Source organism: Sminthopsis crassicaudata, chromosome 1 (assembly GCF_048593235.1).
Source record: "Sminthopsis crassicaudata isolate SCR6 chromosome 1, ASM4859323v1, whole genome shotgun sequence".
Lineage (NCBI taxonomy): Eukaryota > Metazoa > Chordata > Mammalia > Dasyuromorphia > Dasyuridae > Sminthopsis > Sminthopsis crassicaudata.
The window spans coordinates 359,517,517-359,661,695 of NC_133617.1; the positions used below are offsets into that span (position 1 = coordinate 359,517,517).

Here is a 144,179-nt window from a genome sequence, read left to right on the forward strand (position 1 = left end):
TTGGTTAAAAAATTAAATAAAATATTAGCAAAGAGTTTATAACAACTTATAAACAAGACAATAAACTATGACAAAGTGAGATTTATGTCCCAGGAATGATGGTTCAATATAAAGAAAAATATTGGCATAATTGGCCATATCAATAGCAAATTTAACAGAAATCATATGGTAATCTCAATAGATAGAGAAAAAAAAGATTTTGATAAAATATATCACTTATTCCTAGTAAAACCTGGAGTGTAGGAATAAATAGAATTTTCTTTAAAATGATAGGTAGCATCTATCTAAAATCAATCAGTAGGCATGATTTGTAATGTAGAAAAGCAAAGCAACAAGATCAGGGGTAAAAGTAATTTGATCACTATCACCATTATTATTCAATATTTTACTAGAAAAGTTGGCTTTAGCAATAAGAAAAGAAAAAAATAAAGAATTAGAGTAGACAATGAGGAGATTAAAAATATTACTCTTTGCAGATGATATGATGGTATACTTATAAAATCTTAGAGAATCATCCAAAAATCTACTTGAAATATTTAACAGCTTTAGCAAAATATATATAATATATATATAATATAAATATAAAATATATAAAATAAATCCACACAAATCATTTGTTTTTCTATATGTCAGAAACAAAGTGATCCACCCACCCATAAGACAAAGAAAGAGAAATTCCATCTAACATAACTGTAGAAAAAATAAAATATTTTGGTGTCTACCAGCCAAAATAAAATATCATGAACTATATGAAACTATTTGAAAACTATTGGGAAAATATCAATTGCTTGTGAGTAGGATGAGCTAATATATAAAAAAGAAAATGTTGCCTAAATTGGTCTATTTTTTCAGTGTCATACAAATCAAACTGCTAAAAATATGTTATAGAGCTATAAAAATAACAAAAAAAAAATCTGGAAGAACAAGAAGTCAAGAATATCAAGGAAATTAATGAAAAAAAATTCAAAGAATGATGATAAGTAGTGCCAGCCCTAAAACTCTATTATAAAACAGTAATCAACAAAACTATATGATATTGATTAAGAAATAGAGTGGTGAATAAGCAGAATAGGCCAGATACACAAGACACAAAATTTCCTTTTCTTCTCCCTTTTATTTTATTTTATTTTTTATTTTATCATCACATAAAAGTCAATATATTTGTTCGGGGGGCTCACTATTTGCCTTCTGTAGTTGCATTAGAGGTTTCACAGCTAATCTGTAGATCCACTGGCCTTCTGAACCAGGGCAGAGTAGCAAATACTGCTGTATTTTGGCTGAGCCTCCTACTCGATTTCCCTGATGGGATCTCCCCCCTGCCATGTTTGCACTGGGCTATGTTCCCTCCTACTCAATTAAGATAGACCTTTTTTATGAAGCCCTTCCAAGATATCTTATGCTTGAGATGTGTTACACTCCAAATATTTGTGGGTCCTGTCACTCTAATATCTGTTCAGAGGCTTGTTCTAGTGTTGATGCTGACGAAAGCCAAGAAGAACTCTCACAAACTCCTGTCTTTACCATCTTACCTTTGCCCCCTAGTTAAATAAGTTAAAGTTATACATTGTCATATGAATAAAATTTCTAAATCATTATTTGTAAGAGAAATGAAAATGTAAACAATTCTAAAGTACCACCTCATACCTTCTAGATTGGCTTATATGACAGGAAAAGATAAATGTTGGAGGGGATGTGAGAAAATAGATACCTCTATTATCTTCTAAAGAGATGCCACTCTAGCCCATATGTTCAGAAAGCAGAGATTTCTGAAATTAATCAGATGTACATGGATTCACCTGTGGTGATAGGAAGAGTATCTTACTAATTAGATAAATTTTCCCTGCAGGGACAAACTAAGTCACAAAATCCTGAAATATTTTTTAAAAACATTGGAAAAGGAGTACACAAAGACTGATTATAGTCATCTTTTAATTTAATATGTATTTATTTAACTTATATGTCATGTTAAATGTCAGAATACATTAATCAAAGAGTGGAATTAAGATTGATGTAAGAAACAGCAATAATCTTAGATATGCAGATGATATCACTCTGATGGCAGAAATTAAGGAAGAATTAAGAAGCCTCTTGTCAAGGATGAAAGAGAAGAGGCTTGAAGCTTGTCATCAAAAAACTAAGAACTTGGAATCTTGTCCCATGGTTTCTTGGCAAATAGAGGAAGCAAATAGAAGCAGTGTCAGATTTAATATTACTGGGCTCAAAGATTACTGCAAATGGTGACTTCAGTCATGAAATTAAGAGCTTTCCTTGAAAGGAAAACTATGACAAATCTAAATTGTATCCTGAAAATCACATGTATCATCTTGCTGATAAAAGTCTATTATCAAAGCTATGATATGCCTATGAGTTGAATTAACAAGGAAAACTGAGCACTACAGAAAAAACACTGTTTAATTGTAATGCTGAAGAAGACTTTTGAAAGTCCCTTTCATGAGAAAGAGATCAAATCACCTGATACATTAAAAATGTTAATTCAGGCTATTTACTGAAATGTCAAATACTGAAGTTACAAGTTAAATGTTTTGGCCACATAATGAAAGGACAGGACTAATTGGAAAAGCACCTCATGTTAGGAAAGATAGCAGAGGATGAGATGGACAGATAGTATGATGAACTTGGGCAGATTTCAAGAGATAGTGGAAGACAGAAGGACTTGGAGTGCTATGGTTCATGGGTCACATTGAGCCAGACACTACTGAAAGAGTGAACAATAGAATGAGGGAGCTCCCCTATTTAGTGTTTAGATCTCACCCAAAAGGAAGTTCCTTATGTCTCTTAAGTAGCAAGCTGGGAATATGGATATGATAGATACTGCTTCATCCACTTATGTCTTACCAGAATAGTTTCCAGTAGTAATCTAAAGAGGGATTAGTCTCTTGCATCTTCCTTTTTGAAACCTGAAGTCAACTCAACACCAAGAAGACTCTCTTGAAGGGGACTGGTAAAGGTCAACTTTTTTCTCATTCTTCCCCACTCTTACACAAGGTTGGACATTCATTTTCACCAATATGAAAAGTACAATACTAAAAGACCATGGGACAGGGGTTACATTAGCAAGTTCCATTTTCTCACCAGAGCAAGACACTTTACAAATTTTACAAGGAGGCTTTAATAGCTTTGCAGAAAAGTTCAAGTAATTCCCCCAAGACACCATGAAACAAAAGACACTAAACTCTAAGCTTTTAACAACACAGTCCAGAGTTTCAAAGTATTTCTGTCTCTTTCTCACATTGATGAATGAATCAGTGTAGATTAGAATAGAATACCTCCAAAATGCATTAAAAAAGTCGCCTCCATTTTGGTATGGAGACAGAGAATTCCATTACTTACTTTTGGCTTGATACTTACATTCTTTTAAATTTCTTAATTAAGTAGGTTTTTCAAAATTACATTGTTGATTATTACATAGTTTAGTAATAGAGGATATTATATTGAAGGGGGATCAAGATATGATTTGCATAATAAATTGTTTACAACAACCTCATTAACTTGGGGGAAAGTAGCAAAAGGGTTCAATTTGAGGTTTCAAGGATCTAATTTCTATAATCATTTAAATTTATATTGCACTTTAAAATGTTCAGTTATTTCTCATAATAATTTTATCTTGTAAGCAATGAGAATGTTATTATTTTCCATCTTATGGATAAGGAAACTGAGACTCAAATGAATTAAATAGCTTATTCTTGGATACAAAATAAACACATATCAATACTAAAAGACAAATTTAGATGTATGAGTTTCAGATACAGTTCTCTTTATATTTTGCCAAGAAAAGTCAAAACAAAACCATGCCAAACTAACAAACAAACAAAAACTGAGAAGTTCAACAAATTCTAGAGTAATTGGATGATTCCTTGCAAAGGACAGTCTCTGTGCAAATTAATAGCTGATTATTATGCGAAAATAGTAAGAAATAATGCTTTCCTATATCTACTGACTTTATGGATCAAAGAAAGGGGGAGAAATATTAGCTCAGAACCTAAACTAAAACTCTCTTACACTTCACTGGAATAGGTAATAAATAATGGATATCATAAGGGCATGAACTCTTTTCCCAGTCTTCTCTTTATGTTTTTGTCTTCTCACTATCATGCTATGTACTTAAGAAAATGATAGCTTCTCTCTAATTCTGAGCTTTGGAGAAACTCTCTCCCACCCAGGGCTGAGGTGAGCAGCAGAGCCAAACATAAAAAATATCACTGTTATGCAAATGCTTAATTATAATCATAATGTAGTCAAAAGCAATAAGCCCTAAAAAGAAAGGGAAAAAGGTACCCCCAGACCCTTTCAAACTCAGAGAGACATTTATATTTTCTTGATTTAATTGGCTAGGGCTGCATTAACGCTAAAGTTTTGTTGCAGTTAAAGAAAAGCAAAGCAAAGAAAAAGGCGAAAGAAGCAGCTCAAGGAAGATTTAGCATAACTTCACACATCAAGCAGGTGTTTTTAAGATCAATTTACAGCAGGGACTAAGGTACCCACCCTATCTGGATGACTTCCAATCCGTTTCCAATTAAAACCTATCTGATCATAAATAAGAGATAAAAGCTTGCTAACCGGCACAGTAAATAATAGATCTTAAAATAATGTGCTCTGAGGCTGTGTTTAGAGACAGCAAATGAATTCCCTTTAGGTTGGGAAAAGTTAGAGGAAGGTTTGAGGTCACGATCCCCAGGAAACAAATAAAACATTGTCTTTTTCATTGCTGGCTCTTTGATATTTTACAACTGCAACTACCCAATCACCAAGAAGCTTACAAGGTGGGATGCTCCAGACATAGCCCTAAGGGGGCTATTTTTTCAGTTCCTCTGAAAGGTGCAATAAACAAAGGCAGAGAGGGAGAGAGGCTTAAAGAAGGCAAGGTGGCAAAGCATGGCCTGATTGGGTAACTGTTTTAACAGTATTAATACTTGTATTGTAGATAAATGATGCAGTGGATAGAGCATTGAGCTTGAAATCGTGAAGACTCATCTGGGTGATTTCACATTGCATCGCGGACATTTACTAGCTGTGTGACTCTGAGTAACTCACCTAACCCTATTTGTGACAGTTTTTTCATCTATCAAGAGGAATCCAGCTACCATTTCAGCAATATTTGATGATTATTGCATTTTGGACAATTCTGTGCGATAGAATGCAGGCTGTCTTTGATCATACCTCTTTCTTTTGGTCCACAACATTATAAAAGCATACTGAGCCATGGTGCATTATGCTCATCTCTGGGGTCCATGGGTATTTAGGTCACTATTTCAAATTACTGTAGACCTCAGCAAGCTGGAGTACAATAAGAATAGCAATTATTTATATATTACCTACTATGTGCCAGACACTTCACAAATCCTATTTCATTTGATCCTCACGACAACCCTGGGAAGTAGGTTCAATTATCATCCCCATTTTGCAGTTGAAAAAGAAATTCAATGACTTGTCCAAGATTATGCAGCTAGTGAGTTTCTGAGGCAGAATTTGAATTTGGATGTTCCTGACTATGGACCCATCATTCTGTCCATTAAGGTAACTAGCTGGTGACATGCTAGTGATCTCCGTTTATTATCCTCCCTCTACATCGCTTGCATTTCAAGTTAGAATTTCATGTGTGCACTAAGCAAAGGGAGAGCTTTCAGGAAGATAGAATCATGGATATAGAACTGGAAGGAACTCAAGAGAACATTTATTTCAGCATGCTTCTTTTATGGATGAGGGCACCAAGGTTCAGAAGGTTGTGTTTTCCCTTGGTGGGGAGACTCAGTCAGTCAATAAATATAAATGGAAACCATAGTCTATTCCAGGCATTGGCCTAAGTGCTGGGGAGAAACAGTCCATTTCTTAAGGTCTTTAGATAGATAGATACATAGATGTGTGTGTGTGTGTGTGTGTGTGTGTGTGTGTGTGTGAGAGAGAGAGAGAGAGAGAGAGAGAGAGAGACAGAGAGAGAGACAGAGAGAGAGACAGAGAGAGAGACAGAGAGAGAGAGAGAGACAGAGAGAGAGAGAGAGAGAGAGAGAGAGAGAGAGAGAGAGAGAGAGAGAGAGAGACAGAGAGAGAGAGACAGAGAGAGACAGAGAGAGACAGAGAGAAACAGAAGGAGGGAAAGATATAAAGGGAATGAGACAGAGAAATACATATAGAAATAGAGGCACAGAGGGAGAGAAGAGATGCACAGTGAAAGAGACATATAGAGAGATGGAGAGAATGGATGAAGTTAATACAGGAGAACGAATTATTAACAGCTTAGAAGGTGAACCAGGAAAGGCTGCCTATAGATGTTGAGATGTGAGTTGGGTCTTTGCAAACCAAGGAAACTAAAAGATAGAGAAGAGGATACAGAGAATTCCATTCATGCAAGTGGCCATGCAAAGGCATGGAAATAAGAGCAAAGTATTGAGGATTACATGAAGGGCAGTGTAAATGATTTGTAGAGTGTTAGAAGAGTATAGTATAAGACTAGAAAGATAGGAAAGATTATAAAGTTTGGAGGCAGAATATGAATGAGGGTTTTTCTGGACCCTGAGTCCCACATTCTATCTACTGCATAGGCTATGGCCCTTCAAAGGCTACATTGGTTCCCTAATTGTATAGTCGATTGCAATTGACTGATTTCATACCTTTACTTTATAATTTTTCCTTCTGCTCATAAAATATAAACAACACTGACTTCCTTTTTATCAAGTTCCTAACAACTCCTCCATAAAACTTTCCTCAAAGATAATATTTTGTGAATAAAACTAATTTTGTTAGTATAGCAAATTCCCCATGTGGAAATTCCTTCCACCAATGAAAATGGTTACACTTATGGTTTAGTAGAAAAGTACTAAATTATTGTCTGTGGAATATAGAGGGACCTTAGAGAATACTAAGTTTAATTTCGTCTTTTTACAGGAAAGGTGAGATACCTCAATTTGAACTTATGTCTTTTTGCCTCTCAGCAAAGCCCTCTCCATTCATTATACTGTATAGTGTCACACAGCGAATATCAGGGTCATTATTTGAACCAATATGTTTCTGATATCAAGCTTAGCATTCTTATCTAATAACCTATCCTGCTCTCATTTTTGTAGTGGAAGGCAGTAGGATGGGAGGGAGAACTGAACCAATCATTTCATATATATACAGGATTCCCAATTGAAGATGTTCCTTCTACCAAAACAAACTTGCACCTATTCTTTAACTTATCAAAATAAAGGGTTTTGGGGAGAAACTGAATAAGTTACCTACATAGGATCATACAGACAATATTTTTCTTAACATATTTAGAATAGGGCTAATTTAATATTTAATAATTAACTGCATGACTGATACCTGTACTTTTCATGTGACACTTGTTTACTTCATTTTATTAAATGCTTCATGCACACACACACATATATATATATATACACTTATGTATATGTATATAAGCATGTATGTATAAATAATGATTATATAAGAGTGTTGAACATCTTTTTTAATGGGGGATGTTTTGTCTCTTTATGGCTTTATATTCTCTTAATCCCCTAGTAGTACCTCAAACAGTGATAAGCATAAAGTAGTTGAAGGACCATCCATTAAAAATTATCTATTCCATGTTCTGCCACTAATTAAACTTTGGATGAACAATTTTCCATATCTGAGTATTACTTTCGTCATCTGCAAAGTGAGGTTTTTGGACTATATTCTCGTTTGTAGCTATAATATTGTATGATTTTGTGAAGGAATGTATCAATCATCATCATGATCATCACTTACTTTTTATTGAGATCATGGTCTTTTGTAACATGTCTCTCTATATATAACTATAATTATAGTATAGCAATATAATAATATGATACATTATTGTATTATATAGTAATTTTATTGTAATACATATTAATGTATAGGAATATAATAACTATATTATAGTATATCTGATACCAGATAAACCATCTAATTTAAACAGATCAGTTAAAACATCATGCAAAGTGGTTTTGCCAAGAGACATATCATTTGGTTGTGTGTATACCCAGGCATGCTATCATGTTTATTTATTTCTACACAGATAAACCAATTCATTATTCATGAATACATGCATATGAATATATATGTATATATGCATATGTATATATATATATATATATATATATATATATATATATATATATATATATACACATATTTACATAAGTACAACACACAATTTTCTCTAGATTTTGTAGCAGCATGCAGATGCAGTTAGAGAGACAGAATCCTTATCCTGAATGATCTCATCATCTGAAGGACAATTCTTGTCAATATGTGGTAATTAAGTAGACTTGGGACCATCTGATTCCACTCTCTTTGATTACTTACTTAATTAATTGATGGATGCCTGGAGGAACTAGGGATATTTAGCATGGAGAAGAGAAGACTTTGGAGAACTTTTAATTTCAAATCTTTGGCAAATTATCCTATAGAGGGATTTGAAGAGAACCAAAATGACATCTCAATGTTAGAGTCAAATTATAGTGTATCAAACTATGGATGATCAGACAAATATTAACTTGGAATGTTCTATCACAGTTTGGGAACAAATACTTCATGGAAACTTTTAGGAGAGAGTCTCTCAATTTGTCTATCTACTATTTCTTTTGAGCTACTTCAATTCTGCTTTGCTTATAGAGCACAGCGCATTCTCTGATGAGGGCACACCATGCTAGGTGCCCCTGTGCCAGTGTTTCCCATTCATGCAACTGATTCCAAAGTTCTTAAGAGAGACCTTGAGAGTGTAGTTCTATCACTTTTTCTGATTACAATATGAGCCTTGGGTGAGCTCTTCATAAAATAGGAAATGTTTTTAAGGACCTGTTCCTTTAGAATTTTAAAAATATGGTAATGCAGTGGGTTTGTACTCTTTGCCTTAAAGTTTTAATCCTTCCAGGTGATCTTCAGAATCTTTCTAAGAAAATTCAAACAGAAGTAATTCAGTTTTCTGGTATGGCATTGATATCTTATCTAGCCTTCATAAGCAAACATTAAAGCCAGAACAATGGCTCTGTAGATTTTCATTTTGTCAATCTAATACTTCTTCACTCCAAACTTTCTATTTCTTTTTTAAAAAATAAAAAAGTTTGTCCATTTTTCAAAATACATATATGGGTAATTTTCAACATTAATCTTGAAAAACATTGTATTCCAAATTTTTCTTCCTCACTTTCTTCCTCCTCCCTCCCCTAGACAGAAAATAATCCAATATTCTCTCCTACACTTTCCTTCAGAGCCTCCAAAACACTGAACTAACTCTGGCAATGCAGATGTCCATCTCATCATCAGTACAGCCCTGGAAAGTATACTGCCAAGACAAGTGAATTTCTCCACAGTCTTCAAAACTTTCTTTCTAACCCATGCCACCCACACAGATGGTGTGGTACTGACTGATGGAATACCTACATTTTCTTGGTATTACTTGTTAGATAAAAATTAGCACAAGCAGCAGAGAATCGATCTGTACTTTGTTGCATCTTATCTTCAGTGGCTGCATTGAGCCCAATAATCTGCCAACAAAAAAGTCATACACTAACATTCCTTCCACTTTAGCCTGGGTTTGCAGCCTTTTCAAATTGAAGAATTTGCCATCAGTGTGGTAACTAATTTTAATTCCATGTTCATCTTCACTGAAGGCATTTGATGACATGTATGAACATATCATGCATTATTGCCATTGTAGCATAATTTATTATAATTATCATCATCATCAACATCATCATCATCATTATCATCATCATGGCTAACATTCCACAGAAATTTAAACTGGGCAAAGTGTTGTACCTATGTAATCCCAAGAGAGGCTTAGAATAGCCCTGTGAGTTAGGCACTATTATCATCCTCATTTTACTGTTGAGGAATCTGAGATAGAGAGAAAGAGATTTGTCCAGAGTGACACAGTCTAGAATATCCAAGAAAAATTAGAACTTGGATTTTCCTGAATGTTGAGCTCTATCCAACAAGACCCCCTGGCAACATCTTGATTAAAAAAAAAATATATATATATATATATATATATGTGTGTGTGTACACACATGTTTATGTACATCATATATACATATATGTATATGCACACAAGCAGAAACATAACATGCATACATAAGTATGCAGAGACATATACATCTGTGTATATATATATATACATATGTGTTTATGTACATTATATATATATACATAGGGTGTATGTGTATGCACATGTGTACATATATATATACATGTATATATATATATATATTTGTGTATGTATGCACACATTCTACATATATGCATATATATTTATACACACACATACACATACACACACACACACACACACAAAAGTTAAGAAAATGCGATTTTTGATGAGGGTAAGCACAGACTTCTGGAAGTGTCAGTATAGACTTCCCTCTATAAGGTGGCCCATACCTAGCTGTTGGTGTTCGGGGAATCTGCTCCCTATACAAAAGAGTTCTTGCTATCATCTATAATCTTCTACTTCCTTTCCAGTCTGTGGGTTTCTAGTCTTGAAAACTTTGAGTGAAAAACATTTTCATCAATGAGAAGTGCTGTTGGTGTTCAGGAAGCCCTGGCCCCTGCTTTAAACTGGGCGAATATCTGTGTGTGTGGCACATGAATGTAAATCAGAGAAAAGCACAAGGTCATCAGGTGACAGGGAGAACAAAACCGTATCTCGGAGAGGGAGAAGTTAAAGCGAGAGCAGGTCTGCACACCTCAGATAAACAGACTTACTCGGGTTTCTTCATTCCCTATTGCCTTGACTGACAGGTATCACATCAGCTCATATAAAGAAGAGAGATAAGCAACCATCGAACAAGGTAAAGCAAATGTTTTTGGAAGGTTTTAGTATTGGGTTCTGTGCTTTCCAGCTTGTCCAAATGCATTACAGACCCATGGCTATAATTCACCTCACCATGTGAACTAGAGAGAGAAAGTGAGAGAGAGAGAGAGAGAGAGAGAGAGAGAGAGAGAGAGAGAGAGAGAGAGAGAGAGAGAGAGAGAAAGAGAGAGAAAGTGAGAGAGAGAGAGAGAGAGAGAGAGAGAGAGAGAGAGAGAGAGAGAGAGAGAGAGAGAGAGAGAGAAAACGACAAAGAGAGAGACTCAGAGACAGAGACACAGAGAGCGAAAGAAAGAAAGAAAGAAAGAAAGGAAGGAAGGAAGGAAGGAAGGAAGGAAGGAAGGAAGGAAGGAAGGAAGGAAGGAAGGAAGGAAGGAAGGAAGGAAGGAAGGAAGGAAGGAAGCAGAATTCTCTCAGGAAACAAAAATTCTCCATTTGGAAATAGAGTCAACATCCTCAGCTGCAGAAGCAACTCAGTATGTTTATGTCATCTTTTCTTTATCATATCCTACACTGAAATCTGCAATCAGAAATAAATGTCATCAGAAACTTGCAAGTCACCATGGAAAATAGAGCACTTATTTTTTCTCCTACAATTAAAAAGACATGAAGACAATCCAAATGAATTATAGATTTAGAGTCAGAGGAGGTCTCAAAGCCCATTTAATCTAGCCTTTTCATTTTACAGATAGAGATACTGACTGTCAGAGAGGTTAAGTAAAATATTCAGGGTCACACAGCTACTAAAATCCTAAAATTAGCTTTCAAATTCAGATCTTCCTTTCTCAACTCTAATGTAATATCTACTATATTTTCTAGACAACTGAAAATAAAAAAATCTGGAATTCAGAAGATGTATTTTAGCCACAACAGTGAATATCAACTACACAATCATAATCAGCCATAAAGTGGACAAGTAGGCTGATAGGGCATAATCTTCTCCTGGGAATCATGGAGTTCAATTTTGTGCCTCCTGGTGAGATTCAAACTTGTTTACATTTATCACTGAATAGATCCAATAAGTTTTTCTCATGCCTAGCTTTTGTATCTGAGGTATCAGAATATTTTTTGTCCAAACATATCCTAGGTTTACAATGATTTCAATTTGTAAAGACTGCATTTTTAAATAGTCATGTCTCAATAATACTTTGCTTTCAAACTTTCAGGGAGAAACACAGACTGCTGAGTGTCTGAGTCCAAAAAGGCAAACTGATTTTCCCAGGCTAGGTAAAAGAAGATTTGGAACCAGAATTCAAGTTAGCAAACAAAAAAGGTGACTATAAATACAACTGAGGTGGAAAATAAAGCTTATCTGGTTAGTTCAAAACAAAAACATTTTAATCAAATAATAACATATTTTAGGAGAAAGGATTTTTTTTTGTTCATTTATATAAATGATTATCCAATATCTCATATATCTACCTTTATCCTGAAATCACTCAATTTAAAGATATATGTTGGCTTTATCCAGAATATTTTGTGAAATTTTTTTAGACTTTGTCTACTTTTTGCAACCTTTGCAACAGACTTCAGCATATAATTTTCAATTATTTTGATGGTAACCTTTGTTTTTCTTCGTACACTTCTCATAAACACTTCAAATCAGGATTACTAAATGTGCTATGAAATACAAATATTATTATATCCATTGTTTGAATGCTGAAGTTAAGCGACCACAAGTGACTTTATTGAGGTCACATAAATGATTTGTAGGCAGTAAAATTAAGACTCAAAGTCAGGTCTCCTGATTTCAAGTTCAGCGCTCATTCATAATATGATGGATGCCCAAACTGAAATATGAAATATGCAAAATATATCTTCAGTTGATGATCCTTTCTCTTATTTCAGAGTTCATTTATCCAACTATAGAACCTTTTATCACCCCTCCCTCTTGTTTCTTGGCTTTTTTACACTGTTCTTCATGGGCCCTCATCTTTCTATTCTGGTAAACATCTTGTTGGCACACTGAATGAAGCATGAGATATGAAGTCAGGAACACCTAAGTTCAAATGTGATTTTAGACATTTATGTAGCTGTTTCATTCTCAGCAAGTCATTTAACTGGTGTCTGCCTCAGTTTCCTCAGCAATGAAATGAGAATAATAATAAAGCATACATTCATTACAGGGTTGTTGTGAAGGTAAAATACTATTTTATATAAAGCACTTTGAAAACCTTAAAGAATTTTATTATTGTTGTTTACTACTCTACTACTACTTCTACTACTGCTACTACTAAAGAAGCAACTCAGTATATTTATATTCTCTTTTCTTTGCCATATCCTATATTGAAATCTGCAATCAGAAATAAATATCATCAGTAATATGCAAGTCACTGTGGAAAAAATGAATCAAAGTTGTACTATCAATCTTCTACCATCAATTATCTAGGCACAGTAGTCTCATTTCTAATTACAAAAGGAAAAATTTGGTCCTATTGCAAAAAACATTAATGGTATCAGAAGAAATAGTGAAATTAATAGGCTCCTTAAATTATAACAAGATATTTACATATATGTGCATGTATATATATATACATACATATATAAATAAATATATATATATATATATATACATACATAAACACAGATATGCATATAGAAATAAGTATTGAATATTGTCAAACTATGTGGAATTTTCTGGTGTCATTTTCTTAGCATTTCGTAGTAATACCATGATGACTTTATAATCAGGAGAAAAAAACTATGACAAGGAGGAAAGGAGACAATAAACTGTACTAATGGGATCATAGTTCCTCCGATCACATGTTAAGAACAGAAAATAATTTTTGATATTATCTACTGCATCTCTTATTTTGCAGATGAGGAAACTGAGGTACAGAGAAGTTAAATAATTCTCCCAACAGAAAATGTAATATCTGAATATTAAAAGTATAATTGATAAATAAGAATTACATATTGTAAATGGCAAAAACATTGATTGGGATAAAGGCATGCTTGATTTCTACAATGTGATTTAAAACTAGAAAGATTTTGTGATTTGGAGTAAAATGTTCAGGCTTTGAATTCTAGCTTTGCTATGTCATATCTGTGTATTTTTTTTCTTTTGGAGCCTGCCTAAGTGCTTTCATGTGTAGGATGAAGGAGTTGCATGAGAAGATCGCTACCTCTAAATTTTATAATCATGAAGCAAGATAATGGGGCCTCACAAGGAAGTTTATCCAGACTTTTGCTAAATAGAACAGGGGGTTCATTTATTAAATTTAATTGGTGGCTAAGCATTACTGCCGTATTATTCAAGGTAATATTATCAGATTTAAAAAAAATAACTAGACCATTTTCTTTGGAGGTTTATTTTTACTTCTTTTACTACTTTAATTTTTTTTTTTTTTTAATAATGACTTGTTCTTGGGTCAACAAAAGGATATCGGAGAGCATCCAATTGAGGCAAATTATGTCTAGGAGACACACAGAGTAGGTAAGAAGAGAGCAATACAGAGGGGGCTGCAAAGGAAAAGAAGCAATGAAAAGATCATAAATTTGTACCAGAATATTTAATATTATACAACTTCAGTTCCCTCATTTGTAAAATAAAGTATTTAGACCAGAAGTCATTTATGGTCTCTTTCATTTCTTAATCTTTAATCCTATGAACAAATAAGGGAATATAAAACAGCACAATGTCCTTGGTAGCTTGAAATCATTTTCCTTATATTGAGTCTCTTCCTTATGTGATCCCATTACTTTGTTTTCCCCCTACTATGTAACCACTAAAATACAATTACTAGAAGACATTACTTTTTTCCATTGCTTTTCAGACTTGAATTGATCATTTTCCTCTTTGCTGGGATTGGAATTTTTGGTAAGGCCCAGTGGTTTGATAGTTATAAATTTGAAATTATTTTGTCAGGCAGCCATGACCTTCAATGGACAGATTTGTTATGTCTATATAACATTCAAGATTTTCAGATAAAAATTCAGAGTTCCATCAGTTACAAGGGTGTTCTCTGTGAATAACATGAAACAGCTAGATTCTTCCCTATTTTCTCCCTAAATGTCTATCATGTCGGTCACCTTCAGAGGGAAAATTCTATCCTTTCTATAATGTTTAGATTCATTTTTAAGAATCAAAAAGAATAGTTTCCTTTTAGGAAAAACAAAATCAATCTTTTCTTCTTAAATAGACTCTTCCCCTAAGCTCACCCACTCAAACCTTCAAAAAACATGTAAATAATGATTCTAAACAAATTCTAGAGCAGCAGATCACACAAAAAGAGCAGAAAAATATTTCCAGCCCAAGGCAATTTAGAAGGACTGCAGGAAATATCTGTTAAACCAGGATGAAAGTGGAATAGACCATCCTGCAGAGTGTCATCCCCTACAATGTGGGAGCAGGACTTGAAACCCACCAAATCATCAGCAGCAGTTGATGTTTAAAGATTTAATTTCATAAAAGTTAAGGATTTGAAGAACTAATCAGAAGACTAAAGAGGTGTCTTTGCTAGCACTGAGGAAGGCTCATGGATTTGCTCATAGACAGATCTGGGTTGCAGCAGCCTGGGGTGAAGAAGAGCACTAGCATACTATGGCCACAATAAAGTTAGGGTCCTCCTTACAATTCCAGAACAGAAAAGAGTGCTTGTGGTTGTTCACAGATCAGAGCACAGGCCAGGAGAATAGTAAACACCAATCCAAACCTTGGAGGAGATTTCTACCATCTTGAAAGAAAAGAAAACTCAAAGGTTCCAGAAGTGTCTCTGAAAACATAGAAGCAAAATCTCTAAAGTCTGGAATAATACATCCTCAATCGTGGAAGCCTCGCCCTATAGTGACAAGGAAGATCAAGATACATGCTCAATAAGATAAAAAGTCAAAACACCTATAGCCAATGCTTTGAAAAAAACATATGAATTGGTCTCAGGCCATGAAAGGGTTCATAAAAGATTTAGAAAATTTAGGAAGACAGATGGAGGAAAAATTGGGAAGAAAAATGAGAATAATGGAAGAAAATCATGAAAAATTAGTCAACAGCTTGATAATGAAGATAATTAAATAATGTTCGAAGAAAATAAAACTTTAAAAAAAGATTAGGCCAATGGTGAAGGAAATGTAAAAAGCCAATGAGGAGAAGAATATCTTACAAAGGAGAATTGGCTAAATGGAAAAAAAAAAAAAGCACAAAAACTCTTCATTGAAGGAAAATAAAATCCTTAAAAATAAAATAGGACAAATGGAAATGGAGATACAAAAGTTATTAGAGAAAATAATTCCTTAAAATTAGAATTGAGCAAATGGAAGCAAATGATTCCATGAAATATCAAGAAACTAAACAAAACCAAAAGAATGAAAAAAGTAGAAGATAAGATGAAATAACTCTTTGGAGAAACAACTGACCTGGAAAATAGATCCAAAAGAAATATTTATCTTTCTGAAAGATGTGATCAGAAAACAACCTAGATATCCTCTTTCAAGAATTTATCAAGGACAATTTGCTGATATTCTAGAATCAAAGGGTAAAATGGAAATTGAAAAAAATCTACCTATCACCTCCTAAAAAAGAAACCAAAATGAAAACTCCCAGGAATATTACAGCCAAATTCTGGAACTCCTAGGTCAAGAAGAAACTATTTCAAACATCTAGAAAGAAACAATTCAAGCAAGTGTAGTGGAGCCACAATCAGGATAACACAAGATTTAGATATTGCCTATATAAAAGGGCTGGAGGGCTTAAAATATTTCATAGGACAGAGAAGTTAAGATTATAAATAAAAATTATCTATTCAGTAAAACAAAATATAATCCTTCAGAGCTTTTTTTTTTTAAAGGATATTCAGTAAAATTATTGACATTTAAGTATTTTGAAGATCCCAACATAATGGGAAATTTGATTTTTAAATAAAAGACTCGAGAAGCAGAAAAAAGTCAACAGAAAAGGGAAATCATAAGGGACTTAACAAGGTTAAACTGCTGACATTCCTATAGGGGAAAATGGTACTTTTAATTCATAAGAATTTTCTCATTATTGGAGCTATTAGAAGGAGTATATGTAATCAGATGTCATTGGAAGTGAGCTCAATATGAAATGATACCATCTAATAATAATTATAAAAAGTTAATGTGTAAGAGAGGAATGTACTGAGGGAAAAAAAAAGAAAGGGGGAGGCAGAGTGAAATAAACTCAAAATATAGACAAGAAAAAACTTTAACAGTAGAGTAGTAAGGACAAAGTTAAAGGGGAGTAAGTGAACCTTAGTTTTTTACAAAATTGGCTTAGAGGGAATACCATACACAATCAATTGGTTATAGAAATCTATTTCACACTACAAGAAAGTAGGGAGGAGGATAAGAGAAGTGGAGGTAGGGAGGGAGGTGTTGCTATCACCTCCATCAGGGAGGGAAGATTGGGGTAGGGATTAGTGACAAGGAAAATACTTTTAAGGAAGCATATGGTAGAAGGAAAGAGAATAGAATAAAGGAGAGGAATAGGATTGAAAGAAATATAGTGAACAACAGTAATTGAAAAAAATATTGAAGCAACTTTTTTATGTTTTCTTGATAAAGGCCTCATTTCTCAAACATGTAAAGAACTGAGTCAAACTTAGAAAAAGAAGAACCCTCTCCCCCAATTGATAAATGACCAAAAGATATGAATAGTTTCCAGATTAAGTAATCAAAATTAGTTATAACCATGTGAAAAAAATTTCCTAGCCCATTATTAATTGGAAAAAATGCAAATTAAAACAATTCTGTAGAACTACTACATATCTACTAAATTGGCTAATAGGACAGAAACAATAAATGATTAATGCTGAAAAATTAGACATCAACACACTGTTGAGGATGGTGCTACATGATTCAACCACTCTGTAAAGCAATTTGGAGATATACCCAAAGGGCAAAAATCACATATATACAATGAACTACTAATATTATTAATATTTCTGTATTTGGAAAGAAATTTAAAAAAAAGGAAAACCACCTATATATGTAAAAAACATTTATAACAATGCTTTTTTGGGGGCAAAGAATTAGGAATTGAGGGAATGCCCATTACTTGGGAAATGGATAAACAAATTGTTTTGTGTGATTATGATAGAATAGTATTATGTATAAGAATTGATGATCAGAGTGTTTTCAGAAAAACCTTGAAAGACTTCCATGAGTTGATGCAAAGGAAATGTACTATACATAGTAACAGTAATATTGTAAAATGATCAGCTGTGAATTATTTAGCTATTCTCTAAAATACAAAAATCCAAGGCAACACTTCAAGGACTTAAGATAATAAATGCTACCAGAGGGGGGGGAAAAAAAAAACAAAAAACTGACTGCATGTGCATACAGATTGAAGTGTATTTTTAAACTATTTGGGTTTTTTTTTTAGCTTTTTTGTCTATATTTTCTTTTATATCCTGTCTAGTCTTGAAATGTTTTTCATGAAAATACACATATAACCTGCATTGAATTATTTGCCTTTTCAATTAGAAGAATTGGTGAAGAAGAAAGGGAGAGAATTTGCAAATCAAAATTAAAAAAAAAATGAATGTCAAAAAATTGAATAGATTTATTTTCTTTTGTTAGTATTGTTTAAAGTTTCATTCTCTCATTTCAGTCATGTCATATCATTTATATTTGGATTATCAGTAGCATATCAATAAATTTGAGAGAATTGGGCACATGATAATGGCATGAAATGAATGATGCATGTTGGGGTTGAACTGTTATTGTGTTAAATCTTTGGGCCTGACATTCATCAGTTAGACCATCTGAAATGTTTCTGTCTCACTCTGCCAGATCTGCTGTCGAATGAAGCCCTCCTCCTCATTCCATGTCAGCATTGTGATTGATGCCTAGTGCCAATCACGGCAGGAGACTGGTGGATGCTTGCTGTCATCAACTTGGGCTCTAAAAATTAGTTAGCAGATCAGCAGGAGGCAGCAGGCCACCAGGGAGTGGAACTGCAGGGAACTTGATCTGCTGGTGATTTTCCTTAAAGAAGCAGCAGAGAACTCCTTTAAGCCTCAAGAAATCTGTCCCAGATTAAGACAAAAATAAACTCCACAGTCAATGACAGAAACTCCCTCAAACCAAGCCATCATTTTGGGATTGAACTTTTCCAAATTAAGAATAATAGAGAAGACTTTTAGGGTGCACTGGATCCTGATTATGAGACTTATTGATAATAGGTAGACCATGTAACCATGTAACAGCAGGTAAATCTGTGCCTCAAAATTAGTTTATAAAAGTTTATTTTACAGCAAGGAGAAGTGGTAAGAATGGAAAACTTGCTTTGACATTGCTACTTGCAGTTCCTTAAGAAAAAAGCCATCCTTAGGAGTTTGCATGAAAATTAAAACGAATGAAGCAATTTGGGAGGACATAAACATCTCTGAATTTGGAATTGGGGGGTCCAGGATGCAAATCCTGATTTAATTACTTACCCTTTATATGACCTTCATAAAACTATTTTTCTCTCTCTAGGCTTCAGGTTTGTCAGATAGAAAGTGAAAATTAGGTGATATTAAGCCTAAATTTTGGAAGATTGTGTACCCCTAATTATATATCTCCTCTATTTTATATTTTATTTTTATAAATTTATATTATTTTATAATGCCCCAAATTATTTTAATAAATACAAATTTTTTTATTTCACCATTAATAAGTAAGATGAAAATATAGAAAACTTTAGGAAAAAAGGTACCATTAATTTAAATTGACTTTAAAATCATAGTCATAGCAAGTCCTTCAAGGGGAGACAAAAAGAGTTTATTATCTGAAATGATAAACAAAAGAACAGGAAAGATAGAAGGCTCATGAATTATGCGAAACAAAGAAATGTTTTATTGATATTTTTTCTTTTTCTATCTATAACCTAGATTATAAATTGCTACCTTTTCTAGCTCCAAAAACTAGAGATTTATTATATTTTATTTCTCTCTACTTGTCATATTTCACTTCACTCCCAGATTATTGTCCTGAATCCCACACTTCTGCAATAAACAAAGGACTAAAGTCCATTACCAAATTAGAGACCAAAATGATATTGGACACTTTTTACCTTAGAGAAGCTTATTATTCATCATTCTGAAAGCTTTAACTAACACGAATTATATTCTAGAACTAGAACTTGGAATTAGATATTAGCAAATTAGGTAGCACTTAAATTGAGTCTTAATTGAGTCCAGTATACAAGCAATATTTTAAAATATTATTAAGAGTGAAAATTACAGAGTCCTAGAAAATAATCCTTTTTCATTTTCTGTAGAGCAGACCTAAAACCTTCAGGAAGAGCTCAAAATGTTCAGTGTGCAGTAAATCTGGATGGCAAGAGGTGAGAGAAGAAGGGTCATGGGGTTGCAGGGCATTCGATGTGAAAACCTTGCCTTAGGCACACAAATGCTTTGTCTTATTCTGGCTCAATTCCTCATGTATGAGATTGACAATTTTTTCCTCAATGACTGACTTTTGCAAGAGCACAGAGTTTGTATGTTCAGCCTTGAGAATTTAGGGAGTTTTGTGGTAAGTGTATACTAAATAAAACATAATGCATCACTTTTAATCACCTGATGGTCCAAAAACTGCTGATGGCAAGCATGGCTAATAGAGTCACATTAAATGGAGAGAATGAATGTGGCAGCGAAGTGAATAATTCCTCTTAGAGGGCCAACTTGATTTTGTTACTTCTAGGAGGTAGGGGAAGGTTCTTCTATTCTAATCCTATCCTATCCCAATTTCTTATCCTATACTATATTAGTATTTCTGTTATCAGAGAAAAAGCTGTATGAAATGACATTCTGTCCTCTGTCCTATGTCTTTCTCTCTCTCTCTCTCTATCTCTGTGTCTCTCTGTGTCTGTGCCTCTCTCTCTGGTTTTGTCTGTCTCTGTGTCTCTGTTTCTGTCTTTCTCTCTGCCTGTCTGTCTGTCTGTCTCTCTCTTTTCCTCTCTCTGTCTCTCTCTTTGTTTCTCAGTAAGTTAATCTCTGTCTTCCTATCTATCTACCTGTCAGTATCTTTCCACTTCTGCATGTTGTCTGTTTTCTGTTTCTGTCTGTCTGTCTTATAGAGTTGTTTGTTTGTTTGTTATAGATTGCTTCCCACATCCTGAGTCAGAAATTTCTTCTCATCCTACACTATCAAGTTTCATAATACAAGTCTTCAATGGCAGCCAATCTGGAGAGTTGCATATATCTGCCCCTAGACAGCTGCATTATGGAGCTAAAGGAACTGCATCTAAATTCATGAGCCGATAAAAAGTAATCTGGCTAAAGTCTTTTTTTATACCAGAATATACAATGATAATCACACCCCCTTGAATTACAAATGTTCCATAACCATTCAAACTGGTACTGAGTTACTGACATTATTTGAAGTAATGACATAATAAAACACATTTTAAAAGACAAACCCATAATTTACTTACTTCTCGCTTAAAAAATGTTTCAGAAATCTTTTGAGATCATAATTGATGGGATGCCATGATTTCATAGACCATCAAAGACTTGAATAGGTTTTAATAAACCAGGAAAATTAAAGGCACTTTAGCTTACTAGTTGGCACTAGACTTTCTCCTCTAACTTCCCTCGATCTTTTTTAAAACATTTTTAAACTTACAGCTGAAATAATTAAAAACTTATGGTGACCTGCAGCTTTTTTAATTAAACAAAAATTATTTTTCCCCTAGAGGAAATAAAATGAAAGATAAATATCTTAAGTCCTATTTTTGAAATTTTTAGGGGAAATTTAAATCTACCTTCATATATCCAGTTGAGCTTAAAATGGTTGACTAGGGATATGAAGACATGAATTAGAAGAACTAATGTGCAGAAAAACTAAGACCTATTTTTTATTTGTATTTCCACAGCCAGGAAGCAAGGATTTTAATGCCACACACACACACACACACACACACACACATCCATGCATGCATGTATATGCATATATTATGTATATTTCTGTATGTACATGTATGGGTAAAATTATACACACATCTATGTATATTTGCATCTATATATTAGTGATTGTTATTCAAAATCAAGTTTTCCTAGGGTTCTTTAGAACATCAACTTCTTATTTTAAGAATGAATAAACAAAAAAGCCAGAGATATAAAAGGGATAAAGAAAAGTTGATGTAAACATCTTATTCTTAATGACTAAATTGGATTGACTTCAGACATGATCTAACCAGTCATGCAGAAGACAACTGTAAGAAATTTGATTGGGAATATACTTTGAATTTTTAAACTAAGTGCTATGATGTATGATTTGGGACTTTCAGGTATAGTTTATGTCCTCTCCATGATCCCTAAATATGATCAAGTAAGTGCTAAACTTAGTATGAACACCTATAGAGCTCTCACTCTAATGCACTCAGAATTAAGGAGTTTGGTCTCAGCAGCCAGGCACAGTGAAGATTACAGGCATGTAGCACCATATCTAGCACCTTCCTTGTTTTCAAATAAAAATGATAAACAAGGAAAGGAAACTAAACTTCATTAAATATCAATACTGATACATTGATCCAGAGCAAAAAGTTCTATAACTAGACATTCAATAACATACAATAAAATTTTAAATGTCAGAATAATAGGACTAATAATCTAAATTCATCTTCAAATATACTATCGGAGGAAAATGATAAAATTATGAAATGGGAGGCAAAGCCAAATGTTGAAATACAGGTAGGGGCTCTCCTGAATTCCTTCCCAGGTGCCTCCAAATACTCTAAATTTTTTAGAGTGTAAGAACACTCAAAAAGGTGGAGCAGGACAATTTTCTAGCTGAAGGTGGTTTGGAAGGTCAGCAGGAGGGGTCTATTGCATGGGGGATGGGGAGGGCAGAGCACAATTGTAAATCAGGTGCCATCAAAGCCAGGTGCCACAGAGCTAACAGGCTGTGGGCCTCTGAATCAGCAGCAGTAGTGGGATCTCCAGACCTTTCAGGCTAAAGAGACCAAAGAAATTCAGCTGCAATTTTTATACATCACCAACAAAATGCAATACCAAGAGATACAAAGAGAAATTCTATTCAAAACAAATGTCAAGAGTATAAAATATGTGGGAATCCATCTACCAAAGAAAAGTCAGGAATTATATGAGCAAAATTACAAAACACTTGCCACAAAAATAATTCTTGGATAGGCTGAGCGAATATAATAAAGATGACAATACTCCCTAAACTAATCTAACTATTTAGTTCTATACCAATCAGACTCTCAAGAAACTATTTTAATGACCTAGAAAAAATAACAACAAAATTCACATGGAAGAATAAAAGGTCGAGAATTTCAAGGGAATTAATGAAAAAAAAAGTAAGATGAAGGTGGTCTAGGTGTACCTGATCCAAAGCTATATTATATAGCAGCAGTCACCAAAACCATTTGGTATTGGCTAAGAAATAGACCAGTCGATCAGTGGAACAGATTAGGTACAAAGGGCATAAAAGGGTACAACTATAGCAATCTAGTGTTTGAAAAACACAAAGATACCAACATTTGGGATAAAAATTCATTATTTGAAAAAAAAACTGTTGGGAAACCTGGAAATTAGCATGGCAGAAATTACATATGGATCCACACTTAACACCATATACCAAAATAAGATCAAAATGGGTTCATGATTTAGGCATAAAGAGGGAGATCATAAATAGATTAGAGGAACAGAGAATAGTCTACGTCTCAGACCTGTGGAGGAGGAAGGAATTTATGACCAGAGGAGAACTAGAGATCATTATTGATCACAAAATAGATTTTGATTACATCAAACTAAAAAGTTTCTGTACAAACTAATGCATTTTTTCTTTTTTATTAATTTTTATAATTATAGCATTTTCTTTGATAGTACATATCCACTTCCATCAGAATACATCCTCATACAGTATCATTGCTGAAGTGTATAATGATCCCCTAGTTCTGCTCGTTTCACTCAGCATCAGTTGATGTAAGTCTCTCCAAGCCTCTCTGTATTCCTCCTGCTGGTCATTTCTTACAGAGCAATAATATTCCATAATCTTCATATACCATAATTTACCCAACCATTCTCCAATTGATGGACATCCATTCATCTTCCAGCTTCTAGCCGCTATGAAAAGGGCTGCCACAAATATTTTGGCACATACAGGTCCCTTTCCCTTCTTTAGTTTTCCTTGGGATATAAGCCCAGTAGTAGTATGGCTGGGTCAAAGGGTATGCACATTTTGATAACTTTTTGGGCATAGTTCCAGGTTGCTCTCCAGAATGGTTGGATTCTTTCACAACTCCACCAACAATGTATCAGTGTCCCAGTTTTCCCACATCCCCTCCAACATTCATCATTATTAGTTCCTGTCATCTTAGCCAATCTGACTGGTGTGTAATGATATCTCAGAGTTGTCTCAATTTGCATTTATCTGATCAATAGTGATTTGGGACACTCTTTCATATGAGTGGAAATAGTTTAATGTCATCATCTGAAAACTGTATGTTCATATCCTTTGATCATTTATTAATTGGAGAATGGCTTGATTTCTTATAAATTAAAGTCAGTTCTCGGTATATTTTGGAGATGAGGCCTTTATCAGAACCTTTAACTGTAAAAATGTTTTCCCAATTAGTTACTTCCCTTCTAATCTTGTTTGGATTAATTTTATTTGTGCAGAAACTTTTTAATTTGGTGTAATCAAAATTTTCTATTTTGTGATCAATAATGGTCTCTAGTTCTCCCTTGGACACAAACTCCTTCCTCCTCCACAAGTCCGAGATGTAACCATCCCATGTTCCTCCAATTTATTTATGATTTTGTTCTTTATGCCTAAATCTTGGACCCATTTTGATCTTATCTTAGTATGTGGTGTTAAATGTGGTCCATGCCTAGTTTCTGCCATACAAATTTCCAGTTTTCCCAGCAGTTTTTGTCAAATAATGAATTCTTATCCCAAAATTTGGGATCTTTGGGTTTGTCAAAGATTAGATTGCTATTTTTATTCACTATCTTGCCCTGTGAACTTAACCTATGCCACTGATCAACTAGTCTATTTCTTAGCCAATACCAAATGGTTTTGGTGACTGTTGCTTTATAATATAGTTCTAGATCAGGTACAGCTAGACCACCTTCATTTTTTTTTTTTCATTACTTCCCTGGAAATTCTTGACCTTTTGTTGTTCCATATGAATTCTGTTGTTATTTTTTCTAGGTCATTAAAATAGTTTCTTGGGAGTCTGATTGTTATAGCACTAAATAAATAGATTAGTTTAGGGAGTATTGTCATCTTAATTATATTTGCTTGACCTATCCAAGAGCACTAAATATCTTTCCAATTATTTAAATCTGACTTTATTAAACAAAACTAATGCAAACAAGATTAGAAGGGAAGTAACAAAATGGGAAAATATTTTTACAGTTAAAGGTTCTGACAAAGGTCTCATTTCCAAAATATATAGAGAAATGACCCTAATTTATAAGAAATCAAACCATTCTCCAATTTATAAATGGTCAAAGGATATGAACAGAAAATTCTCAGATGATGAAATTGAAACTATATCCACTCATATGAAAGAGTGTTCCAAATCACTACTGATCAGAGAAATGCAAATTAAGACAACTCTGAGATACCACTACACACCTGTCAGATTGGCTAAGATGACAGGAACAAATAATGATGAATGTTGGAGGGGATGTGGGAAAACTGGGACACTGATGCATTGTTGGTGGAGTTGTGAAAGAATCCAGCCACTCTGGTGAGCAATTTGGAACTATGCCCAAAAAGTTATCAAACTGTGCATACCCTTTGATCCAGCATTGCTGCTTTTGGGCTTATATCCCAAAGAAATACTAAAGAACGGAAAGGGACCTGTATGTGCCAAAATGTTTGTGGCAGCTCTTTTTGTAGTGGATAGAAACTGGAAGATGAATGGATGTCCATCAATTGGAGAATGGTTGGGTAAATTATGGTATATGAAGGTTATGGAATATTATTGTTCTGTAAGAAATGACCAGCAGGAGGAATACAGAGAGGCTTGGAGAGACTTACATCAACTGATGTTGAGTGAAATGAGCAGAACCAGAAGATCACTATGCACTTCAACAACAATACTATATGAAGATATATTCTGATGGAAGTGGATATCTTCAACATAAAGAAGATCCAACTCACTTCCAGTTGATCAATGATGGACAGAAACAACTACACCAAGAGAAGGAACACTGGGAATTTGAATGTAAACTGTTAGCACTACTGTCTATCTACCCAGGTTACTTATACCTTTGGAATCCAATTTTTAACGTGCAACAAGTAAATTTGATTTACACACATGTATTGTACCCAGGTTATACTGTAACACATGTAAAATGTATGGGATTGCCTGTCATCTAGGGGGGGAATAGAGGGAGGGGAAAATTTGGAAAAATGAATACAAGGGATAATGTTATAAAAATTACTCATGCATATGTACTGTCAAAAAATTTTATAATTATAAAATTAATTTAAAAAAGAAAGAAATTCAGCTGCAAAGGTTTGGCACGTGAGTAGGTTAGGGGTACCCCCAAATCAGGATCAGATTTTGGGACCCACTGAATCAACATAAGTAGCAGGTTGAGGTAGCAGCAGAGAAAGTAGAGCTTCTGGAGATCTCAAAACAAGGGGAGGGTGAGGAGAGGAGGCAGAAACAGCTAGCCCCAAGATAATTTGGAGGGGCATTTCACTATATCCCATAAAGTAGTGGTGCTCTGTTGGTTTGCCCACACTCAGATCTGAGTAGCAGTGCTGGCTCTCAGTACAGGTTCCTAGGAGAATCTCTGAAAATAGATTCAGAAGAAAATAGAACCCCTGAAGCTTGAGACATTGTGTCCTCCACCCAGAAAACAGGGCCTTACTTTAACAAAGAGTTAAAAAGTCATATAGTAACTTTAGAAAATAAGCAGACAACAACAACAACAACAACACAAAAAAACATTCTGACCATAGAAAGCTACTCTGGTAACAAAAGAAGATCAAAATACACATTTAGAAGGTGATAAAGTCAAATCTCCTGTACCAAAAGCCTTCAAAAAATAAGAATTCGTCTCAAGCCATGAAAGAGCTGAAAAAAAATTTGGAAAAGAGAGATAGAGGAAAAAATGGGAAGAGAATTGAGTGGAGCAAAAGGAAATACAAAAAGCTAATGAGGAGAATCCTTAAGAAGAAAATTGGCCAGATGGTAAAGGAGGCACAAAAGCTCAAATAATTACTTACAAATTAATATAAAATAAATGGAAACTAATGACTTTATTAGAAATGAAGATACAAAAAAAATTTAAAAGATAGAACAATTGGAAAAAAACAAAAAAAATAGATTCAGGAAAGATACTTTAAAGCTATTGATCTACCTGAAAGCCATGATCAAAAAAAAAAAAAAAAAAAAAAAAAAGAATCTGGATATTATCTTTCAAGAAACTATCAAGGAGAACTGTGATAATATTCTAGAATCAGAAGGTAAAAATATAAATGAAAAGAATTCACCAATCACATCCTGTAAGATATTCCAGAATGAAAACTCCCAGGAATGTTATAGCCAAATTTCGAAACTCCCACTTGCAAGCATCCATTAAGAAACAATTCAAATTTAGTGGAGTCCCAGGCAGGATAGTACAGTTTTAACAGCTTCTACGTTGAAGGATAGGAGGGTTTGGAATATGGACCTAAGAATCACATACTCAGGAAACTGAATATATTCTTTCAGATAAAAATTGAATATTAATGAAATAGAAAATTTTCAAGTATTTGTGATGAAAAGACCAGAGCTGAGTAGAAAATTTGATTTTCAAATACAGGACTTACAGGAAGTATAAGAAAGAATCCATAAAGGACTTAAGAAGTTTTATCTGTTTATACTCCTAATGGAAAGAATATACTTGTAATTTATAAGAACTTTTACATTATTATGGCTGTTAGAAGGTGTATATGTGGACAAAGGGCACAAATATGAGTTGAATATGAATGGATAATATGTAAACAAGAAAATAAAATCAAGGGGTGATGGAGAATGTACTTGGAGAAAGGGGAAAGGTGGAATGGTATAAATTAACTGTCATAAAAAAGTGAGGAAAAAACCTTTAGAAATGAGAGGGAAGAGGGAGAGGTGAAGGATCATGAGTGGACTTTACCTTCATCAGACTAGGCTCAAAGAGCAATTTAAATGCACATTCAATATGAGTAAATAAATTTATCTTATACTACAGGAAAGTAGAAGGGGAAGGGTATTGTGACTGCATTAGTATCCTGGATATTTTAGAATCATCCAGAGTCAGGATAAACAAAGTCTTCTTGGTGTTTTGGAGTGGCTGTCAGGGGATTAGAAATAGAAATCTCCACACCTCCTTTCTCTCCACTGCCAAAGAATGATTCTGCTAGTCCTACTCCACCCTATGAGCTCTCTCCCCTTATTATGTCCACACCCATAGATGGAGCCAGCACAGAGTTGAGTAGGGTCATCCTCCATGCATATGTTAATAGAGAATTGTCCAATTGGTAATTAGCCTCAAGTGCTAGGTTATCTTACATTAAGTGCATCTGCTCAGTTCTGGCCCTTTGCAGAAGGGGATAAAGAAGACAGTAGGGTGATAGAAGGGAAGACACATTGGAGGAGGGTTTGTTTGGTCAGAAGCAAAACATTTCTGAGGAGGAAGAGGGTGAAAGGAAAGAAAGTATAGAATAAAAAGAGGAGAAAATACAGTTAGCGCTAATAACTATGAAAAGTCTTTTAAAGCAAATGTTTCTGATGAAGTCTCATTTCTCAAATGTGTAAGGAATGGAGTCCAATTTAATTTTTAAAAAAAGAGCCATTCCCCAATTGATAAATGATCAAAAGATAAAATCTTTGACCTGACACTATCACTACTAGGCATGAATCACAAAAAGATATATTTTTTTAAAGGAAAAGAAAAACTATATGTATAAAAATATTTATATCAACTCTTTTCTAAGGGCAAAGAATTGGAAGTTGAGGGAATGCCTATCATTTGGGTAATGGCTGTATAAATTGCTGTATGTGATTATGAAAGATATTATCATTCTATGAGAAATTATGAGCAGGATGCCATCAGAAAAACAAACAAACAAACAAACAAACAAACTGGAAAATCCCCATAAGCTGAACTAAAGTAAACTATACTGTGTATGTGGCAGTATCAAAATTGTGGGATGATCAGATGTGAATGATTTTGCTATTTTTGTAATACAATGATTCAATACTACACTGAAGGACTTATGATGAAAAAATACTATCCATATACAGAGAAAGAACTGATTGTGCCTGAATACAGCCTGAAGTACACTTTTCTTTCTTTCTCTATTCTTAAGGGTTATTTTTTGGGGGAGAAATCTATGTGAGGATGGGTAAACACATACTTGTATGTGAATGCAATGGAATCTTAAGATGAAAATATGAGGAATTCAGAGAAGCATGGGAATAATTACATTATGCAATAGAGTGAAATAAGCAGAAACAGTAAGGAAATATATGCAATATTTACCCTGTATACATACAGATATGCATGTGTATATATAACATTTATTGTTATTATTCAGTTATAATCACCTCTTCTTGACCCCATTTGAGGTTGTGTGGACAAAAATACTGGAGTGATTTAATTTCCTTCTCCAGCTCATTTTACATGAGTAACTGAGACAAACAGGATTAAATGATTTGCCCGTAATCCCACAGCTATTAAATAGCTGAATCTATTTATTTATTTTTTATTAAATATTTTTATTTACAAAACATATGCATGGGTAATTTTTCAACACTGTCCCTTGCAAAGCTTTCTGTTCCAAATTTTCCCCTCCTTCCCTGCATCCTCTCCCCTAGATGGCAGGTAGTCCAATACATGTTAAATATGTTAAAATATATGTTAAATCCAATATATGTATACATATTTATAGATATCTTGCTGTACAAGAAAAATAGGATCAAGAAGGAAGAAACATAAAAAAATGGGAAAGAAAATAAAATGCAAGCAAACATAACAGAAAGAGTGAGAAAGCTATATTGTGGTATATGTGATTGTATATGCAATGCACCATATATATTGAAAATTATATATGCAATTAAAGCAATGCTTTATCAAGGTCACATAAATGTGCTAATATAGGAATATATATGTTTGCAAATTTTGTTTGCATATATATATGACACACATACATATTCATACAGACATGCACAGCCTTCACTTATCTTGCCGTATTATTTTCTTTTTCACTCTAAATTCAGATGAAGTGTTAATTGTTCTCCTTTGCAAGGCCAGTCCCTTTACATTCACCCTTCTTTCCAACTGTTTTTTTCTTGCCTTGTACATTACTTGCATAATAATTCCCACATAATTCTCCCTATCTATTGCCTCCTTCATTGCTGCCTACAAATAGCCTGCTATTATCCTAAACAACAACAAAACATTCTTTTTGAGCCTACCATTTCTACAAGCTATTCCCCATCCATTCTTTGCCTTGAGAAAAGAATCAACATTTACTCTCCACATTTTCTCTTCTTGTGCTCTTTTCTAAGGTCCCAATAACATAGTTTATGATCTTATTGAATTGTAACCACACTTCTCAAGTTTCTCCTGATTTCTTAATTCCAAAATCTAGTAGCTTTTTCTCAGTATTAATAATGCCCTAAACTCTCTGCAGCGTTTGACATTATTTTCCTTAAAACTCAGAAGCAAAAAGGATTCTGGGAAGATGGACGAATAGCTAAGAAAATTCTAGGCTCTACAGATTTTCAAGACAAAATAGCACCTTAGGGAAAACTTAGAATAGTAAAAATAAACAAGAGTTGATACAGAACCACCAGAGAAGATTCAAAGAAAAACCCCAGGGAAAAGGTTTGGCCCTTGTGAGGTGTAAATATTCCTAGGCCAGTTCCACTGAAATAGCAATTAGTGAACCCTAGGGCTAGTTGTGTTCGGAGGTAACCTCAGCCCCAGTCTTAAGAATTTATGAACACCTCTTAAACAGTGTGGGGAGTTGGACATCTGAGTTGGGGAACAAGAGGGAGAGCTTCTGCTGATAAGGACTGCCTAAGAGTGGCACTGGAACAGGAGGAATTAGAATATGCCTTTGAGCACAAAAACAATGGAGTAAGGACTCTTCTGGTTGTTGGAAGCCATGAAAGGCTGAGATACTGGTTTAGGTTCCAGGTAAGAGCTCAGATTAAAGGCAGATCTGAGACCAGAAGCACCATACATACCTCAGGACTAGAGGGGACTGCAAAAACAAGCTGCTTTAAATAAATTCAAAAACAAGGAGCAAGCAAAAGAGAAAGAACCAAACCACAAGAAGCTGTAATGGGAATGGAGAAGATTAGGGTTTATGTTCAGATAAGAATCCTGAAGCAACAAAATCTTCTGCCCCAGATTCTAATGACAAATACTTACATGTCCCAAAAGAATTAATAGAACTTTAAAAGTAACATGAATACATTGAGGAGAAATAAAAAAATAAATAGAAACAACCTCCAAAAAAACAAGATTATGAAAAGAAAGTTAACTAACTGGAAAAGGAGATAGAATCTTCAGGAAAAAAATGACTCCTGGAAAATGAAAAGGGGCAAGGGGAAGCCAATGAAACTATAAGAGACCAAGAATTAACAAAATAAAATATAAAGAATGAAAAAAAATTAACAGAATGTGAAACATCTTATAAGAAAAACAATGAATTAGGAAAATGGATCAAGAAGAAAAACCATAAGAGTAATCAGGCTACCTGAAAGCTATAATAAAAAAGGAGCTTGATACAATAAAAAATAATTAAAGAACATTTTCTTAAAGTGTTATAGGAAAAGAAAGTAGAAATAAAAAATCTACCAATAACCAACTGAAAGAGATCCTATAAGGAAAACCTATAAGAATATCATAGCCGAATTGTGAAATCGCCAGCTCAAGAAGAAAATATTACAAAAAACAAGAAAAGAAAAACAACAGCAATTCAAATATAATTAGAATTACAAAAATCCTAGTAATAACTACATAAAAAAGCAACAGATCTTGGAATATGATATATTTAACAGCACAAAGATTGGGGTTGCAACAAAAAATAGCATATGCAACAAAGTTAAGCATAATATTGAATAAAGAAAACAGAACATCCAATGAATTGCCAGACATTCAGGATTTTTTTAAAGCCCTGAACTTAACAGAAAATTTTACATATGAATATCCAAGAGAAATATAAGGTAAACATGAAAAATTATTCACAAGAAACTCAATAAGGACAGATTGTTTACTTTTTATACATGGAAATGTAAACTTCAAGTCTAAGATTGTTATTAGTCACTGGGTGGTTTGAAAAAAAAATTGGGGTACAACTGTATATTCTAAGTAGCTGTGATTCTAAATAGCAAAACTGTCTAGAAAAATGGGATAGGGAGGGGGAAAATGATAAGAGAAGAATCTTTAGAGGAAACAACACCCATATCAGATATAGGCTAAAGTGAGAATAACATATACATTTAGAAAGGAATAGAAAATGGGATAAGGTATGTAAATTAATAGGAATGGGGTAAAGAGGGAACAACACACACACATGTGTGTGTGTGTTTATATATATATATATGTATGTGTATATATATATATATATATATATACATATTATGTAATATGTATATATATACATATGTATATATATACATATATATAATATGTATATATATATATATTTATATATATGTATATAAAAGAAGACATATATAAAAGGACACAGCGAAAGGGAGAGGCAAATGATAAGAGAAGGATACTTAAAAGGGAGTTAAGTTAAATAATAAGGGCAAAATAGTGGATAGAAGTAAAGTAGAAGAGTCGGGAGGGATAGGAAATAAGCAATATACACAAATATAAAATAAAGATTAGGAGCAAAATTTATCACATAAAAAAGCAGGGGTATTAATTGTGATTTCAGACAATGTGAAAGGTAAAATAGATATAATCAAAAGAAACAAAATAGGGAAACTATACTATATGTCAGCCACATTAATCAATGTTGTTTTAGAATATTTAAAATAACTAGATGATATCAGGCTGTAATATTGCTGTGCTATAGGAAATAATGAGTTAATGGAGTTAGAAATATATGGAAATCCTTGGACTTATGAAGGAAGACATTATCCACCTAAGAGATATAGAGGAAAAACAAGAATAATATGCTCTTATATAGATGCGTATGAATTTATATATATATATATATGATTATAGATAACTATATATATGTTCTTGTGTATGTATATATGTTCATTACTGTGTATACATGTATGTATACATGTATACATTTATATTTATCTGTATATGTATAGATGTGTGTATAGACAGACAGAAGATAAATAGATTAAATAGATATGGATATGGATATGGATATGGATATGGATATATCTGTGTTAAATAGAAAATTAAAAGTATGCAAAGAAAAGATGGACAGCTCTGAGCACAATATCTAGAATTTATTTTATGTGCTTTCTTGAAGAAGAAATTTATTGCTTTATATTTTTAATTCTCTTTTATATTCTGCTCTTTGAATTATATGTTTTTTTTTTCTTTTCTTACTCTGTATTTAAGTTTTAAATAAATGAATAAATCAAACTTAAAAACAACTGCTTCTGGTCATCAGATAAACGCAATCTTAACTAAAAGTGCTTTTTTTCATTTTTAAACAACAGCACAAAATGTCAATTACTCAAAGATCTCAGGACACTCTAAAGACAATATTTTTTGAAGTTGGGACATCCCCATAAAAGGGAAAATCCCAGGGTGCCATATTGAGGTAATCAGGTGAGCATTGAAAAGTAGAAGGGAGGGAAATTATTTTGGTGAACTTAGGATCTTTGGTTCATAAATTCCTAGCTGGAATATCACAGGCCATTTCTTCCAAACTCCTCATTTCATCCACAGAGGTTAAGGAGATTTTGCCTAAGGTCATATAGAGACTGACCATCTGATACTAAAGTCAGTATTCTTTCTGCTGTATTAGTCTGCCTCTTTGCTCTATGAACCAATGAATTTTAAAGATTCATCACAAAATCTTCACTAAAGAAACAACTTATTATAAAGGTAGAAGGCTGAGTATTTATACAAGGTACCTTCAGGAAACACCTTCTGATGTATCTGGGAGGAGGACAGCATAATTTTTGCCATATGTTGAAATGCCCTTGCAGCATGGACAGATGATGGATAAGATAAAATATTCATTCAATCTTCACAGCTAAGTTGTCACATACATCACTGACTGAATCAGTCTCTTGATACTATAAGCAACCTCAATCAGGGATATCAAAAGTTTTCCCCATCCAAAGAATATAAGCTGAACTTCCAACCTCCAAAACTGTCTACCCATTGACAATATATTCAATTTGCAAGAAAGCACTTAATGAATATAGGCTTTCAGCTCCAAGTTGTAGCCTTCGAGAGCTTCAGCAGTTGCTTATATGAAAGGATTTTTCTCTTAATTTCAATCACAAGACTTTGAACAGAACATGACACCTTACACATCAGAGCTTTTTAAATGTGACATTGGCAGGCAGACAATGCTCAGCTCTGCAGTACTTGAATAATTGAGGCTTTGAAACATCAAAGTGATAATACCTTCAAACATTCAAGTACTCTTATTTGAAAGATTCTTCACACAAAGGAAAACCAACTCTGCCATTTAAGATCAGTGCCTTTCTTGGAATCACCAAGTTCCTAGTTGAGATTAAAATACACTTCTTGTTTACTATAAATTGATTAGCAATATGCCAGTTCTATCCCCCATCACTGTGAAGGAAAGTCATTTTACATGGGTTACATATGTGTTGTGAGACACTACACATTTCAATGTGAGTTGTAATGACTCTTATTTCCTTTAATTTTTTTCTTCTTCTTTTTAATTTAAGGGCAAGCATTAGAGAGGGGAAAGTGGATCCTGGAAACCCTGCTATATATAGCGTATAGAGACCTGTGATTTTGAATATTTTTCAGTGTAACATTTCAAGGTTGAGATGATTAAATATGGATATTGCTTTATTATGTAGCTTACATATTCCCTTTTTATAGATATCAAGGGTATACTGTTGGTCACCCAAGCAATGTCAAGGTTAATTTGAAGATACTGATATCTTAATCAGGTAAAATGTTCAATAAAGTTCTAATATCTGGGAATGTGGCATTAGCAATATTCAAACAGTTGTAAGTATACTATGTAAATGACATATGGGTAAGTTAAAAACATAAATTTAAACCCAATAGGAAAACACGTAAACAAAATAGAACAGAAAGAGGAAAAAAGAGAAAAGAAAAAGAAAGAAAAAAGAATAGAGGATAAAAATGAGTCTGCTATGTGTTTGGACTTCCTAGTGTCATTTTCCCAGTTGGACCATAAGATTATTTTCATTGTCATCATTGCCACTGTCATTATCATGATTTGTTTTCTGAACTTGAAAGTGTAATTCTAAGAGGCAGAGGATTTAATTACCCTCCCCTTATCCACATGTCTATCTTAAAAGGGAGGAAAAAAAGTTATTCTATTCATTAGCTATATAATTTATTCTTTAAAATCATTTAAAGAAAAGTCAATTCTGAACTTTATGTAAAAAAAGAGGTAGAAAGGGAAGGGTGTAGAAGAATAAAATAATATATGTGTGTGTGTGTGTGTGTGTGTGTGTGTGTGTGTGTGTGTGTATGTGTGTGTGTGAGATTTCCTGAAAAGGAAAAAAAAAAGAATACAATGTCTAGTATATTTCAAGTCTTAATGCACTATTAAAAGTTGGACAAAAGGTTAAATATACCAATCAGCTTCAATACCAGTTCTTGAGAAAAAATCTGGTATGTGTTTTTAAAAAAAGTTAGTGAAAGGAAGCAGTAATCAGAAAGAACTATCATGACTTTATTAAGACAAACTTAAACCTCACTTATTTTACTTCTGTTTTTAAAAGCCCTGCTAAACTTGGCAATTAGAAGAATACTATAAATATAGCTTAACTAGATTTTTAATAAAATATTTTATATAGTCCCTCATGCTATTTTTTGAGAAAGAAAATTCTAGAAATATCAGCTAGATGATAATACATTTAAATGTGTCCAGAAGTAGTTATATGGTCAGACTAAAATGGTCAGACATTGAGGAATCAATGTCAATTTGGCAAGAAGTACTCAGTTTCTTAACCTCACATTATGCAACATCTTTTTCAGTGACTAAATATAAAGATATAGATGACATATCTATCAAATTTGCAGATGACTTAGATCTTTTAGGGGTGGCTAATACATTGGATGACAGAATCAGGATTCAAAAAGTTCATGATAGGAAAATATTTGGTCTAATCTGACAAGTTGACATTTGATAGCATTAAATATAAAGATTTTCTATAGGATGGAAACAACAACAAAAGTACCTTGCAACTAAAGAATGCATGAAGGATGCTTACATAGCAGCATGTTTAAAAAAGGTCTGGCTTTTTTAGTGCTCAATAAACATAGCAAGAGTCAGAAGTGTAATATGACAAAAAAAACAACTTAAACTTGGACAGTATTAAGTTATGAATACCTTAGAGGACTGGGAACTCTACTATACTCTGCCCTAGTCGGACCTCAGGATGTTCTGATTTGGACTATGTACTTAATAAAGAAATCCAGAAAAGAATAAATAGGAAACTGAAAGTTTCATGAAATATTAGAATCATTAGAAAAAATTGAGAATGGTTAGCTTGGAGAAGAGAATATTCAGGGATAGCATTATAACTCTCTGCAAGTATTTAAAAGATGTGAAAATAAAATAGGGATTGGTTCTGTATGATCCCTGAAAATAGAATAGAACTAGATGGCAAGGTAAGGAAAACTTAAGCTTGTTATATGGGGAGAGAGAGAAGAAAGAAAGGAGGGGAGGAACAGATAGACAGACAGATCAACAGACCAACAAGCACACAGACATAAAGAGACAGATACAAAGAGAGATTCAGAGACAGACACACACAGGCAGACAAAGATAAAGACAGAGAGGCAGAGAGATAGAGAAAAAAAAGAAAAACTATAACAATTAAAGATACACTAAAAGAGCAAAAGAGAATAGGACCTTAGGACATAACAGATTTATTTCCTTTGTAGCTCTTTAAACAAAAATGTTAATCACCACCTGTTGCCTATGTAACAAGGATTCTTCTATCATAATGTGTTGAACTTAATGGTCATAGAATTCATGTACAATTATAAAATTCCGTTAAGTTGTGACAAACTTCTAAGATTCTTTCCAACTCTGAAATTCCTTGATTCTATAGACTTATCATTGGACTTAAATGTATGTGCCAAGAAGTTTTTGAGTTTAAATATTGCCTCAGATATTAACTGGCCACAAAACTCATAGTAAGTCACTTAACCTTTTTTTTTAATCAATTGGCTTCTAAGTTACTTTGCAGCTTTAAATCTTTGATCCTATACTTATTACACATGGGTAACATTGAGAAAAATTATATGTAAACTTTTTTATGTATTTATTCTTTTCTTCTTTTTTTTCTCCCTTTAATGCCCTGTTTACTGTGCTCTTTTACTTTATAGAATCTATTATTTCCTTATCTTCTTCCTTTCCCTGGAGGAGAGCAAGTTCAGAAACATGTTTGATGAAACATGTGGATTTAATGCCTTCAGGAGTTTTTAAAAAGAAATAATGACAATCACAAAAGTCCATTTTCAAATAATGGGATGTCAGATACTGTGAAACCTCAGTGGGGTACATTTTTTGGCGGTCTCTTCCAGAACCCTTTTAATTGTAGCACATAGATAGATAGCCTTAAAAAAAGTACTTGTCTTAGAGGTTTCTCCATTTTTTTCATCCATAAAAAATTAGAATAGAATGTATTTGTAGACAGAGTTAATTCATTGACTATATATATATATATATATGTGTGTGTGTGTGTGTGTGTGTGTGTGTGTGTGTATAATTTTTTTTTGAGTCCTGGCCTAGAAGTCTGGGAATAAAAATTCCTGACCTCAGGTAGGTAACATTATGATATAAGGCAATTAGCTTATCACAAGTAACACTAATATACATTACATAACCTGACTGTGGAGATACAGTCACAAAGTGATTGATTTGTAAGGAAGACACACATCAGTGAAGGCATCAAGGAATAGATGATGGAATAAAGTAGTTGTTTGAAATTCAGTAAGCAAAAGGAGTGATGTTGTACATTACTGGAATGGAGATTATGTGAACAATATTACAACACTTTGTCTGTAGGAAGATGGAGATGACAAAAAATAACCTGATTTGGCTATATCACAAAATACAAATGGAGTAGTTAGATAAAAAATATGGCAAATAAGGAAGTGTCTTACATACCTGGAATTAACTATTTAAACTTTACTTGTTAGGCAACAAGGAAACACAGCATTTTTTAAGTAGGGTCATAAAGAGTTAGAAATGACTTAAATGACTAAACTACAACAACAAAAGTGTTAAGTGATTATATGTCAAAGTAAGTTAAGTCTTGGAACACAAGGACAATTTTTAATTTGGTCTTTGTATCCTGAGCACCAAGTGCAATACCTGACACAGAATAAACATTTAATAAATGCTTGTTGGATTGGATTTAGTTGGAATGTATCTATATAGGGAGACACTTATTCTGACAGATTATGACTAATAGATTGGGGAAGGGGTAGACTCAGGAAGACCTATTGGCAAGTTCTTGCAATACCCAGAGAACTGATAATTAGGTCCATAAATAAATTGTTAAAATTAATTCACAGAACCTTATGACTTGTGATGACATGTGGATCAATTATAAATCAAGTATTGTAGATCATAGGATTATAGAGTTAGAGATGTTAATAAACTTAAATTTCCTTCATTTCAAACATTTTAGGCTTAAAGATCACATAGAAATAAGTTATGCATCCAAATTTTAAAAAAATGATTTTTAAAAAGCTATTGAAGTATAGAAAATTGTATATAATTTAAGCAAAAAGAGTATAATGAACAGCACTATTCATATTAGGAAAAAAAATATAATAAATAGCAAAATATTCACTCCAGTTGGAAAGGAAAGCAGAAGCACAGAAAAATTCTATAACAACATGATAAGTTGGATCAACACCTGTCAGTGGCCAGCAACAACCATGAAACATGCAAAATGATGCTAAAGAGTACTTACAGAGATCTAGTAATGAGAAATGCCCAGTGCATTATGGGTTTAAGAATATTTCATGACACATAAAAAAGCGTGCTGGCAAGCCAAAGGACAAAGCAATAGCATGACAATATGATAGTGAGAGAGAGAGAGAATAAACAGAACATTTATTAAGGGCACTGAAGATGATATACAAGAAATTAAGAAAGTTCCTATTTTTTAAAATATTAGATTCTAATGGAGGAAAGCAATATATAAAAGCATGTTAAAATCAATGAGAGGGAAGAATATAACATAGCTGTGCAGGGTGATATTATGAAGTGATAGCCATCAATTTTTATATATGACATATTCTGGTGGAGAGGAGATGACTGAAGATCAGGGCCATGGTGAGAAAAATGCCAGAAATTACCAGGATTCTAAGAGCCATTAAGATAAAAGAAAACTTTACTTATTAAGAGGTGCCTTTCTATATATGCTATAGAGGAATGTAATATCTATGCTTCCATTCTAATTGTGTGTATATATATATATATATATATATATATATATATATATATATATATATATATATATATATATATATATATATGGGTGTGGGTATGTGGGTGTGGGTATGTAGGTGTTTTATATATATATATATATTTTTTTTTTACATATATATGTATATATATATTTTTACATATATATGTATATATATATATTTACACACATATATATATTTACATATATATGTATATATACATATATACTTTTATATTTATATCTATCTATATGTCTATCTCTATTTATCCATCTATCTATCTGCTATTCTATACTTGTATCCTGGCCATATAAGTTCTCTATACCTGTATTCTCATATTTACTATGTATATTTATTCTTACCATGTTATTCAGAGAATGTGGACCATATTGAGGAAATAATTTTATTGCCACTTTGCTAAATCTGATGTTCCATTAAATATCTTAAGTTTGAACATATTGTTTTCTCTGGATGATTAGTAAAGTATGTAGATCAGTAGGAGCTATGATTTTGAGTGCATGCATAACCACAGAGTATCTCGAATCTATAGTAGTTTTTTGTCCATGAGAACCTATTGTGCAAGTGATAAAGTGGTTCAAATTTCTATATAAAGGTAAAAATAATATGTAATTATAAGTTCTTAAAAGGAATACAGAAACTATGATATTAAAATTAGGGAAAACTAATTTCTGGGAAAGTTAAGAAAAGATTAAAACAATGTACTGATGTTAAGTTGTTCCTTAAAGTTGTTCTTTTTTCCCAAAAAAAGCAAAGTTTGGGTAACAGGAGAGAACATTTTATTGATAATGAATAATATTAATAAAGATATGAAGGAAAAAAAGTAGAGATACGTTTGTTCAAAAGTAAGTACTTATTTCTATTGGTAAGAAAACATTAGGTATGTATATTTGACCTATATTGTAGAAGACCTTGACAAGTTAAAGTGTCTGAACTTTACCTTTTCTGTAATGGAAACTATTTAAAATTATAAATAGTAGAATAATGTAATTAGAACCATCCATTTGATTAATCTGTAACAAAAATAACAAAGAATAAAAAGAGGTTACCATATTGGTAATGATAAATCCTCATATAGTTCTAGGTCATTTAGGCCATCTTTTAGCTAAAACCTAATTTGAGAATAATGATAATATCATATCCTGTATTCTAAAATTTGGTAAATTAGAAGGAACAATATGATAATTCTAGGTGGGTAGATCAGTCTTGTTAAATATACCTATCTTTTAGGAAGTATTGTCTATCTATCTACAAAAGCCAATGGCCAATTCAATTAAGTTGGCCCATTAATTTGGAAATTCATCAGAGAAAGTATAAAAACCAAAACTATCTGATGAATCAAATCATTCAAACATTGCATGACTATAATCCACAATTTCAAAGGTTGCCCAGAAGAGATCAGACTATTTCATGAATGTGACAATTGAGGGAATGGAAGATGCCTTAACACCCAGAGGTTGAAAAAAAATCAAATAGAGGAGCTAGAGCTTCAAGAAACTAAACCTCTTTGCATGCTGATTTTAATTTCAAAATGACACACAACAACTTCCACTGCATTTTCATGTTTCCAGAATTAAAGGAGATTTATGAAAAAGGAACTAGAGGTGCTCATTTTCAGCACATTTGATATTATTGATTAGCTGATAGTCAGTCCCAAGGCATTATTTCATTGTGCAAAATAAGCATAAAAATACTACAAGCAATTAATTGCATGCTTTTCGTATCATGCTTTGAGATGGCCTATCAGCCTTTTATTAATATTAATGAGGAGAATTAGCACCGAAGATCAGGAAGCCATGATAGTGCCGAGAACCTGCAAGGACCCTACGGCTCTCATGCTTTATTATTTTTTAATCAAAGTGGCTGACTTGAAGGCACAAAATTAAAGAACTGAATCCTTTATGATTCCACAATGATTCAAATTAAAATGATCTATACTTGCATAATTCCCGTGAACCATTTTGTGCTTGTTAAAAACAGTTAAAAATTGCATAAATTCATGATTTAAAGGCTGCAGTTTTCTCTTCTTAATGAACAGGCCACTTTATGTATTTCTCTCAACTCACATATGTGGACATAATAAAGCTAAAGCTAGAGAGAGAGAGAGAGAGAGAGAGAGAGAGAGAGAGAGAGAGAGAGAGAGAGAGCTCGTAATGTAACAAAGAGTATGTTCATTGTTCATGTTCCTAGTTAGTAATTTAATATTGGTAGCAATATATATATATATATATATATATATATATATATATATATATATGTATATATATATATATATATATACACACACTTGGGATATGGCTCATAACTGCAGTATCTTTCAGAAAATCTCCATGATATTTTGATAAGATAGATGTACTGCTTCATTCCCTTTTTCAGATTGAAAAATAAAGGCTGTACTTCTATGAGATAAGGAATGAAATCATAGAATTCATCAATGGGTCAAATCATGGAATGTTTAATCATGCAGGGATTTCAGTACTTAGACTGGTAAGAACATTAATTCTGAAACCTTCACATTTGGATTCAAACCAAGGCTTGGTTTGCAAAGGTCTAAAGGTTGCAAACTATTGAGTCTAAATGGCATCTAGCTGACTTTATTTGTACTTCAGCAAAATATAACTTACTTGAGTTGCAATGTCCAATTCTAGTAAATAAAATGTTTGGAAGAGGATACTTCTAAAGTTGCTTTTGGCATTAGATTTACATATATACATGTAGATATGCATACATGTCTATATGCTTTTCTCTGCATATGTTTATAAGCATACTGTGTACCTATATAATATACACATATGTATATATCTAAAACTTGTGGCTTAAAAACAATTATGATTAAGATTTCCTAAAAATCAGTTATTCTACATTATTAATGATTACAAATAAATGAAATTGATTTTAAATTTACATAAATCACATATACAAATGACTGATGGTTATCAAGTAGCCATTTTCAATCTGATTTCAGAAATTCTTAAGAAACTCTACAATTTACTGGAATGGATGGAAGAAATCTTTTAAAAGAAATAAGAGTTGGTAATGTTGAGAGATAAAAAATGTTGAAGGTGGGGTTGAGAAACCAGTATAGCTTCAGAGTTAGAGAAAAGTTAGATATTAAGAAGAACAATTATGGGGGATCTGACCCTGTAAGAGACAGAGGAAACAGAGGGGGAAAATATCTCCATTGTTCCTGTAGATCTAAGCTCTGAAATTTGGAATTGATTTTCCTGTTTGGATGCTCAGAAAATGTAGCTGCATTTCTCTAGTTCCTACAGTGAAGTAGGTTTCTGAAATGTCTATTGATGTTGATTGAAATGGTGGTGTATATTTTATCCTACAATCAGGTGATATGAAATTTCTAAGTATCATCTATTGACAACTTCTGATTGATCCAGCTTCTAGCGAAGCACCAAAACTTGTCTTCTTTTTGAACACTTCCAGGACAATTTTTGATTGTGCATCTTTTACTGACTTTTTCCTGTTAAACATTCTATATTTCTTTGTAGCTACCAAGACTTATTTTGCTTCTTCTTTTTCTTCTCTTCCACCTATAACAAAAACAAAAGATAGCAACAACAAATCATACATACAAAACAGTCACTACTGCCAAAATCATAATCCACAAGTAATGATATAGCATATTACAATCACAAAACACTTTAACTCATAATAGACATCATCTCATTTTTGCTCTTAAGGAAAGAATAGATCTTCCTTTTTGTAAATGAGAAAACTGAGCTCTGAAAGTCTCTCAAAGTCGATCAAGATGTCGAGCCTAGTTTTATAACAGTTAGCATAGAATTTTTGCCATTATACCATCGGTGACATACATGCATGTGTATGCGTGTGTATATATATATATATATATATATATATATGTATATTAATATGTTCATATGCACATGTGTATATATACATACACATATCCTGTGTGTGTACATATGTATATACACATATACATATATGAGTAGGTATGTAAATTTGTGTGTATATCCTCCAGATTAAAAAAATAAATAAAAACTGAGAGGAAATAAAGGAATATACATTTATGGCTTATACTATGTGTCAGGTATTTTGCTTAATGTTTTTTACAAATATTATCTTTTTTGATCTTCAGAAAAACTCAGTAAGGTACATACTATCAATATTTCCATTTTATAGGTTGATGATAATGAAAAAGTAATTAGGTAATTTACCTGGGGTAACAGGATTGTTGAATATTTGATGCTTGTTCTGAATTCAGGTCTACTATACTCCAAGTCCAGCACTCTATCTACTGTGCCAACAGCTGCCATTAGTCTTTAGATCTCTAAGACTTTTTTTTTAGATACCCTCCTTTTCTCAAAAGCTAAATGATCCTTTTAATTTCATGCAATCTGCATTGAACCAATAATTAGATAGAGAGGATTGGACTTCAACATACTAGAATAGACACTGGGTATGGGTGTTTAAAACAATTGCTTTGGAATCAGAACACTTGTGCTATGTTTCTACTTTGTGACAAGCTCTATGGAAAAGTTATTTTAAAAATAATCATTCTATTAGTTTTTCCCTATATAAAAATAACAAGAAAACAAGACAACAATAACAAATCCAAGAGGATTTGTTTCTTTCTTATATAAACCCATATAGTTTTACAAAGTTGGCAATATTATAGTTTGGTACTGAAGCATGGTTTGGGAATTTCTACACCTATCTTTAGCGAAAGGCTGTACTAATGGAAGTGCTGACATTAATCCAAGCAAGTCTAATATGCAATATTATAATAAGATGTTATTATTCCATAAGCTTGAAATCAACTAAGCATTATTCAGAAGAAGAAAATTACTACATACACATCCATGCAGCTCTACTTGCATTGAGTAAGTTGAACTGCTCAAGTCCATTCCCCAAGTTGCTGTGGCAATCCATAAATATAACAGGCTCCCCACAGACCAGCCCATATACCAAATGCGTTTGAAGGATGACAATACAAATAAACATCATAAAAAACACTTAGGTCCCAGCTTAATTTTTCAAACTGTATTTTGCATTTTGATGAGGTAGAAAAAATAAAAGCACATTTTCAATGGAAGGCAAAGTAGAGAGAGCAATGGTGTTGTGAATGTCATATTTTTCATCTTAAACAGCATGATTTACTTTCATCATTTCTGCAGTAACAAATACTGTAACTGAAATTCATGCTTCAAATGCCTTAAAGGAATACAGAGTAAAGTTGGAAATAATAATAAGAAAGTCACGCTAGCTAATTTGGACTAGCAAAGGGGCAGAGGTGAGTGACAGAATGTAAGCTATTGCTAGACTGGGTACATTTCTTTCTAGATTTCTAGACTTCATATTAAAATCCATGTCAGAGACTATGGTAAATCTAGATGAAAATAGTTTGAGGAGTTTGATTAAATGAATAGCAGTGATGTGTTCTGGAAAACAATGCACATCTCATTTTCTTGTCTCTCTATCCAACATAGCTCTTGAATTATCCTTGGTGGAAAAAGAAAAGGTGGGGAGAGTGAAGATGTTTTAAATAAAGATGGATTAACAAATATTTAGGGGGAACAATAAACAGAATTTGTGATAGGAGCATAGGAGGATAAAAGGAAGCTTTAATAGCCCCAGTGAAAAATTCTAAAAGATGCAAGATTGAAACTATAATGGTGCAATGTTAAAGAAGCTAAGAGAATAGTGCTTAATATATCCCTTTTGGAAAATCAGGACATTCCTGTTTTCCTCCTAGGTCTTGAGAGCAGATTCTGAAAGGCTCAGCCAGTAAAAAAAAAAAAAGTCAGAACCCATGGCTTATTCAAGGAATAGATGCTGATGGCATTGAAGTTGATGGAAATGTTGATGGAGGCATTAAAGTTGATGGAGGCATAGTCCAGTGAAAGGAAATTACAGTTGCCATTGGAACATTCTCAAGTGAGTACTTCTGGGAACAGATATGGCCAAGGGTGACCATTTTAAACTTCAGAAAGATCTATCTCTTCCACATAAGAATGGTTGACATTGAGAGTTTGATAGACAACAGTTAGGAGATTCTCAATGACATTACTGACAACCTTTCTGATCATATTCTCCATTAGGAAGAATCTCTGGGTCCACAATGAGGACAGTGACAATTTTTTCTGGCAAATGCTAGCATACAGGACCAGCACATAGTCATTCCCCATCTTGACATATGGAGAAGGTGTATTATTCCCAAACTTCAGTACAAAATACACTGGCAAAGTTAGCCATATCTTTCTTCTACTGAACATGTTTACTCATACCATCCAGAATGTGGGTAGTAGTCTCCTGGAGATTGATTAGTCTCTGCTAGGGGCACTACAACTTAGTCCATCTTGATACCCACAATGCCACCCTTTGCCCTTATGACATTGAGAAAGAGATGACTATCATCAGCTTTGTGACAGAGTGTTTCATGGAAAAGAATAACATCTCCAATGTAGAAGTTCACTTGATCATCTGATCAAAAATAACTACTCAAAGAGGCACTGGTTTTCCTCTGTGTTCTCAGTTTCAATGGACTGTAGCCCCTTTGTTATGTTGAAGGGATTCTACTGCCATCAATATTCGAGGCATCAATTTGGTCAGCTGTATGAGACAGTTTTTTTGTTTTGTTTTGTTTTGTTTTGTTTTACAGTAAGGGCTGGATATTAGCAAAGCATGTTTTCCTTAGCTATGCTGATAGTTTCTGGCAAGAGCAGACCACTTATAGTCAGGAACTGAACAACTTCTGCTCCATGGTTTTTTCTTGGCAAAGATATTGGACTGATTTGTCATTTCCTTCTGCATTGTGTTCCTATTTTGCTGGTGAGAAACTGAGTAAATGGAGTGAAGTGACTTTCCCAGAGTCTTAAATATAGTAAATATTTGAGACCAGACCTATGCTCAAGGCTCTATCCACTGTACCATTTAATTGGCTTATATCTATTCTTGGGCAAATTGAATAATCTTTTACCCTTAATGTTTTCATTTACAAAGTCAGTATCTCTAATTGATATGTAATTTCTTTGCAAACAGTAAATGTATTATCATATGATTAGAAGATTTTTAAGGTCCCTTTAAGCTTTAAAATTATATTATTGACTGCATTATATTCCTATCAACTTTAAAATTTCTAATCCTGTAATAATTTAAAATAACCCTTCAACATTTTTCATCTCATGATGAACTTTAAAAAAAAATTCAACTTCTTCTAAATTTCCTTAATCAGTTCTGTGAATTCTATTTTCCATCATCTTCACTATCTTTCTTTGAAATTCTTATATCATCACTCCTCTGTCTGGTGAAGCAATAGAGACTTCCTAACTAAAATATATTTATAGTCTATTATATCATTATATGATTTACATCCTTATGGAGAAAAGGTTGAGAAGTTTACTTAATCATGGCTTTTTCTTATGGAGTTGAAATTTGTTATCCCCCTCAAAATATTGCCCACTTAACTAGCATAATTTTTGAGGGTAGTAGCATTTTTCTAGCCATCCAGCTTCACAACTAGGATATTATCATTGACCCTTCACAGTTCCTCATCTTCCATTTCTGATAAATTGTCATTTTGCTACTTGGATACAACATCCCTTGCATCTGATTCATTCTTTCTTTCAATCCATTGCCAATAAATTTGTCTCTCATCACTACATAAATAATACAACTCAGCTTCTATTTTCTCCCATCTACCCATAATGAAACTGCCATATAATTAGTACTAATACACATATCTCACTATGTCACTTTCTTGATCAACAGAAACTAGTAGTTTCTTCTTGCCTATAAAATAAAAAATATGATCACTTCATTAGCCATTAAAAACTCTTCACAATCCAATTTCCGTCTGCTTTTTTGGACTTAAACATTGTTCTTCTTCATATGTACTGTATCCTAATTAGACTGACCTAATTACTTTTCCTTGTATATGACAGCCTTTTCCTTTTCTGTATGTTTTCATACTCTACCATATGTCTAGAATGTGTATCTTTCTCATCTCCTTCTTACAGAAACTCTTATCTTCTTTTAGGACTCAAATTAAGAATTACTTTCTATTGGAGTCCTATTCTTTATCCTTCCCTTTCAATTACTACTAGGCCCAGTAGCTCCAACTTGAAACTGTTTTGTATGTATGTGTTTTTTATACCCAATAAGATTCCCATTTGTATTATATTCCACAATCAAACTTTCCAATTTAGCAATGACTTTATCAATTTTGTCTCTGATTTCCTTACAAACTTACTTCTACCATTGGTGAGGAGTAGATTGTAATATGAAAACACACATAAAAGCAAAAAGTTATGTCACAATGTCTTTTTTTTCTGTATTAGAAAACATATGTTTGGACAGTTGTGATTAAATCAAATTTTAAGCCATTTTTGCACAAATAAAACCAATGCAGCTAAGACTAGAAGTGAAGCATAAAGATGGGAAACACTTTTTACAGTGAGTGTTTTTGATAAAGCCTTATTTTTTAAAATATATAGAGATGTGAATAAAATTTATGAATATACAAATCATTCTCTAGTTGATAAATGGTTAAAGGAAATGAACAATTTTCAGATGAAAAAATTAAAGCCAGAACAAATTACAGTATATTATTGTGATGGAATACTGTTATACTAAAATGAGCTCAAATATCTTAGAAAAACATGGAAATACTTGCACAAAACAATGAAGAGTGAGATGAATAGTACCAAGAGAACATTGCATAGAGTAATAGCAATATTGTTTCAAGAATTTCTTTGAGTAAATAAATCATCTTGACTATTACAAATCCAAATTAACTTAGAAAGGACATATGAAGAAAGACACCATGTGCATCATGAGAAAGAACTGATAAATATAAGGACGTATAGAATTATGAAACACACACGTATATGTATTTGTACATAATGGTAGCCATTTCTAGGGTATAAAGTTATAAAGAAAGAAAAAAAAAGAAAAAATAAATTTACATAGTCATCATAGGGAATATCAAGTTGTACATACTAGATTTAACAGTTTCGTGTAGAATCATCTTTTTATTATACTATCTTATGAAAATGTTTAGTTTATTCTATAACAAAAATAAATTTGACATTAAAGTCATTAATAGTAATATAAAAACATGTCTTAAATCAGTATTATTAAAGAAATACAAATTAAGTAGTTCTTAGGTACCATTTTATATCTATCTCATTGGCTAAGATGACAGGAAATGATAAAGATAAATGTTAAAGAGGAAGTGTGAAATCTGGAACATTAATGCATTGTTGGGAGAATTGTGAACTGATTTAGCCATTTTTAAAGAGCAATTTGGTATAATGACCAAAGAGCTTTAAAATTGTACATACTATTTGATCCAGTTGTCTTCCTACTGGGAATCCAAAAAAGATCATAAAAGAAAGGAAAAGAACCATATGTGCAAAAAAAAGTTTGTAGCAGTTCTTTTTGTAGTGTCAAGGGACTGGAAATTCAGTGGACACCCATCAATTGTGGAATGGCTCAATAAGTTACGGTATATAAATTTAATGGAATATCATTGTTCTATAATAAATAATGAGCAGGCTGGTTTCAGAAAAGCATGGAAAGACTTATATGAACTGATGTTGAGCAGAACCAGGAGAACATTGTACATTGTGCAAGATTATGTGATGATCAACTATAACATACTTAGCTCTTCTCAGAATTGTGGTGATCCAAGATAATTCCAATAGAATCAGAATCAAAAATGCCCCCTACATCCAGAGAGAGAACTGTAGAGATTGAATATGGATTGAAGCATACTATTTTTACTTTTTGTTTGTTTTTTTTTTGTTGCTTTTCTTTCTCATGGGTTGTTCCCTCTTGATATTATTTTTTCATACAACATGACAAACATGAAAATATAGATAAAAGTATTGTACATGTATAACCTATATCAGATTACTTGCTAATCTGATATGTGGGGGGGGCAGTTAGGAAGGGAAGGAGAAAAAAAATTAGAACACCCAATCTTATGAAAATAAATGTTGAAAACTCTATATGTATTTGAGAAAATAAAATACTATTGGAAATTTATATTTTTAAAATTGCATATAGGCTCTAAGCACTTCACAAAATGCCAGCATAACTTCAGCTAGATACCATAAATACTTTCAACTCACTGGAGACTTCAACCCTGAAAAGGAAAGAGTAGGTTATAGTTCCAACATCTTAACCTGACAGTTTTTCCCCTGGGAATACTGTAGTGAATTACTCCCATTTTGTTGTTAATTTTGTTGGGAGTTAAGGAAATATTAGCAATAATGTATAGGGCTTATTTGGGGGAGAAAAACACATTTAATTGACAGATAAAAAGGGTATAGAGAGGGTAATTTCATTTTCCATCAGAAGAAGTAAGGTTTTATTGTTGGGAATTAAATTAACAGCACATGAAATTGGCTTTTCCTAAGTTCATATATTTAACCCCCCAAAAGATGAGTTCCCCCCAACATAAGGTAGAACTGTAAAACTACCATCAATGAGCACAGTATATAAACACATACATATTCAGACAGCAAATACACAAACAATAAAAAATCCCATAGTCTTATATAATTCCTGGGATTCCTATTTGGGATTTTGTCATTCTCTGCTTAAAAGAAACTAAAAAAAAAAGTCATTGCAGCTAAATTTCTGGGTGTGATGATCCATCTTTCAACTACAGCTGTTTTTTAACTCCTTCCTAAAATTTTCAGTTTATTCATGTTGCCCTCCGGTTGTGATTTATTTCTGAAGTTAATACATTTGTATTCAAATACTTTTTGTGTGTGTCTGTTTGGTTAGGCAAATCTCCATTCGAATACCAATGTGTATATATTTCCATACTGTCACTGCTACCAACACAGCTTCATGGAGATGTGAAATATGCAGTCAATGAAGAATAAAATGCACAGTGTAGAAAATACACTGATAGGCTATGTGTGTATGTAGGTATAGAATATGCATTTCTCTCTCTCTCTCTCTCTCTCTCTCTGTCTGTCTCTCTCTTTATATATATATATTTATATATGTATATATTATGTATGTATATGTATATATACATATATATGATGTTTACAAATGCATGATAACATATAGCTTCAGAAAATATATAGAAAGATGAACCTTGTGGATTATTCTTTGCAGGTATGTATGTTTATATATGTATGTGTATAAACCCTCATATGTGTGTATGTGCATATATATATATATCTTTATATACATATGCATGGATATGTTGATATGTATACATATGTGCATGCATACATACATACAACAGATAACAGATAGAAAGGAAAGAATGAAGGGAGGAAGGGAAGAATGAAGGAAGAGAGGAAGGGAGGAAGGGAGGAAGGGAGGAAGGGAGGAAGGGAAGAAAGAAGACAGAGGGAGCAAAGAAAAGTGGTAAGAGAGGAGAACAGTATACTCAGAATGACCTGGGTTCTAGTGTTGACTCAGAATCCTGAATTAGTCATTAAAACTGGAGTTGTCCCAATCATCTTTTAAAGTGTTATAAAGAAGTTACTGGTCTGATTTGATTGAAGGGATTTCTTCATAAAATGTTCCTTATGCTGATGAAGTAACAGATCTGGAATTTTTTGCACTTTCTTATGTATGTATTCTAATTATAGAAATATTGATAAATACATATGAGCGTATATCTTCTCTGGTCATATACAAGATCAGAGATTTGGAAGTAGAAGGTATGTTACAAGCTATCATCCATTCCTTACCTCTCATTTCACTTTGTTGGAATTGAAGCTCAGAATGTTAAGTAGCCAATCTAGGCAATCCATGGTAAAAAGTAGTAGAGATGGAAAAAGAATACTGTTCCTCTGTTTCCAAAATACTCTTTCCTAGAAAACCAGAGTAGATTTTTCTGTGTATGTGTTTCTGTCTCTATTTCTTTCTCTCATTGGCATATACATAATACAAATATACAAAATACAAAAATAATACATAATATAAAATATATACATAATGCATAATACAAAATAATAAATAAATAATTTGAATAAATAAAAATAAATTAAAAAATAAAATAATACATAATACAAAATATAAAATAATACATAATACAAAAATAAAAAATATAATATATGTATATTACACACATGCATGCATTTATTTTGTGTCCTATAGGGGATGAGTAGGTAGCAAATTGAGTAGGGTACTGGGTTTAAGATCAAGAAGACTCATGAGTTCAGGAGTTCAAATCCAGTCTCAGACACATATTAACTGGGTGATACTAGACAAGTCATTTATCCCCGTTTGCTTTAGCTCTTCAGTTGTAAAATAATCTGAAGAAGAAAATTATGAACACGGGAGAGAAGAAAAGCAACAACAAAAGCAAGTGAACATAGCACGTACTAGATTTACATTCAGTCTCCATTGTTCTTTTTGTGATGCATTTTCTATCCAAATTTTATTAGCATCACCTTGGATCACTGAACCGCTGATAAGAAAGTAGGCTTACATTATTGATCATTGCATATTCTTGCCATTACTGTGTGCTGCTACAAATATTTTTGTACATGTGGGTCCTTTCACCTCATTTATCATTTCCTTGGGATATAGACCCAGTAGTGCCACTGCTAGGTCAAAAGATACGCACAGTTTTATATCCCTTTGTGTATAGTTACAAATTGCTCTCCAGAATGGTTGAATTATTTCAAAGCTATACCAACAACACATTAGTTTCCCAGTTTTTCCACACCCACTTCAACATTTATTTGTCTTTATTATCTTACTCTGTCATGTTAGCCAATATGAAAAGTGTGAGGTGGCACCTTAGAGTTGTTGTAATTTGCATTTCTCTAATCAATAGTGATTTAGAGCACTTTTTCCCCTATGACTATAGATGGCTTTAAATTTATCATCTGAAAATTATCTGTTCATATCTTTGAACATTTATCAAATGGGGAATGACTTTTGTTATTATACATTTAACACAGTTCTTTATATATTTTAGAAATGATGCCTTTATCAGACATTTAGCTGTAAATTTTTTGTTCTTGCCTTTCATTCTTGTTTCTTTTGGTTTTGTTTGTGCAAAACCTTTAATTAAATGTATTCTAAGTTATCCATGTTGCCTTTCATAATGTTCTCTAGTATTTATCTGGCCATAACTTCCTTCCATCTCCAAAAATCTAATAGGTAAATTATCCTTTGCTCTCCTAATTTGTTTATGATATCCTTTATGTTTAAATCATGTACCCATTTTGACTTTATTTTTATGGAATGTATTTGGGGTAAAATCATTTTAGCTCCCCTTTTCTCTTCTCCCTGTACAATCCTTTTTCTATCTCTTAATTTGTTTTTCTTTGATATCATCCTATCAGAGTCATACTCAACCACACTTTCCATCCATGTGATACCCCCCTCTGTCTCCCCCAGTAACAGATAAAGTTCTCAAAAGTTGTAGATATCAAGGGATGTAAATAAATAGTTTAACCTTTAAAAATATATATTTTCCCCGTTTATTTTTCTATGCTTCTCTTGAGTCCTATGTTTGAAGACTGATTCTCTGTTTTGTTCTGTTTTTGTTTTTGTTTTTTGTTTTGTTTTTTTGTTTTTGTTTTTTTATTTTTTTCAATAGAAATCATTGAAAGTCTCTTACTTTATTGAAGAAACGTCTCCTGAAAGTTGATTCTCAAATCCAGCTGGGTAATTAGTTCTTGATTGTAAACCCAAGTCATTTGCCTTTTGGAATATGGTATTCCACATTCTTTAATCTTTTATGGATTTTTTGTTTTTTATTTAGCCACTTTTACTTTTTTATGGAACTATTTCATTCAATAGCCTTTCGTACTTACTTCACCATTTGGGATAGTCTTTTTTTAAGGTGTTATTTTCTTTAGTATTTTTTGTGTCTCCTTTCTGAAACTGTTTACTTGTTTGTCATGATTTTTTTTTGCATCATTCTCATTTCTCCTCCCAATTTTTCCTCCCCTTCTCTTATTTGATTTTCAATATCCTTTTTGAACACTTCCATGGTTTGAGACCACATCATTTTTTTTTTTTTTGTGGCTTTGGATATAGGAATTTTGACTTATCTTCTGAGTGTATATTTTGATCTTCCCTGTCCCCATACTGATCTTTTATAGTCAGAATTTTTTTTCTGGTAGTCACTGGTAGGACTCTGTTTTAGGATAGAGACTGTACCAAGTGTTAAGGATTTTATACAATTAATTTTATAAATATTTCTAAGGACCTGTATGTTTTCCATTTCTCCAAGATCACTTAATCTAAGCAGAAGTAGATTTATTTATCTTCTGCTCTGTGTTCTGGTGTCTGAGTAATCATGAGCAATCTTCTGCCCTGAAACTGTGAGGATCATCTCTGCTCCACTGTAGATAGAAGCTTTTGAACTGTCTAACTCTGAAACTGCTACCTAGGACTGCAACCTGGATGCAAATTTGGGCAAATCAGTAATCCTGTCTTGAATGCTAGGAAAGAAAACCCTGTAAGCTCTTTCTCACCAGCTGTGGTCTTATCATCTGTGGGCTGATCCTACTATTGCTATTGATTCAGTGGGTCCCAAGGCCCACTCCTCCTGTGCTTCAGCTGTTGTAGTAAAACCTTCATTGTGTGTTTCACTCTCTCCCAAGTGTGACAGACCTTTACTACTGACCTTCTCTTTTGTTTTTGATGTCTATGATCTAAATGGTCCAGCAACAGCCAGTGCTGCTTCTGATTCAGTTGGCCTGAATCATAGTTTGCTATAGTCTGGACTGTGTTATAGTTGCAATGTCATCCTGGTGTGACAGATTATTCCTGCAAGCCTTCCAAGTTTCTTAGGCTGGAAATTTGTTTCAATTTGTAATGTTCTGTATCTCTTATTTTGTCAGAAATTTTTCCTTTCTTCCATAAATCTGAGAGAAAACCTATCCCTTAGTTTATATTGTTAGCCTTTATAACTAAACCATGTATCCATATACCATTGTATATAGTGTGAAATGTTAGTCTATAAGCGATTTGTATTTTATTGCTTTCTATTTTCTTTCCAATAGTTTTTGACTAATACGGCATGCTTATCTCAAAATCTGGGACCTTTTGTTTTATCAAACAAAAATGAGCATGTTCATTCAATATTGTATCTTGCATATCTCTTCTATTTTATTGATCCATCACTATTCCTTAGCCAGTTCTTGCTAGTTTTGATGGCTTTTGCTTCATAACATAGTTTATGATCTGGTATATTTAGGCAATCTTTCTTTGTTTTTGTTTTTCTATGTATTTGTTTTGTTTTGTTCTTCATTCCATCCCCCCTTGATTCTTTGATATTGTTGACCATTTGTTCTTTCAGATAAATTTTACTGCTATTCTTTCTAAATTTATCAAAAAAATTCAGTTATATATATTATATATATATATATATATATATATATATATATATATATATATATATATATATATATATATATATATATATATATATATATATATATATATATATATATATATAATTTCCAATTGTTTAGATTAGATTTTATTTGTGTCAGAAATGTTTTGAAATTTTGTTTTTATATTTCTTGGATTTGTCTTGGGAGGTAGACTCCTCAATATTTTATATTGTTTATAGTTACGAGAAATATAATTTCCCTTTCTATCTCTTGCTGCAGAGCTTTGTTGGTTATTTAAAGAAGTACTGATGATTTATGTAAGCTTATCTTCTATCCTGCCAATTTGCTAAGATAGTTAATTATTTCAAGTAGGTTTTTGGGTGCTTCTCTAAGTATACCATCATCTCATCTGCAAAGAGTGATAGTTTGGCTTCTGTATTGCCAATTTTAATTCCTTCTATGTAATGTTCTTCTTTTGGTTTGGTTTCATGGGGTCTCTGGGAGCAGCCTTCATTTCAGTTAAATAATCACCATAAGTACAGCCAGGTGTTAAAGTCAAAATCCTTTATTGTCTCCATCAAAGTCTTGTTCCTTTCCTGAGGCCTGGTTAGCTTTCTTAGAAGCCTATCTCTCTCCTTAGTTCCATGGGCTTGAGCTCCTGCATCCTTCTTTGTCCTCTGAATCTCTGAATTCTCTGAATCTGCCTAGCTGAGGTTTCTAGCTTATATTCTCTACACTGAGTATACACCAATCATTATATCTCTAGGAAACCATTATTTGTTGTAGCATTAAATCAATCATACTGAGCTATGCTAAACTAGATAACCATGGTCTCTATCAATTCCATTGACTTAGTACCTTGTAAGAATCCTTTGCTTCAAATTCAGAGTTCTGGCCCATAACACTTCTATTTTGTTTTCTCTTCTTATTGTTATAGCTAATATTCTAGGTACCATATTAAACAATAAAGATGAAAATGGGTATCCGTGCTTCATCCCTGATCTTACTGGGAAGGCTACTAATCTGTTATCCCCATTGCAAATAATGTTTGCTGTTTGTTTTAGATAGATACTATTTATCATTTAAAGTCACATTCCCTTTATTCCTATGCTTTCTAGTATTGTATTTTAACATTTTTTTTTTTTTTGTAACAGGAATGGTTGCTGTATTTTGAAAAAAATAATTTTATACATCTGTTGAGATAAATATATTGTTTCTATTGGTTTTCTTATTGATTATTTACAATTATGTTGATGGTTTTCCTAATATCAAACCAATTCTACATTCCTGGTATATATATATATATATATATCCCACACAATCATAGTGTGTAATCCTTGTAATTCATACACACACACACACACACACACACACACACACACACACACACACATACACACACCCCTTTCAATCTCATTAATCTCAGCTTTGATTTTCAAGATTTCCAATCGGGGATTTTTAATTTGTTCTTTTCCTATTTTTAAATTTCTTTTAGTTTCATGTCCTATTCATTTATCTATTATTTTTTCCATTTTATTGATGTTAAAAAAAAAGAAAGAAATACATTTCTCCCTAAGTACTGATTTGACTACATTGCATAAATTTTGGTATGATGTCTTATTGTTCTCATTCTCTTAATGACATTATTGATTATTTCTATGTTTTATTCTTTAATGCACTTATTCTTTAGTATTAGATTATTTAGTTTCCAATGAATTTTTAATCTACCTTTCCATTGTCCTTTGTTGAATATATTTATATTTATTTCATTGCATTGTAATCTGAAAAGAATACATGCAATATTTTCCTTTGTAAATTTGATTTTTGAGGCTTTTATGCTTCAAATCAATTTTTCTATAGGTGGCATATGTTGCTCAGAGAAAAGAGATATTTATTTCTATTCCAAATCAGTTTCTTATGAAGGTCTTTCATATCTAGCTTTTTCAATATGCTATATCCTTAGTTTTTTTTTTTTTTTTTTTCCTTTGCTTATTTTTGGTTTGATTAATTGAGTTCTGAGAGGATAGGATCGAAATCTTCCATCTGATGTAGTCTGGTTGTCTATTTCTTTCTGTTATTCAATTAACTTCTCCTTTAAGAATATGGATGCTTTTACCACTTAGTGCATATATGTTTAATATTAAAAGTATTTTGTTATCTATGATACCTTTTAGCAAAATGTAGTTCCCTTCTTTATCTATTTTAATTAGGTCTGTTTTTGCTTTTATTCTATTGAAATCAGAATCTAAACCTGATTTTTAAAATTTCAGCTAAAGGATAATAGATTCTGATTCAACCACTTTCCTTTACTTTTTGTGTGTGTCTCTGCTTCGGTTTTTTTTTTTTTTTTTTGGGGGGGGGGGGCCGGTAACATTTTGTAAGATTCTGACCATAGAAAGTTACTATCAAAACATGCACTCAGAAGAAGATAACAAAATCAAAGTCTCTACAGTCAAAAGCTCCAAGAAAAATAAAAATTGGTGTCATGTCTTGGAAGAGGTTAAGAGATATTTTGAAAGTAAGAGATTTAGAGAAAAAATTGATAAGATTAATAAAATCTCTTACTAAAAATTAGTAAGATATTTAGAGAAAAAATTAGTAAGAGAAATGAAAGTGATTCAAAAGGAAATACAAAAAGCCAATGAGAGGAATGTTTTAAAAACCAAAAAATGGTCAAATGGAAAAGGAGGTACAAAGTTCACTGAGGAAAATAATTCCTTAAAATTTAGAATTGGGCAAATAGGAGCTAATAACTTTATGACAAATCCAGAAAAAATAATTTAAAAATATAAAATTGTGAAATATTTCTTTGGAAAAACAACCAACTTAGGAAAATATATATAAGGGAGATTTTTTTTTAATTGGACTATCTGAAAACCATGATAAAAAAAAAAGAGTCTTAACTACAACTTTTCAAGAAATTATCAAGGAAAATTATTTTGATATTTTAGAACCAGATTGTAAAATGGAAATTGAAAGAATCCACCAACGATCTCCTGAATTCCCAAATGAAAACTCCCAGGGATATAATATCCAAATTCTAGAACTTCTAAATCAATAAGAAATTATTGTAAGCATTCAGAAAGAAAGGAATCAAGTATGGTGGATACACAGTCAAGATATCACAAGATGTAACACTTTCTACAATAAGGTTTAAAGGTCAAGGAATACAATATTCTAGAGAGCAAAAGAACAAAGAATCATCTACCTAGTAAAACTGAATATAATACTTTAGGGGGAAAATGGATATTCAATGAAATTGAGGACTTTCAAATATTTGTGATTGAAAAAAAAGATAATAGAAAATTTTACTTTCAAATATAGGACTCAGGATAATGGAATAATCAGGAAAGGGAAATTACAAGGAACTTAATGTGGTTAATCTGTTTAAATTCTTAAATGGGAGGATGATACTTGTGACTTATCAGAACTTTCTTACTATTAGAACAGTTAGTAGTATATATATTGAAGGCAGAGGTATGAGTTGAATATTAAATGATAATATATAAAGAAAAACATTTAGGGGTGATAGAGGATTGTGCTAATAGAAAAGTCAAGGGAGAAGTGGAAAGGCATAAATTATCTTCCACAAAAAGAGATAAGTCTCTTATCTTTCAGTGGAGGGGAAGAAAGGGAGTAAATGAACTTTACTGTAGGATCATAATATAGAATAAGCCTCAAAGATCTTGGAGATAGATAACAGTAAAAAACAAAAAATGGGAATCGTTAAGGGGCAGGTCAATTCTCTGAGAGGCTCCACAGTTGTGGATCATAGCATCTGAAGGAGTTGCAGGGCAACCTTTGCTGACACAGGTGTTGCAGACTGGGAATGAAATAAATTGGAGGCAGAAGGGAGAGGAGGTAGGTCAGACAATGAAATGGCCTTTCAGTCAGAGAGCTTAAAGAACAGCAACTGCCTCTCAGTCTCTTTTTATCATCCTCTCACAAGAGGAGATCCATTCTGCAGGTCTGGGTTGGATCTCCAGCAGCCAGTGTCAGATGGCTCCTGTGTATTCTAACAGCTCCCTTGTATTCCAACAGGTGTAAACAAACTATCACTTACACTCTGAGCAGTGTAAATATATTTGATAATGCCTATGTCAGCAAATTTATTTTGGACAAGTGCATATCTATTTATATTAACTTTTTATTTGCTCAAATAATTTTGTCTATGTTGTGCCTTGTTTGGTCCCCAAAGTCTATATTGGAGAAGGGAGTAGTGAGAAAAAAAATTGAGGAAAAACAAGGTAAAAGAAGAGAAAATAGAATAAATGGGGAGAAATAGTTAGCAAGGGCAATTATAGAAATAATTTTTAAGCAAATTTCCTTGTTGAATGCTCATTTTTCAAACATAGGAAATTGAATCTAATTTATATTAAGAGACATTCCCCAATAACTGAATGATCAAATGATATGAAGAATTTTCAGGTGAAATAATCAAACTATAACTATATGAAAAAATACTCTTAACTCATTATTGATTGGAGAAATGCAAATTAAAACAATTCTGAGGTAAGTGAGACATTAATGCATTGCTGATGGGATTGTGAACTGATTCAACCATTCTCAATGGAAGCAATTTGGATCTATGCCCAGAGGTCTATAAAATTATGATTTCCCTTTGATCTAATAGTACTACTACTTGGTATGTTTCCCAAAAGAATTTTTTTTTTTTTTTAATTGAAGTTTTTATTTTCAAAACATATATAAGGATTTTTTTTTCTTTTTTTCTTTTTTAATTAATTAATTAAATTTAATTTTTTTTTTAAATTTTTTTTATTATATATATATATATATATATATATATATTTTATAATATTATCCCTTGTATTCATTTTTCCAAATTACCCCCCCTCCCTTATTCCCTCCCCCCGACGACAGGCAATACCATACATTTTACATGTGTTACAATATAGTCTAAGTACAATACATGTGTGTGAATATCATTTTCTTGTTGCACAATAAACATTAGAATCCGAAGGTACATGCAACCTGGGCAGACAGATATTAGTGCTAACAATTTACATTCCCCTCCCAGTGTTTCTTCTCTGGGTGTATCTACCTCTGTCCATCATTGATCAACTGGAAGTGAGTTGGATCTTCTTTATGTTGAAGATTTCCACTTCCATCAGAATACATCCTCATACAGTATTGTTGTTGAAGTGTACAGTGATCTTCTGGTTCTGCTCATTTCACTCAGCATCAGTTGATTTAAGTCTCTCCAACCCTCTCTGTATTCCTCCTGCTGGTCATTTCTTACTGAGCAATAATATTCCATAACTTTCATATACCACAATTTACCCAACCATTCTCCAACTGATGGACATCCATTCATCTTCCAGTTTCTAGCTACAACAAAAAGAGCTGCCACAAACATTTTGGCACATATATGTCTCTTTCCGCTCTTTAGTATTTCTTTGGGATATAATCCCAGTAGTAGCGCTGCTGGGTCAAAGGGTATGCACAGTTTGATAACTTTTTGGGCATAATTCCAGATTGCTCTCCAGAATGGCTGGATTCTTTCACAACTCCACCAGCAATGTATTAGTGTCCCAATTTCCCCACATCCCCTCCAACATTTGTCATTATTTGTTCCTGTCATCTTAGCCAATCTGACAGGTGTGTAGTGGTATCTCAGAGTGGTCTTAATTTGCATTTCTCTGATCAGTAGTGATTTGGAACACTCTTTCATGTGAGTGGATATAGTTTCAATTTCTTCCTCTGAGAATTGTCTGTTCATATCCTTTGACCATTTATCAATTGGAGAATGGTTTGGTTTCTTATAAATTATGGTCAGTTCTCTATATATTTTGGAAATGAGACCTTTGTCAGAACCTTTGTTTTTAAAAATATTTTCCCAATTTGTTACTTCCCTTCTAATCTTGTTTGCATTAGTATTATTTGTACAGAAACTTTTTAGTTTGATGTAATCAAAATCTTCTATTTTGTGATCAATAATGATCTCTAGTTCTCCTCTGGTCATAAATTCCTTCCTCCTCCACAAGTCTGAGAGGTAGATTATCCTCTGTTCCTCTAATCTATTTATTATCTCCCTCTTTATGCCTAAATCATGGACCCATTTTGATCTTATCTTGGTATATGGTGTTAAGTGTGGATCCATATCTAATTTCTGCCATACTAATTTCCAGTTTTCCCAACAGTTTTTTCCGAATAATGAATTTTTATCCCTAATGTTGGAATCTTTGGGTTTGTCAAAGATTAGATTGCTATAGATGTACCCTTTTTTGTCCTTTGTATCTAATCTGTTCCACTGATCTACCGGTCTATTTCTTAGCCAATACCAAATGGTTTTGGTGACTGCTGCTATATAATATAGCTTTAGATCAGGTACACTTAGACCACCTTCCTCTGAGTTTTTTTTCATTAGTTCCCTTGCAATTCTTGACCTTTTATTCTTCCATATGAATTTTGTTGTTATTTTTTCTAGGTCATTAAAATAGTTTCTTGGGAGTCTGATTGGTATAGCACTAAATAAATAGATTAGTTTGGGGAGTATTGTCATCTTTATTATATTCGCTCGGCCTATCCAAGAGCACTGAATGTCTTTCCAATTATTTAAATCTGATTTTATTTTTGTGGCAAGTGTTTTGTAATTTTTCTCATATAATTCCTGACTTTTCTTTGGTAGATGGATTCCCAAATATTTTATACTATCCACATTTGTTTGGAATGGAATTTCTCTTTGTATCTCTTGCTGTTGCATTTTGTTAGTGATATATAAAAATGCCGAGGATTTATGTGGATTTATTTTGTATCCTGCCACTTTGCTGAAATTTTGAATTATTTCTAGTAGCTTTTTAGCAGAGTCTTTGGGGTTCTCTAAGTATACCATCATGTCATCTGCAAAAAGTGATAGTTTAATTTCCTCATTTCCTACTCTAATTCCTTGAATCTCTTTCTCGGCTCTTATTGCCGAGGCTAGCGTTTCTAGTACTATATTGAATAGTAATGGTGATAGTGGGCAACCTTGTTTCACTCCTGATCTTACTGGGAAAGGTTGCAGTTTATTTCTATTGCATATTATGCTTACTGACGGTCTTAAATATATACTCCTGATTATTCTAAGGAATAATCCATTTATTCCTATACTCTCAAGAGTTTTTAGTAGGAATGGATGTTGGATTTTGTCAAATGCTTTTTCTGCATCTATTGAGATGATCATATGGTTCTTATTAATTTGATTATTAATATGGTCAATTATATTAATAGTTTTCCTAATATTAAACCAGCCCTGCATTCCTGGAATAAATCCTACTTGATCATAGTGTATTATCTTGGAGATGATTTTCTGAAGTCTTTTTGCTAATATCTTATTTAAGATTTTAGCATCAATATTCATTAAGGAGATTGGTCTATAATTTTCTTTCTCAGTTTTCGATCTACCAGGTTTAGGTATCAGTACCATGTCTGTGTCATAAAAGGAATTTGGTAGGACTCCTTCATCCCCTATTTTTTCAAATAATTTATATAACATTGGGGCTAATTGTTCTTTAAATGTTTGGTAGAATTCACATGTGAATCCATCTGGCCCTGGGGATTTTTTCCTGGGGAGTTGATTAATAGCTTGTTCTATTTCTTTTTCTGAAATGGGACTATTTAAGCAATTTATCTCCTCCTCTGTTAATCTAGGGAGCCTATATTTTTGGAGGAAGTCATCCATTTCACTTAAGTTATCAAATTTATTGGCATAAAGTTGGGCAAAGTAACTCCTTATTATTTCTCTAATTTCCTCTTCATTGGTGGAAAGATCCCCCTTTTCATTTGTAAGACTATCAATTTGATTTTCCTCTTTCTTTTTTTTGATCAAATTTACCAAAGGTTTATCTATTTTATTGGCTTTTTCATAAAACCAACTCTTGGTTTTATTTATTAATTCAATAGTTTTTTTACTTTCAATTTTATTGATTTCTCCTTTTAATTTTTGTATTTCGAGTTTAATTTTTGGTTGGGGGTTTATAATTTGGTCTTTTTCTAGCCTTTTAAGTTGTAAGCCCAATTCGTTAATCTTCTCTTTCTCAATTTTCTTCAAATAAGCCTCTAAAGATATAAAATTTCCCCTTATTACCGCTTTAGCTGCATCCCAAAGATTTTGATATGATGTCTCATCATTATCATTATCTTGGGTGAAATTGTTAATTGTTTCTATAATTTGCTCTTTCACCCAGTCATTCTTTAAGATGAGATTATTCAGTTTCCAATTACTTTTTGGTCTATTTACCCCTAACTTTTTACTGAATGTAGCTTTTATTGCATTGTGATCTGAGAAGAAGGCATTTATTATTTCTGCCTTCCTACATTTAATTTTGAGATCTTTATGTCCTAGTATATGGTCAATTTTTGTATAGGATCCATGAACTGCTGAGAAGAAAGTATATTCCTTCCTATTGCCATTCAGTTTTCTCCAAAGGTCTATCATACCTAGTTTTTCTAATGTTCTATTTACTTTTTTAATTTCTTTCTTGTTTGTTTTGTGGTTTGATTTGTCTAAATCTGAGAGTGCAAGGTTGAGATCTCCCACTATTATAGTTTTACTGTCTATTTCTTCTTGCAGTTCTCTTAACTTTTCCTTTAGAAAGTTAGATGCTATACCACTTGGTGCATATATGTTTAGTATTGATATGGCTTCATTATTTATGCTACCTTTCAGCAGGATATAGTTTCCTTCCTTATCTTTTTTAACGAGATCTACTTCTGCTTTTGCTTGATCTGAGATAAGGATAGCTACCCCTGCTTTTTTGGCTTTACCTGAAGCATAATAGGCTCTGTTCCAACCTTTTACCTTTACTCTGTATGTATCTCCCTGCTTTAAGTGTGTTTCCTGTAGGCAACATATTGTAGGGTTCTGCTTTTTGATCCAATCTACTATCCGTCTCCGTTTGATGGGATCGTTCATCCCATTTACATTTACAGTTAAAATTACTAATTCTGTATTTCCTGCCATCGTATTATCCCCAGATTATGCTTTTTTCCCTTGACCCCCCTGATCCCCCTCCCCGATATTTAATTTACAGACCCCCCTTGTGACGCGCAACCCTCCCTCTTTTTTTTTTTTTTTTTTTTAGGATCCCTCCCCCCTCCCTCCAAGTCCCTTCACTTATTCCCCTTTTCCTTTTCCCTTTTCCTCTCCCCCCTTTTAATGAGGTGAGAGAAAATTCTCTGAAAAACAAATATGTTAATTATTTACTCTTTGAGCCTCTTCTGATGAGAGTAAGATTCACACAATGATTCTCCCCCTCACTAAGTTCCCTCAGATATGGTGTATTTTCTATGTCTCTTCCTGGGATGTAGTTTCCCTCTTTTTATCACTCCTTCCCCTTTTTCTGAACCGACCTCCTTCCCTTTACTACACCCCCCTTTTTTTCTTTTATATCAGTAAAATCAAATTATCCTTGAGTATTTTTTATATACCCACAACAGAGTTACAGTTCTCAAGGGTTCTGTGTACCTTTTTCTGTTTCTCTTCAGTCTTGTGGATGTAGATCAAATTTTTTGTTTAAGTCTGGTTTTTTTCTTAGAAACATATAGAATTCCTCTGTTTCATTGAATGACCATCTTCTTCCGTGGAAAAAGATGCTAAACTTAGCTGGGTAGTTCATTCTTGGTTGCAGTCCTTGATCTTTTGCCTTACGGAATATCAGGTTCCAGGCCCTTCTATCTTTTAATGTGGAGGCAGCCAGATCTTGGGTGACCCTTATTGTGGCACCTTGGTATTTAAATTGTTTTTTTCTAGCTGCTTGCAGGATTTTCTCCTTTGTGTGGTAATTCTGCAGCTTAGCCACAATATTCCGTGGTGTTCTTTTTTTAGGGTCTATTTCAGAAGGAGTTCGATGAATTCTTTCCACATCTACTTTCCCTTCTGTTTCTATTATCTCTGGACAGTTCTCTTTGATAATTTCCTGTAAAATAGAATCTAGGCTCTTTTTTTGGTCATAGTTTTCGGGAAGTCCAATAATCCGCAGATTATCTCTCCTAGATCTATTTTCCAGGTCTATAGATTTTCCCAGTAAGTATTTGACGTTGTTCTCCAGCTTCTCATTTTTTTTGTTTTGTTTGACTGATTCTTGGGTTCTCTGTGAATCATTCATTTCTATTTGTTCCATCCTGACTTTTAAGGAGTTATTTTCTTCTTTCACAGTTTTTAGTTCTTTTTGTAAATGCCCAATTTCGTTTTTAAATGAATTATTTTGCTCTATTGAATTTTTTTCCATTTCCCTAATTTTTTTTTTTTGAGAATTATTTTCTTTTTCCAATTCAGAAATTCTATTTTCTTGAGACTTTTTTATCTTTTCCAATTCAGAAATCCTACTTTCCTGTGTTTTTTTAACCTTTTCTAATTCACTAATTTTGTTTCCCTGCATCTCCTGTGAATTCTTTATTTTTTCCAACTCCAATTTCAGGACGTTGTTATTCTCTATCATAACTTCCCTTTCCTTGCCCCATTTTTCTTCGATCTCCCTCAATTTCTTAAGAGCTTCTTCTAGGAGAGAGTTATGTGATGGGGGGCAGGAATCGTTCCCCTTTAGGTTGTTATCTTCTGAATCTTTGCTGTTAACTTCCTCGGGGTTGGGTACCCGCTCTTTCTCTGTATAGAAGGAATCTATAGTTTTTCTAGCTTTTTTGCTCATACTTAAAAAATGTTTTGGGGTCTGTCCCTGGGGTAGGAAATTGTTTACTTCTTTACCAGCTTCCTCCCAGACCGGATGGATGCAGCGGCCCCTGCGCCCGCGCTAAGAGAGAGCTCTGGGAGAGAGTTCCCCACCCCCTCCCTGGAAGTGCCTCTGAGGTGATTAGCACTGCTGTGCTTTGAGGGCGTAGAATAGTGAAGACAGCAAGAAGCTCAGCCTATGTGTCAGGGTGGGGAGTGGATGTCTGCAGCAGGTGACATGAGAAGCCCCTGCGCTCAAACTGGAAGTGTCTGCCAGAAACCGTGGTCCCTAGTTCAAAGGTTCCGCTTCTCTGGGACTTCCTGGAGCTGAGTTCCACTCCCTCCAGCTAAGCTAGGCAGTGTGTGTTGCCTTGGGCCGTATCCACCCACTTGTCAATCTCTTAACTATTCTCAGGTGGTAGCTGAGGCCACACCCCCTGGTGCCAAGAGTTCTGCTGAGTCACCTCCAAGGTCTGGGGAAAATCTAATCTGAGTTTTAAAATATTTTGGCTTTCTCTTCCGAACTGCTAAATAATTAGCAGAGAAGAGCTAACAGCCTGTGCCAGATTCCTTTACCTCAGTGGCTTCTCTGATCCCAGAGCCCCTCCCAGCGCAATGGGCGCAGTGTGCCCCTACCCCACCGTCTGTGCTGGTGTTTCTTATTCCTCCCCTGAGAACTGACCTTTCCTGTTGAAACTCCAGATTCTCTTCAGCTGGTAAGTCGTGCTTCCAGTCCTTGTGGTATCTATCAGTCCTGAGCTAATTTTGAGACTTAATTTATCTAATTGGTTGTGAGGGAGTGAGGACGTTCACTGAGTAGTGTGTTTCTTCTCCGCCATCTTGGCTCCGCCCCTCCCAAAAGAATTTTTTAAAGGAAATATATATATATATATATATATAACATATATAATGAAAGTATTTATTTCAGCTCTCTTTTTAGGGCAAAAAATTAGAAATTGGGTTTGCTTTCCAGAATATGGTATTCCAGGCCCTCCAATGCTTTACTGTAGAAGCTGCCAGATCCTATGCAATTCTGACTGTAGATCCTTGATATATGAGTTGTTTTTTTTCTGGCAGCTTGAAATATTTTTTCCTTGAGATTATAATTTTGGAGTTTCACAACAATGTTCCTTGGGGTTTTTCCTTATGGGATCTCTTTCCAGGGGTGATGAATGGACTCTGTCAATGAATATTTCTCCTCTAATTCTATAATGTCGGGGCAGTTTTTCTTAATGACTTCTTATAGAATGCTATCCATCTTGTTTGTTTTTTTTGTTTTTTTATTTTTTATTTTTTTGGTCATGTCCTTCAGATAGGTCAATCATTTTAATAGCCCCTTCTGGATTGCTTGAACTCTCATATGGAAGCCACAGAGCTACTGAACTTTTGTTTATGTAAAGTTTTCAGATTAAAAAAATGTATAGATCATCTGCTATATCACTAGTGAAGCTATGGAATCAGAAAACATGGACTAGTAGAAAATGTTGTTCGTGGTAGAATGTTTCCTAATTTTTTCCAGAAAAGTCTATTCAGGATGAAGAAAGTAAAACTGTACCACATTTGCAAGTTTGCCAAGAATTTAAATCCTTAGGATATTTGAGTTGCATAACAGGACACAACCCTAGGAAAGTAGGACTAACATTCCTATTCAGTTTTCAAAGTGATTATATTTTAATCTTTTTCTAAGGTGCCCCTGGTGATATCACCCATGTTAATCTCCTTGATATTTTTGAGTCAATGAATCATTGACCTCACTTTTTGAGTGTTTTTCTTCTTCTAACTAGTGAGTCTTCCATCTAATCAGAAACTTTTATTGAATCATCATAATTGTATCAGCTTAAAGGTGCTAAAGATATTAAGATGATTACATGAAATTAAAGGTTACTTTGAAATATAGAAATTACATTATTTCAGATAGTGCCTAAACTTCAGAAGTACTAAAGTATTTAAGGAATATCTGGACCATAACATTATAGCTGGACTCATACATAGACCAATAACAAAACTGGTCGAATAAAGGGCTTAATACCAATCCATGGGGATTCTTTTGTGTTTATTGTTTTATTTTCCATGATTCTTTTTCAAATACTTGCAGAAAGCTCCTTATTATTTTAATGCTATATAATGAAGGGGTGTGTGTGTGTGTAGTGTGTTTGATAATATGACTACAAGCTATCCTGGAAGGTTTGGTATTAGTGTAAAAGTTGAAGCTGGCTATGGGGGGAGGGATCTAGAACTAACCAACCACTTAATATAATAGTGTCATTATCATGATTCAGTCCAGCATAGTAGTGATGAATTTTCTGAGATATCTTCTACCTTTCTTATCTACCATAACTCATTGTTTTAGAGCTACTTACTTGCAAAATCTAAAGCTTGATGTCTTGATTTCCTAGTAAGCCAAGTGATAGGAAGATTAGAATATAAATCCTATTTCCAGTATCTGTTGATGCTGGACAAAACCCTTAATCTGCCTAAGCCTTAGCTTTCTTGTTGTTATAATCAGTATAATAATATTAAACCACTTACCTCACAAGATCATTATTTAATAATCATTAAGTAAAATGATATAAATAAAATAGCTTTTAGTATAAAATTATATAAAATAATATTTTTATCATTTATCTCATCCTTTCATCTTTTCTTTTTGTTACTCTTAAGATTCTTATAGAAAGAACCTGAGGACTAGTACTATTCTGCAATTATTTTATATTTAATATTCTGTGAAAATTGAGCAGATGAATAAAACTAATTTTTCTTCTGATAATTGAATGAAAATATGTAAATTTATCTATAGCCTCACTAAAATCATTAGAGATGATGAGTATTTAGGATGATGGTGATGATTAAGAAAAGATTTCTGCTATGATGGATAGTCCATCTACTTCTCAAATACTTCTTGAGTGGACAATTCACATGTCTTTAAAAGCAGTTTACTAAATGCATAGAATGAAGGCTTTAGAAAACACAAAAATGATCAAGGATATATATATATATATATATATATATATATATATATATATATATATATATATATGTGTGTGTGTGTGTGTGTGTGTGTATTTTTTTTGATGAGGAGTTTTTTGTTTTGTTTTATTTTAACTTTTGGAAATAATATCATATAGATTGAAAACAGTTGAAGTCGCAAGATTTAGTCTGAATGTTGGATCCAACCTTTGTTTCAATGTCTGTGACTTACACTTCAACTACTCATAAAATATAACTGATACTTGGAAACTTAAAAAATTTACCTCTCAGAGTTGTTTTGAGGGAAGCAAAGGCGGGCAGCTTGAAGGTCATTAAGTTTAACAAGTGAGGAGAATGAGACTCAGCAAGGCCAATTTTCCAACAGCCACACAACTTATTATTGACCTGAACCTCCTGACTAGGCCATATGATTCCTAAGTTAGTATCTTCTAACCTAATTTATGCTTTCTACCATGATTCTTAAATCTGTGATGCATCATCCCTCTACAGAACATTCAGCTAGCTATCAATTAAGAAAGATTCCTTCCTAGGCGTCAATGGCAAACTTAGCAATGGGAACTGAAGCTCACAACAACTATTTCAACTTTTGAGTTGGCAAATATCATAGGCTTAGTTCAAAACTGTTTCTTGATTAGAGAAAATGTTACTATTTTCATAGACACCAAGAGTCACATGCATTATTTTACTCCTAAAAGAAAAAGAAAACAAGCCAAACAAACAAACAAAAAAAGAAAGAAAAAAAAGAAAAAAAAAAAAAAAAAAGGAGGAAAAGGCTTTTAAGATGGGTTATTGTAGTCCAAGGTGTATTTTTGAATGCTTAGTATACCATCCCAAATGAAACTAGGTTAGCTCTTGTCACCTGTCAACCCTACCAGGACTGTCTTTCCTTCCTGACAGCAAGCCTGACTCTCCCCTGGGATATTTCTAATGAGATTCTATAGTCTTTCCTCTCCTCCTCCCTTTTCCCTAAGTAAAAGGGCTTTATCACAAAGGGTGTGCATTGAATCCCAAGATCCTTATTTTTCCTAACAAATGCCCCTATCAACTTGCAAATCATTATGTTAAAGAAGCTGAATCTATTAATGTATGAATGTATAAGATACTCCTTAGACTTTCACAGTACTGGGGAAGGTGACAAAGGGGGAGATGAGGGACATCTTTGCAAACTTTCAGAAAAGCCTACTTACATATAAAGCAGAAATCACCATGCAAAGTTATTAAGAAACATAGAAAACACATCATCTTCTGGAAAACACTATGCTTGAATTGTTGAATCGCTTTACATTTTAATGTGCAAATTTGTTCCTTGCCTTTTTGTTGAAAGGATCAAACCATTTGGCATTTTCTCTGAGACATAAATGCATTAGGAGGATGCAGCATAATTTATTAAAATGTATAAAGGGAACAAAGAATAGGATTAATTTTCTTCTTCTCTTTTAATTCGAGGGCCACCACTAGGGCATTTAATATGGGTTAAACCAGATTCAAAAAGCTTTCATTAGACATTTAACATAAATGACTAAGAGCTTAATCAGCACATACTGCTCCAATATATTCAATAGAAGAATTGAACTGTTCGTTGCATTATAATTTATAGAGTTTTTGTTTTTGATTACATAAGGGAAATGCATTTTTTATGCTTTAAAAGCATTCTTTTGTGATGTCAAAAATGTATTACATTATTGTTCAGAAAATGGTATTTCAATTTGGTGGGGACGTCTAAAATCATTGGAGTGGAAAAAATAACCAGTAGATTCTTCAAAGTCTTGCCATTTGAGAATGTTTTTCCCTTTCCAGAGATCTTTTCTTTTGGTTAGATAATGAATACTACTTTGCTCCGCTCAACAACGTCTTTCCATTCTACCTAAGTGTTTAAAATCTATGTTTTACTGCACATTTGCAAGTGTAGTTTAAACAGAATTAAAATGAGAAGTTTCCTTTCCAAACAGGAGGTAGGAAAGCACAATGACGGCAAAAATGAAGTTTTGAAAATTTTTATTTTATTTTTTCTTTACATTTGGTTGTAGTATAAAAGTAATTCAATCTCCACTTAAAAAATACCTGGAGTAATTATGTGCATAAGCTGCTCCATCAAAGATGATTAAAGGAAATTAAACCACTAAAGAGACAAAGCAGCTCCTCTTCTAGAGAAGTTTATTAACATGTTAAGGAAAGATAATTTTCTAAAAAGCTATGGCTGTTTGCCTTCAGAGAATCTGTACATTGCTGGGTATACATTCTTCAAACTACAATCTATTTTCCTACCAAGGAATAATTTTCTGCCCTTTTCTACCCTCCACCCCCTTGCCAAAAACATACCCTTTAAAGAGAATAAAGTATATTGAGAGGCTTTAGCAGAAGAATGAAAAAGTGTCCACTATGGCATTTGGAGATTTTGCTATATAATGTTTTTCAGGAGGTCAGCAAAAAATGTATGTATGTGGAGAGGAAATTTCATTCTCTGTGATATTATTCTTCATTTTTAGAATAGGAATTTGCAACCAATATAAAGTTATCATTGTGTGAAAGTAGACACACCCTCCCACCCAAATGCATGACTTCTATTTCTCTCAAACAATATGAATGCTGATATTTATCTTTTGGAACTCTGTCCTGATTTTTTTTCACAGATGCTATCAGAGAAAGTGACTGGAATGGAAAATAATACATTAATCAGGTGTTTCAATGATCCCTCAGGGTTAGATAACCACAGGGTAAGTATTTTGGCAAAATTTAACAGGAGTATACAGAAAGTCTGAATTTTGGAAGGAAATGTCATTTGGGAAAGAACAACGAAATATGGGAATTTATGTATTTTAAAATTTCACATCAAAATAGTACAACAATTTACTTTCTTATTATTTCTTTTTATTCCTAATATCATACATGTATAACAAATGCATAATTTCTTAAAGCATTTTATGAGTTTTGAATCTGGCAAATAGTAGGCATCTAACAAATGTTCATTGAATTGAATTCTGAGTCTAACTACCTTACTTATATATGAACTTGTGCTATCTCAGACATAATTTTAACTACTTAGCAAAAGGCATGGAATACAGTAGGTATTTATAAATATTTGTTTCTTTCCTTCCATCTCTAATTAATTAAACTTGATAGTCTAGGCTTTAGTTTCTTTTCCTGTCAAATAGGAAAAAAAATACTACCTTATCATAAATCACAAGACTATTTTGAGGACCAATTGATAAAAATGCATGTTAAAATGCTTTGAAAATTATATGACTAGAAGATTATTTTTGTTCCCCTGTACATTAACCATGACAATTTCAAGCCTACCAACAACTAATTGAAAGTTTATACATTTAGGGATAATCAATTGGCATCATCACGAGGGTCATCAAATTTGTTTAATAGTTGATTTGAGGCTGTTTTGAGGCTTCTCGATTGGAAGTATAGCCACCACTTACAGCTCCAATGTAACTGTTTATTGCACAGAATACTAAATCTATTCTGTTTCCATTCTGAGCCCCTTCACTCCCACTTGGGCAACATGGTGGTATCCTCCCACCCCTGTTGAGGGTTCTTGTGATAAGTGATGGACTTAGGGTAGACTATGGATCATCTTTACACTTGTTGCAATTCTGAACAACCAAATTCAAGAGGTTTATTAGCTTCATAATCTTCAACAGAAGAGACTATCAATTTGTATGGAATTGATTAATATCGGTTTAATTCAAATTAATAAGTTTGTATTAAATATCTACTATGTTGTAATACAAAGTTTAAAATTAAATATCTCTTGACTTCATTGGACTTAAATTTTATAGTGAAGAGGGGTACAAGAATTCCTAAGAGCAAAAAAAGGAATAGTTTTCCAGTGAGACTGAAATAGATACATAATGGAATCAACAACCTATATATATTTTGAAAAGGCATTTCTTCTCACTTTCATTGTGAAACTCTCAGAATCATCTCTATTTAATGCCATAATATCATGGTAATGACTGAATGAACTAATTTTAAAAAGTGTATAAAGTGATTACTATGTACAGAGTATTGTCCTAAGTCTGGAGATAGAAAATGCAAAACCTAAGACATGTTCCTGCTTTATATTTTAATAGGAGAAATAATATGGCAATAGCACCAGAGAGAAATGTTTAAGTTTGGCAGTTTACAGGAATAATAAAATCACGGGGATATAGACTGATTCATACTCTCCCAGATCAACATCACTTTATTGTCAGCCAAGAACTGAATAAGATGTGGAGATACTGGAATTAGGAATAAGTATAAGTATAAGCAAGTAAGTATAAGTATTCAGTAACAGGTTTCTAGCTAGAAGGTAATTAGGGAATCAAGTCAAGAAGCATTTATTAAACTTTTAATAAATATCAGGAAATGTGCTAAATAGATCATATAAAGATATAAACCCAAAAAGAAACAAAATGATCCTTTGTTGCAAACAGCATGTAGTATAATAGCATATAGGAGAAGAAAATGTATAAAAGGATACTGAAGATCTACAAGGAAAGAGGGGGACATATATAAACATTGGAATCAAGGGCAACAAAGTCATCTGAGGAATCATGAATTGAATGAAATTTGGAGGGAGCATGGCTTGTGTGAACACTTCTTCAAAATGGAGATTCAGGAAAGAATTCATTCATCAGATGAAGGGACTATCAGGATTCAAGGATCTCCCAAGGTGAGAAGCCTTCTTCTGGCCTTGGAAGAAAAGTCCAGAGAGTCCAAAGTGGAGCGGCAATGAGCTGAAATAATGAGTGCATGTCACAGGGTTTAAATGAAAGAGAACATTAACTAAGACATTAAATAAAATGTCAAAGTAGACCAATCATAGATCCCTAGAGCAGTCTAACAGAGACCTTTCTATAGTTTGACTCAGAAAATTTATGTCTATTCTTTAGTTTCTAGCCTTTAACTAATGAGGTATTAACACAATTAGCTAGTATTTAGCTCTCATCTTTTTTTTTTTTTTTTTTTTTTCCTTTTTTTTTTCTTTTTTTCCCTGAGGCTGGGGTTAAGTGACTTTGCCCAGGGTCACACAGCTAGGAAGTGTTAAGTGTCTGAGACCAGATTTGAACTAGAGGCCTCCTGAATTCAAGGCTGGTGCTCTATCCACTGCGCCACCTAGCTGCCCCAGCTCTCATCTTTTCATATGTGCCACAAAAGTGAAACTTTGTAAAATATCCTCCTAACATATAGGTAAACAATATACCAGAAGTTTTTCTGGTGTATTAGTTTAGTAATCCTGATGTTAAAAAAAGAAATGAGTTAATACTATCATGTTAATATAATTTTAATAATAATACTAATATATTTTTGATGCAGTCCTGGTAATTTGTGTTAGTTGCTTGTTTTTCTAGATATTCACTAGCTATCCCTTTAACAATAAGTTCTAGAATGTTGCCAGGAATCCTTGACAAACCTATTGGCCTATAGTTTGAAGCCTACATTTCTTGGTTTTGGGGGGCTTTTTTGGGGGATGGGGAGTGGAAATTGAGAATACATTCATCCTCAGATTCTGTCATATTTCTTCCATTCTTCATTATCTTTCAAAGATCACTGATGACAGCTTCATAACCCCATCTGACCATTGGCTTTTCAATACCCTTAGATGTAGTTCATCTGGCTTTCTTAAAATCTTCTTATTTATTTTCATTATTAAATCACAACTAACAATTTTTTTTTTCAGTCTAAAAGTCATACTTGTTGGCTGAGAAAAGAGAAATAAAATGAATTAAGTAAATCTTATTTTTTTAAATATGATTTTCTCATTCTCATCATTCCTTCCACGTAAACAGTAATATTGTCTTTTTGATTTTCCCCATTTTACACAATATAGCTAAATAACAGCACACAGAACTACATTCATTTATACATCACACATACATACACACACATAAACTATATACTTCATGTCAGTAGCAATCCTCACCTAGTTCAGGTTTTAGTGATCTTAAGAAGTGATGACACTATCCTGCTGATCAGTATATGCTTTTGTGTTTATCTTCTACTAATTGTTCTTGCTTCTATGTTTTATCTGGTTCTTAAACTGAATTTACAGATCAATTGGTAGTGAGTGGCTGGCCCTAAGTGCACCAGAGAAGGCTTTACAGACTTCATTTTTAATACAGGAAATATACTTTCTCTAATACGTATCCAAGAACATTTTAGTTTTCAAGATCTCAAGATTTTAGTATAGTGATAAACTAATGAGAGGAAGACTGGAAGTTTTATTTTTTAAAAAAAAATGTATCTATGATCAGTAGTTCCAGGAAATTTTGTCACAGAAGGCAACAAAGCAAATCAAAATTACTTCATTTTGGTTGAGATTAACATCATCATCATTTTAGAAGCAAGGAAAAATCTTTATAGTAATATAGAGGTAAATGAAAAAATAGTGACTTTGAAATATATTGCATTAGGCAAGAAAGACAATGATTGGTCAAAATCTCCTGAGAAATTTTATTATTTTTTAATTTTTTTCTACATATCTTTTATTTGTACTCAAGCTTCCTTTATGAATATATTCCTCCATATTGCCTTAACCAAAGAAACACAACTTATTAGGAAAGAAAAAGGAAAAAATAAGGCAACAATTAAACAAAACCAATCAAGTTATAAACTAACAGAATATATGCAATACTTAATTTCAATAGAATTTCACCTATGCAAAGAGAAGAATACATTTTCTTAATTCTTCTCTTAGATCAAAATTGTCCACCCTAATTATGCCATACCATTTAATTTTTAAATGATCATTCCATTTATAATGTTTTAATAATTGTTTATCTTGTTTTAGTAATTCTGATTAATTCATTCTGCCTCACTTCATATAAATATTCCCATACTTGTTTATTGTTTCTTTGGGGGATGGGGGGACAACTATTGTATTCATTGGCTATTGTATTCACTTACCAAATTTTTTTAACCATTACTCAATTGATAGGCATCTATACTATTTCTCTTTTCTTTACTACTGGAGAAAAATTATTGCTATGAATATATAAGTATGTAAGGAATATTTTATTCTGTTTTTGACTTGTAAAAAGATGACTTTATCATTTGGTATTCTTCTTTCATTGCCAAGTCAAACAATTTTAAGCTATGCTCCTTAGGAGAAAATGATAGTTATTATTCATAAGAATTAATGACCTTGTCCATGTATTCATATAAATGTTGAACTCTGAATTCAGAGTATGAGAGCTTACTGTGACCTCTAAATCCTCAATATCTCAGTTCTTTTGCCATCCCCATCCTTCCTCAGTTTTGACACCATAGTGAATCAATTTAACTTTACTCTGCCTTGATTTTTCTGAATCCTTTGCCCTTTATCCTATCATTAGTCTTTCCCTGCCAGATTTCAGATTTGCATTATTCCTACTATCTGCTATTTTTACTCCTATTCTGCTTCTAAATGAAGAAAAGTCATAATACTGTGTTGACTGGTTCCATTACAATTTTATGTAACATAATCTCAATTAGTGACAAGGCAATCCTATTACACCTCCTTAATTGACTCATGATCTGGTTCTCCACCCAAGCTCTTTTCAACTTTTTTTTTTTTTTTTTTTTAATGTTCTCAAATCTCCTTTCAATCTGTATCTCCTATTCTTTCATTTGCAAACCTTGACTCAAATTTCATTGAGAAAAGTTGGAAATTTCACAAGTTGACTCTCTATCCCCCTCCTTTTCATATCACATCAGATTTTTTTCTTCCATGACCTCCTTCATCTCAGTCTTCATGAAAACCTCTTTACATGTGTAAGTGATTCCATTACATCCTACTCTCTCATTTATTTTCTGTCCTTACCCAGTCTATTGAATGGTTTTCTATTGCCTGTAAGCATGGTCAGACTCTTATTATTAAATCATTACTTTATATATATATATATATATATGTATATATATATATATATATATATATATATATATATATATATATATATATATATATCCTCTGTTTCTAATCTCTCCTTTTATTTGTAGCTAAACTTGAAAAGTTCATCTCCAAGAAGAATCTTCATTCCTTTCCTTTTATTTTTTCTTTAATTTTCTACAGCCTGGCTCCCTACCTTGTTATTCAAACTGTTCTCTCCAAAGTTGTCAAATTATCTCTTAATTGCCAACTTTTATGGTCTTTTCTTAAGTCATCATCCTTTTTTTGACTTCTCTGTTATCTTTGAAACTGCTGATCATCATCCTCTCTTTGTTATCCTCTTCTCTCCAGGTTTTTATTATGTTATTCTTTCCTAGTTCCCTTATCTGTCTGATGACTCCTTTTCAATATCTTTTAATGGATCTTGATACAGACTGTGCTCAGTAACCATATGTATCTATGAAGCTGTATCATGCTGGTAAATGTTTAATAACTGGTTTTCCATAAAAAGTATGCATGACACACTTTTACATTTAATCTGCATTATTAACATTTTTCATCATTTTCTGAAGTGAAGGAAATGAACAAAACAATGAATCAAGTCATGATTTATAGAATTTGACAATTTCCATGGAGGAAATGTTCAAAGTGAAAATTTAAGAATCAGTAATCATAAGGTGGTAAGAAATGGCTCCAGTATATTCCTGCCAGAAATAATTTATCTTTAGTTCTTTTATACTCTCTACTTATATTATGTCGCATGATGATCTCATGAGCTCCCATGGATTTAATTTTTTATTTCAGTTTAGAGGATTATCAAAAGTGTTTATCCAATACATCTGCTAACCTCCACATTTGCATCTCCTATTGCCTATTGAACATATTGAACTAGATGTTCCATATCTTTATTAAACACATCATTTCCAAACTGAACTTGCTATATTTTCCTAAAAACTGCCCTCTCTTCCCCTTCTACTGTGGGGGCACTGATATAATTGTAATCATCTAGGTTTAAAATCTGGTTGTCATTCCTGATTTTTCCCATTATTTCCCAAATACAATTGATTGCTAAGTCCTGCCAATTTTACTTTCATCACATATGTTGTGCATACACATTTTGCTCATCTTATACTGCCTCCATTCTTATGCAAATTGTATCACTTCATGCTTGGACTATTGCAACAGCAAGTTATTTTGTTTTCTTGCTATAAGTTTCTCCCTACCCAAGTCCATCATCCACTCATCTGTCAAATTGTTTTTCCTAAAATGCAGATTTGACTATGTCCCCTCTATTAATCACATTCTATCATTTATTTTCATTCTCTCCCTATCTACTGCCTCATTTGCTATTAACTACAAATGTGCACATATTTCCCCTAGTCTGGGAAAAAAACAAACAAACAAACAAACAAAAAAAAAACTTAATGCTTCCAACTTCACTAAAGGTCATTTTATAATTTTTCTGTTCTTTATAGCTAAACTGAAAAAGGCCTTCCAAAATAGGTGCCTTTACTTTCACTTTTCTTATCACCTTCTCAACCCCTTATAATTGGCATCTTAACTCATTCTCCAAAACTCCTCTCTTAAAAATTATCAGTGTTCTCTTATTTGCCAAATCTGATGTGCTTTCCCAAGTCCTCATTCTCATTTACTTTCTCCAGCCTTTGGTATGGCTGCTCGTCATTTCTTCCTTGATACTTTCTTCTTTTTAGTTTTTTGGTATACCACCTACTTCTTGTTCTCCTATTTCCTATCTGATTGCTTCTTCTCAGTCCCATTTGTTAAATCCTCATGCATTTCTTTCCCTCTAGCCATAGTGATCCTCCTTGCTCTTCTTTTCATATCCCATTAATTTACTTATAGTATTTATAGTAAAGATACTCAAATCTAACTATCCTTTCTCACTTTTTCTGCTGACCTTATTCCTAACTTTTTCCTAATACCTTATTACTGTAGAGGGTAATACCAGCCTTCTAGACCCTTAGGCTCACAATCATGGAGCCATCCTGGACTCCTCATCATCTCTCAACCTCCATAAATAATCTCTTGTTAATTCCTATTAACTTTGCCTTTGCCACATTTCTCAACACCCTCTCTTTTCTCTGACATATCACCACCTTATTAAAGGTCCTCATTTCTTTAAGCTGGACTTTTATAATAACATACTGTCAGATTTATCTGTCAGTAGCTCCACTCCACCTCCACTTTAATTCATTCTTCATATAGCCACCAATGGGATTTTCCTAAAACTTGGGACTGACCATTTCACCCATCCTCCTACTCAATAAACTATTTTCGCACCTATTACCTCCAGAATTGAATACAAAAAACTCAGTTTACATTAAAGGGTTTTTATAACTTAACTATATTCTATTTTTCTAGTCTTCTTATATTTTACTCCCCACTATGTAATCTTTGGTCCAATACCCCTAGCTTTCTTGATACTCTACAAACAAGATTCTCTGTCTCACAGTTCTGACCACCTTCTCTGGCTGTCCTCTGTACTTGCAATGCTTTTCCTCCCCAACTCTTTATACTGACATTCTTGATGTACTTTAAATCTGAAATGAAAATTTCATCTTGTACAGAAAGTATTTCCTAAGCTCTATTAAATCTAATGCATTGCCTGTATTAATCATTTCTTATTTATCCTGTATATAGCTTCTTTTTATACATGCATTTGTATTTTGTCTCTCCAATTAGAGTGCAAATTCTTTGAGCACAAGGACTATTTTTCCCTTTTCTGTATTCACAAAACATAGCATGGTGATTGGCATATAGTAGGTGCTTAATAAATGTTTATTGATTGGCTAATATAATTCTCATTCAAGAAACTCTAGTGACACTGTAACTTTCATAATAAAAAAAACTTTTTTATGGCATTCAAGATTTTCATAATTCATCAGTCTTTTAGCTTTAAGGTTTTTTTTTTTAATTATTCTTCATTCCCATTTACACACTCTTCCATCCAGTGACATTATCTTGTTGTTCAAACAAGATTCTCTGACCCTCAACTTTCTGCATTCTCATTGCCTGTTCCCCATCTCAAGAATGCTTTCCATTTTCATATTCACCTTCCTCTTTTCCTGTCTCTGATAAATACTACCTTGTCCAAGTAATCTTTATTATTTCTCCTTAGTATTAATGCTCTTCCTCAGTTTCTCATCTTTAATTGATTTTGTATATACACCCTTTGTACATAGTACTATGAATGATGTCTCCATCATTAGAATATGAGGACCTTACAAGCACAGACATTTTTTTTTTAAATCTATCACTTTAATTCTAATGCTTAGCACAGTTCTTGGCAAATAACAGCTGCCTAATAAATGCATGTTGATTGACTTTCACTCAACTTTGATAACTTATGAGTGCTCCATTGAGGAGTTTTTCTTTAGTCAGCCAAAGGACTTAATTAGTTCAAAGCAAAGCCATTTATTGAAATCAATCAATCAGTAAACACTACATTTACTAATTTGTTGCTATGTGCCAGACACTAGGCTTGGAATTGAGCATTTAAATACAATAATCGAAACAGTCCCTTTTTATAAGAAGTTTGTGTTCTAGGGAGAAAACAAAAGGAGCTTAGAAACAATTTTTAAAACTCATTATTTATAGCAGATCTTTTAGAGATGGTAAAATATTGAAAATTTAAGGAATGCCCATTAGTTGGAGAATGGCTAAACAAGTCATGATATATTAATGTAATGGGACAGTATTGTGGAATTAGAGGTGTTGAACAAGCAGATTTCAGAAAGATCTGAAAAGATTTGCGCAAATGGATGCAAAATGAAACACGCAGAATCAGAAAATAGTGTACACAGTATTAACAACATTGGCTAATGATCAACTGTATATGACTCAGTTCTTCTCACCTGCACAATGATACATAACAAGTACAAAGGACACATGAAGAAAAAATGTTATCCACATTCAGATAAAGAAGGTAGGAGAGAGAAAAAATTTGGAACTTAAAATCTTGCAAAATATGAATGCCAAAAATTGGCTTGATATGTAATTGGAAAAATACTATTAAATATTCATATAAAGTAGTTATTATATCTCAAGCACTGTGCTACCTAATGGAGATAAAATTAGTTCCTGACTTCAAGAAGCATATATTGTGGAGAAATATAAACATTAAGTAGAGAGATTATTAAGGATAAAAGGTAGAAATGTCTAGGAAATATTATGATGATGCAGTTCTGGACAAGATAAAAGGACTGTTCTGTTAGACCCTGTCTCACAAACAAATGGTGACTATCTGATAATGAGTGCAATATTTTCACTCTGATAAGACTATTACTAATTCCATTTATAAGGTTTTGCTCCAGTATGAATTCTCTGATATTATATAAGCTATGCTATCATACAGAAATATTTTTCACATTCATTACTATCATAAAATCTTTCTTATGTGCATTATATGATGTCAAGCAAGTTGTAAAGTCAAAGTGAAGAAATTCTCACATTCACTAAATCTCTTAAGTTTTTGTTCTTATATAAGCATGAAGAAAAGAATTACTAATTAATACAATGCAATTAAATGCAAGATACTTTGAGAAATAAGAAAGGCACTAGTAGCTGGGGTGGGGGTAATCAGGAAAGTCTTTTCTTAGGAAGATGGTGTTTCAGCTGTGGTCCTGAAGGAAATAAGGGGTTTTTGATGCAAAGGTAATGTAGTTGAGATATTTTGGTCAGACATGTTCTTCTGGTGTACTATGCCTACTCTACTGATCTTTGAGATAATATCTGCTTATTCTAGTTTTAAAGTGAAGATAGTTCTTGCTATGTGAACACATGTACCATCCAAATATGTTCATAGATATTTGTAGAAGGGGTAAGTCTTTGTCCTTTGGCAAGCTTATTTTAATCGGACTGTATAGTATCACTCCACAAATCATCAATAGTATGGCTAAAAGTACTGTATAAGTCACTCTCCATTTCAAATAGAAAAATAAATGATTAGCATTGAAATGTAAAAGGCACAAACATGTTTGTGGCAGCCCTTTTTGTAGTGGCTAGAAACTGGAAAATGAATGGATGTCCATCAATTGGAGAATGGTTGGGTAAATGATGGTATATGAATGTTATGGAATATTATTGTTCTTTAATAAATGACCAACAGGATCAATACAGAAAGGTTTGCAGAGACTTACATCAATTGATGCTGAGTGAAAACGAGCAAAACTAGGAGATCATTATACACTTCAACAATGATACTACATGAGGATGTATTCTGATGGAAGTGGATATCTTCAACATAGAGAAGAGCTATTCCAATTCCAATTGATCAATGATGGCCAGAATCAGCTACACCTAGAAAAGAAACACTGGGAAATGAGTGTAAACTGTTAGCATTTTTTTGTTTTTCTCCCCAGATTATTTTTACCTTCCAAATCCAATTCTTTCTCTGCAACAACAACAACAAAATTTGGTTCTGGATATATATATATATATATATATATATATATATATATATATATATATATATATATATGTAGTACCTAGGATATACTATAACATATTTAATATGTATGGAAATGCCTGCCATCTAGGGGAGGGGGTGGAAGGAAGGAAGGGAAAAATTCAGAACAGAAGAGAATACAAGGGATATTGTTGTAAAAAATTACCTATGCATATGCACTGTCAAAAATGTTATAATTATAAAATTAATAAAAAAATGAAAATAAAAAAATATAAAAATGAAAAAGAAATGTAGAAGGCACAAAGCTGATGATAGGATGGTTGATTCGATGGGCTATTTTGTTTAAGACTAACCAAACCATTTCCACTTGAGTCTGCTTAGATCTGTCAGCTTGAAACTGTCTCTAATAAGGGTATGTGGATAAAGCTTTAGTCTTAGTCACCACACCAGTCTGACAAAAATATTACAGAATGATCCCTGATGATGATGAATTCTTTCCTTTACCGCCTTTATGTCTGGGTAGAAATTCAAATTTTCTTTTATACTCTTTTGCTGTTTAGGTAATATCAAGATCCTCTTTTGCTTAACTGCAAATAAATTTGGGCATGAAAAAATGCAAGATGAGAAGATGCAGTCAGTATTCACTACCTACTTAGAGAAAATTCATTCTTATCTTTATTTTCCGTGCTTGTTAATAGCAAAGTCTCAATGTTTTGTTGCTTCATTTTGGCCAGCTAAAAACTCTAGTATCTCTCTGTATATATACATTTTCTAGGAAGGGGTATCCATTTGTGTAATGCTCAAGGAAGAAAAAAAGGAACTTGTACTTACAAAAATAAGAATCCTAACTTCTCCTTAAATACAGAATAAACAGAATATGAAAACTAGATATTATGTATGAATCACAATCTCTAAAATTGCATTGGTATTAATACGAGCCTTCTCTATGACTGTGATTTTTCAAAATCATTTGGTTTGGTGAATGTAAAGTAGGGGTAACCTGAATCAGTTCATGAAATAAATTTTACCACTGTCTCATTTCTTTAGACTCTATAATATTATGTGATAGTACAATTATATAATAATTTGTTTCTGCATCTACTTAAGATGTGTCTGGTTCTTAGAGAAAAGAGATGCTCTCCATGATACCCCATTTCTCTATATTAAGGAACATCTAAGGACTAAAATTTTTCATAAAGTGTTTGAGTTGTCTCTTGCAATAGTCAAAGGAATTTACCATGAGAAGAAAGAGGGCTATGGTAACAACAAAATCTATTGTCACGAATGGATCTAAAAGTTCAAGTATGCTGGAACAAAGCTCCTTTCAAGCTCTGTTTAATACAAAATCAGTCATATTTCTCGGAATTATTATTTCATCTTGAAAAAAAGTCATATAATCATCATAAATAGAAATTATTCACCTGCAAAATAGAGATAATTATGTGTTTATTAGCTGACTTACAAGACTGTTGTTAGGAAAGCACTTTGAAATTGTAAAATGTTATAAAAGTGTGACAAAGGAACTAGAGAACCATACTTTGAGACATAAAGTTCTGGATTCAGATTCTGTATCTAATATAAACTGTGATCCTGAAAAGCTCACACTCTCTCAGGAACCCAGTCACCTAAGATAGTAAATGGGAAACCAGTTACCATGTGCACTGAGAGGGAATTGTCTCTCCAGAATTTCCCAACACCAATTAAACCACAGACCTGAGAGATGAAATATTATTTTCCCCAATAGTTGTACATAGCCTTAAGATTTTATAATAAATACTACTAATAAAATATTTATAATAAATAATAATAATAAACTAACATTTATATAGTCCATTAAGGTTGAAATTTTTTTATATATTATTTCACTTTAGCATCATTAAAATCTTTTATGGTAGGTACTATTAATCATCTACATTTTTCAAATAAGAAAAAAAATGAAGTTGATAGAATTTAAGTGACTTGGCTTGGATCACAAAGTTACTAATGCCCGAATTATTCAATTTTTTTTTTCCAAATTCTGTTCTTCCTGACTCTTAAAATCAATTATCTAGGAATATTATGAAATCAGGACAAGATTAGATAGGAGGAGAGCTCTTCATTGAGAGCTGATTTTCTTATCCAGGGAAGAATATCTTTCTTATTTTCACTTTCTAAACACTTGTACACTGCAAAACAAGAATGTGTAAGTTCAGGAAAGAGTCTCAGTTTGGCAGCTGCTTTCTTTTTAATGGATGTCTTTTCTAACCTACCCCAATCCAAACAACTGGCATGTGACATATTTGGAAGATGGATCAGAAACCTTGCATCAACAGCTGTGAGAGTTTGGCATGAAGCCTCTTCAGCCAGCTAGGCCAAAGATGGATATTGTTATTTGGGAGAAATGGATCTCCCACAGATGTTTGAAGTAGTGACTATGGCCTTTGGCAAGCTCATACGAATCATCCTGCTCTGTACAGGATAAGGACTAACCAGCAAGCTACCAAAAGCCCCATGAGCTTACATAGGATAGCTATAAGCCTTTCTCCTTCTCAAGCAGAAAATAAATGGTTTGGACCGAAATGTAATAGGAACAGAGCAGATGCTTCTATCTACCTCAATACAAAGAAGACCTTACCTACCTGGCTTTAAACCCTCCAGTTCCCAAATGACAATCTTCCTCAATTAAAGCCAAGTTTATTATTTTTTTTTGAGCCAGCATAACAATCTCATTTCACTACCTTCTGTGAGAGAAACTTGCAACTAAGGTGTGATCTCATTTGAGAATTAGAGATATGTACAGTTGTCACTTCATTTCAGCTTAAAAAATCTTATTCATTGCCTTATGCCTTAAAGCCCTGTCTTGATCCTTCAGGTACATATATGAAAAATGGATCAAATCTTTCCGTCAAGAAATTGAAAGATAATGGAGAGATAAGTCATGAAAATAACAAAACATCTCAAAAGAAGTAGAATGGAAAATTAGAGATCAAGACAAAGTATTTTAAGAAATTGAGGATGGGGTAGCCCTTTTCAGGCTTTAAGGAGGAGATGACAGCAGAATTTAAGTCAACACAATGTATTCAACTACTCAGTTCAGTTTAATTCAATCCAATTTATTTCAATTCGATTTAATTCAATTAATATCAATTTTATATTTGCAGCCTAGCTGTACCTGATCTAGAACTATATTATAAAGCAGCAGTCATCAAAACCATTTGGTATTGGCTAAGAAATAGACTAGTTGATCAGTGGCATAGGTTAGGTTCACAGGACAAATTAAGGTACAACTATAGCAATCTAGTGTTTGACAAACTCAAAGATCCCAACTTTTGGGATAAGAATTCATTATTTGACAAAAACTGTTGGGAAAACTGGAAATTAGTATGGCAGAAAATAGGCATAGACCCACATTTAACACCACATACTAAGATAAGATCAAAATGGGTCCAAGATTTAGGCATAAAGAATGAAATCATAAATAAATTAGAGAAACATAGGATAGATTAGCTCTCAGACTTGTGAAGGAGGAAGGAATTTGTGACCAAAGGAGAACTAGAGATCACTATTGATCACAAAATAGAAAATTTTGATTACATCAAATTAAAAAACCTTTTGTACAAACAAAACTAATGCAAACAAGATTAGACGGGAAGTAACAAATTGGGAAAACACTTTTACAGTTAAGGTTCTGATCTCCAAAATATACAGAGAATTGACTTTATAAGAAATCAAGCCATTCTTCAATTGATAAATGGTTAAAGGATATGAACAGACAATTTTCAGATAATGACATTGAAACTATTTCCACTCATATGAAAGAGTGTTCCAAACCAGTATTGATAAGAGAAATGCAAATTAAGACAACTCTGAGATACCACTACACACCTGTCAGATTGGCTAAGATGACAGGAACAAATAATGATGAATGTTGGAGGGGATGTGGGAAAACTGGGACACTGATGCATTGTTGGTGGAGTTGTGAAAGAATCCAACTATTCTGGAGAACAATTTGGAATTATGCCCAAAAAGTTATCAAACTGTGCGTACCCTTTGACCCAGCAGTGCTACTACTGGGCTTATATCCCAAGGAAATACTAAAGAAGGGAAAGGGACCTGTATGTGCCAAAATGTTTGTGGCAGCCCTTTTTGTAGTGGCTAGAAACTGGAAAGTGAACGGATGCCCATCATTTGGAGAATGGTTGGGTAAATGATGGTATATGAATGTTATGGAATATTATTCTTCTTTAATAAATGACCAACAGGATCAATACAGAAAGGTTTGCAGAGACTTACATCAATTGATGCTGAGTGAAAACGAGCAAAACTAGGAGATCATTATACACTTCAACAATGATACTTACTACATGAAGATGTATTCTGATAGAAGTGGATATTTTCAATATAGAGAAGAGCTAATCCAATTCCAATTAATCAATGATGGACAGAATCAGCTACATGCAGAAAAGGAACACTGGGAAATGAGTGTAAACTGTGAGCATTTTTTTTTTTTTGTTTTTCTCCCCAGATTATTTTTACCTTCCGAATCCAATTCTTCCTTTGCAACAACAACAACAACAAAATTCGGTTCTGCACATATATATTGTATCTAGGATATACTATAACATATTTAACTTGTATGGAAATGCCTGCCATCTAGGGGAGGCGGTGGAGGGAAGGAGGGGAACAATTCAGAACAGAAGGGAGTACAAGGTATAATGTTGTAAAAAATTACCTATGCATATGTACTGTCAAAAATGTTATAATTATAAAATTAATTAAAAAATTATACTTTCTATGCATGTATGACACTGTACTAAATATTGGAAATATAAAGCCAAAAAAAGATAGTCTCTGCTCCAAAATATCTTATATTTCCCTGGTGTATGGTGGTAGATACAGTAGGTACCTGGATAAATAAAGCAATTTAAAGATAGAGAGAGCACTAACAATTTGAGGGATTCAGTACAATCATGAAAAATAGATTCCCATAGGAGTTAGTACCTGAAATTCACTTTGAAAGAAAGTAGATATTCTGGAAGCTTGGGATAGGTAGTATATTTAGTACATAGTATACCTTTTATACAAAGTCAGAAAGCTGATAGATGAATTTTTGAGTTCAGTATGATTAAGCTTGAACACAGAATGTGTAAGGAGAAATATATAAAATACAATGAAAAGAAAGGAAGACTCCAGATTGTGGAGCTGTTAAATGCAAAGTTACTCTGTATTGTATCCTACTAAGAATAGAGATCCCATTGAAAGGTTTTTATCAGGAGAATGGCATGGTTAGTTCTGCAACCTAGCAATGTTAACTTGCTATTGTGTGGAGCATAAATTTGAAAAGAGAATGACTAAATTCAAGGAGAGTTATTAAAAAGGTGGGCGACTTGGGAGGGGGGGTGTATTTTGAGGAAGAAAATGTATTTTAAATATTTAAATGTGAAATGATTAAAATAAACCACCAATAAAAAATTATTAATGCCTAGTTTATGCCAGATATTACATTAAATACTTGGGATACAAAATAAAAAAGGAAAAGTTATTCCTTGACTCCAAGGAATTCAAGATCTAATAATGACACCTAGGAGAAGCTACCTAACTGGTAGTTGACAACATAGGCCTGGAATTAAGGCAGCACTGTCACAGAGGAGATAAAAATATTTACTTAGCTAGCTACTTAAATAACAAGAAATCTAGACAGAGAGACAGATAGATGGATAATAGAGAAATGGAAATATTCAAAATTTATAAGACTCAACTATGCATATATATGTATATATAGATTGATTGAACCTGTGACAGTCTAGAATGAGTGAAAGAATATATGGCTAACCTTTGGTTGGATACTTCACTGGATACTACAAAAAGGTAGATGGTTGAATAAGTGGAGGTAATGGGGAAAAATCAATTATGAGAGGAAGATTTCAAAAATAAATCATTGATTCAGGAGAGAATAGAAAGAAAATGATTGACATCCAATAGCTAGGTTTGGCTGAAGTTTAATATATGAAAGGAAATAGCATGAATTAATGTTTTGAAGTGAAGGTATAACATACGAAAGGAAATAAAAGTAAAGCTATAGTCTGGTTAAGGGGGAGGTGAATGGCCATACTTAATAGTTTAATTTTATTCACTAGATAGTGGGAAGTAACCAAATGTGTTTATATAGAGAACAGTACTACAGATCAAAAAACACACATAAAGTAGAACCAGGAAAATGCAGTGTCAAAAAAAACAGAGGATTAGAGTCTATTAAAAAGGAGTGGGTAGTCTACAGTGTGGAATCCAGCAGAGAGGTCAAGAAGAACAAAAACTGAGAAAGGAGCATTGAATTTGATGAATAGGAGTTCAGTAGTGACATTGGGGAGATTAGTTTTGGGTGAATTGGGAAGGAAACAAGATTGCAAAAGGTTAAAGAATGATTGGATGGTTAGAAAATTGAAGCAGTAAATGTATACTACTCTTTCTAGAAATTTGACAGTGATAGGAGAGAAAGAGACAGAGAGTGAGATGGTTAGAAGAGACTCATGTCCAGAAAATTGAAAACATTTACTTGTTGAACTACGTAACTCAAAGAATAGTCATTAATTGACCAATGTTAACTTGGAAGAAAGTTTTTTTGTTTGTAAATATTTATCGAATTGAATGAAATGAAATTTAACAAAATAACAATTTAGGCCTTTAAAAACAAAAGGAAAAACATAAAACAGAAATAAAGATGTGCAGGGGTTCATCAGCTGAAGTGTTTAACAAGGTTGAACTGTGTATCATGGTGTCATTCTTTATTTCTTTCTCACAACTTACATCTTCCCAAAAGATAAAACTTCCAAAAGTATATAGTCCTTGATAACTTGGTCCTATATAAAGCATGTTCTAGTGAATTCTTGATTATTCAAATGTCTGTCATTCCAAAGTATATCTAGAAATCAGAAAACAAGCAAAAAACGGTTTTGTGTAGTTAAACTAAATTTCATAAAGTATTCCATTAATTTGAGAGGCCTCTAGACCCTCACACAAAAAATAAATTTTTACACTTATATTATCTTCAAAAGTTTGAAAATCATCTTCACAACAGCAAAATTGGAAGTATGATGATAGCAGTATGATTAAAATATTTAAGGCTTTAATAGATGGTTAGTTCAAACAAGACAATAGTATAATATGTCAGCAAAAAGTAAATTCAAGGGGCAGCTATGTGATGCAGTGGATAGAACACCAGCTCTGAAGTCAGGAAGATCTGAGTTCAAACCTGATCTCAGACACTTAACATTTCCTAACTTATGACCCTAGGCAAGTCACTGAACCACAATTGCTTCAGAAAAAAAAAAAAGTGAATTCGATCTTGAATTACTTTTAGACCTATTTTTCTGATATTAAAGAGGTTCTAGTCCTTATGTTCTAACTGGGTAATACCATAGCATTCTATTCTTTTGATTTAAATTTCAGGAAAATATTGTGCAGTTAGGGGAACAAGAAATATCTCACCTACATAAAAGTAAACAAACTTTTTTTAGTAAAAAAATGAAATATTTAAATTATTAGGAAGGGATCAGGGCATAAAGATAAGCCACAATTGGAATCAGGACACTTGGCTTTTCATTGGCTGATACATGCCACATTGCACAAGTGAAGGAACCTCTCTATACCCCTAGATGCAAAATGAGAGGTAATAATACCTTCCTATTTCATACATTTAATATAAGGATGCACTTTGATAATGAATGTTAGTGTTAAGATATGTTTTTAAATATCATACAAAGTAAAGGAAAGGTAGGAGCCATATTTTGTTCTTTGTATTGCTAAAGTCTAGTACAATGCACATTCTATAGTTTAATTAATGCTAATTGATTTGAATAGAAAATATCAATGGCCAAGTGGTAGAATAAATTCCATTTGGTAAATGTTTTACATATTAGTATATACGTGGCTCAGACTGTGAAATCCCTGGAAGTTTCGGTGGACTTTAACTTCCAACAGGAAAGACTTCAGGACATTACAGACATGAGAAAAGGCAAACTGAAATTGAGAATAAATGGCCACAATTGGAGAATGACTGGCAGCAGCAACATTTAAAGCCCAAGACCTGGAATGATGGCTGCTGGAGGAGGGCCTTCTCCACAGATTCCCAGAACTATGAGGTGATAAAGAAACAAATGCAAAAGGTCTATGCTGAGGTTGGAGGCTGAGCTAGAGAACCTGGAGATGGGAACTCTGTCCCAGTCACCAGGGAGATCATAATGGTCCCAGGCCAGACCCAGGCCTGTGAAGGAGAGGAGGAAGGAGGACAAGATTATTAATTCCCAGAAGGCTCCAGTCTGCCTCCCCCAGAGAGAAGAAAGTCATCACCAGCAACCCCATGAAGGTGGTGAGAGACAATGAGATAAGGAAGGCATCCATGTACACTGTAGAGATAGCTGTGAAAAGAATAGGATGATTGAAGAAATGAAGGTTTTGTCCAGCAATACCTTGCCCCCACAGGAGCCCTATCTGCATGAAGTGAAGGTGTACGAGGATAAGGTTCAAGTTGTTCATGCAGTGGATGGTACCACAAAGAATGGTATCCCCCAGCTGGGTTCTTCAGAGGTAGATGAGCTGATCCACAAAGCAGATGAGGTGATCCTGACTAAGGTGATGCTGTCAGCAGCTCCCAAAGTCCAGGGGACACCTGAGGCAACCAAGTGTACTTCCACCCCCCAAAGCAGCCAAGTCCACTCCCTGCCCCCCCAAAGCAGTCAAGTCCACTCCTTACACCCCAGATAACCAAGTCTCCTCCCTGCCCACCAAGGCAGCCAAGTCCACTTCCCCAAATCCCACTAGAGATCACAACAGTACAAGCATAGCCAGGTGAGGGTTCTGGTACTGAGGCAAGCCAGGAGCAGTCAGTCACCATGATTTTCATGGACTACCAAACTATGGAAGATGAGGTGGAGACCAAGAAAGATGGGCTTACGGGATACAATCAAGGCTGAGCTGGTGATAATTGAGGGCCTAGCCCCACCCAATGAGAGTGCCCAGAGAGATCAGCACTGCTGCCACTCCTCCTCTGGACACCAAGGAAGAGATCAGGTTGGGGAGAAGCCCATTCTCCAAACCCAGCCATTAGATGTCACCGCTGGCACAAAAACCTGGATATGAAGAAATAGTGTTGTCGTTGTTGTTCATAATATGAGGTGTCCAGGGCCTTTGAACCCTGGCCTTCACACTGTCTTCAAACCCCTCTGGACTGTACTCATGCTGGTCATACTGCCAAGATCCAGGGCCCACACACCCACCCTGGACAGATAGACCTACACACATACATTTTATTCACATGAAAATCTCTTTATGAAAAAGTGTAAAAAGCCCAATCCTCTTTGCCCTGCAAACCTTAACATACTCTTAACAACACCCATACACTCATATCTACAAATAAACACACTTGCACCTCTATGCACACACCAAACACTAAGACACCCACAGATTGATACTTCTTCCCCCAGACATACTCAGAGAATGATACCTACTCTTCCAGAAATAAATATGAATTTGATCACACCGAGAAATGTTGTATTCAGATTACACAGATCTGTAACTCAGACACACACACACACACACACACACACACACACACACGCACTCCTGACACACAAGCACTCCTGACACACAAAGAAGCAAGACATTCAGATAAAGAAACATTAATTCAGCCATACATACTCAATCTAGCCTTAGCCTTCTACTCACTTACCAATATACATTTGTTTTTTGTTTTTGTTTTTGTTTTTTTTCTCCTCCTTAACCAAGGAGAAGGACTTTAGTGAAAGATTCACGCTCTGGAAAATGTTTTATATTCAAGGGTTGTGATAAAAGCCTCATTTCTAAAATATATAGAGAATTAATTCAAATTTATAAGAATTCAAGCCATTTTTCAATTGATAGTCAAAGCCTATTTACAATGTTCAGATGAAGAAACGATTTCTAGTTATATGAAAAGATGCTCCAACTCATTAATAATCAGAGAAATGGAAATTAAGACAACTCTAAGATCCCACCTGTTAGATTGGCTAGAATTACAGGGAAAGATAATGGGCAATGTTGGAGGGGGAGAGGGAAAACAGGGACACTGATACATTGTTAGTGGAATTGTGAATGCATCCAGCCATTCTGGAGAACAATTTGGAACTATATCCAAAAGACTTTTGAACTGTGCATACCTTTTGATCGAGCAATGTTACTACAAGCCTTATATCCCAAAGAGATATTAAAGTAACCCACATGTGCAAAAATGTTTGTGGCAGCCCTTTTTGTAGTGGCAAGAAATTGGAAACTGAGTGGATGCCCATCAATTGGAGAATGGCTGAATACGTTATGGCATATGAATGTTGTGGAGCACAACATAGTATTTTCACTCCTTTTGTTGTTGTTTGCTTGCATATTATTTTCTTTCTCATTTTTTCTTTTAGATATATTTTTTCTTATGTAGCCTAATATTTGTGGGAATATGTATAGAGAAAATAGACATGTTTCACATATATTGGATCGCTGACTATGGGAGGGAGTAGGTAGAAGGCAGGGAAAAAAATAAATCAGTGTTTTGTAGGAGTGAATGTTGAAAATTTTCCATGTATATATTTTGAAAATAAAAAAAAAAATTATAAGCAAAAAAAATTAGAAAAAAAGATTCACCCCCCCACCTTGCTTTTTGATGGAGCAGCAGCACCCACCCTCCCAACTCCCTGCCTTCATCCTGTGCCCACTTCCCACACTGGCAAGATAGAGGATGGAGAACAAGATTTTGCAGAAGGACTCAAGGCCATCTTCTTTTCTATGGTGAAGTAGGTTTGATCACTCCAGTGGAATGAGATCTGGATTCAGAGGCAGAAGACAGGAGCGCAAAACTCAGCTCTACTATTTAATTTCTATGTGACTTTGAAAAACTTACTTCTCTCAGCATCAGTTTCCTATTTAAAAAATGAGGCATTGGATAAGATGGCCTTGAAAGTCCCTTCCAGCCCTAGATCTTTGGTCCTGTCCTTTGAGGAGGATGGATGGATTGAGTTTTGGCCCTGTTCTCCCACCTGCTTCTGGAGATGAGGATTCTGGAGGGATGATATGGTAGCAATGAGCAGATCTGAGAAGTGGCCCCCAGGAGACAAATCCATTGGGATTCTGCACCTCTTGGCTCTGTGGCTGGGAATGGATTGGATAACTTTGCAATGTGGGTGTTTTCTCCCAGGGACCCCCAGCTTTTCTGGGGAGTTACTTTTCCTTTGTCCAGAACTTTCCTCCTGATGCTTGTGAACCTGGAACCAACTGAGGAAAATGAGGTGCCAATGAACTAGATTTATGAGACTGTATGATGACTCCACTGCAGGGTAGGAGGGGTAGGGGAAAAGGATCTTCCTCAGATACACTCCTGGCATGGAAGATGGCATTTGTTTTTAGTTAAAACTGAGTCCCCATTCCTCTGTCTTTGTGGAAAGACTTACAGAGCTTTTGCTGTCTTTACTTATGCTTGGTAAACTTTTTTTTAAAGCTTTTTATTTTCAAAACACATGCATAGGTAGTTTTTAACATTCACCCTTTCAAAACCTTGTGTTCCAATTTTTTTTTCTTCTTCTCTTCCCTCCATTCTCTCCCCTAGATGGCAAGTAATTCAACATATATTAAACATGTGCAATTCATATATATATGTGTGTGTGTATGTGTGTGTATTCACAATTATCATGCTGCACAAGAAAAATCAAATCAAAAAGGGAAAAAAATAAGAAAGAAAACTAAAAGCAAGCAAACAACATAAAGGTGAAATTACTATGTTGTGATCAATGGGTGCAAATGGCTCTCTCCATCACAAGACATTGGAACGGACCTGAATCATCTTGATGTTGAAAAGAGCCATATCTATCGAAATTGCTCATCATATAATCTTGCTGTGGCTTTATACAATTTATTCCTGGTGCAACATCAGTTCATGTAAATCTTTTCAGGCCTTTCTAAAATCAGCTTGTTCATCATTTTTAAGAACAATAATATTCCATTACCTTAATTTACCACATCTTGTTCAGCCATTCCCAAATTGATGGTCATCTATTAATTTTCCAGTTTTTTTGTTGCCACAAAAAGAACCACTATAAACATTTTTCCACATGTGAATCCTTTTCCCTTCTTTAAGATTTTCTTGGGATGAAGATCCAGTAATGGTACTGCTAGATCAAAGGGTATACACACTCTTATAGCCCTTGGGTTATAGTCCATATTGCTCTTCAGAATGGTTGGATCAGTTTCCAACTCCATCAACAATGTATTAGTGTCCCAGTTTTCCCCCATCTCTTCCAACATTCACCATTTTTGTTTTCTGTTATGTTAGCCAATCTGAGAGGAGGGTAGTGGTAGCTTGATCAACTTTTGCTCAAGAATGTAATGATCTTGTTGGAGATGCTGCTCTGAATTGAAGCTTTCTTCAGATACAGAGGCCAGGTCTAAAACCTGCTGATAAGTCTAGAGCTCCATAAGGGAGTTCCATTCCCCAAAGGGGACAAAACCTTTCTTTTTTTGATGGGGTTGTTATTGAAATGGTAGGTCTTAGACACTGGTTTTGGCAGTCCTTACTGGTTTACCATGCAATATGAATTAGGGATAACATTTCAATGCTAGTGATATTTTCCTCTCCAAAATATTAATTATGAAATTATGTATGTACTTGGGGGGAAAAGTGTACAAGCAATAACTATAAATTCCATATTATTGTTTCCTCTATAAACTTATGTATTTTAGATTATGTATTTAAAAACATGATCAGGGGGTAATTAGATGGTACTGTGGATAGAGTACTACCCCTGAAGTCAGGAGGAGCTGAGTTCAAATCCTCAGACACTTAATACTTCCTAGCTGTGTGAGCATGGGCAAAGCCATTTAACACCAATTGCCTCAACCAAAAATAAATTTAAATTAAAAACAAACAAACAAAATCATGATCTGAGCAGTACAGGCTTTACCACACAATGAGATTTTTAAAAAAATGAAAATTAAAAAAAAATGGTTCAGAACCCTCACATGTCTTAAAAACAAAGCAAAAGCTGACCTCCCCCATAATGATCAAAATTAATCATTTCTTTGCTGTTTTTGAAGTTGAGGAATTTTCAGTTATCTTTGACTCTTTATGCCCCTATTTGGAGTTGTCTTGGCAAAGATACTAATAGTGGTTTGATATTTCCTTCTGATGTATACAGACGAAGAAATTGAGGTAAATTAGGTTAAATGACTCATCCAGAGTCACACAGTTGGTAAGTGTCTGAGGCCATATTTGAACTCAGGAACATATTTCTTCCTAACTCTAGGACTTTACTTTATCCACTGTGCCAAATAGCTGCCAACTTCCTATTTTGAGAGCAGCTTCTCCCCACCAAATTCAATTATATGTTGTATGTCATGCAGATGAAACCAAAAGTTTGTAATAAATATTGCTTTTAGTCTGATTCCTTCTACATTTATATGAAGGGTTTGGTAGGGAGGTTTAAAATAGTTAAGCAAATATGCTACAATTTTGTTGAGAAAACAAACACACAAACAAAAATTGTTTATACCCCATTTTCATATCCTTTTGTTGTTATTTCTGTTTTTGATTCTAACTTTTAAAATCTATCTAATCCTACATTCAGGATCCAGCTCTCTGGGCATTTTGACAAATGTACAAGTTTAGTCAAAGTGGTTTGTGTAGGGTGAAGGTAAGTGACCTAAAGAGTATATTTATAGCCCCACTGACCTATGATATGCTAGAGTGATGAATGTTCACATCCTTCAAAATAACATACTGGATAAAAGAGCATAGTCTTTCATTCCTTCCAACTTTATGCAGGATTAGCTGATTGATTTTTGCTGAAGTTGACTTGTCATTCTCTATGAATTGTGTCTCTCACTAAGACATTTTCTATAGGAACTTTAATTTTTTTTTTATTTTTTTTTTTGCTGTAGACAAAAGCCTTCTCTTTCACTATATCTATGTACTAACCATCCAATAGAAAAGGAAAAAAAAGCCCATCATCCAGATGTTGGGGCTACATGATGCAGAACATCTGGATATTTGGGACCATCTGGAAGATTCCCAGAACTTCCCTTCTGGATGCTGAATGGTATATAAACACAGGCTTAGCTTGGATTCTGTCCCCCTGGCTGTTTGTATCCGAAGCCTTACTTTCCCTGTCTTGGAACATCATGCAGTGATCTAGGATGCAACAGGGACCTTTTATTTCATTTTTAAATGTGAGAGAGTGTGCTTGTGCTTGCGTGGCCTGGGTTTATGTTGTTTGCTATCGATTATACACTGCAAGGGCAAGGACACTTTCTTTCCTATGACATTTGTAAATATGCTCTGAAGCTCAAAAGTACTAGGCCCAGACAATAAATGTTACAAACAAAATAAATAAACCAAAAACTGTCTTCCACTGTGTGGGTTCTTTTCCTTACGAAAGTGAGATAATTCTAAAGGGTTAAGTTTGCATTTGAGATTTCAAAAAAGGCCAATGATAATCATTTTATTAGCATGAATTTTCTCTGGAAGTTTAGTGGTTATGGTTCTAGAACTAAGCACACTATTATTCTAGTCAAAAAGGAAACCTAACTTTTACCATTTTACTCCTTTCCACATTTAAGAACTCTAGTAATTACAAAATGCTTATAAAATTAATTCCAATTCATCACTCTGCCATTTTAGCCATTCATAATTTGATCATTTATAATTTGTCACTCTTATGTAACTCATTTTTAAGCCAGCTCAGTACACTTATCAATAGCTATCATGTTCATTTTTTTAGTCCCAAACTCTGCATATTCAGGGTTCTTGTCTGGTCTCTATCTCTACCTAGCCTAATTCTGTCTGTTTGGTAATGTCCAGATCAAATCTCAAACTCTCAAGGTTTTGCCTAGCATTGTATACCACAATGATTTCTCTTTTCTTTATATTCTTTCCTCATATACTTTCCACATAACTCAACTTTGGAATTATCTATATAATTCTTGTATCATTACTTATAGTTATATTTTTATGCATTATCACTCTGATCTTGACTGCAAATACTTGGAGGGATCACAATTTTTGGAATCAAATAAAAGTGAAATAAATGATGATTTTACTGAAATTTCATACTGCACACTTCATTACCAAATGGGAATAGGAAGCAATATACCTTTTTACTCATCCATACATGACACCTAGGCAAAAATTGACATGTATTAGAACATAAAAATCTTACAATCAGTTCAGAAAGGAAGAAATATTAAATTAACCATTTTTAAATTATGATGCAACAAAAATTATATAAAATAAAGGGATATGGAAAGATAGACTAAAAACTAACTAGAAATTATATACTTTAATCCTAGAGAATGAATCTGCCAAAGAAAAAAAATCATGGAAACAATCAATAATGTCATCAAAGAGAAGGACAATAATGACACAACATATCAAAACTTATGGGATGCAGCCAAAGTAGTTCTAAATGTTTCTGTGCATAAAATAGAGAAAAAGAAAAAAAAAAATCAATGAATTGGATATACAATAAAAAAAGAACAAATTAAAAATCCCCAATTAAATATCAAATTAGAAATTCTGAAAAATCAAAGGAGAAATTAATAAAATTGAAAGTAAGGAAATCATTGAATTAGTGAATAAAATAAGAGCTGGTTTTATGAAGAAAAACAATAAAAAGATGTACTTTCTTATTACTTTACTAAAAATGGAGAAAATTTAATAATTATCAAAAGTGAAAAGGATGCATTCACTGCCAATGTAATGAAAATTAAATAATAATTAGAAAGTATTGTGACCAACTGAATGCCAATAAATCATACACTGTGAAGTAAAATAGATGAATATTTACCGAAAGTAAAAATTGTCCAAAGAGAAGATAAAATTTTAAATGTTAAATAAAACTTAAATAATCTTAATTAAGAAAAGAAAATTGAACAAATCATCAATGAAATACTTAAGAAAAAAATCTACAAAGCACGATGAATGTCCTAGTGAATTTTCCCAAACATTTAAAAAGTAATTAATTCCAATACTATATAAAATATTTGAACAAAGTGGGGTAGTAGTTCTACCAAATATGGTGCTGAAAACTAAACTGTGAAGAGCCAAAACAGAGAAAGAAAAGCAATCACATCAATTCCCTAATGAATATCAATGAAAACCTTTTAACAAAAAAAAGTATTAAATAAATATATTGCCAAGACAGTTTCCTATGACCAGGTAGAGATTATACAGGGAATGAAGGAATGGTTCAATATTAAAACCAAAAAAACAAAAACAAAAACAAAAAAACTATCAACAAAATTGACTCTATTAATAACAAGACCAACAAAAGTCATGTGAATATTTCAAGAGATGCTGAAAAAGCTTTTAACAAAATACAGCATCCATTTCCATTTAAAACAATAGAGAATACAGGAATTGTTGGAGTTTTCCTTAAAATGATAAGCAGTAACTATCTAAAACCATCAGCAAGCATTATATGTGATGAGGATAAGCTAGAATCTTTCTCAACATCTCAACATCATCATTTTCACCACTATTATTCAACATACTACTAGAAATGTTAGTTTTAGAAACAAGAAAAGAAAAATAAAATGAACTTAAGAGTAGGCAATGAGAAAATAAAATTATCTTACAGATATGATGATATACTTAGAAAATCTTAGGGAAGTAATTAAAAACCTTGAAGTAATTAGCAACTTTAATAAAGTTGTAGTGCACAAAAATAACCACATAATGGGAAAACTGGAACATTGATGTATTGTTGGTGGAGTTGTGAACAAATCCAACCATTCTGGAGAGCAATTTAGAATTATGCCCCAAAAGTTATAAAACTGTACATATCCTTTGATCCAGCAGGGCTACTGCTGTGCTTGTATCCCAAAGAAATACTAAAGAAGGCAAAGGGACCTGTATGTGCTAAAATGTTTTAGCAGCCCTTTTTATAGTGTCTAGAAACTGGAAAATGAATGGTTGCCCATCAATTAGAGAATGTTTAGGTAAATTGTGGTATATGAATGTTATGGAATATTATTGTTCTGTAAGAAATGATCAGCAGGATGAATACAGAGAGGCTTGGAAAGACTTACATGAACTGATGCTGAGTGAAATGAGCAGAACCAGGAGATCTTTATACAATGATAGGAATGTCAATATCACCAAGCATTTGCTGGATCTTGTTGTTGAAGCTAAACAAGAAGTGCCATCATGGCTAGAAATTATGGCTTATGAATATCACTATAAGGGTAGCAGTCGTGGACATTCTAAGATTCAGTGGAGGTTTTGGTGCCAGAGACTATCGACAAAGTAGTGGTGCCAGCAGTTCTAGCTTTAGTAGTAGTCGAGCAAGCAGCAGCCACAGTGGTGGTGGAGGTGGTGGTCATGGTAGTAGCAGAGGGTTTGGTGGAGGTGGCTATGGAGGCTTCTACAACAGTGATGGATATGGAGGAAATTATAACTCCCAGGGGATTACTACAACAACAATACTATATGAGGATGTATTCTGATGGAAATAGATATCTTCAACAAAGAGAAGATCTAATTCAGTTCCAATTGATCAATGATAGACAGAATCAGCTACACCCAGAGAAGGAACACTGGAAAATCAGTGTAAACTGTTTGCATTTTTGTTTTTCTTCCCAGGTTATTTTTCTTCTTCTGAATCCAATTCTTCCTGTGCAAGAAGAAATTCGGTTCTACACACATATATTGTATCTAGGATATACTATAACATATTTAACATGTATAAGACTGTCTGCCATCTAGGGGAAGGGATGGAGGGAAGGCAGGGAAAAATTAGAACAGAAGTGAGTGCAAGGGATAATGTTGTAAAAAATTACCCATGCATATGTACCGTCAAAAAAAAAAAGTTATAATTATGAAATAAAAAAATTAAAATAAAAAACTACATAAATCATTGACATTTCTATATATTATTAGTAAAGCCTTTTAGCAAGAGGTAGGTAGATTCCATTAAAAAAAAAGCAATACACAACATAAAATATTTGGGAATCTAACATAGGAACAATACATACATAGGAACTATATAAGCACAATTACAGAACACTTTCCACAAAAATAAAATCAGATCTAAATAACTAGGAAAATGTAAATCATCCATGTGTAGTTGAAGCTAATATAATAAAAATGACAATTCTATCTAACTTAACTTATTTTTTCAGTCTCATAGCACTCAAAGTGTTAAAGATTACTTTGTAGAGCTAGAATAAATAATAATTCATCTGGAAGAATAAAAGATCAAAAATATCAAGGGAGGTAATGAAAACAATACAATGGAAGGGGATCTGGCCTTAAGAGATATAAAAACTATATTATAAAGTGGGAATTATTCAAACTAGTTGATATTAGCTAAGACACAAAGTACTAAATTAGTGGAATAAGTTATACATATAAGTCACAAAAATTAATGACTTTAGTAATGCTTCTGAGATAAGAATTCACTATTAGATAAAAATATGCTAGGAAAAACCAAAAAATAGTTTGGCAGAAATTAGGTATTTACCAACATCTCATACCATGTATCAAGAAAAGATCAAAATGAGTAGATGATTTAGACATAAAGGGTGTTACTATAAGCAAATTAAGAGAATAAGGAATAATTTACCTATCAGATATAGAGAGAATAGAGGACTAAGCAATAGAGAACAGTGTGACATGGAATATATCTAATTTTGGTTACACTAAATTAAAAAAGGTATTCACTAAACCAATTCAAAAAAGATTAGAAGGGATGCAGAGAGTTGTGAAATAATTATAATGGCTAGTTTTTCTGATAAAGATATAGAAAACTTACTTAATTCATAAGAATACAATTTGCCAATTTTTAATTGGTCAAAGTATATGAATTGGCATTTTTCAGGTGAAGAAATTAATTAAAGCCAGAGAGAGAGACAGACAGACAGACAAAAAGAGATATAGACATACACTCTCACACAAACACACATATACACAGAAAGAGAGAGTCAAAGACAGGTACAGAGAAAGAAACAAACTACTGGACTACCCATGATAGACTAAAAGATTAAGAAAAAATAGGAAATCTTCCAATGTTCTGGGCATGTTCTCTGTGGAGGAAGTATAGCCAAACATGAACTCTGACCTCTTGTACCTACTAGATAAAAGATAGCAATTAGAAAATGCACTAAAATGAATGAATGTCAATTATAATAAATTTATTAAGTAATTACTCTATGTACTGAGGATATAAATTCAATAAAACAGAATAGCATCTGACCTTAAGGAGCTTACATTACATTACATAAAGAGAGATGTAACTATGCCCATGGTGGTTCCTGGGAATAGAGTCTGAGAGTATCGAAGAAAGGAGATAAGAAAAGAGTGAAGGCCAAAGTACAGGCAGTATGTTTTGAAAATGGTTATGAAGAATACAAAGATATTGAAAAATTATAATCAACACTATATGATGAAAAGAGGTTTCAAAGTTGTAGGAGAAATTGGACTTCTCAGGTTAAAAAAAAAAACAAAAGCAAGCAAACAATCAAAGGGGGATGAAGCAGAAAATTTATGGTATCAATTGTTAATTAAATAAGAATTCACAAAATCATAAAACTAATTCTGAAAGAGAACTCAGTGTATATTTTACTCAATCTATAGCTGGGGAGGAATCACTTTTATGACATGCTGTTGACTTGGTGTTATCTATCTTGTGATATGTAGCTTTTAGTTCAATAAATTCCATTATTTTTTTTTTCCCCACAGAATTTTGTCTCAACCTAATTATTCTTTTTTTTTTTTTTCACACAAGTATAAGACTATATCAGTATCTCTACTAAATGTCATTTATTAGATTTGACTTCCACTAAAGTCCTCTTCTGATCACTCTGTAAGCCTGAATGTGATAATGTAGCCTACTATAACAAAATATATATTTCCGTAGTCCCTATGAAAATCTTTGACTAAAAACCCATTGGTGGGCTTTATATCTACTGAAGATGGATCAGACAAGATAAATTCAAATAGACTCATCAATTGTGTGGTTACTGGAAGATGGATGGATGGTATGTAGTAGAATTTCAACATTTCTTCAACAATTCTATGATTGTTAGATTCACAATTAAAAGAAAATTCTAAAAAATCCTTATTATATCTATTTTTAGTAGAAATTCTGAACCATAAATTTAATAAGCAATTACCAAAGGTCAAAGTAATTCTTTGTTCTAGGACATTCCTTATTGTAGAATAGTATTCATCTTATTTGCAGTTTTGCTGTATTTTTTTCTCATCTTCAAAGTAAGGTCATACTTAATCTTCCAGAGTCAAATTGTTTTTCTTCACTCAGCTACAACAGTATCCTTTTCCTGCTCATATGAATGGTCTCTCTCTTTTTTCCCCCTTAAGCTCTGTAAAATGAATTATTTGATCCAAGAGTCCATAATGAATTTTTCTTGGTCTTAATTAGATCATTAAACCATGGGTTCAGATCATAACATGTCATATTAATGATATCTATTTAATCAAAATGTCCATTTGTTTTCATTATACTAAGTTTGGAAAGCAATTCCAAGAGCTTTCCAGGGTGTTAATTGGTCTTTTAGGTTTGTCTGTGTGTGGAGGTGGAAAAAGTGCACAAGTATACTACTAAATGAAGCTTTGTTCTGAAAATTGACCTGGTTTTCTCTTTGACTATCCATATTTTACTAACCCTTCAAGGTCCAGCTCAAATGCTTCCTCTGTGAAGTCTTATATGTCCATTTCTACTTACAATCTTGCACTTGTCTGTCCCATCTCTACATTCCTATTATGTATGTACTCAGTGATAATCTGCTGGGCTGTTGAAGTATGATGTGGGTATGGCATTGTTTCAAGCAATTGAGATACAAAGATTAAAATGGTAAAAACTCTGTTCTCAAAAAATATTTATATCATCTAATGGATGGGATAAATATGTATAGGAGTGTGCTAATAAATATTTTAACCAAAAATTTGTATACACAACACACTTTAAGTTTCTATCTACATTATTAACAGTTTCCAATCACTTTCTTAATAATACACAATTAAAAAAACTAATAATAAATCAAGCCCTGGTTTACAGGTTTTTGCCAATTTCAGAGGTGTCAATGTCAACACTGAAATTTTAACAATCTTATCTTATGAGACACTATCAAATAAAAAATATTAAAACAGAAAAGCAATGGAAATTAGGGGGGCTTAAAATAGGTTTTCTCATAAAGGTGGGATTCCGTTGTGAATTAAAGAGAAGATAAAAATAAAAAATAGAAAAGAAGAGGGAGACCATTCCAATCATAGAGGAAAGTTAAAGAAAATTCCCAGAGCTGAGGGAAGGAGTTTTATTTTATGGAACAGCCAGTTGGTCAATTTCCTTTGATTGAAAATTATTGTCTAGGACTAAATTTTTGGGATACTGGAAAGGTAGGGATACTGGAAAGGTAGGAATGGGTTATGTTACAAAGATCTTTGAATAACAAGTAGAACATTTTGCATTTGCTCTATAGACAATAGAAAGCCACTGTAGTTTATTGAGGTGTGATATGGTCATCAGGACAATTATTTAATTAGTTGAAAAGAAAATATCTTTGAGTGGAGAGACTGATGGCAGGTAGACTTATCTATAGGATAGTGCAATCGTCCAGGTATGAGTGATGAAGGCATGAAGGAGAGCAATGGCCAAGTCAGAGGAGAGAAGGGAAAGTATTTGAGAAGTATTGCAATAATGATTATCTAGAAGCCATAGCAACAATTTGTTTCTAGGTAGGTGATGAGAGATAGTGAAGAACTCAGAAGGATTCCTATGTTTTGACCTTGAAGAACTAGAAAAATAGTGTTTCCTTTTATAACAAATGGGAGAAATCTCTATGCAAAATACATGGATTGGGAGAAAATTTTCAGTAAGGAGTATCAGGAGAGTCCTTTGGCAAAATTTAGAATGCAAGATTGGTCTCCAAGGAAGGAATGGGATTTGAGAAATAAAACTGAAGCATTGAGGTTAAAAGTGAATTTGAGAGAAGAGGATTCTAGGAAAATAGTGCAATTGGTCAGAAAATTCCAAGCTCTTTTAATCAGAAGATAAAACACTGCCTCAGGGTAAATGTAAATTGGTACAATTAAAGAGGAGTTAGGGCCAAACAGTTGTGTTTCTACTATTGTTACAGAAGATCCTAAGATCCAAAGAAATATCCTAGGATGGAAGTTTGGTCTGTGTAAAGTATAAACAACTCAAGGCAGATTCCACTAAAATAGCAAGCAGCAAGCCCTGGGGTTTGCTGGAGGAGGAGTTGGGCATCTGAGTCACAAAAGAGGAACCTGGGCTGATAAGGAATCCCAGGCCCATTATCTAAACATAGCCCAGAAGAGGAAGGAACTAGCACACATCCAGTGAGACCTGAAACAGTGGAAAAGAGACTCCACTGGTTGTAAGAACTTATGGAAGGGTGAAGTTTTTAGTTTTGTTTCCAGAGGGACAAACTGTAGAATGACCTGAAATCAGAGACAGAAATAGAAGTAATAATAGCAAGTTGTCATTAATTAAAAAGAGAGAGAGAGAGAGAGAGAGAGAGAGAGAGAGCAAAGAAGGAAAAAAAAAAATTGAAAGTTACCATAGAAATGGAGAAGACTAGGGTTTATTTCCAAAGAAGGATATTGAAACAAAAAGCCTATCTCACCCCAAAGACTAGTGTCAATTTGTCACCTTCCCCAAAAGAATTCATAGAGGTACTAAAAAATATGCTAAAAAAATCAAAAAAGAGAGAGAAAAACTAAAGGAAGAAAAAAAAGATGAGGAGGAGGAGAAAAAGGAGGAGGAGGAGAAGGAAGGAGTAGGAAGAAGAAAGGGGAGGGGAAAAGGAAGAATTCAAGAAAAACAAGAAGATTATGAAAAGAAAGCCAACTAACTGGAAAAGGAGATCTAGAATCTTAATAAAGAAAATGACACATTAAAAATTAGAACTGGGTAAAAGGGAAGCCAGTAAAGTTTTGATACACCAAGAAATAGAAAAAAAAATAAATATAAAGAATGAACAAAAAATAGAAGAAAATATGAAGCATCTTATAAGAAAAGAAACTGATCTGGAGAACAGATCAAGATAAGAAAACAGTAATAATCATACTACCTTAAAGCTAAGATTAAACAACAATCTTCTTGATTTTATAAGAAATTAAAGAAAATTGTCTTGAATTGGTTGAACAAGGGAGAAAAAACAAACAAATAAACAAACAAACAAAAACACCACCTGAAAGAGATTCTATGAGGAATCTAAAGTGAGAAATCAACAGCAGTGTTGTTTACTTTGCCCTGGTTGCAAGTCAGTAGATCAGCAGACAAGTTATAAAACATCTAACACAAAAATAAAAAAAAAATAGTAAACCCCAAACGCCAGAATTACACGCGGCCTGGCCATGCCCACCCAGCACCTGAAGTCAGTCAGCACAGCTGCTGCCATTTGTAGAGGAAGCTTGAACAATGTCCCTTTTCCTAAAAATACTTCTCAACTTAAAAAAATAAAAAATAAAAAAGTTAAAAGGAAAAAGAACTCTGACCATACATAGTTGTTTTGATGAAAGAGAAGAACACATTTCAAACTCAGAGAACACTAAAAGCAGATCATCTACAGATGAAGCCCCAAAGGATGATATTAATTGGTCCCCATCACACAAACTCTCCTAGAAGAAATTACAAAAGATCTTAAAAGAGAGTTGGAAGAAAAAAAATGGGGAAAAGAAATGAGAACTTTACAAGAGAGTTTGGAAAAGGAAAGACAGAAATTATCTGTAGAAAATTCATTACAAAATAGACTTAGTGAAATGTAAAAAGCATAAAACTTCTTAAAAAATAGAGTTGGCAAAATGGAAAAAGATAACAACTCCCTGAAAAACAGAATTTGTGAAATGGAAAGAGAAAATAACTCCTTAAAAAACAGAATCTATGAAATGTAAAAAGAAAATAACTTAAAAAAAAAAACAAAACAGAATTTTAGAAATAGAAAAAGAAAATAACTTTTAAAAAAACAGAACTTGTGAAATGGAAAAAAATAATCAATAGAACAAAACAACTCATTTAAAAATTCAATTGGACAAATATTAAAAGAACAAAACAAGTAAATGAATAAAATAATTCACCAAAAATCAGAAATGAACAAACAGAAATAATCAATGAGACATCAAGAATCAATTAAGCAAAACAAAAAAAAAGAAAAAAAGAAAAAATAGAAGAAAATATAAAACTCCTACTTGGGAAAATAACTGACCTAGAAAATAGATCTAGGAGAGACAATCTAAGGATTATTGGACTACCTGAAAACCATTATGATAAAAGAGCCTAGACATTATTTTTCAGGAAATCATCAAAGAGAACTGCCCTGATGTCATAGAATCAGAAGGTAAATTAGCCTTTGAAAGAATTTGCCGAACACCTCCTGAAAGAGACACCAAAATTAAAACTCCAAAGAATATTGTGGTTAAATTTCAAAACTATTGGACCAAAGAAAAAATATAGCAAGCAGTCAGGAAAAAAAATAAATTCAAATGCCAAGGACCCACAATAAATACCCAAGACCTAGCAGTTTCCATCTTAAAGGATTGAAGGGCCTAGAATCTGATATTTTGAAAGGCAAAGAAAGTTTGAATTCAGCTAAGAATAAACTACCCTGATAAAATGAACATTTTCTTTTGGAGAAGACAATGGACATTGAATGAAACAGGTGAATTTCATTTATTTCTGATAAGACCAGAGCTAAACAAAAAATGACTTCTAAATATAGAACTCAAGAGAAGCATAAAAGGTAATAAGAGAAGAACTCTTAAGAACTGTATCTCTATTATGGATATACATAGATAGTGAATGTTATAATATAAAAAAGAAACTAGAGGTGGAAAGGAGATTATACAAGAAAAGGGGAAATTGGAGGTAAAATGAGAAAAATTATATCTCACAAAGAGGCAAAGAAAACCTATTATAATTGAGAAAAAGAAGGGAGAGGGAATGAACCTTGTGTGAATCTTACTCATCAGATTTGGCTCAAAGAGAGAGAATATTAGACATATGTGGCTTCACAGAGAAAATTATCTCACCTTATAGAAAAGTGGGAGGGGAAAGGCGAAAAGGGAAGGCATAAGCTCAATACAAGGCAAATTTGAAATAGTAGGGGAAAAGTATAAGAAAGGGGCAGAGGCTCTAAAGGGAGAGGCTTGCTTGAGGCAAGTGGTGCTCATAACTAAAATTTTGAAGAGAAGGAAAAGGGAAAAAGGAAAGATAAAAGTATATTTTGGGGTAAATAAGATGGCAGGAAATACAAAAGTATTAGTTTTAACCATAAATGTGAATGGGATAAACTCTCCCATAAAGCAGAGGCAGATAGGAGACTGGATTAAAACACTATGTTGTTTACAAGAAACTCGTTTAAAGCAAAATGATACATACAGAGTAAAGATAAAAGACTAGAGCAGAATCTATTATGCTTCAGATGAAAAAAAACAAAAAAACAAAACAAAAAAAAAAAAAAAGCATGGGAAGTCATTCTGATCTCAGATCAAGCAAAAGCAAAAATTGATCTTATTAAAAGAGATAAGGAAAGAAACTATATCTTGCTACAGGGTACTATAGATAATGAAGAATATCAATACTAAACATATATACACCAAGTGGAACAGTATCTAAATTCCTAAAGAAATAGAGATGCAAAAAAAAAAATAGTTAGCAAAACTATACTTGTGGGGGATCTCTACCTTGCTCTCTCAGAACTAGAGATAAATCAAACCACAAAATAACTAAGAAAGAAGTTAAGAAGGGAAATAGAATACTAGAAAAGTTAGGCATGATAAATCTTTGGGGAAAATTAAATGGAGATAGAAAGGAGTACACTTTCTTCTCAGTAGTTCAGGGAATCAATACAAAAATTGACTATAAAGACCTCAAAATCCAATTCAGAAAGGCAGAGATAGTAAATGCATTTTTTTTCATATTACAATGCAATAAAAATTATATTTAATAGAAGTCCAGAGGAAAATAGACCAAAAATTAGTAGGAAAAACATTTCTACATTCAATGATTCTCATAAAGACCTCATTTTTAAAATATATAGATTATTGACTCAAATTTTTAAGACTACAAACCATTCTCCAATTCATAAATGGTCAAAGGATATGAACAATTTTCAGATGAAGAAATTGAAACTATTACTTGTCATATGAAAAGGTGCTCTAAATCACTATTTGTCAGAGAAATGCAAATTAAGACAACTCTGAGATACTACTACAAACCTCCAAAATTGGCTAAGATGACAAGAAAAGATAATGACAAATGTTGAAAGGTATGTGGGAAAAGTGGAAAACGAATACATTGTTGGTGGAACTGTGAATGAATCCAATCATTCTAGAGAGCATTTGGAACTATGCCCAAAAAGTTATCAAACTATGCATAACCTTTGATGCAGCCGTGTTTCTACTGCATTTATATTTATATTCCAAAGAGTTCTTAAAGGAGAGAAAGAGACCCACATGTGCAAAAATGTTTGTGACAGCCCTTTTTCTAGTGGCTACAAACTGGAATCTGAGTGGATGCCTATTAGTTGGAGAATGGCTGAATAAATTGTGGTATATGAATGTTATGGAATATTATTGTTTTATTAAAAAATGATCAACAGGATGATTTCAGAGAGGCTTGTAGAGACCTACATGAACTGATGAACCTGGAAAACATTATGCATGTCAACAACAAAATTATATGATGGTCAATTCTGATGAAAGAGGCTCTTTTTAACAATGAGATGATTCAAATCATTTCCAATTATTCAGTGGAAAAGAGAGCCATCTACACCCAGAGAGAGGCCTCTGGGACTGAGTGGAGTTCACAACATAGCATTTTCACTCTTTTTATTGTTGTTTGCTTGCATTTTATTTTGCTTCTCTCTTTTTTTTTTCTTGTACAGCATGATAATTATATAAATATGTATGCATGTATTGGTTTTAACATATTTCTACTATGTTTAATATATAATGGGCTACTTACCATATAGGGAAGGGTATGGGGAAAAGAGGGAAACTGAAACACAGGATTTTGCAAGGGATAATTTTGAGGAATTGTTCATGCCTATGTTTTCAAAAAAAAAAAAAACTTTAACAAAAAAGGGGGGAAGGAATAGAATAAGGGGGGAAAAAAGAAGGAGGTATATATTACTGGTAATGGAATAAAGAAGGAACAACATATGTATTTCAAAAGTTACTAAAACTAAAAGGTACTAAATTCAGAAAGTAATAAGAGGAAATGGTAAATTGAGAAAGAAAGCAAGGGATGGAAACTTGAAGGGGGTACATATTAATTAATTGGAGGACAAGGTAAGGGATAGAAGGAAAGCAGATAATTTAGGAGGGATAGGAAATCAGGTACACACAAACATACAATGGAGATCAGGAATAAAATTTATTATGTATGTTTTAGCTACTAAATAAAGGGGAAATACTATAAGAAAGCATAGGAGAATAAGGTCTATGCAAATATAATAAAGCTAGTAATATTTTCTACTCAGGAAGATCAATAGATGTTATTAGGATTATGAAGGAAAGCTTTGTGGATGAATTGGAATTGAGATAGTGTAAGAACAGTAACTTTATATGGATTCTTACTATGTTCTTTCACCAAATCTTTCTCCCCCAAAATTGGCTTTCCAGAGAGTAACAAATACAATTTTTACTTGGAAAGAAAAATTCTCCTCTTGGATATAATGAGAAGATACTTTTCAGAAAGTTTCATGCCAGAGATGAATACTAGAAGCAAAGGAAAGAAGGGATTCAAACCTGAATTGCTATGCTTTATCCCAGGTGTGAATTTTAGCACTAACTATGTAATGAAAGTTTTCATCCTAGCAGTGTCCTAATAAATGATTTTGTTCCCATCAAGATGTGCCAAATTCAATGAATAGGAAGAAAATGAGCTTCAATTCAAGGAAGAAAATCTATCTTTATGACTAAAGAAACATTTTATAGGGATTAAATTGTTGAAGCATAGAATTGTGGAATTGGCAATGAATTTGGAGTTAGAATAGCAAGGTTTGAATCCTGGCTCACCTACCCATGTAACACTTAAACTTCTGAGTTTCATTTTCTTCCTTAGTAAAATTAGGATTCCTAAAGCAATTTCTAACCATACATTATGTTCATTTGTTGCTAAATAAATACTCAAATTTTACTTTAGAACATGAAGACATATATTCTAAAACATTAATTCCTATTTATTTTTATTAAACAGAATACATGAAGATATGAAAAATATAAGATACAGAATGATTTATTTGAAATATGAATAAATCATTGACTGCAAAAACCATAAAGTGTGTTCATAAATGATAACTGATACAATAAATATCAGGATTGAGAAAAGTGAGAAAGACAGTCTTTGTTTTGTGCTTTTGGGGATGAAGTGGTACAGCATGAGGAAAACTATAGATGAGAAAAGTTCAAGATTACCGGGCTAGCCATTTGTTTTTATAAGCTCCAAATTATTCATCTTTAAAATGAAAATAGGCTTATTCTATCTAAGTGACTCTGCTGCTGACAGATGGATTTTGGGTAATTATTTCTCAAATACCTCTAATTTACAATTTTGATACTTGATTTTATTTGACTTGAAATTTGATATTTTATTAAAATGTATTGCCCAAGAGAAGCATCCAATATTGTCAATCTTATTCATTCTAGAAAGTTCAGATAAATGCCAATGCAATTGTAAGTAACAATCATTCTTGTGAACAAGAGCAGAGATATATTCATTCTCTTATTGAAAAAAAAATTAGTGAGTACTGAACACAGATTGAGTACCACCCACATTGATTTCTACAACAAAATCCAGTAATTGGGGAGATGGTTGGAAAGAACACACAGGATGCACTCTTCCATCTTGGCTTTCCTTTATCATTCTCCTCCCTTGAATTAAACATTTGGATGAGATTAATGACATGGCCATTCATACCAATTAGATATATTAGGAGTAACCAACTATAAAACTCCTGTTGAATTATAAGACTGCCAGATACTATCATTTTCCCTTCCTTCTGGGCAATCAAGACCCTTATCTTACCTGCTGGCAAATCCTATGGGACCTAGAGATGTTTCAACTGATACACTTTACTTTCTAACTGCTTTACAGCAGTTAATAGGCTCTATAGCTAAGCTATGTACATTTTCTCCAAATAGAATGAGAACTTTTTGTGAACAGAACTATCCACTCCCCCATTTTTGTCCCCATTAGTAAGTATAGTTCTTGAGACATAATAAGCACACAATAAGTCATAAGGCCCATAATATAATCCCTTGGAGCATTTTTAAAATTATTAACAACTCAAGAACAATCCTGAGAAAGCCAAGGTATTTAGTATCCATCAAAGCTTATCCAGATAATTTTAGAATATTTTATACCATGTAATTTTAATAAAAATAATAACCTTTTAGAAAATATGGTTAAATATTTTGGTCTGATAACTTTTGTTTTAATAGTTTTTATTTGCCAGATATATGCATGGGTAATTTTACAACATTGACAATTGCCAAATCTTTTGTTCGAATTTTTCCCCTCCCCCCCAGATGGCAGGTTGACCAATACATGTTAAATATATTAAAGTATAAATTAAATACAATATATGTATACATGTCCAAACAGTTATTTTGCTGTACAAAAAAAATCGGACTTTGAAATAGTGTACAATTAGCCTGTGAAGGAAATCCAAAATGCAGGTGGACAAAATTAGAGGGATTGGGTAATCTATGTAGTGGTTCATTGTCATCTCCTAGAGTTCTTTTGCTGGGCGTAGCTAGTTCAGTTAATTACTGCTTTATTAAAACTCATTTGGTTCATTTCATTGTTGTAGATGGCCACATCCATCAGAATTGATCATCATATAGTATTGTTTTTTTTTTTAATTTTTTATTATATATATATTTTTATAATATTATCCCTTGTATTCATTTTTCCAAATTATCCCCCCCCCTCCCTCTATTCCCTCCCCCCGATGACAGGCAATCCCATACATTTTACATGTGTTACAATATAGTCTAGGTACAATACATGTGTGTGAATATCATTTTCTTGTTGCACAATAAACATTAGAATCCGAAGGTACATGCAACCTGGGCAGACAGATATTAGTGCTAACTATTTACATTCACTTCCCAGTGTTTCTTCTCTGGGTGTAGCTACCTCTGTCCATCATTGATCAACTGGAAGTGAGTTGGATCTTCTTTATGTTGAAGATTTCCACCTCCATCAGAATACATCCTCATACAGTATTGTTGTTGAAGTGTACAGTGATCTTCTGGTTCTGCTCATTTCACTCAGCATCAGTTGATTTAAGTCTCTCCAAGCCTCTCTGTATTCCTCCTGCTGGTCATTTCTTACAGAGCAATAATATTCCATAACCTTCATATACCACAATTTACCCAACCATTCTCCAACTGATGGACATCCATTCATCTTCCAGTTTCTAGCTACAACAAAAAGAGCTGCCACAAACATTTTGGCACATATATGTCTCTTTCCGCTCTTTAGTATTTCTTTGGGATATAATCCCAGTAGTAGCGCTGCTGGGTCAAAGGGTATGCACAGTTTGATAACTTTTGGGACATAATTCCAGATTGTTCTCCAGAATGGCTGGATTCTTTCGCAACTCCACCAGCAATGTATTAGTGTCCCAGTTTCCCCACATCCCCTCCAACATTCATCATTATTTGTTCCTGTCATCTTAGCCAATCTGACAGGTGTGTAGTGGTATCTCAGAGTGGTCTTTATTTGCATTTCTCTGATCAGTAGTGATTTGGAACACTCTTTCATGTGAGTGGATATAGTTTCAAATTCTTCCTCTGAGAATTGTCTGTTCATATCATTTGACCATTTATCAATTGGAGAATGGTTCGGTTTCTTATAAATTAGGGTCAGTTCTCTATATATTTTGGAAATGAGACCTTTGTCAGAACCTTTGTTTTTAAAAATATTTTCCCAATTTGTTACTTCCCTTCTAATCTTGTTTGCATTAGTATTATTTGTACAGAAACTTTTTAGTTTGATGTAATCAAAATCTTCTATTTTGTGATCAATAATGATCTCTAGTTCTCCTCTGGTCATAAATTCCTTCCTCCTCCACAAATCTGAGAGGTAGATTATCCTCTGTTCCTCTAATCTATTTATTATCTCCCTCTTTATGCCTAAATCATGGACCCTTTTTGATCTTATCTTGGTATATGGTGTTAAGTGTGGATCCATATCTAATTTCTGCCATACTAATTTCCAGTTTTCCCAACAGTTTTTTCCGAATAATGAATTTTTATCCTTAATGTTGGTATCTTTGGGTTTGTCAAAGATTAGGTTGCTATATATGTATCCTTTTTTGTCCTTTGTATCTAATCTGTTCCACTGATCTACCGTTCTATTTCTTAGCCAATACCAAATGGTTTTGGTGACTGCTGCTATATAATATAGCTTTAGATCAGGTACACTTAGACCACCTTCCTCTGAGTTTTTTTTCATTAGTTCCCTTGCAATTCTCGACCTTTTATTCTTCCATATGAATTTTGTTGTTATTTTTTTCTAGGTCATAAAAATAGTTTCTTGGGAGTCTGATTGGTATAGCACTAAATAAATAGATTAGTTTGGGGAGTATTGTCATCTTTATTATATTCGCTCGGCCTATCCAAGAGCACTGAATGTCTTTCCAATTATTTAAATCTGATTTTATTTTTGTGGCAAGTGTTTTGTAATTTTTCTCATATAATTCCTGACTTTTCTTTTGTAGATGGATTCCCAAATACTTTATAGTCTCAACATTTGTTTGGAATGGAATTTCTCTTTGTATCTCTTGCTGTTGCATTTTGTTAGTGATATAGAAAAATGCCGAGGATTTATGTGTATTTATTTTGTATCCTGCCACTTTGCTGAAATTTTGAATTATTTCTAGTAGCTTTTTAGCAGAGTCTTTGGGGTTCTCTAAGTATACCATCATGTCATCTGCAAAAAGTGATAGTTTAATTTCCTCATTTCCTACTCTAATTCCTTGAATCTCTTTCTCGGCTCTTATTGCCGAGGCTAGAGTTTTTAGTACATAGTAATGGTGATAGTGGGCAACCTTGTTTCACTCCTGATCTTACTGGGAAAGGTTGCAGTTTATTTCTATTGCATATTATGCTTACTGAAGATTTTAAATATATGCTCCTGATTATTCTAAGGAATAATCCATTTATTCCTATACTCTCAAGAGTTTTTAGTAGGAATGGATGTTGGATTTTGTCAAATGCTTTTTCTGCATCTATTGAGATGATCATATGGTTCTTATTAATTTGATTATTAATATGGCCAATTATATTAATAGTTTTCCTAATATTAAACCAGCCCTGCATTCCTGGAATAAATCCTACTTGATCATAGTGTATTATCCTGGAGATGATTTTCTGAAGTCTTTTTGCTAATATCTTATTTAAGATTTTAGCATCAATATTCATTAAGGAGATTGGTCTATAATTTTCTTTCTCAGTTTTCGATCTACCTGGTTTAGGTATCAGTACCATGTCTGTGTCATAAAAGGAGTTTGGTAGGACTCCTTCATCCCCTATTTTTTCAAATAATTTATATAACATTGGGGCTAATTGTTCTTTAAATGTTTGGTAGAATTCACATGTGAATCCATCTGGCCCTGGGGATTTTTTCCTGGGGAGTTGATTAATAGTTTGTTCTATTTCTTTTTCTGAAATGGGACTATTTAAGCAATTTATCTCCTCCTCTGTTAATCTAGGGAGCCTATATTTTTGGAGAAAGTCATCCATTTCACTTAAGTTATCAAATTTATTGGCATAAAGTTGGGCAAAGTAACTCATTATTATTTCTCTAATTTCCTCTTCATTGGTGGAAAGATCCCCCTTTTCATTTGTAAGACTATCAATTTGATTTTCCTCTTTCTGTTTTTTTGATCAAATTTACCAAAGGTTTATCTATTTTATTGGCTTTTTCATAAAACCAACTCTTGGTTTTATTTATCAATTCAATAGTTTTTTTACTTTCAATATTATTGATTTCTCTTTTTAATTTTTGTATTTCAAGTTTAATTTTTGGTTGGGGGTTTATAATTTGGTCTTTTTCTAGCCTTTTAAGTTGTAAGCCCAATTCGTTAATCTTCTCTTTCTCAATTTTCTTCAAATAAGCCTCTAAAGATATAACATTTCCCCTTATTACTGCTTTAGCTGCATCCCAAAGATTTTGATATGATGTCTCATCATTGTCATTATCTTGGGTGAAATTGTTAATTGTTTCTATAATTTGCTCTTTCACCCAGTCATTCTTTAAGATGAGATTATTCAGTTTCCAATTACTTTTTGGTCTATTTACCCCTAACTTTTTACTGAATGTAGCTTTTATTGCATTGTGATCTGAGAAGAAGGCATTTATTATTTCTGCCTTCCTACATTTAATTTTGAGATCTTTATGTCCTAATATATGGTCTATTTTTGTATAGGATCCATGAACTGCTGAGAAGAAAGTATATTCCTTTCTATTGCCATTCAGTTTTCTCCAAAGGTCTATCATACCTAGTTTTTCTAATGTTCTATTTACTTTTTTAATTTCTTTCTTGTTTGTTTTGTGGTTTGATTTGTCTAAGTCTGAGAGTGCAAGGTTGAGATCTCCCACTATTATAGTTTTACTGTCTATTTCTTCTTGCAGTTCTCTTAACTTTTCCTTTAGAAAGTTAGATGCTATACCACTTGGTGCATATATGTTTAGTATTGATATGGCTTCATTATTTATGCTACCTTTCAGCAGGATATAGTTGCCTTCCTTATCTTTTTTAACAAGATCTACTTCTGCTTTTGCTTGATCTGAGATAAGGATAGCTACCCCTGCTTTTTTGGCTTTACCTGAAGCATAATAGGCTCTGTTCCAACCTTTTACCTTTACTCTGTATGTATCTCTCTGCTTTAAGTGTGTTTCCTGTAGACAACATATTGTAGGGTTCTGCTTTTTGATCCAATCTGCTATCCATCTCCGTTTGATGGGATCGTTCATCCCATTTACATTTACAGTTAAAATTACTAATTCTGTTTTTCCTGCCATCGTATTATTCCCCAGATTATGCTTTTTCCCTTGACCCCCCTGATCCCCCTCCCCTATATTTAATTTACAGACCCCCCTTGTGACGCGCAACCCTCCCTCTTTTTTTTTTTTTTTTTTTTTAGGATCCCCCCCCTCCCTCCAAGTCCCTTCACTTATTCTCCTTTTCCTTTTCCCTTTTCCTCTCCCCCCTTTTAATGAGGTGAGAGAAAATTCTCTGAAAAACAAATATGTTAATTATTTACTCTTTGAGCCTCTCCTGATGAGAGTAAGATTCACACAGTGATTCTCCCCCTCACTAAGTTCCCTCAGATATGGTGTATTTTCTATGTCTCTTTCTGGGATGTAGTTTCCCTCTTTTTATCATTCCTTCCCCTTTTTCTGAACCGACCTCCTTCCCTTTACTACACCCCTTTTTTTTCTTTTATATCAGTAAAATCAAATTATCCTTGAGTATTTTTATATACCCACAACAGAGTTACAGTTCTCAAGGGTTCTGTGTACCTTTTTCTGTTTCTCTTTAGTCTTGTGGATGTAGATCAAATTTTTTGTTTAATTCTGGGTTTTTTCTTAGAAACATATAGAATTCCTCTGTTTCATTGAATGACCATTTTCTTCCATGGAAAAAGATGCTAAACTTAGCTGGGTAGTTCATTCTTGGTTGCAGTCCTTGATCTTTTGCCTTACGGAATATCAGGTTCCAGGCCCTTCTATCTTTTAATGTAGAGGCAGCCAGATCTCGGGTGACCATTATTGTGGCACCTTGGTATTTAAATTGTTTTTTTCTAGCTGCTTGCAGGATTTTCTCCTTTGTGTGGTAATTCTGCAGCTTAGCCACTATATTCCGTGGTGTTCTTTTTTTAGTGTCTATTTCAGAAGGAGTTCGATGAATTCTTTCCCCATCTACTTTCCCTTCTGTTTCTATTATCTCTGGACAGTTTTCTTTGATAATTTCCTGTAAAATAGAATCTAGGCTCTTTTTTTGGTCATAGTTTTCTGGAAGTCCAATAATCCGCAGATTATCTCTCCTAGATCTATTTTCCAGGTCTATAGATTTTCCCAGTAAGTATTTGACGTTGTTTTCCAGCTTCTCATTTTTTTTGTTTTGTTTGACTGATTCTTGGGTTCTCTGTGAATCATTCATTTCTATTTGTTCCATCCTGACTTTTAAGGAGTTATTTTCTTCTTTCACAGTTTTTAGTTCTTTTTGTAAATGCCCAATTTCGTTTTTAAATGAATTATTTTGCTCTATTGAATTTTTTTCCATTTCCCTAATTTTTTTTTTGAGAATTATTTTCTTTTTCCAATTCAGAAATTCTATTTTCTTGAGACTTTTTTATCTTTTCCAATTCAGAAATCCTACTTTCCTGTGTTTTTTAAACCTTTTCTAATTCATAAATTTTGTTTCCCTGCATCCCCTGTGAATTCTTTATTTTTTCCAACTCCAATTTCAGGACGTTGTTATTCTCTATCATAGCTTCCCTTTCCTTTCCCCATTTTTCTTCAATCTCCCTCAATTTTTTAAGAGTTTCTTCTAGGAGAGAGTTATGTGATGGGGGGCAGGAATCGTTCCCCTTTAGGTTGTTATCTGCTGTCTCTCTGCTGTTAACTTCCTCGGGGTTGGATACCCGCTCTTTCTCTGTGTAGAAGGAATCTATAGTTTTTCTGGCTTTTTTGCTCATACTTAAAAAAAATCTTTTGGGGTCTGTCCCTGGGGTAGGAAATTATTTATTTACTTCTTTACCAGCTTCCTCCCAGACTGGATGGATGCAGCGGCCCCTGCGCCTGAGCTAAGATAGAGCTCTGGGAGAGAGTTCCCCACCCCCTCCCTGGAAGTGCCTCAGAGGTGACTAGCCCTGCTGTGCCCCAAGGGCGCTGTGTTTTAGAGGCTTCCCTGAGATTTGAGACTGAACAGTAAAGGCAGCACAAAGCCTAGTCTATGTGTCCGGGTGGGGAGTGGATGTCTGCAGCAGGTGACGTGAAAAGCCCCTGTGCTCAAACTGGAAGTGTCTGCCAGAAACCGCGGTCCCTAGTTCAAAGGTTCTGCTTCTCTGGGACTTCCTGGAGCTGAGTTCCACTCCCTCCAGCTAAACTAGGCAGTGTGTGTTGCCTTGGGCCGTATCCACCCACTTGTCAATCTCTTAACTATTCTCAGGTGGTAGCTGAGGCCACGCCCCCTGGTGCCTAGATCTGCTGAGTCACCTCCAGGATCGGGGAAAATCTAATCTGAGTTTTAAAATATTTTGGCTTTCTCTTCTGAACTGCTAAATAATTAGCAGAGAAGAGCTAATGGCCTGTGTCAGATTCCTTTACCTCAGTGGCTTCTCTGATCCCAGAGCCCTTCCCAGCGCAATGGGCGCAGTGTGCCACTACCCCACTGTCTGTGCTGGTCTCTCTTCTTCCTCCCCTGGGAACTGACCTTCTCTGTTGAAACTCCAGATTCTCTTCAGCTGGTAAATCGTGCTTCCAGTCCTTGTGGTATCTGTCAGTCCTGGGCTTATTTTGAGACTTAATTTATCTAATTGGTTGCGAGGGAGTGAGGACGTTCACTGAGTCGTGTGTTTCTTCTCCGCCATCTTGGCTCCGCCTCCATCATATAGTATTGTTTAAGAATACAACAATCTCCTGGTCCTACTCATTTCATTCAGTATCAGTTCATGTAAGTCTCTCTAGGCTTTTCTGAAATAATCCTTTTGGTCATTTCTTACAGAACAATAATATTCCATTATATTCGTATACCACAATTTATTCAGCCAATCTCCATTTGATGGGCATTCACATTGTTTCCAGTTTCTGGCCACCACAAAGTGGATTGCCACAAATATTCTTGCACATATAGGACCCTTTCCCTTCTTTAAGATCTCTTTGGGATATAAGCCCAGTAGTAACACTGCTGAGTCAAAAAGTATGCACAGTTTGATAATTTTTTGAGCATAGTTCCAAATTATTCTCCAGAATGGCTGGATGTATTCACAATCCCACCAACAATGTATCAGTGTCCCTGTTTTCTCACATCCCCTCCAACATTCTGCATTTTTTTCCCTGACATTCCAGCCAATCTGACAGGTGTATAGTGGTTTCTCAGAGTTGTCTTAATTTGCATTTCTCTGATTAATAATGACTTAGAGCATCTTTTAATATGACTAAAAATAGTTTCAATTTCTTCATCTGAGAATTGTCTGCTCATATCCTTTGACCATTTATCAATTGGAGATTGGGTTGATTTCTTATAAATTAGAGTCAATTCTCTCTATATGTTGGAAATAAGGCCTTTATTGGAACCTTTGACTGTAAAAATGTTTTCCCAGTTTATTGTTTCCCTTCTAATCTTATCTGTATTAATTTTGTTTTTACAAAAACTTTTCAATTTGATATAATCAAAGTTTTGTACTTTGTGATCAATAATGATCTCTAGTTCTTCTTTGGATATAAATTCATTCCTCTTCCACAGGTCTGAGAGGTAAACTATCCTATTTTTTCTTAGGGAGTTGATTATTAGCTTGTTCTCTTTCTTTTTCTGAAATGGGACTCTTTAAGTAATTTACTTCCTCCTCTGTTAATCTGGAAAGCCTATATTTTTGGAGGTAGTCATCCATTTCACTTAGGTTATCAAATTTATTGGCATAAAGTTGGGCAGAGTAGCTCCTTATTATTGCTCTAATTTCCTCCTCATTGGTGGAAAGTTCCCCCTTTTCATTTTTAAGACTAACAATTTGATTTTCCTCTCTCTTTTTTCTAATCAGATTTACCAAAGGTTTATCTATTTTGTTGGCTTTTTCATAAAACTAACAGTTTTATTTATTAGTTTCATAGTATTTTACTTTCAATATTATTAATTTCTCCTTTTAATTTTAGAATTTCAAGTTTAGTATTTGATTAGGGGTTTGTAATTTGGTCTTTTTTTAGCTTTTTAAGTTGCAAGCCCAATTCATTATTCTTCTCTTTCTCTATATTCTTCAAGTAAGCCACTAAAGATATATAACTTCCCCTTATTTCCACTTTAGCTGTATCCCACAAATTTTGGTATGATGTCTCATCTTTGTCATTATCTTGAGTGAAATTAATTGTGTCTATAATTGGCTGGTTCACCCAATCATTCTTTCAGATGAGATTATTTAGTTTCCACTTACTTTTTGATCTATTTACCCCTAATTTTTTGTTGAATGTCATTTTTATTGCATCATAATCTGAAAAGAAAGCATTTACTATTTCTGCCTTTCTGCAGATCTTTATGTCCTAATATGTGGTCAATTTTTGTATAGGTTCCATGAACTGCTGAGAAGAAAGCATATTCCTTTCTGTCACCATTCAGTCTTCTCTAAAGAGCTATCATACCTAATTTTCATAATATTTTATTTACCTCTTTAATTTCTTTCTTCTTTGTTTTGTGGTTTGATTTATCTAATTCTGATAGTACATGGTTTAGATCTGCCACTATAATAGTTTTATTGTCTATTTCTTCTTGCAACTCTCTTAATTCCTCCTTTAGGAAGTTAGATGCTATATACCATTTGGTACATATATATTTAATATTGAAATTGTTTCATTGTTTATACTACTCTTTAGCCAGATATAGTTTCCTTCCTTATCTCTTTTGATTAGATCAACTGCTTTTGCTTGATCTGTGATAAGAATGGCTACCCCTGCTTTTTTGCTTTCATTTGAAGCATAATAGATTCTGCACCAGCCTTTTACCTTTGTTCTGTATGTATCTCCCTGCTTTAAATGTGTTTCCTGTAAACAACATTGTAGGCTTCTTCTTAGATTCTTGATAGGTGCTAAGTCAGTACTTAACAAATTTCTAGCCCAATGTGGGGCAAGGATTCTGAGCCCTTTAGAGGAGCTAGTCAGAACTTTACATTTTGGCTCCCGAACAGGGACATTCAAGATCCTGATTTCTGTGGAAAAGTCTCTCTGACCCAGAAATAAGCATGAGTAACAAGTAAACTTTGTTAAAGAGCTAAAGTATGATTTCAGTGAAATGGGGCAAAATATTTAGAAAACAGCCTTCTGTTTCTGTTCAAGTAAAATGATTAGAGAGCATTATCAAAGTTATGAAAAGCCAAGGATTGATTATAATTTTGGAGGAGATCACTGAACTTTTAAAAACTGTGCACGTCATATATCCATGTTTTTCTCTGGAAAAAGAACTGGATCTAAAGAAATGGAAATTAGTATGAGAGGAATTTTGTCAATACTATAACAAAAATGGACCTAACTCAATTTCCAAAGACCCACTTCAAACATACAATATAATTGAACTGGTTTTAGGAAATTATATAAGTTATAGAATAAAGAAAAAGAAGAAGGAGCAAAATGGGGAGGTGTCAATTAAACTTGGTGAAAAGGATGAATCACATAACAATGAAGTTAAATACAATTCTGAGCAACAGCAGCATTTCCCATCTCCTCCCTCAATTAACCCTTCAGGGGTGGAGGAAGAAGGAGGAGGGAAAGAGGCAAAAACACAAACAGAATTGTCTGTTAACAGCCTATGACAAGATTAGAAAAAGCATTGATTAAGGCTAAGAGAGAGGGAGAGGATATAAGTGATTTTATACATGCATATCCTGTGATTAAAGAGATTGACTCTTTAGGTCAAAAAAAGAGAAGATATACTCTTTTAGATTTAAATAAAATTAAGAATTTGAAAAAAGGTTACATCTTTTATGGGGTAACATCTCTTATGTTAAAATGTTACTAGATGGTTTGTCTTATGAAGTCCTAACCTCGAATGATTTGAAATCCATAGCAAGGATATGTTTAGAACCTGGACAGAACTTATTGTGGCTTTTGGAGTATCATGAATTATGTAGGATCCAAGTCAGATAAAATATGGAAACATGAATTAACACATAATTCACTTTTGAGCAATTGGCTGGTAAAGGTCAGTATGGAGAGAATTCAGAATAGGTTAATTATCCCATAACAGTGTATGAGCAAATTTCCAAGGCTGCAATAAAAGCTTGGGGCTCCCTCCCCGGACAGAAAGATCGAGGGGAGGATTTCACAAAAATAGAGCAAGGTCCCAATGAAAATTTTGCGGATTTTGTGGGACATCTGCAAACTGCTTTCAAAAGAATTATTGGAGAAAATGCAGCTACAGAAATAATGACCAGACATTTGACTATGGAAAATACCAATAAGGTTTGCAAGAGAATTATATGGGGATTAGACAAAGATGCTTCTTTAGAGGAGATTATAAGACACAGTGCTACAGTAGGAACAAATACTTTTTACACCCAGACTATGATGAACGTGGAAAGACAGGGTCCCTCTTGGCAAGGGACTTCTAGAGAAACTCGTTGATGTTTTCAATGTGGAAAAGTTGGACATTTAAGAGCTCAGTTGTAAAGGGCTAGAACTGAGCAATGCACTTGGATGATGAAGCACGTGAGACTAATTGCCAATTGGACGGTTCCCTATTAACTTGTTTAAGGTTGACCCTCCCCAGCTGTTCTGTGCTGACTTGATTGGTGAGACAAAGAGAGGGAAGTGACTTGTGTGGGAGGAGCAAGAGAAACTTGGGTGGTGGAACTCACGCTCACTTGCACTCGTGACCGGGCGTTGGAGGCGAAGGTAAAGATCTAGAATAAAGACGTTTAGTGATCCTGACTCTTGCTGATTTCTGGAAAGATAGAGTTCCAGCATTTGGCGTCCAACATGTGGCTGGCACCCTACTTCCACCGAAGTCCTCCTGTGACCAGGAGATTAGGTGAGTATTCTAATAGAAATAAGGAACTTACCTTGTTAAGGACTAAATCAGCAATCTCTAGTAACTGAGATGGGGCAGATGTTAGGTAAATCCTGGGCCTCAGCTGACCCTACTCCAACCCCAGCCCCTGCCTCATCTAGCAATGCTATAGAGGATATAATTAAGATAATTGATGAGAAAAGTTTACTTGTTCCCATCCCACAAATGAATAATCTCATACACTCATTGATTCGCAGGTCCCCTTGGTTCTTAAATGAAGAAAAACTACGTATAGATAAATGGAAGCTAGTGGGACTTGAAATGAAAGAATTTTACTCAAAAAATGGGAATTGTCAAATTTTCCCAGAGGTATTTTACCTATACAACTTGATTCTATTAGACTTAAGCTATCAAGAAGAGTTTAGAAGAAGGAAGAGTTCTAAAAAGGCTCAGAGAAGGAAGCGTGAGGAACAAAAGATAGAAGATAGGCAAACTCAGGACATTGCCAGAGGGCAAGGGGATTTGAATGAGGAATCTGAGGGTGTAGACTCTGATTGTCCTGAAGAAATTTCAACCCCACCTAGAGAGCAGATTATTGATCAGCCCACATCCACTCCACCTTCAGGGACGGAGGGAGGAGGAGTAGTGGGAGGGGCGGTGACCTCATCAGCGCCCCCCCCTCCTCCCACACAGAGCCCCCCCTCCCAACAACTGCCCACTCCTGTAACTAGATTAGAAAGAGGGCTTATTGAAGCAATTGAAAATGGAAAAGAAGTAGATAATGATTTCAAACTTCAAATTTTTCCCGTGATTCAACAGCGTAATTCTGCAGGTCAAGAGAGTAGAAGATATGCTCCTTTTAATATGGATGTCCTTAAAAACCTGAAAAAATCTTGCACTGACTTTGGGGCTACATCAGATTATGTTAAAATGTTAATACACAATTTGGCTTATGAAACCTTAACCCCTAGTGACTGGAAAGTCATTGCAAAAGTGTGCTTAGAACCTGGACAAAATTTGTTGTGGCTTTCTGAATTTACTGAGCTCTGTAGAATTCAAGCCCAACAAAATAGTCAAAATGCAGCTAATACTTCCATCACCTATGACCTACTAATGGGTATAGGTTCTTATGCAGACGCTTTGGTACAGATTAATTACTCCATAACAGCATTTGAGCAAATTTCTGCTGCTGCTATCAAAGCATGGGCTTCTCTCCCCAGTAAAAACTACAAGGGTGAGACCTACACAAAAATTGTACAGGGACCAAATGAACCTTTTGCTGATTTTGTGGCACGTTTGCAGACAGCTGTCATACAGGCAAATGGTGAAAATGAAGTAACAGACACTTTGGTGAGGCAACTTGCTAGAGACAATGCCAATGAGGTTTGTAGAAGGATTATACTAGGACTACGTAAGGATGCTCCTTTAGAGGAGATCATAAGACGCTGTGCCGCAATGGGCACAAATACCTTTTATAGCCAGGCTATGGTGCAGACTTCCCAAGATCCCAACATGGGGAGACAGGATCCCTTTTGGCAAGGGGTTTCCCGAGAGACTCGTCAATGCTTTCAATGCGGTAAAGTAGGCCATTTGAAAGCTCAATGTTGGCACAGAGACAGAGTGAGAAGACAGGCTGGGAGAACAAGACCCAAAACCCCATGTCCAAAATGCAACAGAGGACTCCATTGGGCCTCAGAGTGTAGACTGATTCAGGGAAACGGGATGAGGGGCCCAGCTCCAGGGCCCCAAGCAAAAAACACTTGGGGCATGATGGCAGCCGATGCCACACCCAGAGAGTGCCTCCAAGTCCAATACCCAGACATGACCAATCAGCAAGGAAGCCATCTGAGGGGAGAAAGGGATTACACAATCAGTCAGCCAGGAAGCAACATGATGGGAGAAAGGGACTACAATTAGGGAGGATAGAGTTGTATGCAGCTGGGACAATTGAGATACCCCCTGGAGAGGTGAAATCTGTTCCTTTCCAACCTATGGATCCCTTGCCTCCAGGCACAGTAGGCTTGACCATTTCACCTCCTGAGAGTACTTACAAGACAGTGTTCATTCATACACTGATGTGGGAAACTGGGGAATGTGTAGATAATATCCCAGTCACTAACACAGGGAGACAATGTGTGACTTATCAACCAGGGGAAGTAGTAGCATCAGGTTTATTGATACAGACTCCTAATAAGCAACCTGGTGACAGTCACCCATGTTCGGACTCCAAGCAGAAAAACCCAGGAATATACTGGACAGCAGCTGTGACAGCTGACCGACCTATGCTCACCATCTATATAAATGGCATAGCATTAGAAGGACTGGTGAACACAGGTGCAGATCGCACAGTCATTAGAGGTGCCAACTGGCCCAGTCACTGGCCAAAGACTAAGGCAGACACCTACATGTCTGGGGTAGGAGGATCAATAGCAGCTGAAGTTAGTGCTACCCCTTTAAGATGGGTATTTGAAGGTGAAACAGGAGTTTTTACTCCTTTTATAGTTGAAAAAATCCCCATCAATCTGTGGGGAAGAGACATTTTACAACAATTAGGGTTAAAAATGAGTACTTCGGTTTTTTAGGCAGGGCTGCTGTTGAAGGCCTGCCAACACTTTCACCTGTTCCTATCCAGTGGAAAACTGATACACCAGTGTGGATAGAACAGTGGCCCTTAGATAACAATAAAATTCAGGCCTTACTAGATATAGTACAGGAACAACTTGATCAAGGACACTTACAACCTTCTCTAAGTCCTTGGAATTCCCCAGTATTTGTTGTAAAAAAGAAATCTGGAAAATGGAGGATGTTGACTGATTTAAGAAAGGTAAATGAACAGATGGAAACTATGGGAACTCTTCAACCTGGACTTCCATCTCCTACTCAGTTGCCTAGAGAATGGCCTCTGTGGGTTATAGACATTAAGGATTGTTTCTATTCTATCCCTCTAGATAAGGAGGATATGAAAAGATTTGCCTTTTCAGTGCCCAGCGTTAACTTAGCTGAGCCTTATAAAAGATATGAATGGACAGTTTTGCCACAGGGAATGAAAAACAGCCCTACTATGTGTCAAATGTATGTTGCTGCTGCTCTTAGTCCAGTAAGAAAAGCATTTCCAAAAGTAATGTTATTACATTACATGGATGATATATTGGGATGTGCACCTGAGGAACAAATGTTAGAAGCATGTCTACAAAAAACCATAGAAACACTAAGGAATTATAAATTGCACATAGCTCCAGAAAAGATTCAAAGACATGCTCCTTTTCAATATTTAGGATATGAAGTATATCCTAAGGTGCTTACAGTACAAAAACTCTCCTTAAGAACAGAGAAGCTAAACACCTTAAATGACTTCCAGAAATTGATAGGAGATATCCAATGGATGCGTCCCGTGCTAGGCTTGACTACCTGTCAATTGCAACCATTATATGACATTTTAAGGGGAGACAGTGCTTTAAATTCACCACGCCAGCTTACAAAAGAAGCTCAAGAGGCTTTGAGACAAGTTTAACTGGCTTTATCCAATGTGGTTGAAAGAGTCACTCAAAAACCCTTGGAAATATCAGTTTTTGCTACACAAGAGGCCCCCACAGCAGTCCTTCATCAAGGAGACAGTGTGATAGAGTGGGTGAACCTCCCAGCACAACCAGAACAAAGCCTTATTCCTTACCCAGTGCTTGTGGCTAGAATTTTATTAAAGGCCATTAAACGAGCAGTACAATTATCTGGGACAAGACCTGATAAGATATATACCTTTTATACTAATGCACAAGTTAATGTGTGCTGCGAAACCATCCCAGAGTGGCAAATTTTATTAGCCATGGCTCCAAATTTTGCACACGGGTCTCCATTAAAGATAACCAGACTGCTACATAATTGGCAATGGATTCTTGAAGAAAAGGTTTCTAAAGTTCCTCTTAAAGGACCAACTATCTTTACAGATGCATCCAAACATAATATTTGCGCTGTGTATTCTCGTGACTTAACTATAAAGAGAGTAATCAGAACTCCTTTTCAGTCCACTCAGCAGAATGAATTGTATGCAATCATTCTAGCTCTTGCTTATTATCCGGGAGACATAAATATAATATCTGATTCAGCCTATTCAGTAGTTGTGGTACAAAGAATTGCCACAGCCCAAATAAAATTTGTAGCCTCCAATATATATCAGCTCTTTAAAGAGCTTCAAGAGCAAGTGAGAAAGCATCTGGGTAAGATTTATATTTTGCATGTCCACTCCCATAGTGGACTTCCAGGTCCTATTTTTGATGGTAATTCAAAGGCAGATAGCCTTCTAACCATGCTGGCCAGTACTCCTTTATTTCAAGAAGCACAAGAGTCTCATTCTAAATATCATCAGGCTGCCCGAGCTTTACGTTTGCAGTTTGGAATAACAAGAGAAGAAGCTAGGAGCATAATAAAAGCCTGTACAGCTTGCCTTCCTTTCCATGCTCCTACACTCCCTCCAGGGAAGAACCCTCGTGGTTTGAGACCTAATGAAATTTGGCAAATGGATGTGACCCATTATAAATCTTTTGGTCGTCTATCTTTTATCCATGTCGTGGTAGACACCTTTTCAGGATTCACATTTGCAATACCAGCAGCAAAAGAGACAGCCCGAGTGGTCACTGAATTCCTTATACAAGCATTTGCAATTATGGGCGTGCCACAAGCAATAAAAACAGACAATGGACCTGCATATACATCTAAACATTTTACACACTTTTGTGCACAGTATAAGATTTTACACACCACGGGCATACCCTTTAATCCTCAAGGGCAGGCAATAGTAGAGAGAAAAAACAGAGATATTAAGACACTCCTCCAAAAACAAAAGAAAGGGGGAGCCACAGGTAACCCTAGAGAACTTCTAAATTTAGTTCTCTATACCATTAATTTTTTAATTTTTGACAAAGATGCACTGGCTCCAGCAGACAGGTTTTATAACTCACCGGAAGGGCAGTGTCCAGTGCGAGCAGCTCCACTGTCTTTAGATAATCGCCAAGTGATGTGGAGAGACCCAGAAAGTGGTGAATGGAAGGGACCAGATAGGTTAACTGCTTGGGGGAGAGGGTTTGCTTGTATCTCTACAGATGGAGAAGGAATCAGATGGGTGCCAACGAGCCGTATTCGCCTTGTCCATCGGAGAGAGACAGAGCAGACCCTTGAAACGAAGGAGAAGGCCCAAGAAACATCGGGTGGTTCCGTTGCTGACTGTGCCCACCACTGAAAGAACCTGGCAGTTATGGCGTTTGACCCATGGACATCAAAAACTGTTGGACTTGAAAATCCTCAGAAATCATTGGATTCTCTGAGACATCATAAGACTATTGTAGGACTTGAAAGTCTCAGGAATCATTGGATTCTCTGAGACATCATAAGACTATTGTAGGACTTGAAAGTCTCAGGAATCATTGGATTCTCTGAGACATCATAAGACTATTGTAGGACTGAAATCCTCAGGAATCATTGGATTCTCTGAGACATCATAAGACTATTGTAGGACTGAAAGTCCTCAGGAATCATTGGATTCTCTGAGGCATCATAAGACTATTGTAGGACTGAAAGTCCTCAGGAATCATTGGATTCTCTGAGGCATCATAAGACTGTTGCTGGACTTCAAAAACTTGTGGGGATCATTGGATTCCCTAACATATAAAAAGACTGATGTGGGATTTCAAAAACTTGTGGGGATCATTGGATTCCCTAACAGTGAAGCAATGGACAATAGATTGGTTTTGGACTATTTCTTGGTTGCTGAAGAAGGGGTATGTGTGTCTGGTGTCTACATACCCTCCTTCTAGGACTTCTGGAAATCTCTTACAATACCATGTTGATTTATATTGTTTGTTATATCACTACTTGCATTGTTACACCACATCGAGTCTGCACTGACTGTGGGGAGAGTCACCACTAATAGCCTCTGCGTTATTGCTATGTGCTTGTGTAATAACTCCCATGCTGATGGGTTTGTGCATACTTGTCTCTAATAAGGCCCTTCAATCCAGAAACCCACTAGCAATCCCCACTTCCCTTTGGTGCTTTTCATCTCCCTTCCTGAGATGTCAGGAAGGGCGTGATTATCTCCTTTTTAGTGCTTTCATCTCCCCTCCTGAGAAGTCAGGGGGGGCGTGATCACGTCCTTTTTGGGGTTCTCATCTCCCTGAAAGGTCAGGGATGGCGCGACCTCCTGTGGTCTAAAACAAAAGAAAGCGGGAGATGTAAAGGGCTAGAACTGAGCAATGCACTTGGATGATGAAGCACGTGAGACTAATTGCCAATTGGACGGTTCCCTATTAACTTGTTTAAGGTTGACCCTCCCCAGCTGTTCTGTGCTGACTTGATTGGTGAGACAAAGAGAGGGAAGTGACTTGTGTGGGAGGAGCAAGAGAAACTTGGGTGGTGGAACTCACGCTCACTTGCACTCGTGACCGGGCGTTGGAGGCGAAGGTAAAGATCTAGAATAAAGACGTTTAGTGATCCTGACTCTTGCTGATTTCTGGAAAGATAGAGTTCCAGCACTCAGTATAGATATGGATATAGAGTGAGAAGACAGGCTGAGAGAAGACTTAAAACTCCATGTCCAAAATGTCACAAATGGTTCCACTGGGCCTCTGAATGCAGATTGACCCAGGGAAATGAGAAGTGGAGCCCAGCTCCAAGATATCAATCAAATGATAGGTGGGGCATGATGGCAACTGAGGTTACACCCAAAGAGCCTTTAGAAGGTCAGGACTCTGATTTGATCAACCAGCAGAAAAGCAATCACATGGTAGAAAGAGATTACGTGATAAGTCAGCCAAAAAGCAATCTGATAGCAGAAAGGAATTACACTTGGGGAAAATACAGGTCTTTTAACCAACAGGGCAGTGTTCAGTGCATACAGCTCCAATGTAATTGCCAGATGATGAGAAGAGATTTAGAAAGTGGTAAATAGGAGGAAATTAGTTAAGTTAACTGCCTGGGAGAGAGGGTTTGCTTGTATTTTAACAGACAGAGAAGGAAACAGATGGAGAAGGAAACAAATGGAGAAGGAAACAAATGGGTGGCAATAAGCATCTGGAGAGAGACAGAAAAAGAGAAAAACCTCAAAACAAAGGGGAAGATCTAAGAAACATTTGATCCTTAAAGAGCATGGCTAATAAGGAGACTGTTAAAGAACTGTAAAACCAGCAGGAATCATTGAATTTCCTAACACAAGATGAGACTATTATAGGACTTTAAAACTTACAGGAATTATTGCATTTCTGGCACATGAACTAATGGACAATGGACTTATGGATATGTATAAATTCTCAATTTATGATTATTCGATCATGTTATTTGTTACATCACTTCTAGCATACGTTATGTTACTATGTGTTTATGTAATTTATGTAATTATGTGTAATAACTCTCATATTGATGAATTTATGTTTCAAGGTCATGTCCACCCTATGTTCTAAATCAAAAGAAAGGGGGAGATGTTAGGTTCTTACTAGGTGCTAAGTCAGTATCTTAACATTTTTCTAGCTCAGGGTTCACACTTCAGACTTTTGAAAAGTTTACACCTTTAAAGGAGTTTACACCTTTAAAAGGAGCAAGTTAATTGGTTGTAGGAGTTCCCACAAGCCCCTGGGAGTACCCACGGGCTCATTCTCTGGGAGGATAAAAGGAGGCACCATTCAGTCTGGAGAGCAGTCTAGATTGGGATAAGAACAAGACTTCCCAGGAGGGCAAGACTGCCTGTGAGGCAAGGACTTATTCTGAGCCCTTTAGAGGAACCAGTCAGAACTTTACAGCTTCTGACTTATGATCCAGTCTGCTATCTGCCTCTGCTTAATGGGAGAGTTCATCTCATTCACATTTACAGTTAAAATTACTAATTCTGTATTTCCTGTCATCATATTATCCCCAGATTATGCTTTTTCCCTTGCTCCCCCAAACCTCTTTCCCAGTATTAAACTTATGCGTCCCAGTTGTGTCACACAACCCTCCCTCTTTAGTATCACTCCCTTTTCCCTTTAAATTCCTTTCCCTTTCTTGTTCCCTTTCCTTATTACTCTTTTTTCTTTTGCCTTTTCCTTTTGCCCTTTTTAATGAGGTGAGAGAGAATTTTCTGTAAAACCAAAATGTCAATTATTTTCTCTTCGAGCCAATTCTGATGAGAGCAAGATTCACACAATGTTCCTCCCCTCTCTAATTTCCCTCAGATATGATAAGTTTTCTTTGCCTCTTTGTGAGATGTAGTTTCCCTCTTTTTATCTCCCCTTTTCCCTTTTTCTGACACTATTCCCCTTTCCATTTCTACTTCCTTTTTTTTTTATTATATCAGTAAAATCTTATTATACATGTAGGCTTAGTGTATATTCACAACAGAAATACAGTTCTCAAGAGTTCCTTTTACCTTTTTCTGCTTTTCTTGAGTCTTATGACTGGAGATATATGGAATTCATCTGTTTCATTAAATGTCCATTTTCTTCCATGGAAGAAAATGCTAAACTTATCTGGATAGTTTATTCTTGGATGCATTCCAAGTTCTTTTGCCTTTTGGAATATCAGATTCTATGCACTTCAATCCTTTAATGTAGAGGCAGCCAGATCTTGAGTGACCCTTATTGTGATACCTTGGTATTTGAATTGTTTTTTCCTGGCTGCTTGTAATATTTATTCCTTAGTCTGATAGTTCTGAAATTTGGCCACCATGTTCGTGGAGTTTTTTTTTTTTTTTTTTTTTTTTTTTTGTTTGTTTGTTTTTTTAGGGTCTTTTTCAGAAGGTGTTCAATGAATTCTTTCAATGGCTATTTTCCCTTCTGGTTCTGTTACCTCTAGGCAATTCTCTTTGATGATTTCCTGTAAAAATAGTATCTAGGCCCTTTTTCTCATCATAATTTTCAGGAAGTCCAGTAATCCTCAGATTATCTCTCCTAGATCTATTTTCCAGGTCTGTCATTTTGGCAAGTAGATAGTTGACATTTTTCTCCAGATTTTCATTTTTTTGGTTTTGCTTGACTGATTCTTGGTGTCTCAATGAAGCGTTCATTTCTATTTGTTCAGTTCTGATTTTTAATGAGTTATTTTATTCATTAGGTTTTTTTTTTTTTTTTGTCCAATTGAGTTTTTAAATGAGTTGTTTTGCTCTATGGAATTTTTTTCCATTTCACTAAATTTGTTTTTTAGTGAGTTATTTTCTTTTTCCAATTCATAAATCCTACTTTATTGGGAATTTTTTATTTTTTCCAATTCACAGATCCTACTTTCCTGTGATTTCTTTATCTTTTCCAATTCTCTAATTCTGTTTCCCTGCACTTTCTGTGAATTCATTATTTTTTCCAATTCACATTTCAGGAAACTGTTACTCTCTTATATAGCTTCTCTTTCCTTTCCCCATTTTTCTTCTAATTCTCTTTTTATATTTTTAATTGTCTTTTCTAGGAGAGCATTATTTGGGAATTGTCTGGACGCTGTCTGCTGTTAGTCTCCTCGGGGTTGGAAACCCACTCTTGTTCTCTATAGAAGTTATCAATCATTTTTCTTCATTTTTTACTCATTTTTTTAAAAGCCTTCAGGGTCTGCTCTCAGGGCAAGGAGGTTACCAGCTTCCTCTGCAGAGCAAGGATGGGTATATGGACAGTAAATGTCCTCTTAATGGGTTGCAAGGAATGGCCGAGCTGCAGGAGGGCTCTGGGAAGAGCTCCACAGGGATGTGACTAGGCCTGGGTATCAGGGGCTGGGCTGTATAAGTGCCCTGCCAGGAGCCCTGCTGTGAGGATTAGTGACTGCCTTGGGACTAGAGGTTAAGCAGTGAAAGTATCACTGCCCTAGCAGTCGCCCTATCCCTCAATGCATCATAAATATCCCTGACTTGGCAGTGTAGTTGAGCTGGGGAAATTCCACTACCCCTTGCCGAGTCCCTGACTGTGCAGATGAAAGGCTGCCCTGGATTGTGCCCCTGCTGTGTGCAACTGCCCCCCAACAAGAGCCCCTAGCTGTAGAATGCTGGGAAGAGCTGTGTTATGGTCTGTGCTGAGTCACTTCCAGTCTTGGGTGGGTGCAGCCATATCCTCTCAGGCTCTGGTATCCCTCAGTGCACCTTCTAGCCTAGGTTCCAACTTCTCTGTTGGTCCACTACTCTGCAACCAAAACAAAGCAGTCAGGCTATGGCAGAGAGCTCTATGTAAACTTTCCAACTGTGAAGGCCACTCTGCTTCCAATTCTATCCCTGCCCTGCATTGGTCTACTCCCACACCTCAGGTCAAACCTTTTCTGGTGATATTCCAGATTCTCTTCCACCAGTAAGATTTTGTACTTCCAATCTTCGTGTGTTTTTACCAGTCAAGTGCTGTTTTTGAGGCTGAATTAATTAGTTGGTAGTGAGGGAATGAGAGAGTTTAAAAAATCCCTTGCGGCTTCTCTGCGATCTTGGCTCTGCTCCTAGTGTGATAACTTTTTATGACCCTTCTTTATATACAAAAAAGTCAGTCTAATTTAATTTCTTTGATTTTTTTGAAATTAATGTTTTTTTCATGTAAAAAATAATAACACATTGTTTCATGCATTATGTTGTGAGAGAAAAATCATAGCAAAAGGAAACAAAAACTGGGAGAGATTAAAAAAAAAAAAGAAGAAGTGAACATAACTTTTGTTGATTTATATTCAGTATCCTTTGATCTTTTTCTGGATGCAGATGGCATTTGCTTTCCAAAGTCTATTGGAATAGAACCACTGAGAAGAACCAAGTCTTTCATAGTTGATCATCACACAGTCTTCTGTTATTGTGTATAATGTGTTCTTCGTTCTGTTTGTTTTGTTCAGCATCAGTTCATGTAAATCTTTCTAGGACTTTCTAAAATCAGCTTTTTCATAATTTTTTATAGAATAATAATATTCTATTACCTTCATATACCACAACTTATTCAACAATTCTCCAATTGATGGATAGGCATCTATTCATTTTACTACCACAAAAAGAGATTCTACAAATATTTTTGCACTTGTGGATACCTTTCCCTCCCTCATGATTTCCTTGGGATACAAACCCAGCAATGGTACTGCTTGATTAAAGAACATACACTGTTTTATAACCCTTTGGGAATAATTTCAGACTACTCCCAGAATGTTTGGATCATTTCACAGCTCTACCAACAATGAATTAGTGTCCCAGCTTTCCTACATGTTTCTTTATCATTTATCCAATATTTATCACTATCTTTTCCTGTCAACTTAGGCAATCTGAGAGATGTGAGGTGGTGTCTCAGAGTTGTTTTAATATGCTTTCTCTAATCAATAGTGTTTTAGAGAATTTTTATATGGCTATAGATTGCCTTAATTTCATCATCTGAAAATTGTTCATATCTTTGACCATTTTTCAATTGGGGAATGTTTTGAAATTATTTTTAAATGATTATCAGCTCTTTTGCAGATAGCAAAGAGGTTCTGACTGATTGGTCTCTTGTCTTCCCCAGCTCTGATTCTGACTGAGTTTGTTCCAGCTTATATCCTCTCTAATCAAAGGTGTGAATCTTGTAGAACTATAGTAAGTACTAAGTACTTGTACTGAACTAAAGAACTGTTAAGCACCATGCTAAATAAACGTTGTTTCTATCAATTCTACTGACTTACCACTTTGTTTTAAGTTCTGGCCCATAACAATTCTGAATTATTCTTGATAAAATATGCAATCTATCTTCAGAGAAAGAATAGAATTTGAATGCAGATCAAAGTATACTATCTTTTTGAACATTTTTTTTTTTACTTTTTTTCTCATTTGCTTCTTTGATTTTTGGCAGGCAGTATTTTCCTCTCAATATGACTAACAATATTAGTCTATTTTGCATGACTGCCTATATGTAACTATATAAAATTCTTTGTCTTCTCAATGAAAGAAGATGGAAGAGAGAGAAATAATTTGAAACTCAAAAGTTTAAAAATGAATTTTAAAGATCATTTTACATGTAATTGGAGAAACAAAATGCTAAACAAATACATATATATATATATATATATATATATATATATATATATATATATATATATATTTTAAATAACAAGTTATCTCTCCCTTTTTCTATAAACCTTTGAATAATAGGTATAAAAGTAATAGAATTTTGCCTTTGTAGATATGAGGAAGAGAAAGAGAATTAAAAACAAAAGGAAACATGAGATGATGACGATAGTGAAATTGGCATCTCAAGCCACCAAAAAAGAAAGGAAAACAAAATAAAATCCTACAAGAGATTAAATTTGACAATAATTGATAAATGGATTATGATTTGATGTAAACTTGTTGACATGGGAACATGATATGCATTGAATAGATTTTAGGTGATTTTAGTGATATTCTCTTAGCTCTGGAAGCTGACATTTCTTAAATTGATTGTAATATGCCAGCTATGACTGGATAGAAGAAAGATCTCAGATTATTTGCAATCCCTAGAAAACAAGGGACAAGATAACAAAGTCAGAGTTAATGTTTTAAGTTAACCAGCAAAAGACAATTGAGTCAGAAAATATTTTGTAATTATTAAAAAAAAAGAATTGTAAGGGGTTACTTATCACATGTTTAAAAACAAATTATTGAGTTTCAAATGAGTTGCTAATACTTCAAACTCTTTTTCATTTCACCATAAGGGATGTCAAAAAGCAAATTATTTTTAGATTTTTCTGTACTGTTCCATGCTGAAAATACTTTTTCCTGTCTCAATAAGATACTAGTTATTTAACACATATTTAAGAAATTACAACTAATGTGCTACTTAAGAAGTTTTCCTATCACAGATGGAGAAGGATTTTTGGTTGGAAGGGAAGGCCATAAAGTTGGATTGTGAAAAGAAAAGAGTAGTGATTTGGGACAAATCTCCCAGGTCAATCCATGTCTCGCCAAACTTATTAAAATTTTACTTCTTTCCAGATTGGAAATATGAGTTTCTAATTAGCTTCTTCTATCAGTCAAGGCACCATCTCTCTAAACAATCTTTGTGTAATGATCATCGGGCTCCTTTGAGCAACTTCAGGGAAATGTCTGAGCCAAATATTAAACAGGTGCTTATAAAATTGTACTCAACCACCTGTTCTCCTGACCCTTGTCTGACCCAGTTAACAAAGACCAGTGTACCTCAATTAGTCCAGGTGATACCAAATATAACCAATCTGTAATGAACACTTGGCATATTTCCCTCAGTCTTGCAAAATGCTTCTCTCATAGTCACCTTCAAGTCATCTTCTAAGTGTTCTTCTGGTGTTAAATGGGATTAGAATCTGGGGTTAAAAATGATCTGCACCCATTCATTCTAACAACAAAAAACCAAACAAACAAAACCCCCAAAACAATAATAACAAAAGTGGATTAGAGAATTGGAAGTATTATTTGGGTAACCCTGTTTATTTCCACAATTGGATCAATTTACTGAGAAGAATTCCATCTCTTCCATGAGCAAATTCACTTCAATAATACATCTTTCTATAACTTCATTGCAAATCCTACATATTTACTTATGCATTTGTTGTATCTGACTTCAAGAATACTTTTAACAGAAATTAGTTCATATTTTCTAACAGTTATATAGTCATTCTATGAAAGGAACTAAGTACAAAAGAAGCACCTATGAAACCCTAGGAAAAAGATCTCAGTGGGAAATAAAGAATAATGAAAGTTATTCCTTTATGAATCATGGAGATAGATATGCAAAGACAGAATAGATTAGTCTTTATTTAATTGAAGTATGGGCTCTAAAGAATCACATCATTCTATTTAGTTTTCTTTCCTTCCTTCCTTCCTTGCTTCCTTCTTTCAATGTTTTTAATTGATGCACTAGCAGTTTCTAAGTATACCACTATCATCTGCAAAGAGTAATTCTTTTGTTTCCTCATTGTCTACTCTAATTCCTTCAATTTCATTCTTCCCTTATTGCTAAAGCTAACATTTCTAGTACAATATTGAATAATAGTGGTGATAATGGGCATCCTTGTTTCACTCCTGATCTTATTGGGAATGCTTCTAACTTATCCCCATTTCATATACTGCTTGCTGATTGTTCTAGATAGATGATTTCCATTTTAAGGAAAAATCCATTTATTCCTATGTTCTCTAGTGATTTTAATGGAATTGTATTTAATGTTGTATTTAATGGAATGCTTTTTCAGTATCTATTGAAGTAATCATATGATTTTTGTTTGTTTTATGGGAGTGTTCAACCTATTCATATTTATACTTAAGAATACTAACTCTTTATTCCCTAGTATCCTATTTTTTCCATCCCCTCCTCTCATCCTTTTCTTCTTCACCAGTGTTTTTCTTCTAACCTCTACCTCTTTCAATCTTCCCTTTATTTTATCAACCTTCTGTAATTCTTTTTCTTTACCCTTTCCTCTCCTATTCCCTTGTAGGTTAAGACAAATTTGCATACCCAAAAAGGTTTTCGATATTTCCTCTTTGAGCCAAATCTAAAGAGATTAAGGCTCAAACAATGCTTATTCTCTCCTTTCCTTTTCTTTACTATAAAAAGTATTTTTGTGTCTTCTTGATATTATGTAATTTATTCCATTTAATCTTCTCTTTTCCCTTCTCCCAGTACAGTCTTTTTAAAAGCACTTGAATTCTTGTTTTTATCATCACATCAAACTTAACTTTTCGCCTACTCCATCTGTCTATAAATGCCCCTTCTGACTGCCTTAACAAAAATACATTTCTCAAGAGTTACAATAATCATTTTCTTGTGTTAAGGATATGAAGAATTTAATACCTAAATAACATTTTTCCCATTCCTGTTTACCTTTTTATGATTTTCTTGAGTTTTGCATTGAATATTAATTTTTCTGACCTGGATTGATAATTTTATTAGAAACGATTAAAAATCTATTTCCTTCAATGACCATCTTTTCTCTGAAAGATTATGTCCAATTTTCCTGGGTATTTGATTCTTGGTTTTAGTCCAAGCTCTTTTGCCTTCCAGAATATCGAATTCCAGGTCTTTTGTTTTCTTTATTGTATAATCTTCTAAATCCTACTTAATTTGATCATGGTTCCTCCATTTTGGAGTTGTTACTTTCTGGCTGCTTGTAGTATTTTCTTCTTGACAATAATTCTGGAATTTTTCTACAATATTCCTCGGATTTTTGTTTTTTTTTGAGAGGTCACTTTCAAAGGATGACTGGTGGATTCTTTCAAAGGGTATTTTACCTTCTGGTTGTAGAATATTAGGGCACTTTTCCTGGATGATTTCTTGAAACATTTTGGCCAGACTCTTTTTTTCTAGCTTTCTATTGTCAGTGGTCTTTTTGCTTTTTTGCTCCTTTTTAAAAGTTAATCTCTGCTCTTAGGACAAGGTCACTGTCACAAGCTATTTTTCAAGGAGGAGGGGTCCTCTCATTAGATGACTATACTGGGGATAGAAGTGCCAGTAGCTTTCCCACTGAGATGGATTGGCCTGTCTTGTGCAAGGGTTGAGGGGCTAGCATTTTGTCTACTTCATTGGGGCTTGAAGTCTCGTAGTTGACCTTCTGAGCCAGGACTAAAGGGCCTCCACTGGTTATTTTTTCCAAAACCAAAAACTTTCTGATAGATTCCCCACACTATGATCATGCTGAGTTGTGCTTCCTGTCCACCCAAGTAAGACACACCTTTCCTGAAATTCTTCTATGATGTCTTAAGCTGTCAAAATTATTTCACCCCAAATTTTTGTGCATTCTGTCAGTCCAAAATCTATTTAGAAGCTTTATTTGGTGTTGTTTCTGAAAGAAAGTTGGGAGAAATTTCCTGGCTTCTCTTTGTCTTTTTGGCTTTACTCCTGCCAATTTTATGTTATTTAGAGTTAGATATACTTTGTGTATGGATTAGAAAGAAACACAGACAGATAGATAATGGAAAGATAGATAGATAGATAGATAAATAGATAGATAGATAGATAGATAGATAGACATGTACATTTTTAAGTTGGTTGGATAAAGGACCAGACCTGAGGTGAGAAAAACTCATCTTTGTTACTTTAAATCTTGCCTCAGACATTAAGTAGATGTGTGATCCTGAGCAAGTCAGTGTATACCATTTGCTTCAGTTTATTATTTCTAAAATGAGCAAGAGAAGGAAATGGCAAAGCACTCCATTATCTTTGCCAAGAAGATTCCATATGGAATCATAAAGAATCAGATATTTAACTGAAGAACAGCTGAACAAAAGATTGATAATTATGTGAGTTTAATGTTTTAATATCTGTATAACTGTCTATATATTGCTATCTACTTTTTGATTTAAATTTAATCTGGGAAATTTGTTTTGGTATTCCTGGATTTGATAGCTGTATTGTGCAGAGATAATTTTCAGTGTTCATGATTTTTACTCATTTCCATGGAATACTTAGCTTTTAAAAGAAAGAAAATGTTTACATTTTTCAATTTTTCTTAATAAAAAGATACTGCTATCTGTTTAACTATTTTATCTATCTCTTTCTTTAACTTTTCCCCCTGTCTTATTTCTTCTTTTGTTTGGGGAGAATGCGATTACCCAAGACATTCTTTCTTGATACAAGATAGTTGATTTTTTTTCTCCTGTCTTATGCAGTTTTCTTGATGATACCTAGGATTTATTGGTTTATTACTTGAAATGCAGTATATACATCAAATCATATTCATAAGATTAAAATATCATTGGCCTATATTTAGGAGATGGTTTTGAAAACTAACAATAACTGTTCTATGTACCACACATATAACAATACTAATTTTCTTATTTACCTGGGAATGAGAAGTCTTTGTCTGATTTCCCCATTCCCTCATTGTTGAAGCATTCTCTTTAAAAGCACCTGTAACTCAGCAAGATAACTGTATGGACATTTTATACATATATTGTATTTAACTTATAATTTAACATATTTAACATGTATTGGTCAACCTGCCATCTGGGAGAAAGGTGAGAAGAAGGAGGGGAAAAGTTGGAACAAAAGGTTTGTCAATGATGAAAAATTACCGATGCATATATCTTGTAAATAAAAAGCTATAATAATAATAAAAAAGAAAGCACCTCTAATTGCCAGCAACTTGAAACCCTTTTCCTTCCCTTCTTTTTAGCTACATACCACTGCTGACAGTGGGTCCATTCTGAGACAAATTCTATCACTCTTCACTATAGGCTCTATTTTGCTTTCATATCTGATCTTCTAGAAATAGTGATAATGTATAAAGAATTCATTTTTTAATGATTATTATACTCCTACCACAACATACTCTTATTGTTCCAGTGACAGTTAATCAATCTGTCCCATACTGTCCACTCTTAAATTCCCCTAGTTCTCTGCCTATAATCCTACTCTACATTCATGATCTTCATACAGGTCATTCATATTAACTATGGATGTCCCCAAAAGCTCTATTCCCTCTATGCTATTTTGATTGGTGATTTTATCAGCTCCCATGGATTCGATTATCATCTTTATACACATAATTCTCAGATCTACTTATTCACTTCTGACCTCTCTCATGATCTCACATCACTAATCTCTGGTTGCATATTTCTAATTAGGTATACCCAAGATATCAAAAATTCCACATATCCAAAAGTAAATTAATCTCATTTCCTCCCACAACAACAAAACCCTAGTGTTAGACTGTGTTAATACACTATTGTCTAGCTGCTTAAAATGGCTTTTAGCAATCTCTAATTGTAACCCTCTAAAACAATGTCCTTATCCTCTCATCTTACCTAGAATTCTGTGCATCCTTAAGAGGCAGGACTTTCATTTGCACTAGAATGGTCCTGAATCATTTTTCCTACACCATGTACTTTTATTCTTCATTGTTTTGTTTTATTTTGTTTTAATTTTCTCTGGCATAGGTTCTCATCTCCTCCTCCAAGTAATCAAATTATATCATTATTTTTCTAAAGTATCTCAGAAATTAAATACAACTCTTCTTTCCTTTCCAATTCTTGGTAACATTCTTTAAGACTGATACATATTAAGTGTAGACAATATTTCATTACCCACTATTTTTATAATACAACTATCTTATGTGTTTATAAGTTGTCCCATGTCCCAGATTAAAAGCTTGTTAAGGGTAAGACTTTGATTCTTCTTTCATTTCCATCACAGAGCTGAATTTATTGCTAGGTATATAATAGAACCTCAGGAAAAAAATGAACTAAAACAAAAATCAAAAAATAAATAAAAATCTATCCTTAGTGAATTGAACAAAACAGGTTACCAGAACAGAGAAGTGACAAAAAGATATTCAAGTAACATTTGTTTAGATAATATTTCTTTATTTCTTTTTATTTTATTTTATTATTATAACTTTTTATTTATAAAACATATGCATAGGTAATGGGTAATTTTTCAACATTGACCCTTGCAAAACCTTCTATTCTAACTTTTCCCCTCCTTCCACCCACCTCCTCCCCTAGATTACAGGTAGTCCAATACATGTTAAACATATTAAAGTATATGTTAAATGAAATATATGTATACATATTGATACAGTTATCTTGCTGCAGAAGAAAAATCATATCTAGAAAGAAAGAAAAACAATCTGAGAAGGAAAACAAAAATGCAAACAAACAACAGAAAAAGTGGAAATGCTATGTTGTGGTCCACACTCAGTTTCCATAGTTCTCTCTCTGGGTGTAACTGATTCTCTTCTTTACTGAACAATTGGAACTGGTTTAAATCATCTCATTGTTTAAGAGAACCACATCCATAAGAATTGATCATTGTATAATCTTGTTGTTTCTGTGTATAATGAGCTCCTGGTTCTTCTCATTTCACTTAGCATAAGTTCATAGAGGTCTCTCCATGCCTGTCTAAAATCATCCTGCTGATCATTTCTTACAGAACAATAATATTCCATTACATTCATATACCATAACTTATTCAGCCATTCTACAAATGATGGGCATACATTCAATATCTAGGAAAAAATACAGTATTAGAACTTTAAGGAAATCCTTTGCACCACATTTCACAAAGAGAGACTAGCTACAGATTCTGAAGATTAGGTCTTACCCCTGTGGGAAAGAAGACCTTCCTTGCCCAAGTGAAATAGCCAAGCTCTTATTTTGAGCTATTTGCCATTTTGCTGGGGAAGTGTCAGATGCAGCTTTCTAAATTGTTTGGAAAGTTCTCTCCTGATCCTGTGGAAGCTGAGCTGCTTGACAAGACATGTAGGGAGACTCTGGATCAGAAATGACAACCTGACATCTGCCACCTGTCTTTTCCTTAAATGTGAGCCACCAAAGGCTGACTTTCCCAGTAAAGCAAATCTGGTGGGTGATTAGCCAGCAAGATGAAATCTTTTCTATTTGCTACAAATCTGGCATCTTTACTGGTTGCTTTATCATTTCATCCTGAATACCACATAAATACCTAGAGGTCCAAGCCACGAGGTATCCATGTGTAACTGACCCATCAATGCAGACATTAGCCAGTTGAACTTGAAGTGGGAGAAGGGAGGATTGTAACAACAGGGAGCTACTCTTCAATAATGACCCATTCTCTACAAAATAGAATATATCCTGACACCTTTTTAGTCCTCTTAGCTTTGGGAAAAGAGAATAGACAAGGAGGATTAAATGCAGGGAAAAAAAAGAAGAGAAGGAAAAGAATTAAGAGCAAAATAATTTCATTAAGATATATCTTCTCTCAAAGGGCAATATCTCTGTGTTGGAAAGGGAAAGAAAAGTTACTTGGAGAATTCTGTCAAGGTAAATATAATGTGTGTGTGTGTGTGTGTGTGTGTGTGTGTGTGTGTGTGTGTGTGTGTTGTGTGTGTGTGTTGTATATGTTATATAATGCTCCTCAAAAGAAAAGAGAAAAAAAATTTTCTTCCTTTAGCCAACCCAACCTTCAACACTACATATTGAGTTTTCCTGAACAAAATTCATTTGGTGTCAATTCTTGGGATATTTATTTAGTGTTGACATTTTAGACAATTCTTTCAGTTGTTTTGAGATCCAATTTTTTAGAAATTTCTACCAAACTGTTGCCACTAGGGAGAAAGGCCAATGTGCTTCTTTTGTTATCATTATGACTTTTGCCCATGAAAATTGAAATAAACAACACTATGTTAGTTATAATCACTGTTATAACAAGTCAAGTAACATTTTATTTTTACAAATCAAACTAAGGTCTTTGTTTTAGAGTCCAGAAAACAATAAGTATTTGTGGATGCTATAAGGGAAATGTTTTAGAATGGTTGGAATCCATAAATCACGGGATCTAGAATGGTGAGATAGGGCTTCATATTGAATCTGTACTTTGTATGTGTTTGACCTTTACATAATCAATCTAAAATTGGAGCTTATCTGAACTAATTAGGACAGTTCTGTGACCAAATATTGCATATATGGATGCCTGGAATTCCTTCTTCTACTTTCGGTGTTCCTCTCTAAATAAGCAAGGAGTCCTGGCAAGAGAGAACACATATCCTAGTATGAACGAAGTATTTGTTGAATCAGAATTTTAGCCCTGGAAAAGAATTTAGTTTATCCAGTCCAACCTCCTCATTTTACAGATAAGTAAACCAAGATTCTAAGAGACAAAATGCATTGTCATATTAAGGCAATGGCAAAATCAAGACTCTAGCCATAATTTTATGATTCTCAGAGTAATGCTTTCCATGTGTGGCACTATTTTTTATATAATTCTTCCTATTTTGAGGCAAGAATAAAAAACAAATGAGAACTTTAGGTTCCTGACAGGAAAATATGATTTTGAAATATGTTGAGGATAAGGATTGAACTTGTTATAAGGAACTCCCAGATAAGGGAATTCATTCTACCAATGCAGTCTACAATTTGTTACATTAAGTTGATTACTAGAATAAATAAGTTGCTTAGAAGCACTTACCTATTATATGTAAAAATGTAGGAATAAACCCATGTCTTCTTGACTCAAAGTTAGCTATTTATTCACAGGAGTATGGAAGCCAAAGATATACATTGCCCTTACAATTTTACCAAAGTCTAATCAAGATCCTCTTAGCCAGTGGCAGTTTATAGACATTAGAAAGCAAGACATGTCAAGGAAGAGTCTACAAATATGAATGCCTCCAGAATTCCTCCATGTTAAATACCAATATAAGAAGTCATTACTTTTTCAAAAATAGTTATTAACTTAACTGTTGTAAAGTCACCTCTATTGTTCAGCATGACATTTACTACAACAGAAGTATTTCATGATTGCTTCTCATTTGCCCCATCTAAGTCTTCTACTTTTGCCACAGCAATTGAAACTGGGCATACAAAATGATCCAAATATGCTTAAGAAAAATCATAGCTTAAAAGAAAGGAATTGCTTTCACAAGAAATGTAACTCTCCCCATAAATCCCCTCTCCCATAACGGTATGAAAAAATATCTGTAGGAAAGGCTTTGGATAGAGATTTATAATTTTAAGGTTGATCATCTTTTAGCAACCCTGACATTTCATTTCCCTCATCAAATGAAATACTTCTGACTTCACTATTTCTGTGATCTTTTAGGTTACATAGATTAAGAATCTTTGAGTCATCTTTGAATCCCTATTTTCTTCCCTCTCTTCCATTTCAATGTTTCACAAATCCTGATGATTTGTTCTTAATAATACTTCCTGAGTCATCCCAGCTCTAAATCTATGATTTTATGCTTCCTTGTATTTTTATGCCACCATCATTTTCATATATGTCTGTATATATACATATAGAAAAAAAAATATATATATATATATATATATAAAATATACATGCACTGTCCCAGATATACTTCTTCTCTACTAAGGACATTAATATATATTTCCCCATTTATTTTTAC

General features: G+C 33.9%; 1 long non-coding RNA gene and 1 pseudogene across 2 annotated transcripts; both read left to right on the forward strand.

The window, feature by feature from the left end:
• Positions 1-37,023: 37,023 nt before the first annotated feature.
• On the forward strand, positions 37,024-82,453 carry LOC141554269 (uncharacterized). Of its 2 annotated transcripts, none has more exons than XR_012485813.1 (3): positions 37,024-37,113; positions 71,019-71,102; positions 82,238-82,453. It is a non-coding gene; the product is annotated as an uncharacterized LOC141554269 (long non-coding RNA). The 2 variants fall into 2 exon arrangements; XR_012485815.1 differs by lacking the exon at positions 37,024-37,113 and adding an exon at positions 45,158-45,333.
• Positions 82,454-89,308: 6,855 nt separating this feature from the next.
• Positions 89,309-90,820, forward strand: LOC141550002 (paralemmin-1 pseudogene; annotated as a pseudogene).
• The last annotated feature ends 53,359 nt before the right edge of the window (positions 90,821-144,179 follow it).